Here is a 121,388-nt window from a genome sequence, read left to right on the forward strand (position 1 = left end):
AAATTAGCAGATCTCCGCATTTTTTTTGTGAATTTATGCGGAAGTCTGCGATTTTGCAGATTTCTGCTTTTTATTTTTTACAAAATTATGCAATAATCTGCAATTTTGCAAGTTTCCGATTTTTTATGTATGCATTTCTGCGGTAATCTGCGATTTTGCAGATTTCCACTTTTATTTTTTACAAAATTATGCAATAATCTGCAATTTTGCAAGTTTCCAATTTTTTATGTATATATTTCTGCGGTAATCTGCGATTTTGCAGATTTCCGCTTTTATAACCACTATATTACTAACTGAAGAAAACTCTGTACTAATACTAACTGACGGAAATCATGAGATAAATTGCTATTTTTACAGTTTGTTTAATTGCTTTAATTTACTAGCAACCCGTAAGATATCATACTATTAAAGACTCCCTCTTTTTGTCGATCTGAAAGGCTTTTCATAAAACTAGCGAAAAAAGCTAAAGTGGCATTTTAGATATACTGTATGGATGACGAAACATCATTTTTCTTTATTTAATACAATTTTATTTTAAAGATTTAGAACATATATTTATTTAACAGAAAGCAATTTTCTTTGTTAAACTTTGGAATTATATGAACCTCCTGATTGATAGATTCAACTGGAATAATGTTATATTCTTCAATATAGTATAATTGGGAGTAACCATAGACTATAGGCTCTATTGGATGAATGTCAAACCAACGAACAAGAGCAAGTTCGTATGGCTCTTTATATGATCCTTGAAAGAATTTTAAAAATAGCAATACCTTGAAAAGAAATAATTTGTAAAGAACTACGAAGTAAAATCGTACTTACAAATTTTTAAAGTTCACTTACTTTCACTAGTCGAAATAAGGCAAATCGGCTAAAAATCGGATATCCAATTTTAGGTCAAATTACGGCTGAAATATGTCTGATTTTTACAAAAAAAATATATTCCGATTGTTATCCGATTGACTGCCAATCAGATGTACTTCAGAACTTAAATCGGACATAAATTAGAACTAAATCATACTAAATTCGGAAAATTATTATATATAGAAAATTCGATTTAAATTTATTAACGTTATATATTAATTATCAGAAATATTTACGAATAATACATGAAAAAAAAAATTTTAAAATAAATGTAATCGATAGTCCCGCTTCATTCGGCTAAATCATCACCGGCTGCACTTTTTTGACTATCGATTAACACCTCTTCCGTTTCTTCACCATAGTCTTCATCTTCGTCGAAACCACTTCTACTATCGATTTCCGTATCATATATAAAATCCTCTTGCTCGACATATGACCATTGTGGAGCATCTTCAGGGTGCATTCGGTCGAAGTGTTGAACTTCATCATCATACTGGCGAGGTCGTTATAATTTTGCCGTTTGAATATCTGCTGAATGTGAGTCGATGACGTTTCGAAGTAAATTTTTTAGCTAAAAAAGACAATATAAATAAAATAAATACAAAATAAAGAAAGGAACGAGTGATATATCGAAGTATAAATATCGAAGTATAAATATCGAAGTATAAATATCGAAGTATAATAAATATCGAAGTATAAACCTCTTGTGATCGCCAAGAATAATCATAGACGCATACAATCATCTTATCTGGATTCTCTTCATCTGACTCACTGCACTGGTCAAAATTAATGCTATCGGGTACATATTGGGTACCTGATATGTGTACAATATATGTGATATATATGTATGATATTTAACAATACTACACATATCGGGTACCCGATAAGTGTAGTAGAAATGTAGAAAATCGGTGACATATATTGCAAACATCATATATACATCTTACATATATCGGGTAGTTAAATATTGGTCACATATTATAGACTTATTGGGTACCCAATATATTATGATATATATCATATATATATTATACAGATATCATACAGATATCAGACAGATAGATATAGAATCACTGGTCAAAATTGTGATAAACTTGGGTACATATCAGATACCTGATATGTGTATAATAAATGTGATATATGTGTATGATATTTAACAATACTACACATATCAGGTACCTGATATATGTAGTAGAAATATAGAAAATCGGTGACATATATTATAAACATCATATACATATCGGGTAGTCAATTGTCAGGTACCCGGTATATTATAGTAAAATATCGGATAGATATTATACACTTGTACAATATTTATTTTATGCAATAATATAAATACTAATAAATCCATAATTTAAATTCAATTATAATATTAATTTATTTAATAGTACTAAAAGTTTTATTATTTTTAATTAATAATAAAAAATTATAAAAAAATAAAATTACAAAAAAGTATATAAAAATTATTCTAACCATATAAACAATTAGAATTATGTATATCTGTTATCTACAAATAATGTGTTCGGTTATTTGCTGCTTATTTTTATCTTTTTAATATTTAAAAGAAATAGAAATAGTAAAGTATATTAGTAATAATAAAGATATTAGTATAAATATTGTTAAACGAATTTGTAAAAGAAAAGGAATGATATTAGAAATGTTAATAAAAAAAAGAAACATAAAAAATGGTTAGTAATAGAAAATGTTAGTATATTTAGTAGTAAAATATATTAGTAAAAACAAACATTAGTAGGTTAAAAAAAAAGAAAAGAAGTATTAAAAATATTAATAATTTAAATAAAAATTAGTAAAAAATATACCTTTATATTTATTTCACCTTTTTTTGAAATTTGCTATTAAATATATTAATTTATTTTTTTAATAAAATAAAAAAATAAATATTTAAATTACCTTGATATGCGTTATTCCCATATTCTTCTAAAAATACATGATTAGATTTTCTTTTTCTTGAAATTACTATATATAAACCAAATTAAACTTTGATTAAATTTTTCTAAAAGAATGTTTAGATTACCTTGACATCTTTTGATTTAGATTTTTTTTTTCTTGAATTCGCAGATATAGAATTACCATCTTTATGTATAGTATCAAAAAATGTCCGCTCTTGATGTGGAAGATACTTAGGAACCACCTCGTCTCCCAATTAATGAGACCCTAAGTCAGAGGAGGCTAGCCTATCAGGTACAAGTACCCTACAACTTTATCCCTAAGTAGTCAAAAATCTTGGGTGGTTCCAGACCACAGCGTACTACATGATTAGTCTTTGGACATGTTGGGATTTGATAAGTGAAAGAAAAAATAACTCCAGCGCCATCATTTTGTAAAGAATAATAAAATAATATTTTTAAGTTAGTTCTTTCTTTAAATTTTTGAAAAAATTTTGTTTCTTAAAATCATAATATTGTAAAAAAATGCTGGTTGCTACAACTGACGGACAACGACAAATTGTCAGGCTACCCCCGGACAAAGTAATTGGAAGGCAGAAAATGTCATAAAATATCCAGCCCTATTTCATAACATTTTCCTCCAGGCTAAAGCAAATATTACAAAAGAAATTGTAAATATATTTAACAAGCAATAGATACATGGCCGTTGAAAAATATATTTACACTTCATATTGTAATACCACAGTCTAACAAAGAAAGACAAGAAATTGCAAATATATTTAACAAGCAATAGATACATGGCCATTGAAAAATATATTCACACTTATACCACAAAGAAAGACTCAAACCACAACATATTGTAAAGAAAAATATGAAAAATACGTGTATATCCTATTTTCATACCTTGCTTAATAGTGCTACTATTATTTAAAAGCAGCTTTTCTCTTTTTTGTATGTGGGTAGATTTGTACATTTTTTCTTTTCTTTTATTCTCTTCTTTCGTATGTGAGTGGTAGGTACATTTCGTGAATAGATATGTCTTACTATGTTGAATATATAAACTAAAGTGGTAAAGTATTGTTAATATTGTAAAAGATAATTAAAGTATACTTGAATAAAAGAGAAAAGAAGTGATAAACAAAAATACTGTAAAGAAAAGTATAGTATTTTTAATAAGAAAGAAAAGTGTATTTTTGAAAATAAACAAAAAAAATCACGCATTAGTAAACACAAATTTTATCTATTTTTAGATATCATATGCATATAATCAAAATGATCTTAATTGGTTTATATTATTACATTATGCATAAAGATCAATGTGATTTTATTGGTTAATTTTAACCTTACAATAAAACTAAAAAATATTTAACTGATCATTACACATACAGTACACATATTTTTATTTATCAATTTATTTGAAACATGTTAATAATATCTAAATAAAAAATATAGAGTTAATATTTTTGTTATAGCAATAATTGTAATTATATATTTTTGCTATTCATCGATTGTAAAACAAAGCAATTATATTTAAGAGGTATTTTTCTTTAAAAAAAATGTAATATTTTAAGTCATATTCCTTAATTATATTGCAATTATACTTATATTAATATATCAGTATATGAATATCAGTATATTAAATATCGCTATGTCAACTAAAGACAATACGAATTTCATGTGTAGTTAATTTTATAAGTTTGTTATCAATCATTTGTCTAATTGTTCGATACTATTCTAAAATGGCATAAATTAAGATCGAATTAAGTTTCAGTATAATGATATATTTGACCAGTTATATCAGATGAAAGAATTCATATGTGCTGCATGTGATGGGATGTACATGTTGACTAACTAGACTAACTAATTTTAGTTTCAGGTTTAAACTATTAAGAAATGTTTCAACTATGTTTCACGCTTTTTATCGTTTGTATAATTTATTGTAAAATACATATTCAATCCAGAATTAATCTATAAATTAAATTTTCTATTTAACAATTAAAATAATGCAAAAGTAATAATAAAAAAAGCAATGAAGTGAAATTTCAATTCTTTATCTAAAATATGAATAAATTTAATTATTTGCCAATCAACCCTTCTATAATTCTTTAATATTCTTTAATAAGTACAGCTAAATTAAATGAATCATAATTTTAATAATAAAAATTTAAAATAAAAAAAAAATAAATAAATAAAAATTAAATTAAAAAAGTTTATAAAATAATAAAATATAATGATTAAGTCGCATGGGAGGAAATAATCGTCCCCAAGAACATAAAATGATTACTCCTATTACTTTAGACTTAATCAAAAATTCTTTTTAGACTGTTCTTTTATTTTGTGACTAAGTAAATTACTTTATCAAATTTCAATTCAGGAGTCAAAGTACCTACCATGAATAACTTGAAAAATAATTCAGAAATTTACCCTATCAAACATAAACAGCAAAACAATCTTCAAAGAAAATTTCGTATTTCTAATTTTATTTATGATTTCTATTCCAAAAGATCTTCATGTCTTAAACCTCTTCGTCCTTTTATCAAATCTAAAATAATTTACAAATTAGATATTTATTTATTTAAAAAAAAAAACAAACAATAAAAATATATATTTACCATCTTTGTATCTTCTTTTATCTGTTGAATTTTCTGATGATTCCTCCTCAATTTGAAATTGTTGTGCTTTTTTAAGTAAAATTCATTTTGGATTATGACCTTGAGAATTATAAAGATCTTGTATTTTAATGATTGTATCATTATCATTATTTTTATGAAAATCCTCAAATTTTTTAGATAAAAAATTCGCATGCACAAAATAAACTATACTGAATCTTATCCCTCTAATAATCGGAAGGTTGCCATGTAATAGCAAATAAGAAGGAAATGCAACAATTTGTCCTGGTTTTAATTTTACCAGGATTTGAAGTTGAGGAAAACATAATTCGCCTCCCTCAAAATCTCCCAAAGCTACCAAAAAACAAAGTCCATTTGGATCATCATTACTATCCCAATGGTAATTACTGATTACGTTAAAATTAATAGCTATTGTGGGAAAAATTCCAAAAGTTCTCGGTACAAATGGTCCCATTGTTAACTTGCTTAGTTTTGTATAATAATGTTCATAATATTTGTTAACAAATCTGTTTACACTATTTGATATTGGTTGTAGTGCAAAAAGTAGATCGTTAACACAATTCTGATGATCAATATTATGAGAGCTGGCAGTATCAGAAGTAGTATATGGAAGATTACCATAACTAATGAAAGCTCTAAATCGTTCAGCAAGATTTTTCCAAAAACTTCTACTTCGATGGATTGGATTGTCCAACATATGAAAATAATAACTATTTATGGCTTTGGTTGCTTCAATGACAGCATTAAAATCATCAAGTCCATCCAGATGAACCAAAGTTTTACCACAACCATCAACAATACATTCAGAATTTGTTACATAACGAAAGTTCTTAATATTATTATCTTGTGCTGATACAATCATTTTTTTTTTATTTATAGTTGATTTTTTTTTCTCAATTTCTAAAATTTCTTTGGATATTTCCAAAACTTTAGAATTTCGAATTTCAGCAGCATGTGAAAGTCTCTTCCATTGTGATTTAAGATGTTGATGTACATCACTTTTACTAATTGGCTTTTTTAATTCCAACCATTGACCAAATTTAATCCACATATTATTATTATTGTTCATTAATTGATCATTAGTTGATTCAGTAATACTTTTAGCAAGATTATAAAATTCTAAGGGAATTTCAGGAATTTCATTATTATTTTTAGATTGTCTTAATTCCCTTATTAAGCATTCAATTAATAAATCCATTACTGAAATATCTTTCATAATTGAAATTGTTGTTACATTAGAAGATATTCGGCAAAAAGCGCAAAGCGGAACACTTGACCATTCATTTTTCATATATCGAACTATATCTGAGGTACTTAAATCTCTGGAACCTCCTTGAGTTCGATGCTTAAATTATACAATATAGATTATTTTATTTATATTTTATATTTTATGACATATCAAAGATAATATATACCTGTAAAGGATTAAATACTATGTTTGTTTTTACTTCAACAGGCGAGGAGGAACTAACAGATGAGGAACTAACATCATCTTGAGTTTGTTGCTTAATTATAAATTAAAAAAAAAAAAATTGTCTCATTAAATTACTTATTTATATAAGTATTAGATCTAGTAGTATATAAATGGATCATCATCCTGATTCATTTATATATTAAACTAGATCAGTAAATCATCCAGTTTATAAATGATAATATCATATACCTTTATAAGATCAAAAGCTATTGTTTGAGAAGAAGAATTCGTATCTTGAACTTGCTGTTTAATTATAAAATTCTGATATTAGATTATAGTGGAATTGTTTATATTTTTAGAAGTAAAATGAAAAGTACCATAGATGTCTTTTGTAATCGTTTCTTTGCATTGTATTTGGTATGTCTTGAACGTTTCATCTTTTTCTTAAAAGAAGCTAAGTAAGTCTAAAGTAAAGGATAAACCCAAGGAACAAAATCAAGATAACAAACCCAAAAAATAAAATCAAAAGACAAACTAAAGAATAAAATCAAGGTAAAATAAAATAAAGTTAATAAGGAACAGAACAAAGAAGTTAAAATAAATGAAAATAATAAATTTACATGTTTTAAAATCAACTGGAAGACTGAAATATCATAAAAAAAAGAAACATTAAAAGAATAAAATGCAAGAAATAGAAGGATTTGGAGCGAAAAAAACTTACTGTGTGAACGTTCTTAATAAAAATAAATAAATATCGCCACTGGTCTAATAATGAGGTACTAGTCATACTCAATATGTCACTGATTTGCAATATTGATATCTAGGCTTGGCGCAGATCGGTTACATAAGAACACAGTATGAGATTATTCTAACCATATATCCTAATTTACATATTTATAAGTATACTTCTCATTTTCAAATGCCGTAATATTACAGCACAATGTCGAATTGCAACGTAATTCATTTATACTGACATAATTAGTCACAGGAAAAATGTTCATCAAATGTACATCGGCCACTTGATGTACATCATAAAGAAATGCTGACCTGCAATGTACTACCGATGTCACAATATTTGATGTTCATCGCCAATTCAAAATGTTCATTACCCATACATTACGATGTACATTATTTTAAAGATAATAAACATCATATCAATATTTTACTATTATTTATATATGTTAATATAACGATGCTGAATAACAAATTATTTTATTAAATTACACTATATTAAACAATCTATATACATTAAATTACACTATAACAATCTATATACTAAAGTCTATTAAATTAACTCAATACTCTGGGACAAAGAAAATTTTCGAAGTTATTCTTCGAAACTTACCAATCTTCATGTTCAGGAAATACAACCTATGATAAAAAGATAAAAGTATTAATAAAAAAAAATTAATTTAATTAAAAAGTTTCGAAGTGAAACTTCAAAACTTACCAATCCGTTAAGATTCGTATATACTTACGAATCTTGGTTCCTTCTTTCAGTTCTTTGGAAACCCACCCAAATCTATGAAAAAAGAAAAGGAACGGTTAGTAACCGTTCATAATATTAAAAAAAAGAAAAAAAAAACTAAGATTCGGAATACTTACGAATCTTGGTTCCATTCGTCAGATGTTTACCCGAACTTATAAAAGAAAGAAAGGAACGGTTAGTAAACCGTTCCATAAAATAAAAAAATAAATAAATAAACCAAGATAAGAATCTTGGTTCTAACAAAATCACCTTCCTCCATCTCCCTTTCTACGCGTCCTACAAAAAAAAATAATTAAAGAAACGTTAGTTCGTTTCTCATATTTAAAATAAAAAAATTCCCTTTTTCCTGTTCTTACTACCTTAAAGTAGTCCGTCGTAGTATTCAAGCTGGCGCCCTTCTAGTACGCGTCCTACAAAAAAAAAATAATGAAAAGAAACGTTAGTTCGTTTCTTAAGTTTAAAATAACAAAAAAACCCCCTTTTCCCATTTCTCACTACCTTAAAGTCCAGTTTCGTTTCAAGCTGGATCAAGATATATCAGGTTCATCCTCGTCATCATATGCTTCTGTGCCTTACTGGAGTCACCATTACCAAACACTTCACCGATCCCATCATGAGTTATAACGTCTAATTATAAGTACAACCTACAATAAAAAAAAATTAATTTTAAAAAAAATTTTTTAAAAAAAAAGTTTCGAAGAGAAACTTCGAAACTTACTTGAAAAGCTGATCCAAAAAATCTTAAAGACAATTCCTACAAAATAGACAAAAGAAGAAACGGTTAGTTTCTTCAAAACAAAATAAAAAAAATTTCAAGAAATGTTTCGAAAGTAAACTAAACTTTCAAAACTTACCGATTATATCATCCAGAGTTCGGAAAGTTCAATACCTGCAAAAAAAAAGAAAAAAAATCAAAATAAAATCAAAATAATAAAAAATCAAAAATAAATAAATTTAAATTTTCAAAACTTACCAATTCATTGCCGACCTACAAAAGAAGGCCCCAACGTCGAAAAATCCAACTGAAGTCCAAGAAGTTAATATCCGAAGTCCAAAGCCGAAGGACTGATATCTACAAAAAATAAGAGAAAAATTTTAAAAAAAACTTTTTTTAAAAAAAAATATACTTTACGAAGTCAGGTTCAAGTAAAGATATTTTTTTTTATTAGACTTTTTTTATCGAATTGAAAAAAAAAGATCGATCGGTAAACTGATTACGTGATACAATTTTTTTTTTCTTTCTTTTTTTAAAAATCACATCTATTATAGCACAATTTTTTTTTAAAAACGTTATTACGATGTAAGAATATATTACGATGTAGAGGGAGGTGCAACACCTAAATAATTATATTCTCCAACATTTTCTGGTACATAATCTTTATCAATATGTGGTGTTATAGGATTTGTGATTAATGTAAACTTGTGCGTTTTCTAGTGATATTCATTCACAAAAGATCCTTCGACAAAACATTCTTCACATAGAACAACTTCAAGACTTTCATCACATTCATTAAAAAGATATCGTGTTCCAATTATTGGATCCATATGACATCCATCACAACAAAAACCATAATGCACTGGTCCCGTAATAAAATTACACATCTGTTGTATATCATTATCCTGTGGGCGACCCACTGACATCATTACATTCTTGATACTACTTTCATCATCAACATCGGGCATATAAACTGTTGGTGGTGGTCGAGCTTCCAAATACGATAATCCAGATATCCTCAAATGTCGAGGTTTTTTTTCGGAAGGTAATATCGATTTTGGTCCCAGTTTTTTTATTCTTTGGTTGTGAATTTTTTGTTGTTGCTGCCGCAAACCTGCTAGCCACCTGCTTCGGTGTTCTTGTTCCTAAAGCTTCAGAAATTTTCTAAATCACAAGTAATTCTACCAGTCGACGTTGTTCTTCATCCGTCCAAGGTATATTATAATTTCCCGTTTTTGGCGAACCTTCTGATAATTTGAGATCACTAGATTTCTTTTTATTATTTCTTCAATTTGATGATGTTAAAGTAGGTGAATAACTCTGCTTGCAATAGTAATAGGAGTATTAAACATTGATCTATTTGAAACTGCACTCACCGATTCATTTCTTATCTCCCCTCTTTTTTAACTGATGTGCTATATAATGACTGTTTTTCTTTTTTATTTGACCCAATGCTCTGTAGAAGTGTGTTATCATCAAAAACTAGGTTAGTTTTCCTTTTAGTACGAGTTGACAAAACCGTATTTGGGGGAACTTTAACTTGAGCTTTTTTATGAACAAATTCAGCAGGGTCAGGTGATTTTTCATCATCACTTGTCGATGACTTGGAAACTTCTCGCCCTGGACGTGGCGGTGGCTTATACTGTGAAGGCCGGGTATGATATTTCCAATCGACTTGTGGAACACCAAATATATACTGGCGTTCGGAAATTTTTTCATGGGTCCCATCGCGCAATTTTTCAATAAACATTTCCGGATCTGATAGAGCACGTTATTTTATATCTTTTATTTTTTGATATCTTCTTTTGTTTGTTCAAGTTGAAATTTAAGTACATTTACGGCTCTTAAAACCATTTCATAATCTTCATTCCCATTTAATAAAGTTTCTTCTGTAGAAATTTCTATTCAGTACAACGTTACTGTATGTGTAATGGCTTTAGTATGGAAGGAGGTAATGGTATTACCAAACTAAATAAAGATTTATTTTATAGATTTTGTATATTCTCTTAAAAAAACGATTAAAATAATAAATAAAAAATTTTTTTTTTTTTAATAAATCTATTTTTTTCAGTTTTTTTTTTAAACCGAAATTTAAAAAAAAAATTTTTTATTCTGGTATAAAAAACAGCTACTGATTTCTTCCTATTTGGTATTGGTTTTGTACTTTGTAAAAATGTATTACAGTATACGAATAAAGTTAATTACTATGGAGTAGTGTCTAAATGATCATCAAAATACTTACCCAGTATATTCTTTTTTGGTTAGATTTTACTAGACAAATTAACTTCAAAAAATTTATATTCTTCTATTTATTATAGATTTAGATTATAAAATTATGATTTTTTTTGATTTATAAATTTATTCTTAATCCTCGATTCGATTATAGATTATAGAGTAGAGCTTATTCTCTTTTTTATCGAATTTGCACCTTATCAGTTATAAATAATTTTTATCCAAAAAAAAATAATAATAGATATTGATAAACATTACATCATGAGAAACAATTACCTCATTTTTACTCTTAAAATGTATTAATAAAAGGTATACATTTAGTTTAGTATATACTAAAATTTTTTATTTTTTTTAGATTTTGTTACAGAATACTTAGTTAATCTTTTTTTTGGATTAGGCTCTAAGTATTTTTATATAATTATGTAATTTTTACTAATAAATAATTAATAAAAATGCGTTACTATTTAAAAATAAAAAAAAAAAGAAATTTGTAGCCGTAATTATTATGGCATATTACGTCAGGTATAATACCTTTTTCCTATTCTGTAATCTGTGAGATGTTTTACAAATACCTTTTATGAATTTTATTAAAGGATTCTATATTATTTTTATTTTTATATGTTCCCATAAAGTTCTCGAGTTAAGATCTTCAAAACACTTGCAACGTATATTCTTTTTTAGTTGGATCTGCCTGGCCAAAATAGGAAAAAATATGGTAATCGATTCAGATCCAGATTCAGATTCCTATTCCTTTTCGATTTCTATTTGGATTGAATCTTAAATTATATCGCCCCACCCTTCCTCATGGGAAGATGGGTCTTATAAATAAAAAAAAAATTTTTTTTTTTAAAAAATTCATTTTTATTTGTTTGTTATACAAGTAAAAAAAAATTTGGATTATCATTTTCGATTATTTAAACTGGTTATAAATTGCAAAAAGAAAAAAAATTTTCTTTCTTGCAATCAACTCCTTGTAAATTATAAGGGCCTGAACCATTTTAAGAAAGAATTAAATTCCCCATTTTTCATACTCCTTTTTCATTAAAAAAAATAAACGTCTCTGTAAATTATTAGAAAAAATATTTTTTTTTGTTTATAAAGATGTAAGATTTAACATGTATTTTTTTTAAGATGATGATTTGGTAATTTCATATTTCTCTATAAGGAAATATGAGATATAGGGATTTTGTAAAAAAACTTATGAAAAATGTGTGAGATTTCTTTTTCACTGTCATCTCCTTGTGATTATAGCAAAGCCACTTTTTTTTCATGAGAAAAAATTTGTATTGCTTCGCATTCCTCCTTTTTTTTCTTTCAAAATAAACAAATCGTAATATTTAGAATTTGGAAGCTTTAAAAAATAAAGCTATAAAACTCACAACATTAGATTATTCATTTTTTATTACATTCCACTAAAACTAAAAACAAAAACTCAATTATCTGTTACATCCATGAGTCTACCGAACATTTAACGCAAAAATACATCATAAAGGAAGTTATGGTTGTAATAAGATTAAATGATGCTGACCTGACGGGTGGTATACTTTAAAGTAACTCAAATTGAAGATTTTAAAGAAGGATATGTGGTGTTCTTAAGAACGAAATTCGTCACCAATGAAAAAGATATGATGAATAGTATATCAAATCGGGATAGAAGATGAATTAAAAAAGGGATTACAACTAAGAAGTCAGGACGAGCTGATAAATGAAAATGGGATTTCAAACCACGGGTGGACTAATTTGAATAACCGCGTATCTGAAACGTTGAAAGACGAATAATATTTTGATGCGACGAATAGTTGGTAATGGTGAGAAAATAGAATTGGCAGGTATTGTAGGTAAAGAGAAAGATGATGTGTAGTTTGTATCAATGTATATAGGAAACGTATTGCGAAAACTCAAGCCACTAGATATCGATAATTCTCAGCACTAATAAAGTCATTGTTTAAAAAAATATAGATACTTCTTTATTCGACCACCTATATTGATATATCAGTATATTGAATATCAGTATATTAAATATCGGTAATATCGGTATATCAATCATTTGTCTAATTGTTTGATACTATTCTAAAACGGCGTAAATTAAGATCGAATTAAGATCGAATTAAGTTCCATTTACGGTGTAGATTAATATCAAATTAAAAGATCTAATTATCTAATTATGTATAACTCAACATATATACTTATCCACTATAAGAAAAGTAATATCAGTAATTTCAGTATAATGATATATTTGACATACCTGTTATAGTGCTGCATGTGAGGGATGTACATGTTGACTAATAAGACTAACTATTTTTAGTTTCAAGTTTAACTATTAAGGAATTTTTCAGTCAATTATGTTTCATCACGTTTTATTGTTTGTATAATTGTAAAAAACATTCAATCCGGAATTAATATTTATAAATTAAATTTTCTATTTAATGGCATTATTAATATATAATTTTGTTTACCAACTCGAATATTTCTAATTTTTGTGGCTCTACACAATATTCTATGAACCGCTATTAGTGAATCACAACCTTCCTCATAGTATTCACCCTTCCATAATTCAGTGTTTGATAATTCTGGTTCTATAAACCTATGTTTAAACCGAATATCAGAGGAAGGTGCATTCTTATACCATTTGACATATGCCAAAAGATGAGTTCTTGACCCTTCAGGTAACCTAAGTGTATGTTCAAAGTAATATTGAACCTCTCCTGGATATATGTCAATTGTTTCATCACTAAATGCTTTCCATTTCGCAAGAATAGTTGAATTTGTTTCATGACGACCTGCAATTACAGATCCAAATATTTCTGAGCCAATTTGTAATCTTGCATGCTGGTTAATTTGTAAGTCCATAAATCCTAATATTTCATCATGATCTTTCTCATACAACATTTCATACCATTCACATAGAAACATTCGCAATTCTGAAGGAATAACAACTCTTAAATATGATGGTTTAAGCAGTTGACCTGGTATTGCTTCAGTACCATATATTTTAGATGTGCTATGTCTCATGGATAGGAAATATTGTAACTCTTCTCTTTCTGCTGTAAGTGCCAAACTACCTACATCTTTTTTTTACAAGAAAGCAAAGAGATTCATCTAAAAGGCCGGATGTCCATTTACATGTTAGATGATAATTAACTAAAGTATTTTTAAGGACAATTTTCATCAATTCAGGTTCTATCTTTCGGTTACTATTGGGATATGATCCTAAAGATAATAGATTATATTTTTTAAAAAAAAAAGATATCAGAAGACAACAAAATCATCAAGTATCCTACCTATATATCCGTTAAGTCTCTCAAATGGAAAAAGCCAAAAACTATATATAGGACCATAATCACGACAGCAATCAGGAATGTGAAGCGAAAGATGTATATTACTTGTTATGAATTCTGGTCCATATGTGTTTTCTATAAGGTAAGCCATATCTTTTAATCTCTCGCTTCTTTTAAATCATCTTCAGTAATAATTCTTGTTACCAAAAGATTACATGCTCGAACAAAATATCCTAAAATCTTTCTGTCATTATCATCCAACATATTCCACAAGATAGCTGTAGAATAAATCATAATAAAGGTTTTCCATTGATCAGCAGTTAAGTTTGAAAATCCATCACTTCCAATCGCAATTTTTGGAGGAATACGACCAATATCAGAAGGTAATTTAACATGATCCATTCTATTTTGTGCCACTCGAAGTTGTTCCATACTTAATTTTCCCTGGCTCACAAAAATAGATTTAATTATCCATTTTGCTACACCAAGAAAAAAGCAATGCATTGGATCTACTACAGCAAAACGTATGGGATCCATATATGGAAGACGAAGCAATTCAGACCAGCGTATACCATATTCTTTAAAATGATTTTCCCTAGAATTTTTTGAGTTGCATTGCAACCATTCATATGCATGTTTTCTATGTGATTCTGCGTTACTCAACTCATAGGTATGAACTCCTCCATAGTGATTTTTTCTATACTCTTCACTATAAACACTACGTTTCTCACACCTATGGCATTTCATTAATGCAGATCCATGTCCAAACAACTTTCGTGTGGCTGGTATATCTGATGATCCAACAATTAATGCAACTTTAATGTCTAGACCATCAGGATAATGGTAAGTTTTTGGAACTCTCCAGCCCCTCCAGAGCTCTAAAAGCTCGTCTACAATAGGGGCTAAATAATGATTAATACGATCTAATCCCACTTCTTTTGGACCTGGCAAAAAACCCAAATATATAATATTTTCAGGTTTATTCCTTTCTGATCTTGGTAAGTTACAAATAGATGCATATATAGCACCTGTACTGTGTTGTGTATATGTAAATGGCTGAAACCAGTCAAGGTTAACAAGAAGACCTAAATTGGTTGTGGCAGTTTCTGATGTAAAAAATGGACTACCATCAAAAGAAAAGGTTTTCCACACATTACCATCATAAATATCTGAATAGATATTAACTCTTTCTCTTTGAACTCCTGATAATTTTAGCATATCTTCAAAACCAGGTCGTTGGTATAACATACTTACATCAGGAAATTTTATAGTGCGAAAAATTGCGTAAGTTTACGATTTTGTAAGTTTACGAAAGTTTATGGCATAATATTTCGAAAAATTTCAAAATATTACGTAAGTTTACAATTTCGTAAGATTTATGTGATATTACGGTTAAAATATTACGTAAGTTTTCAATATCGTAAGATTTACGCAATATTACGGTCAAAATATTCTGCAAATTTACGAAACTGTAAACCTGCGTAATATTAGAGGTTGAAATATTTCGAAAATTTACGAAACTGTAAACCTGTGTAATATTACGGTTGAAATATTTCGAAAATTTCGAAACTAATAAACCTGCGTAATATTACGGTTGAAATATTTCGAAAATTTACGAAACTGTAAACCTGCGTAATATTACGGTTAAAATATTTCGAAAATTTACGAAACTGTAAACCTGCGTAATATTACGGTTGAAATATTTCGAAAATTTACGAAACTGTAAACCTGCGTAATATTACGGTTAAAATATTTCGAAAATTTACGAAACTGTAAACCTGCGTAATATTACGGTCAAAATATTCTGCAAATTTACGAAACTGTAAACCTGCGTAATATTACGGTTGAAATATTTCGAAAATTTACGAAACTGTAAACCTGCGTAATATTACGGTTGAAATATTTCGAAAATTTACGAGATTGTAAACTGCATATGCAGTAGAACGTATACAAGGGGCATGTGATACTATTGAATAATCAAAAATAATATAAACACCTTTTCTTTTATATAAACACCTTTTTTTTTAAGTTTGGGAAAGCAAATTTATTTTTATTTACGAATTTTTTATTATTTACAATTTTTATGTTAAAAATTAAAGTAAATTCTAATTTTTATTATAACTTAATAAAAAAAATACACATTTGATACTTGTTCGCTACTATTTTATAAAATAGTACCCAGGCTGTACGGCGTGGACGTCAGTATCAGTCACAGCCCAAAAAAACGTGAGTCTCCAGCCGATATTTGGTACGGACTGGGCCTAGCTACTCACTTAATAAATAATAAAAAAATAAAAATAATTATCTTCTTCTACGATACGTAGGTAAGTTTCTCCTTGCCCTACGATCGTCACGCGTGACTAAAATTGATCAAATTTATCAAATTTAAAACATGAACGTAAATATTAATTATAAATTTTATTATAGTATAATTACCCGGCCTCTCCCAAAATCTCGTTCTAAATTCGCGATAATATCTTGCGCCGGTACGCGTCCACAGCCGCCGCCCAGGGTTACCATTACGATAAAGGACATAGTTCTAAATATCAAAATCAGTTTGAATATTCGGTAAATACATTTAATTTATATGAATGTAATGTTATTTATTTACTTACATGGTAATCCCTGACGAGGTTCCTCCACTTTTGGCTGCACTGTTGCCCGGAAACCCTCGTTCGAAATATTCTATTTATTCTGATTCAATTAAATGGATTGGTTAATTTGAATTTAAATTCTTTCTTAAAGAAATTATAGATATTAGTCATATGAACCTATTGGCAACAGAGTCCCAAAAATCTTGGCGGCTTCTACCATTAATATTATGGTAGGCACGGTTTCTGTCGCGGCGTATGTCGACAAGTTCGTCCATCATAGCCCAGTTCCAATGGACGTTATAGGAACGACGACGTGTTTGGCGAGGCATTATTAGATTTGATTTGATTTTTATAATTTGATTTTGGGATGAGTAAAAATTTGAAAGAAAGTCGTAAAATGTCACTTTAAATAAAATTTGAACAATACCTCTTTGGTTTGATTTTATTTCTCGTTTCAATTAAAATTTAATTTATTAGACTTTTCATCATTAAACATATTAATTAAATCTCATGCGGATATGGATTATCTAAATATAAATATCATGATTCTAAATATAAATATAAATCACTTAATTTATTTTAATTTTTTTTAAAAAAAAAATCTTAGTTTGATTTCAATTAAAAATAATTAAAAATCATGTACATGATTTCAATTAAAAATAATTAAAAATCATGTACATGTTTTGGTTATTTAAATATAAATATCAATATATTATATTTAAAAATAAACCAATTTATTATTAGCACATTCTATTGAATTTTAAAAAAATCAATTTTTTTTTAAAAAAAAAATCATCAATATATCATATTTAAAAATAAAACAATTATATTCTGATTAAATATTTTGCGTACATTTCTTAAAAAAATCATAAAAAAAAATCTTGTACGTCGTACATGCAATTACTAAATATCATCCCCTTGTGATAAATAAAAAATTACGCAACACAAATTCAACACAAACTCAACACAAATTTAACAAATTTAACGAAATTTGGCCAAAATTAATAATTTTTTACCAGAATTATCAACACAAATTGAACACAAATTGAACACAAATTTCAGTCACGATTTATTTATGTCACACCCGTGTTGTTAATAATTAAATAAATAAATCTGCATTTTATTTATGATATGGGAAACGTGACCATAAATTCTTTAAGGATATAATTTTAAATCAAAACTCCTATATCAAGTGACTAAAAAATATATTTATTTACGAAATATTCATTTTGTTTATCAAATCGGGGTACTATGTGAACGACACCATGTATAGACTCTATAGCTACAAAGTTATATAATTCTATCAATTTTAAGTGAGGACATCCATATAAATATGGGTTCCTTTTAGATTTAAAATCGTACCATTGAATTAATGCGAGATTTAGCGGTGGGTCTGTTAATACTTCTGCTAACAATAAGGCCTATAAATAATAAATATTTATTAATACTTTATAATAAATTATTACATAAATTGGAAAAATACCTGTCCATAACAAAGTCCTTTGTCTGATATATAATCATTTGATTCTTCAGAATCCATTGAAATAGCTATGTCGCTAAACCATACTTTATTATGATACCTGTTTGTGGCACGCATTATGGCACCATTTTCCAGTGTTACCGATCCGTATATGTTTATTCGGGTTTCACCAATAATTGTGAACCCATCAAGTAAATCTAGATATGAATCCGACAACTTATAAATCTAGCAAAACCGGTCTGCATTTTATTGTCTACGGAATCTTTTTTTCATTAAAAAATGTATTTGCATCTTGTAAAGAGAAATCAAAGAGTCTTGCAGAAAATTTACAAGTGCGAGGTGTTTTTGCCGGATTCACTGAATGTTGAGACATTCTAATAGATATTGCTTGACGTTTTATCTATTAATTTAATTTCCATCTTAAGTTATATAATAAATATATACAATAAATAAATTTCCAAATACTTACAGTTCGTAAAAGCTGAGGTTCGACATCTTTTTTATTGCTAATTCGGTAGGGTATTTTAACGAAATATTTGTGGAGACTTTCGTAAGTTTCTGTGGTATAGCCATTTATTGCGCCATAAGATCGTATTGAGTCAATAATGTGATAAACCCATGAATGCAATTTAGGCAACTTCAAATTGGAAGGAGAAACAAATTTAAAAGCCTTGACAAACATCCGCGCCCATCTATGTATTGCATCCTAAAATTTAAATGTTAATTTAATTTATTTAATTTAAATTTTCGATTTTACTAAAATTTTAATACATACATTAAATTTCTCCAAGTCATTTTCACTAAATTCTTCATATCTACTTAAAATATACATTTCATTCCAATATTCGTACAATTTCACAAGATCATCATTATTTACAAAATTATCTACTTCGTTATTATTTTCATCATATAAATTATCAATAACAAATATCATGACTTTCATCAAACTTCGATATTCATTAGCAGTTAATCTTGCAATTGACTGCAGTCCATTGGAAAAAATTTTAATGGCGGGAAAACGTGGAATTGCTGCTAGACGGCGATCTACTTCTTCAACTAATTTATTACCATTAACATGTTGCAATTTTAAGATATCGCACGTGAAGATAATTTGATAACGAAATAAACCCAAATCTAAATGATGCATTCTGTCGGGAACAGTAGCCAAGTAGATATTTATATTCCTTGATAATATAAATATTTATAATTAATATATATATATGTTATTATAATTATTTCTACTTTTGCATACTTACGGCAAATCCCAAAAAAAATTAGGTACAGATTCTATGCAAACAGATTTTTGTGTATCATTTTCAAAATATTTACGCATTTCATCATGAGTTCTTAGTATTACATCATTAACCGATAAGTTTATATTTGCAAGATTGTACTTTTAATTAAACAGGAGTGACATGGAAGGCTTGAATTGGAGGATTTATAAACTAAACAAAAACTTGCGGCTTCTGGCCAATCTGCAATAATAGTTGAAACTCTAGGATAAAACCAGGTATTTTCATTATTTATAAAAAGGTCTATACCATCTTTTAATAAAATAATTGGTTCTAGTAAATGACGTAAAGATTTATGAAAGGTATCACGAACCAGATCTTTATTTGCAGCTTCTAAAATTGGTAAATATCCCAAAAGTTGCTTTGCATCCTGTTTATTACGACGCCATATTGGAATATTGCCTAATGAAATATATATTGGATGCAATTGACTTTTTCCTAATGTATCTGTAGTTGTTGCATCTGAATATAAAATAATTGATAATAATTTGGAACCAGTAGGTAAGGATTCTTGCGTAGTTTTCCACCATTTTCCAGTGTTTTGTTCACTGTAAATACTTTCTCTATTATACTATAAAATAATATAAATAAATTAAAATAAATATTATTTAAATTATTGAATTAACTAATATTTACTATTTACCTCATAGTTTTCGTAAGATAGCGCAAAATTTTGTGTTATGTCAGGGAACAGTTAAGATATTTTTGATGCACTGTATTAAGTTTTGATAATAAAGAAAATAATCTTTATCCTTATGTTTTGTTATAAGAACTTTACTAAATTCTAAATTAGAAAACTTCATATTATTCATAAATGCTCGTCCCTGTTCAATATTTTTTGGTAATGGTGATTCTGTAAGATTTGAATGTTTATTAAAAAAACGTATTATTTCATTACCACCTTTATTGTTTATTTTATATTTCGTTACTAATAACATTAGATCTTTATAAGCATCATTAGGAAATTCTGTGCAAGTTTTGGTATTGAGATTTTTGGGTTCTTCAAAAATTTCAGGCTCTTCAGATGAATCTAATATATTTTCAAAGTTACTATCTTCAAGGCTCATCTCTGATATTGCACTTCCAATACTGTCAAATGACATATTTTGTACATTATTATCATCATCCACCTAAAATTATAAACCAAAATGAGTTAGTATAATTTGAGCTTTTTCTTTAAAAAGAATAATCTGGAATAACATAATTACCTCAACTTTATCATTTTCATATTCACTACTTAGATTACTTCTTGTATCCATTTCACTGCTATATTTTTCACTATCATTATTATCATCATCATCTTCTACTTCTACTTCTACATTTTTTAAGCATTTTTGGGCGTGTTGAGTATATGCAAAGCGTTGACTGAATATTCGCATACAAAGGGGGCATTTGAAACTCATAAGTTACTAAATTAACGCGTCAAATTTGATGAAAAGTATCAATTCACTATTTAATTTATATGAGATTACGTGTGCTAATAAAATTATATTGCAAATTCATTGTAAAAATTTAATGAATTAATTGAATGGATTACAATTGATTGAGTTATTTGAATAGACACGACTACGCAAATTTACGCATTAATGAATGGAACTGGCTGTAAGAATCTGGTGGCTAATATCGCGGAATCATTCGCAATTTTACGCATTATAGCAAAATTTAAAATATGCGAAACACTCAGCAATTTTGCTGTCGGGAACTTAGCCGAGTTCGTGGGTTGGCAAATCTAAAAATAAATGTAACTTGATGTATAATAACCATATAAATATTGTTTATTATTTTATTTACTATTTCAATTTGCCGGCAACCTGCCAAGTGAATCTGACAGCAAAAGTGCGAGTGTTTCGCATATTTTGAATTTGCTGTAACGGGCTGTAAGAATTCGGATGGCCGGCTAATCGTCTGATAATCAGCCGCAAATTTATTGGCTTAACACGGCAAATCGCTTTTACAATAATGGACGGATGATCAGCCACAAATTTATGCGATAATCAGGTTATAAGCGCTATCAATCTGATCAGCCAAATGAGTTCACTGGTTGCAACTTTTTTTTCCATGCATAAAGCCCCAACATGTGTAACATGTTATTTTTTTATAAATTGGATTTGATTAATATTTCGATTGTACTATGTATGTCTTTTACGAGAGTTTTTTTTTAAAGTTCTCTTATGAAAGTGTTACAATATTTTTTCGTAATATCGCGATGCAAAATTTTTGCATTAGTACATTCATTTTTCGTAATATTTCGCATTAGTTCATCCATTTTTCGCAATATTTCGCAAGTTTTTTTTCTTTTTTAGTATAGAATGGCGGAAATTACCTTATGACAGCTTGCCTCCTTTTTCTGAATTTCTGATTCATGTATTTCCCCCTTTTTCCTCATCCTTTTCGAATTTTCTAGTTCACCTTTTTCTCATATATTTCCTCTTTTTTCTCATATATTTCCTCCTTTTTCTCATATTTTCGTTTCAAATTTATTATCATAATGGCTACAAAGCGTGGCGAGAAACGAAGAATTGACGATAATGAAAGATTTTCAAAACGTAGTACTGAGGGTAGCGAAGCTGAGAAGCGAGTGAGAATATCCGATGATAGTGTTGATGGTATATATGACATAATATGTATCATATTCTTTATAAAAGAAATTATATAATATATAGTTAAATTATATTTTATTGTTAAAGTTAATAAAAAAACAATAGAAAAACTATTAAGAACCAATTCGCAGATAATTTCTAAGCTTGAAGTTCTTATCACCGGACAAAAAAATCTCGAAACCCGTCTCTCGAGCATAGAAAAAAAGCTCAACGATAATAACAAAAATAATAATAATACAATAGATCCGGAGTATGTAAAGGTAATAAAGATGAATATTATTTAATGTAAACCTGAAATGCTAACCTCGTTTGATTAGGAGCTCGTTAAGAAGGTGTCGAAAATTTTATTTGAAAATTTTGTTTATCCTTCGCAAGACGAGTACAAACTCGCTACCGAAAAATATTTAAAAGACGAAAATCCGGAATTTATGCGCCAGTTCAAAAAAAATCAATGGATTATTTTTTTCGAAAAAAAAATTGCCCCGACTGTAAGTTAAAGCAATTATGAATTTTATTAAATTTCATACTAACATTTTTTTTTAATAGTTAGTACAACAACATAGAAGCATACGAGGGACGTTCACGTCTAGAGTTAAAGACGTTATGTATTCTGTTTTCGAAGCGACTGGGCATAAATTACCGTCTATTAACACTCAGGCTAGTCCGTCAAAGATTCAGGAATGGAAGAGTAAGGCGGAGGTGAAAAGATGTTACAACAACCTATTTAAAAAGGTTAAAGATGGGCAACCTACGACATATATGTCGCTGATAATTGATAAGTTGCGAAAAGAAAATAAAAATCCCTCAAAAACACAAATAGCGTATGCGATTAGCATATGTGAAACGTACTTAAATCCTAATAATCAAAACATTCAAATGAGCGAAAGTATAATGAAGTCGAAGATAATCAACAACTTAGTAAGTTTTTAATTTACAATTTGCAAAATGTGAATTATTTGAATTACAGTTTATTTATTTATTTATTGATTTTTAGCAAAAGTTGGAAAATAGGGATAAATTTACACATTCGGACGATGATTCTCATGATGGTAATGATGTAGACGATGGTGGTGATAGAGCAGCTGACGATAGAGCAGGTGCGGCTGATAATGGTGTGACTAACGATGGTAGGCCTAACGATGGTGCGGCTAACGATGATGCGGCGAACGATGGTGCGGCCAACGATGGTGCGGCCGAACGATGGTGCGGCCAATGATGGCATAGCTGACGATGATATACTTTCTATTGACTCTTATAACACGGAGGAGGAAGGTCGGTATGTAAATAGTTTATTAGAGAATTATGGGTTGCATAAAAAATAAATATTATTTTTTATATATATCACACGTAATAGCATTTTTTTTACCATAATTAATATAGTTTTAATAAATAAAATGGTTATTAATTCTTAACAACACGGGTGTGACATAAATAAATCGTGGCTGAAATTTGTGTTCAATTTGTGTTCAATTTGTGTTGATAATTCTGGTAAAAATTTGTTAATTTTGGCCAAATTTCGTTAAATTTGTTAAATTTGTGTTGAATTTGTGTTGATAATTTTTAATTTATCACGAGGGGATAATATTTAGTAATTGTGCATATACAATTTCTGTGATTTTTTAAAATGCGGATTTCCGTAATTTTACGATATCGTATTTTCTGGCCAATCAAAATTAGGCTGATCCTTGCATGTGATTTAATCATTTAATCATTTAATCATGCACGCGTTTTTGTCTTATTTATTTTTGTTTCTTATTTCTTTATTCTTTTGTTCAATATTTTTAATTTTTTTGTCTCTTCTTTCTATTTATATTTCTTTAATTATATACAATATATTTACATATATTTCATAATTTATTGCTTTGCAGGTATAGAAATATTTGTTTATTAATACTAATTATTTTCATTTTTTTTTACCTCTTTGTTATTTTGTATCGTAATACTAACAATAATATCCATGTTTCCTTTATTCCTTTTTACTTGTACTTTAATACTAACGATACTAACAATACTAACAACATGTTTATTTTTTCCTTTCTCTTTATTTCTTTATTCTTTTGTTCAATTGCTTTGCAGGTATAGAAATATTTATTTATTAATACTAATTATTTTAATATTAACGCGTTTTTTTTTACCTCTTTGTTACTTTATGTCGTAATACTAACAATACTATCTACGTTTCCTTTATTTCTTTTTACTTGTACTTTAATACTAACGATAATATCCATGTTTCTTTTACTCCTTTTACTGTTTCTTTAACTCTTTTTACCTTAATACTAACAATAATAACAATATTTCTTTTATCTTTATATCTAATACTAACGTTACTATAGCTGTTTCTCTTCTTTTTACGTCTAATAATATTGTTACTCTACTCTTTCTTTTTTTACTTTTATGTATTCTGTATATATTAATAAATACTTGTAATTTTTTATGATTATATCTAATAAAACATACATTATATAAACTTATAGTACAGAAAATGAAGTATTATTTATCGAAATATTTTGAAATATTACGAAATATTAAGTTGTGTAAAATCACAGAATATTACGAATCGTCAAATTATGGAACATTACGCATCATAGAATTTCGAAATATTTTAAAAAGTTGCGAAGTATTACGCAGTAAAATTACGGAATATTACGAATCGTAAAATTACGAAGCCTTGCATACAGTAATATTTCGAAATATTTTAAAAAGTTACAAAATATTACGCTTACGCAAACTTGCGGCGGGTCTGAAAACTTACGAAATATTATGTAAAATTACGAAATATTGCGAACCGCAAAATTACGGAATATTACAAATCGTAAAATTACGAAGCTTTGCATATCGTAATATTTCGAAATATTTTAAAAAGTTACAAAATATTACGCTTACGCAAACTTGCGGCGGGTCTGGAAGCTTACGAAATATTATGATGTGTAAACTTGCGCAACTTTTCGCACTATATAATTTCCTGATGTAATTGTTGACGAATACTTGGTTTAGGGTAAATTATACGAGGTTCAGCAATTATTCCACTTTCTCTTTTTTTAAGAATAGAAAGTGGATTATTGCATTTATTACGACGACTGGGTACTGGATTATTTGGAAATTCTTCATGTAGGCAATTTGCAATAACAGTTTTTCCTTCTTCTTTGTATTTGACAATATTTTTAACATTATATAATTTATGACAATTGTTACATACAGTTAACTGCATTTTTGGTTGAAAGATATTTAATATTTTTTTTGCAAGATATAAGGATGCTGGAAAATTTTTAAATTGTGATTTATTTAAACGAGTAAGTACAATATGTAAGAATTTTATTAATGCTTCAAGTGCCACATCAGGTAATCAAAATCTTTGTTGAAATTTAAATAACCATATTATAATCTCAGTATTAATAGAATCACTTAAGCTTTCCATTACAAATACTTCATCATTATCAAATTCAGGAGATGCAAAAAATTCTTCTATATTATCCTTCTCCTCCTTATCATTTCCATCATTATCATCATCTTCTTCTTCATTATAATCACCTTCAACTTCACCATCATTATTCTCAGCACCATTATTTTCATCACCATTATCCTTATCACCGTCATTCTCATCACCGTCATTATCACTATCATCCTCATCATCATCATTTTCTTCTTCTTCTTCATTGTAATATATATATTCATCATTTTCTTCTTCTTCTTCGTTGTAATATATATATTCATCATTTTCTTCTTCTTCTTCATTGTAATATATATATTCATCATTATCCTTATTTTCATCAGGTGCTGGAATATGAAAATAAGAAGGATTTGGCAATGATGGTGATGATGAAAATAATGTATGTATATTTTCATTATTATTTGATTGGGATGAATCAGTTTCTTCATTGAAAAGATCAAAGACATTATTTTGTTGGAAAGAATTAGGATTAGGACTTAATGCCCTTTTTCGCTTTTTTGTAGGGTTTGCATCTTGAATAATGATGGATTTTCTTTGTTTTCTCGCTATAATAGTATCTGCCTGATTTTTTCTAGCATTCTCTAAGTTCCATAAAATTTTCTCCTTTGTGTGATTTTCTTGAGTGCGAAAATCAACCTTTGTGCCATTACAACGAATACAAAGACATGGATACAGGTACCTTTTTTTGGATTTTATCAAATCGACCATCTTTGGTTTTTTAGATTTTATTGAATTATCCATTTTAGATTTTATTAAATAGGATACAGAGGCAGATGATTTAACTTTACTTTTTTTTGATTTTATTAAATCAGACACAGAAGTTTCAATTTTAGTTTTTTTGGGTTTTACTAAATCAGACACAGAGGTAGAGGTAAAGGTTTTACTTTTTTTATTATTCATTTTATTAAAATATATTTATTAAAATATAAGTGTCAAGAAAGTTAAAGTTACAATTACTTAAATGAAGCTTATTTTTCAAAATCAGGGTTCGCGTTCAACACCTTTTGAAATCCAGTTACACATTCAATTCTTTCAGGGTCACGTTTTCTTTCAAAATCAGATTCGCGTTTAATTCTTTTTTAGATTAAAATTAGTTCGCGTTTAATTCTTTTTTTAGATTAGAATCAGTTCGCGTTTAATTCTTTTTTAGATTAGAATTAGTTCGCGTTTAATTCTTTTTTTAGATTAGAATCAGTTCGCGTTTAATTCTTTTTTAGATTAGAATTAGTTCGCATTTAATTCTTTTTTTAGATTAGAATCAGTTTGCGTTTAATTCTTATTTACGCATCCTATCATAACATTTGCGTATTCATGTTTTTCGTGTCTTTATGATTCTGAAATCAATATAAATTTACACAAACCCTTTTCTCCTCTTCTCAATCAAAATTTTATATTTCAACTAAAATATATAAGTAATAATGGATAGTGATCGGGAATCTAATTCTTCTTCTTCTTCCACTTCCTCTTCCTCTTCTACTTCTTCTTCCTCTTTCTCTTCCTCTTTATCTTCGTCTTCATCATCATATAAAATGATTAAAGCAAGTATTATTTATTATAATTTATTTATTATTTCTGGTTTTTTTTATTTTATTTATGTTTGCCTATTATTCTATAGCAAGAAGTGTTTATATGGGTCGACTCAGAACTAAAAGATATCTATAAAATAGACGAGAAACTAACTTGGGTCGAACAAAAGGAGAATATAGTTACGAAGCTACTGCCACCTCTATATAAGATTGTAAATAAAAAATACAGCATTACGAATAGAAAATTATTAAAAATGTTGTATGGACGGTGGCGTTCTAGACATCGTACAAGTAATATCAAAAATCAAGGAGATGAAAGAGTTAAACAAAACAAGAAAAGATCAAGTAAAAATTCAAGAATGCAAGAGGTAAGTAAATATTTAATTAATATGAAATAGAAATTTAGTTAACTTTAATGCATTTTATAATTACATTATTAGAAGAAAAAAAGAAGGGCGCACGCAACAAATTACTTAATAGAGAATAAAAATAAATATATTCTCAGATATCCGGAGGAGGATCTAGTAAAGATTCTTAAGGATTCAGGTTACCACTCAGAAGAGTGGGAAGAAACTGATCCTGAGGAAGAATGGCCTATTACGCAATCTGCAGTAGTTGAAGATGATGAAATTATTGAGGAAGCTATAAAACAAAAGTCATCATCAATATACATTCATAATAAATGGTGGCGTTCTCCTGCAGTATGTATAATTTTTATTTTATTTGTTTTATTTATTAAAAATATTAATAATAATTTATTTATTTAAGCTTTTGAGATTATTACACGACCGAATTAATCCAACAGTTGAATTATTAAAAAAGAAACCATTAACTTTAAAACGTAAAAGAGCTCAATCAAGTCAATCAAGATACAATACATCTAACGTGCCACCCATAGGTGTACCAAGTTGGTGCCTTAATCAGGATGCACTTGAACAATTTAACTATTCAAATGTCAATATTCCAGTATATGACTATAATACTGATGATCAAGATAATAGTGATAATGATATTGAAGATGAAAATAATAATGAAGAAGAAATTCAAAACAGAACAAATTCTAGTAAAAAAAAGAAAAAAAAAACCAAAAAAAGGTCAAATCAAAAAAAAAATAAGAAACATAAATCAAAATAATTCTTTTTTTATGTAATACTTGTTATAATCTAGTCTTAAATAAGTTTACTTTATTGGATTATATAATAAATTGAATGATTAAACTTTAGATCGAACAGATCTAATCTGATTTGATCTGCATAAAACCAAATATTAGCTAACATTTAGCAAAACAATGTATTTTGTTATATTTTATTCATTATAAGCTTATAAAAAATATTGAAATAGATTAATTAGAACAAAATTTTAATTAACAAACATGTAATTTCAAAATATTATTTAAATTAAAAAATCATACACATATCGGGTATTATATAACATATTGGTAACTAATAATTTAGATATCGGACACCTGGTAACCAATTAGATACATATCGGGTATATATATATGCATATTAACAACATATTAGGTATCCGATTTGATTTCTAATTGCGCAAGATTATATATAAATACCTGATGTATTTTCATGTGGTACTGTCTGATATTCATTTTTGGTTACTAGAAAGCATTATTTATTGATTTATATAGCTAAGTTTATCATGCTCTTAATCTTTAGATTATCAATTATAACGTCATGATTTTCTAAAAAATATTATAAAATAATGGTTTATTCCCCAATTTAACATTTTAACATCAATTTTTTTTTTTTCATAAGGGTTTTTTTTAAAAAGATAAAATGTACGTGTTTTTTATTTTTTTTCCTACATTTTTTTATTTCTATTAAAATGTACAAAAAAAACCATGAACCTAATATTGAAAAACCTGAAAAAAGTAGGACGTTTCGTCACGAAGATGAAAAAATTGAAAAAACTGATAAAAATAAGATATTGTTGTTAGAAGCTCAAAAGATCGCAAGTCAAGTTTATAAAGATGGAATAAAGGAAATTTATAAACTTACTGTTGACGCACTTAAAAAGAATGATTCGTAAGTAAAATAATTAATATAAAAATATAAATAAAAAGAAATTCCTAAATATAATTTTAAATATATTTTTTAGTTATGAAACAGATAAATATATTTCTTCGTTATCTCATATTAGCAATATTAGTAAGAAATTTTTAACAATTCACTTTCGAGAAAAAACGTCCTATTAATTTAGTTATTAATATAAAAATTTCCATTATATTTATTATTAGTAACAACGGCTGCCAAGCACCAACAACCACAACAATCACAACAACAACCACTACAACCGTTACACCAGTCTAGTATTTATTAATTTAATACGAAATTAAAGTTTATAAATTATCTAATGACTTATTATATAAAAATTTTTAAAATTACAAAAACAGGTGATTCATCAAAAATTTTTTGTTTATATTGCTATGGCCCACATTGGCTAGTAAATTGTCACCAAATACCTCCAAAATATAGGGGAAGTTGTATAAAGTGTTGGAAAAGTACCAGGCACCAAGCAAAGGATTGTAAATCTAATAGACAGAAAGAGCCTTGACGCTAGAGCTTTTTTTTTATAATTTTTGTAAGTAAAATTTTAAAATTATTATTACTAATTTTTTGAATCTAATTATTTAACTTTTTTCAGATCAGATCGGCTGAAATTTTTTTTTATGTTTAAGTGGGGCAGCCAATTTCTTTTTTTTTTGGTCAGCAAAATTTTTTTTTTCTTTAGTCCAATTGTGATTGGACTTAGTTCGATTGGGGTCGAACAGTATTCTGATTGTGGTCAGATGTAAATTTTTTTTTTTTTAGTCCAATTGTAATTGGACTTAGTTCGATTGGGGTCGAACAGCATTCTGATTGTGATCAGATGTTCTTTTCGTAATATATTATAATATTCAATAATGTTTTTTTTATATTTTTTTTTTATCGTATGAATAATTTTTAATATAATTTTTTTTAAAAAAAAAAATAATAAAGTTTTATAAAAATTCCGTATATTAGGAATTATTTTGTAATCACAATACATATTTTATTTTTAAAAGAACTTTTATATATAAAACCTACTAAAACACGATCTTTAGCCATGTCACATAAGAAATTGGTGTATTCAATATTAATGTAACATTTTTTTTTAAGCAATGTACTTATAAGAATCAACATTTATATATATATATATATAGTATCAGTAAAAAAAGAAAGAAATGTTAGTACGTTTCTTTAATATTAAAAAGAAACCCCCTCCTCCTCTATTTCTTACATTTCAAGTCTAAGTTTATTCAAAAAGTCTGAAAACCTAAAAAAAAGAAAGAAAGAAATGTTAGTACGTTTCTTTAATATTAAAAGGAAATCTCCCTTCTATTCCTTACTATGTTTCTTTAAAATTAACAAAAAGTTCTTCTCCCCTTCTCTATTTCTTATTACATTCCAATCCAGGTTCGTTCAAAAATCTAGCGAAAAAAAAAGTCCCGTTATTCTACAAATGAGAGATCCAGCATTCTAAAAAAAAGAATAAATATATATTTAAACGATCTTAAAGATTATTAATGATCAGTCAGGTGACTGTCAATTAGATTTTAACCAATAAGCCTTAGATTTATCTCAAAAAAAAAATGAAATTATTAGAATTTCGTACAAATATCGGTACCCGATATCTATTAGAAATATATTGGTGATTAATAGTTTAGATATCAGGGTCTTAATTTTTAGGTGTATTTTTAATGTGATAAATCGGGTACCTGATATGTAAAAATGCCCAATATATAACTGATTAGTCACTGATATATAGGTACCCGATATGTACCTGATAGAATCGATTTTGATCAGTGATACATATATCGGATACCTGATATATATTATATAACATATTGGTAACTAATAGTTTAGATATCGGACACCTGATAATTTAACTATATTTGAAGTTTTGCATTAAAAATCAAATCGGGTACCCGATATATTGTTAATATGTATATATACCCGATATGTACCTAATTGGTTACCGATATATAAGTACCCGATATGTGTATGATAGATTCTTTTTTGACCTGTGCTGATTTCCGGCGAGTGGTAAGATCGATTTGCCAACATTTTTAATAATTAGCGTTTTTCATAACCAATTATTCTTTCGTCACTTTTCCTATAAAGATTCTTTGCAGCCTTAATTCGACGCAATTTTTTCTTAAATGATAAATATATAAGAAAATTAGCATAAATCATTAACATGATGATAAAGGAAAAAATTCGACAATTTTACATTTTGTACGTGACTGTTGTTGTGAACTCTGCGACTGTCCTCGTCACTTTTTCCACTTTTTTTCAGTTGTGTTTGCGATCTTCGCGACTTATGGAGGGCGCTCAACCAGTTCGTCAATTGTGCTACTGAAGGTTTATAATTCAGAAACATCGCCCTTCGAAGTTCGGGAATTAATCTACTGCGAATTTCAACATGTTTGGACTATTAAACGTTTCGTTATCATCCAAATTGTCATTAGGTTTAATAGTTTTGAGGATCATTTTCATTTCAATCTTTAAATCGGAACAATTAGTATAAAAGTATAAAGACTGTACAATTCTGCCTAAAATTACAAAATTACAAACCCTCGCCTCCTTTTCACGTTGTTCTTCTTGTTCTTCTTTTGGTTGATTTTCGGCGTAGTGTACCGTCTTCTTTACTTTTTTTGACCCATCCGATTTGAACCGTTTTGCTAACTGTTCTTCTGGAACATCAATAACATCAAGGCTTTCAGATGATGATCGTATCTGGTATTGTTCGAGTTTCGTTTTTAATTCGTTAACCTCTTCTTTCAAGTCGTCATTTTCAGAACCGAATTCTGCGTTAACACCAGCAAGAAATTCGTTATCTTCTCGTAAGCGAGCTATTTCAGTGGCAACGACAGCTGTATGTTTGGTTAATTCATTATTTCATCATTCTAACTGTAAACACTTCGCACGCAAATCGGATACTTCTTGAGATAACCTCCGATTCTCTGTATAAAAATGTAAAATCAACAAAAAAAAAAATACTAAATCTAACTGATGATATATACACGATACAGACCTTTTGATGCATCATTATCATCGCGGGTAGGTTCATTAGTTTGATATCTGACCGGAAGCCGAAGATTTTTATATCTCTCTTTTGCACTTTGGACTCGTTCTGCGACTTGGCGCAGCAGATGGTGGTTGAGTATTGGACGAATCCGGAAGCCGAAGATTTTTATATCTTTCTTTTACACTTTGAGCTCGTTCATGACTTGGCACAGCAGATGGTTGTTGAGTATTGGACGAATTTTTATTGATGTTAGTAGTTTGAGCTCGCTCATGAATTGGGGTGGCAGTCCCTTCAACAGCTTGTTGGATATTGGACGAACTTTTATTGATGTTAGTAGTTTGAGCTCGCACATGAATTGGTGTGGCAGTTCCTTCAACAGCTTGTTGGATATTGGACGAACTTTTATTGATGTTAGTAATCGTTTTATTTTGATTATCACTAGCCAAACCTTTTTCAGTATTTTTATTTTTTCTATTTTGGATCATTATTTTTTTTGGTTGCGAATTTTGGCTCATTATTTTTTTATTTTTTTTTGGTTGCGAAGAGTATTAGACGTTAAAACTCTAAAAAGAAAAGGTTGGTGAGAAAAAATGAAGTTTTATTTAAAAAATTAAACTTTAAGAAACTTTCGCCATCATACTGATCGAATAGTCTATTTTATTATTAATATTATTAATCGAACGATTTGAACGCAAATCGACATCATGTAATATTTATAATTTAAGTGATAGTTGATGATTTTAATAAATTTAATATAATTTAAGTATTATATCGACAATTAAACTCTAAAAAGATTAAACTCTAAAAAGAAAAAGGTTGGTGAGAAAAAATGAAGTTGTTTAAAAAATTAAACTTTAAGAAACTTTCGCCATCATACTGATCGATCGAATAGTCTATTTTATTATCAATATTATTAATCGAATGATTTATATTTATAATTTAAGTGTAGATTGATGATTTTAATAAATTTAGTATTACATCGACGCAGTTGATGATTTTATTCTAATTTAAGTATTTTAAACGAATTATATTGATATTATTGATATATTATTAACAATTAACTTTATTTCGAAAAACGTTCACAAAAATGACGAGAAAAAGATCATTATCAAGTATACTCAATGAAGAATCAGATTCTAGACCTCATGCCATACCTTCATCACGTGTACAAAGAACCAGATCAGTGTCAAATATAATTGACGAAGAATCTTCAAATCAATCTTATCCTACATCATCACGTATTGGAAGGTTAGTTGCATGTAATTGTTCTGAATGTAATGGACGATTAGTAGATCCTCGTATGAAAACTATCCATGAAATTAACCAAGATTCAGAGGATGATGATTCAGAAAGAACAGAAGTACATCTAACTGATGAAGCTGAATTGCCTAGTGACGAACCATACGAAAGTGCCTCAATATCAGATGAACTACAAATGAGAGAATCGGAAGCTGAATTGCCTAGTGACGAACCATACGAAAGTGCCTCAATATCAGATGAACCACGAATGAGAGAATTGGAAGCTGAATTGCCTAGTAGACAACGATCAAGAAAATATGTTCGACCGGTTATAATTGCTGAATTAGGAGATATAGTAGATGATAAATCTTCTGAATCTTCTGAATATACTACGGAGGAAGATGCAAATATCGATGATAGAAATGAATCATCCGATAATGAACCATCCAATGATGACGAATACCACGAAATTTTTGAAGATTATTCATGTCCACCTTTCGAACCATTTCAAGATTCTGATACTGAACAATCAATAAATAATCGGTTCTTATGGATATTATTATGGATCATGAGCTTCTGAACCAGGTTTAACTTACCAGAAACAGCTACAGAATCATTGATAAAATTCTTGAAGCTTGTTCTAACAGAAATCGGTAGTCCTGATTTTGACACATTTCCTGATACTTTATATCTAGCAAGAAAAGCCCTTAATCTTGAAGACCGGTTTCATAGTTTTGTGGCGTGTTCCAAATGCCACAAATTATACAACAAACAGGAAATAAAAAGTTTTCTCCAAAATGAGCAACCTGCCATCATGAAGTGTTGCCATGTCGAATTTCCTAATTCGACAACTAGAAGATTAAGGTTGTGCCAAACACCTTTGGCACAGAAAACAACATTGTTAAATAACCAAATTTCAATCAAACTTGAATTATTATTTCCGTTTGTGAGTATTAAGCAGCAATTGGAAGCAATGTATCGTCAACCTAACTTTGAAAATTCTCTAAGGCATTGGATAAATCGTTCAACTTTCGATAATATCCTAACTGATATATACGATGGTGAAGTTTGGAAAACTTTTAAAGAAACGACAGATGAAAGTTTGAATAATTTTTTCCGATCTGATGCTGATTCGCACCTCGGATTGATTTTGAATTTGGATTGGTTTCAACCCTTCGACGGCACAATCCACAGCACCAGAGTAATATACGCTGCAATCGGTAACCTTCCGAGGGATGTCAGATTCAAGCGCAATAATATCTTGATTCTTGGCTTATTACCCGGCCCAGATGAAGTAAGTTTACATAAGATTAATCACTATCTGGCACCAATCATTGATGAGTTGAAGTCACTTTGGGAAGGAGTGACATTAAATCAAACGTATGAATGTCAAGAAGGGAAAAGAATTCGCGCAGCTCTGATTCTTGTTTCATGTGACATACCGGCTGCAAGAAAAATTTGCGGACATATTTCCGCTTTGGTGTCGTGTCATAGATGCGAAAAGAAGGCGAATTATGAAAATCGGCAGCATAATTTCACTGGGATAAATGAAATGGACGAATGGTTTACTTGCCGTGATTCGGCTCAACATCATCAAGATGCTATAGGATGGAGACGCTGTAATTCGGACACAGCAAGAAAACGATTTGTAAAGCAAACTGGAATTAGATGGTCCGAATTATTGCGTCTACTATATTTCGATCCACTTCGGTTCATTACAATCGACCCGATGCACTGCTTGTTTCTGGGCATCGCAAAATAGATTGTAAGAAGACTTTGGATCGAAAATGGCGTATTAACAACATATATTTTGAAAACAGTTCAGAAAAAAATGGATGAATTTAAAGTTCCAGCTGACTTGGGTCGAATCCCGGGAAAAGTCGATTGTGGAGATGGGTTTTCAAATTTTACTGCGGATCAATGGAGAATATTTTTTACAATATATGCAACGGTCTCTCTCTGGGAACATCTTTCTGAGAATGACCGGAAGATTCTCGTGAATTTTGTGAGAATTTGTTCAATTTCAGTAAGTCAAATTGTAGAAATCGATTTCATGAGAGAGGCGCATCAGAGGCTAATTAACCTAGTGAAGTTGATAGAAGAAAATTACGGTCGTGATAAAATCACACCGAATTTACATTTATCACTTCACTTATGTGAATGCTCACTCAACTATGGACCTTTATATACATTCTGGTGTTTTTCCTTTGAGCGCATGAATGGCATGCTAGGTATAATATTTTAAATATTCTTGTTACTTTCTAAAATAATGCATTTTTATCAACTTTTGTTTAAAATAAATTTAGGCTCTTTTCTGAATAGCAGAAGGAAAATTGAACCAGAAATTATGCGCCGCCTGATGTTTGATAATCAAATCAGTAATATCATTAATTCCGGCGTGGAATCAAAGGGCCTAGATTTGATTAGTAATAGACCATCTGTTGGCTCTCTATCAGAAGCCGACCAATTTTCTGCTGATGAAATGAGGCGATTTTGGTTGACTTCAAGAAACATTCATGAATCGACCACCACAGGAAAAGAAGCATTTCTGGGCGAAATGCTCAGACCAGTATTTAACGATATTGTAATGTCAAGTGATATGCTTGACTTAATAGTTGAATACTACATGGCGAGCTACGAAACGATGGAATTTCGGAAACCATTTGGAGAGGGTGCAGAAGATTCGATAATAGTTCAAGTTAAAATAAATCAATTTGGAAGGTGCCGAATTAGTTCTGAAATATTCGGCTCTTCGATATCATCATGTCATGTAAAAAGCTCATTTATCTTAGCAAAATTTATGACAGAAAGTGGTGATATCGATTGCTATCCTGGACAAGTCCAATACTTTTTTACACATGCCGTTAATTTGCCGGATGGGTTATCCGAACATAATCTAGCATTTATTCGCTGGTATAAACCTGCAGAATCATCAAATATTCGGTATCATTTCAGAGTTAGAGATGACGAAATATGCAATGTTGAATTATGGGGTACTGAGTTTTACCCAGAATCCTGCGACTGTATTATTCCAGTTCATCATATTCTTGGCCGATTTATACCAACGAAATACCGAATTTCAGGCAGGAGAAGTTCAAACGTCTATTTAGCGGTAAATCCAGTCAATAGAAAATTTCATATTCGCTGAAATTAGTATCTTTTTCGAACTTTATTTTGATGAAATGACATATAATTTCAAATAATACAAATATTGGAATTTATTAAATTTCAAAATAATACAAATTTCAAATAATACAAATATCGAAATTTATTAAATGTTAAAACAATACAATACAAATATCAGAATTATTAAATGTCAAATTTACATATAATATAATTATCGGAATGTCGAAATATTATAATGCGCAAACATCAGAATTTGAAACAAATATCGGAATTTTGCACCGCAAATCGGCTATGCCAAATGTCATCTGATATGCAGCCGATTATCGATCATATCCGAAATCGGAATTTTGCACCGCAAATCAGCTATGCCGAATGTCAGCCGATTATCGATCATATCCGAAATTTATCTGAAATTTGGCCGAAATTTGGCCGATTTGCCTTACTTCCGATTTGCCTTATTTCGACTAGTGTTTTCCGTACCAAGTACCTTCGTCTTGTCCTTGATCCTCCGCATGAGTTACTGCGACATTGCTAAACCATTCTTTTCCTTGAAATTCACCCATTGATCTTAGAATTTCTCCACTTTCTAGATGAACTGAATCATAAATTTTGATAAAAAAATCATTTTCTGAATCTTGCGAGGATGTGTCTAAAAAAGTATCTAACGCTGTAATTATTTGTGCCAATCCTTCAATATAATTTAGATGTGGCGGATTTTCAGATTTTTTTAAAGATTTTATTTTTTCATCAATGGAGTCTAGATTTAATTCCCAAAGAATTTTTCCAAACCCTTCAGTTTTACGACGAATGACTTTCATGCCGCTGGTAGTTGGAATTAATTCTTTACGCTTTACCTGCAAAAATATTAATAGTTTAGTATTTATGGTTGGAGAAAAGTTAAAAAAATCATAAAACTTTTACTAACAACGTTCACCAGTTGTTGCATCACGTGTTTTCTATTTGTTGCTCGATATGGAATTTTAATATATAATTTATGAAGCGTTTCATAAGTCTCCGTTGATAGGCCATTCAGTGCACCATATTTGACAATGGCAGGTACTGAAATAATTAAATTAAATTAAAATTTGTATAAATTAATAGCCATCTTCAAATTATATTACCTGCATGATAACGCCAACTATGCAGCTTTGGAAAACTGCAATCCGTAGTAGATAATGGGGAGAATATCCTTTTAAACTCTATGCACCAATCAATGATTGCTTCCTATTTTAGTTAGTAGTTAGATCATCTATTAACTTTTAAAAAAAGTTAATTTTTTTAAATTTTTTCTTATTACTTCAAAGATATTCAGTTCATTTTCGATATATGATTCTTGTCTGCTCATAGTATACATTTTATTAAACTTCGTGTAAAGTTCACAAAGTTCTTTACAAGTTATTTCATTTTCTTCGCTGAAAATTTCATCCAAAGCAAAAATCGCTATCTTCATAATATGACGATAGTCTGATGCTATCATTACTTTTAGTTGACCTACTTTACTTAACAATTTAAGGCTTGGAAAACGTGGAATTTGTCGAAGACATTCGTCAAAAATCTTCTGTAATTCCAACCCTTCGACCTTTTTTAAGATTTCCTGCGTAAACTCCAGTTGATATTTAAAAAGTCCAAGGTCGATATGATGCATACGGTCAGGAACGCATGCTTCGTATATATTCAGATTTCTGTAAAAAAATTTATATATGTAAAAAAATTTTTACAACGTCGTCATTACTTATAAAATTTAGTGATATTTACGGAAATTCCCAGAAGGCATTTTTGACGTAATGTACAGAATACTCCTTTCCTTGTCCAGCGCTAACCATTTCCTTCATATTTTCATGAGTTCTGGAAAGTATATCTTCTCGTGTAAGTTTCATATCGTTTAAGTTATTTTGCAGAACCATACAAGTATGGCATGGCATTTTACATCGCGCTCCTTTATATGTAGCGGTCACATCATCTGCTTCGAGCATAACCGTGAGAAAAAAAGAAATTCGTGCAGCAAATGTTTTCGCTTGTCCATTAATCCCAAAACATAACGTATCAGGTTTCTCCAGTAAAAGCCAAAGCATGATATTAAAGCATTTGTGAAATATTTCATGCTGCAAACTTCGAAAGACTTCGGTAGTTTTAATGCCTGAATCTTGAACTTTAGGCAAAAAACCTAAAAGTATTTTAGATTCTGGTAGGTTTCGAACCCAATTTGGAATATTTCCAAGCGTTAAAAATACTGGATGGCCTGATGTCTTGCCCAGTCCATCAAAAGTGGTCCCATCCGAATATAAGATGATAGACAATAGGTGATTTAATGGCGGAAGAGTCTTCTCCGTTTCCAGCCACCAGTCGCCTTCATATGGCTCACCAAACACTTTAGTTTCGCTTCCATCATCCTAAGAATATAAACAACCAAAAATATGAGTGATGATCTTCAGTTTCTTTTTAGTTATTCATAATTATTAAATTTACCCTTTTTTTCTTTAGAATTCCCTTATAGACAAAATTATTAGCTACTTCTGGTCGTTGCAGAAGAGCTTGAATAGCACGAAATATGGGACGATAGTAGAGTGTAATGTCAATACCGCTGTAGGTTGAAACAACTTTTTCTTTGAAGTCTAATGAAGGTGAAGTTATTTGATTGAGATGGTCTTTGCCATTTTTGGTTGATTTCGGTAATGGAGATTCTTCCAGATTGCTATATTTATTAAAGAATTTAATTATTTGATCTCCAATTTTGTTAGATATATTACCCTCTACAATTAATCTCATGAAATCTCTGTATGCATCATTTGGCCACTTTGCTACACGTTCTGGTAGATTTTTTCCTTCAATAGCATCTAAAGCATCATCTAACGATGCTCCTTAAAGATCTTCAGGATCTAGATCAATATTGTCGAGATTTACTGGTATTTCTGTTCCCAACTCCTCAAAATTTTCTTCAAAAATTTCTTCAGCTCTCTCTTCTATATTTTCTGATTTTGATCTTTTTCGCAGATTATAACGTGGTTCAGATTCTAAATTGTCTGCATCTTGAGTTGGAATTTCGTTGATTATTATATCCTCCATCTCACCAATATTATCATCTTGGTATGTGGATTTTTCATTCGAAGTAAATGTATCTGGCATTGTAATGGGTGTGTTCCATAACTGAACATCATGTTCTGGCATAACCGCTGTTCTTGATAGTTGTCGCGAGAATCTTTGAACGTGTTCACTTGGTTCACTTGGTCGCGAAGTTGTTGTTCTTCCATGGTGTTTGGCATTAGCGTGCTGTCTCAAACCGCTGGGAGTTGAAAAATATCTCTTGCAAATTTGACATTTATATCTGACCATTTTTCTTTAGAAATCAATGCGAGTTTAGAAATTAACGCAGGAAAATTTTTTCGATTAGTTTCACGCGAGAAATATTTATGAAGATTTACTTTTGGTATATTTTTTTTTTACTGATTATCAAGCGAATATAAATTTTACTAATAATTGATTATTTTTGTTTACTGAAAGATAATTAATTTATTTACTGATTAGTAATTAATTTTTTTCATTTACTGATATTTTTAATTCGGGAGTAACCAATTTTTTTTACCAATTCATTAACAATTAATTTATTTAATTTACTGATCCTTAAATATATTTTAATTCAGGAGTAACTGATTTTTTAAAAAAATTCCGGCAAAACTTTTAACCTTACCCAATTTTTCAATTATTTATAATGTAAGAATTTTTTCATTTTTTTTTTGGTTAGCTGAATCGTCACAATAATTAATTTATTTAATTTACTGATCCTTAAATATATTTTAATTCAGGAGTAACTGATTTTTTAAAAAAATTCCAGCAAAACTTTTAACTTTACACAATTTTTCAATTATTTATAATGTAAGAATTTTTTCATTTTTTTTCAGTTGGCTGAATTGTCGCATATTTTTACATTTATATGAATCTTAACAATTTTTTTTTCAATTTTTCGAATTAATTGTTGTTTGAATTTTTTTCCGCAATATTTTTCCTATACAAATTTTACGAATTTAGAATTTAAGTGATTATGGCGTCTAAAAGGTCAAAAAATGCAAAAAACTCAAAAAAAAGAAAGCAAGCACTTGACGTTCTTGAAGGGCAAAGAAGAAAACAAGCACTTGACGTTCCTGAAGGGCAGAATGAAAGCCAACAAAATATATTTGCACAAATGTTATCAGGTAGTTAGTCGTCAAGATGCTGATATTTTGCAATTTAACATTATAATTAATTTTTGCTGAACGCCAACAGTAGAATCTTCAGAAATTCCTAAAGATCAGCACACAGATCGTGAAAAATCACCTACTGGTCCTTTCGTACTCGTTACTCCATTTGATGTAGATCGTGGAAGATCTTTAGTTAAATCTGTTTCTTTTACTCCAGCAAATCGTGAGAAATCCTCAACAAATCGTGAGAATTCTTTAGTCAGGACTGCGCATACTGAAACTTCCGTTTCAACTACATTGATGCCATCTGTAACTCCTATGAGTTATGAAAGAACTTTAAGGACGCCAACTCCCATACTTAGTCCAATGCAAATTGACCTTGATAAAGAAATTGATTATTATAACGTCGATGACGATGATAACGAAGAACATAATGATAACCACGATAAAAGTGATACCCGTGAGTTTTTACTAAAACCACATAATGTAGAGGGTGAACGTTACCTAACTGTGAAAGAGTTTAATTATGCCATGAATGCATTAGATGGAAAGGTAAACGCCATCTACAAACTTTGTCGATATATTGGAAATCAGCAACAAAAAAGTATTCAAGATACGCAAAATGTTGCAAAAAGTGATGTATTAAGCGATGATTTCTGGAATGTAAGTTAATTAAAAATTATCAACTTGATTTTAATCTAAAGATACTTATAATAACCAAATATCTTCACAGCGTGTTTATAAAAATGTAGCTAAAGAACTTATTCCAACGTCTTTATATCCTTCGAATATAGAGTACCGAAAGGCTTTAGAAACATATTTATCTAAATATGCAGAACATTACATTAAAAATATTGGGCAAAACGCGTGGATTTCTTTATTTTCAGATAAGTTGTTGGCAGAGGTATGTGAAATATTAATAATCGTTAAAAAAAGGTATTTTTTTATATTTATTTAACTTTTTTTTTAGATAAAAACTAAATGCAGAAGCAGGAGAAATGATTTTGCCGCAAGTATCAGGAGTGCCATGTTTTCTGTCTTTAGAGAATAGCGATTGGAACGCATAGATAACAATTCTCCTTCTATGAAGATCGCTGAATAGAAACAGAATCAAAAAACGCGTAATGCGTTTTATGAACTTTTCAAAAATCACGATATTCTAACAAAAATTGGCCATTCGGTTTTCAAACAGTATAGGGATAAAGAACTTCCTTTTACGCATTGTGCGTATATTTTATCAATATGTGACATCTTGTTAAATCCCAATAGCTATAGTATTAAGTGTAATGACAAGTCTGTTACGAAAAGAGTCGAATTTTTTCTAGTAAATAATTTTCGCAAATTTTCACAGTTCTTTTAATCTTTTAATATTTTACAGATATTAATCTATAATTAATTAACAGCAAGCGTTTAGAAATAAAACGCAAATAACTCCTTGAATAATGGAGGAATTAGCTGAAAAAGAAGCGAAAGAAGTTAGTCAAAGAACCGATCAATACGAGTCAGCAGTCACAGAAGAGAGCAGCGATTCAGTTGAAAATGAAAATTATGATGATTTTGTAAGTTAAAGTTATTATTTATGTTCGATTATACACTTAATTGAATTATTTTACTAAGCTAAATCATCATTTTTTTTTAGATTAATAATCTAGATTCGCAATTTTCTTAGGATTAATTGTATTTCTTTGAAATACTTTAATTTTTTTATAATTCATATTTTTTATTTTTTTTAATTATATTTCTTTGAAATACTAATTTTTTTTATAATTCGTAATTTTATATTTTTTAATTGTATTTCTTTGAAATACTTTAATTTTTTTTATATCATTTTTTTATATTTTTTAATCGTATTTTTTTGAAATACTTTAATTTTTTTATATCATTTTTTTTATATTTTTTAATCGTATTTCTTTGAAATACTTTAATTTTTTTTATAATTCGTAATTTTATATTCTTTAATTGTATTTCTTTGAAATACTTTAATTTTTATAATTCGTAATTTTATATTTTTTAATTGTATTTCTTTGAAATACTTTAATTTTTTTTATAATTCGTAATTTTATATTCTTTAATTGTATTTCTTTGAAATACTTTAATTTTTTTATAATTCGTAATTTTATATTTTTTAATCGTATTTCTTTGAAATACTTTAATTTTTATAATTCGTATTTTTGCGCGAAATTTTACGTTGCTTTTTTGGTAGAAATAAAGAATTGATTATAATTAATTAATATAAATGGACTATAAATTATATTAATTGTATTTTATATTTCGATTTATTTCAAAGGTTTTTTATTTAAAAATCCGCGCAGAACATTGCTATTTATAAAATCTGCGCAGTTTTTTATTAAAATTTTCCTCTAATGTTTTGCGCTAGGGTATAAGATCTGCGCAGATATAATTTCTGAAAATCTGCGCAGATCTGCTCCCCAAAAAATTTCCCGATGAAGAATAACCTAAACCTAAGCACCTACAAAAAAAAAGAACGTTAGTCAATGCCATAAATTAATAAAATAACAACGTTAAAAAATAGAAACATACCGAAAGTAAAAAGCATCAAAAATTTAAAAAAAAGCACTAGTTAAAATAAAGATCTTTGGTTGCGACTAAGAAAAGTTCGCTTATTTCAATGCAAGATGGTACTTGTCTGCTACCAATGAAAATCACATTGATACCCAAGTTGCACAGCGAAGATGTCAGTACCAACGCAACTCAAAAAAATAATTATGAATAACTATCAGTTATACAATGCCTTATCCAAAATAGCCAAATAGAGAAGGACATTCACAGTAGGCCGTCCTCTGTACGCCAGGTCTGGTTACCTGACTGGAAACTTTTGCAAACTGTGGCCATGAAGGACTTCTGGTTCTCAAATTTTACTAGTTGTATAACGCCCTTAGAAAGACCATCATTCACAATTATATTGAATAGAAAATCTTTTTCTATATATTTATATATATATAAAAAAAAAAATTACAAAGATTGATTATACATCATTTAAAATTTCATATTTCTAAATTTTTCCAACTTACACGAGCATGATTATAGAAATCATACGTTGTATGGACTTATAAAGTAACAAAATTGGTATGCTGTAGTACCGATTTGGTTACTCTGATCCCATCACAAGATATCAAATTTTACTTAAAATGATGATCGATCAACATCCATTGATATGGAAAAAAAAAAATTTTACTCTTTCGTTTTTTTTCTTTTTTAGGTGTAGGACGTCAGGTAAATTGTTTTTTTTTAACAAAATATTTACTAACATTTTAATTTTTTTTTTTTTTACCTTTTTAGACGTTTAGACAGTTTTAAAGATATGACGGACTCATATTAATTAGAATTTATTTTTAAAGAGAGCTTATAAAGCAGAGATCTCTTACTTTGCCTTTACACTTTATTTTATAGGTAAATAGGGGTTGCGTTTAGAGAAGCAAAATTTATAGAAGAAGCACATGATATTCTGATGAAGTCTAACAGGTGGTGAATAGCGCCAGTCCGAGGAGAAGGGATCAATAGGACCTGCTACAGAAGAATATCATACTTCTGATTATATAGAAGGTGTGACCTCTCGCTTGGTAGGTTTAATCAAAGTATGCATATTATAGTTAGCATCACCAGTGTAAATGACTACTTCAAAGTCTTACCACTAGTTATTATTTTTTATGTATAGTAAAGATAATGTATATTTTTTATATTAAATTTATGCCATATATAATAAATTTATAATAATAAATAGTGCTCTACATGAGCCGGCTCGAGCCGAGCTACAGTCTGGCTTAGCTCAGCTTGAAGATCTGCGCCAAGCCAAGCCTGAAATGAGCCGAGCCACAAAAAATCTTGGCTCAGCTCAGTTCGAGCCAAGCTGAGCCATGAAAATCCTGGCTTGAGCCAAGCTGGGCTCGAGCTGGCTCGAGCTTTATCATAAAAACATTTTCGCAACGTTTTTACTTTAAATTATTAAAAAAAACGTTGCGAAACGTTTTTACTTTTATATTTATATAAAACGCCAAAACTATTTATTTCGGCATTTTTCCTTTTGATTTTACATGTAAAAATGCCGAAACTGATAGTTTCAGCGTTTTTTTTCGATTTTACATGTAAAAGCGCCGGAATAATTGGTTCCGGCGTATTTCCTTTTGGTTTTACATGTAAAAATGCCGAAACTGATAGTTTCGGCGTTTTTCTTTTGATTTTACATGTAAAAATGCTGAAACTGATAGTTTCGGCATTTTTTTTTTGATTTTACATGTAAAAGCGCCAGAATAATTGGTTCCGGCGTATTTCCTTTTGGTTTTACATGTAAAAACGCCAAAACTGATAGTTTTAGCATTTTTCTTTTGATTTTACATGTAAAAACGCCGAAACTGATAGTTTTGGCATTTTTTTTCGATTTTACATGTAAAAGCACCGGAATAATTGGTTCCGGCGTATTTCTTTTTGGTTTTACATGTAAAAACGCCGAAACTGATAGTTTCGGCGTATTTCTTTTAATTTTACATGTAAAAACGCCGAAACGGATAGTTTCGGCGTTTTTTTTTCAATTGTACATGTAAAAACGCCGGAATAATTAGTTCTGGCGTTTTTCTTTTTGATTTTACATGTAAAAATGCCGAAACTATTAGTTTCGGCGTTTTACATGTAAAAATGCCAGAATCATTAGTTCCGGCAGTTTTCTTTTTGATTTTACATGTAAAAACGCCGAAACTGATAGTTTCAGCGTTTTTTTTTCGATTTTACATGTAAAAATGCTGGAATCATTAGTTCCGGCATTTTTTTCGATTTTACATGTAAAAATGCCGGAATTATTAGTTCCGGCGGTTTCTTTTTGATTTTACATGTAAAAACGCCAAAACTATTAGTTCCGGCGTTTTTTTTCAATTTTACATGTAAAAATGCCGGAATTATTAGTTTCGGCATTTTTTTTCAATTTTACATGTAAAAACGCCGGAATCATTAGTTCTGGCGTTTTTTTTTCAATTTTACATGTAAAAACGCCGGAATCATTAGTTCCGGCATTTTTTTTTCAATTTTACATGTAAAAACGCCGGAATCATTAGTTCTGGCGTTTTTTTTTTCAATTTTACATGTAAAAACGCCGGAATCATTAGTTCCGGCATTTTTTTTTTCAATTTTACATGTAAAAACTTAAATAAACGTTTTCGCAATGTTCTTTAATAAACAATGAAAAAAAGTTGCGAAAACGTTTCATTTATGCATGCATTATTATATAAAAACGTTTCGCAACATTTTTTGTATAATAGCTCGTTTGGCATTGAGGTCGAGCTGAGCCAAGTCTGTTACAGGCTCGTTTTTGAGCTGAGCCTAATAACTGGCTCGAGCTCTGGTTTCAAGCTCCGGTTTGCCCAGTGGCCCTACCAAGCCAATTTAATCATGGCTTGGCTTGGCTTAGCTTGAAAAGCTTGAGCCAGCTCATGAGCCAGCTTGGCTCGTGTAGAGCACTAATAATAAATATAATAAATGAAAATAAATAACCCTAATTTCTAATTATCATAATCAATTATTAAATTATTTATATCGTACTTCGTATATCAAAATAGCAACTGTGATAAAATTTGCTTTGATGAATATCAGCTAAATTTGGTACACGCTATACTAAAATTGGCATAAACTATTTTTATAAAGATATGTAAATCGGCATGTTCAATATATCGGCATGTTTATACATATATTGACATACATATATTAATATCATCCATAGATATTTTATGATAGGCGTGTTTATACTAATATCGGCACACTTTATTAAAAATTGCCAAAATCTGATTTTTCTTCATTTGACCTGTGATATTTCCATTTGTTAAGTTAAGAAGCACTTAACTAATTTTCCACCTAAGGTCCTAAGTTTATTATCTTTAAGTATATCGTGAAGGTTTAATTCACTTATTTTCCAATGCTTTCTTTTTTTCTTTTCTATCTGAATTTTCATTGTTATGAAGTTGGTACATTAATATATATATATATATATATTAAAATTATTAAGTCTGCACAGTATTACTGCAACAGTATTATACTTTAAATTGGCAAAGATATGCTGTAACTAGCATGGCTATATTTAAAAGAGCGAATTCTGATTTGTACATCAAACCTGCGATATGAAAAGCGAACAATACTATATAATAATACAACATCTGAATTTAAGATCAGTTTTATTTAACAAAGATTAGCCATTAAAAATTGGTATTTCTGACTGAATTATCAGATTTCATCAAAAGCTATACTGAAATTGGCATGGCTATATTTAAAAGAGCAAATTCCAATTTGTACATCAAACTTCCAATATAAAAAGTGGACAATACTATATAATAAAGGTTTTGTTTTTTATTGCATCCGCGATATGTCGCAAGGGCATACGCCTTCTAATTTTATTGGTGAAAAATTTTTTTGTGGCACGTCAAATTTCAATTGTAACATGATTTAAAAAAAAATTTAAAAAAATTCTTTGATCTGTTTTGGTTTTTTTGTCCCTACCCTTTAATAAAAACAAACCGTTACATTTCTTTTCTAATTACTGATTTCGTTGAAAACATTGTTTGACATGTTTATATTCGATGGTTGGTTTCTTTTTTCCTCTTTTTTGTCTTGTTTTGAAAACTACATTAATGGTTTTTTTTTCTTTTTTTAGGTCCTTTGCGTTGTGGATTTTGACTAAGGTTGCTTGCCGAAACCTGTTTGGCCTAATGCCGAAAGGTGAAACCTCTTATATAATGCCGAAACGCTGAAACGCTGAAACTGCGAAACCTGTCAAAATTGCGAAACTGCCGAAACATGCCAAAACCTCTATAATAGGTTTCTCCGTAGTTTCGGCATAGTTGATCATAAGATTTGCATATAGTTACGCCAAGTTACACCAATTAATAATATAATTTAGATGATCAAATAATCTACAGATAAAAGATTAAACTTCAATATTTTACCGTCGTCTTAGTTCTTTTAAGCTTTATCTAGTGTTAGAATTTTCATTTCTAACTCCCATATTAATATTATGATATTACACGTTTTTACATTTTTTTTTTAAGGGGCTTATATTCATTAAAGGAAAATGCGTAACATGCATTTAATAAACCCAATTCCGTCATCTCCTTTAACACTGAACTAAAGTTTCTTTACTTTCTTCCGTTTTCTTAATAATAATATTAATAATAAACTGTTTCAAATGACTGATCACATAGAAGATTCACCCATTAAAATGAAAAATAGAGGAGGTCGGCCACCTAATAGCATTTGGGAAGATATTAATAAAGGAGAAGCTGTTGGTTCTGGCAAATTTGCCGCCTCCTGCAAGTACTGTAAGAATACATGGTCACGCGGTGAAGTTTCAAAGCTCGAAGAGCATCTTTCAAACCATTGTCCAGATGCGCCAGCAGCAGTTGTTAGAAGGTATATGACTAAAGTAATGGAACGGCAAGATAAGTCCAAGTCATCCAAAAAAAGAAAATACTCTGAAGGTCAAAGTAACATGGATGATTACCATGATTCAATAGAGCTTAACGAACAAAGATGTACACGAATTAATCGTGCATTAGTTAAATTTTTTATTGCGTGCAGAATTGCGTTTAGAGTAGTGGAACACCCCTTTTTCATCAATTTTATAAAAGAGCTTAATGCCGGGTACAATACACCAACAAGGGAAGTATTAGTAAATCAACTACTTGAACGTGAATTAGCTCAAGTGAACTTCAAAGTTAATTCTGAGCTTGAAAAGGAAACGAATTTAACGTTAGGTTTGTTAAATTAAATAGGCTATCATACGTCATTTTTATTTAATCTTACTTACTATATAATATTAATTTATAATTTAGCCTTTGATGGTTGGACGTCTGGTACACATCGTTCAATTTGGAACTTCATTGTAATGACTCCGTCACGTAAAGAATATCTTTATCAACTTTCTGATTTGTCTGAAAATTCGCACACTGCAGAATATCTAGTTACGGTAATTGAAAAGGTTATAGAAGGTATTGGAGAAGATCGAATATGTGCTGTAATTTCCGATAATGCGGCCAATGTTCGTAATGCATGAAAAATTATACATGAGAATCATCCAAAGATTGAGAATGTGCGATGCGTTGCACATTCTATCAATTTAATTGCATGCGACATCATCAAGGAGAAGTTTGGGGAACGTTTATTAAAACGTGTTAATATTTTGATAACCTTTTTTAGAAGTTCTCATCAGGCTAATGCAAAACTTGCTCAAATAATTAAAGAAAAAGGAATTAGTGGAGGAGGATTAAAATTATATTGCAAGACATGCTGGACTACTGCTAGTGAATCCGTAAATTCAGTAATAAATTTGGAATCAGCACTAGAAGAAATGGCCAGCGATCACGATAAAGTGCTAACAAATGATAAAATAAAACCGATTATTCAATCGAGAAATTTTTTTTCAAATTTGCGAGTTCTTGAATTTGTTCTGGATCCTCTAAGAAAAGCGGTACTTTCATTAGAATCGAGAAGAGCTACACTTGCAGATTGTTTTCTGAGCTTGGCAAGACTTGCAGCTACATTAAAAAAGTTACCCAAATCATTAAATCCTGCATTCCGAAGTCATTGTATCAAAGTAATAAATGAAAGATTTGATGAGTTCGATGATGACAAGTATATTACTTGTTTTTTTATGGATCCCAGATTTAGAAACGCGCCACTTAAAAAATGCGCCCTCATGAGAATTATCAAATGTGCAGCTTCAATCGGGAAAAATTTAGGTTTCGACCATTACGAAGCTGAAACTTTATGTGATCAAATACAGAAATATATTAATGAGCAAGAGCCATTTGACCTAGATATCGGTTTTGCTAAAGATAATCCCGTGAATTGGTGGAAATATATTAATACCGAACCAGAACCAGATGTCCTGCCAAGAATTGCAAGTTATCTATTTGCAATATGTCCTAACTCAGCAACTTGCGAACGTGGATTTTCGACTTTAGGATGGCTATTTCATAAACGTCGCTTAAATCTTAATGTGGATAAACTAGAATCCATGTGCAAATTAATTTTGTATTGGAAATCCAATTCAAAAACTGAACTTGGATTTTATGGAATTGATCAAAAAAGAATACTCGTCTTTGTGATGATGAGATCAATATACGTATTGCAGAAGCTTTTGCAGAAGATGACGATGAGGAATATAATGAGGAGCAAGCTTATAACTGAGAGATTAGCCTTACGACGACGAAAATAATACCCGAAGACAATTGCCGTGTAGTAATCGAAAATCTATGGATTGATCAATTTGTTAATTTATCGCATGATTCAATTACTAGTGAAATCGGCGATATTCCAAGAGATATATTGGATGATTCAGATGAAAATAATGCGGAAGATGATGAAGTTGATGATAGTGGTAATAACAAGAGACCCGGAGAAGGTGACTATGATTATGATATAGATGATGTATTAGGTATGGATGACGGTGATAATAATGACGATAATTATGATGATAATGAGGAATAATAATAATGAGAAATAATTACAATAGTTAATCCAATGAGAATTAATTCTAATATCATGTGATTTAAATAATGATACTATTTAGGAAATAAATGATGTAATTATGCAGGGCAAAATATTCGCGATCAAAGTCCAGTTAACATATAATTATGCAGGCAATGCAGGCAATTGTAATTTTATATTATATTTTAAAACATTGCAATTTAATTAAGGAATAAGGATAAGCATATTATATTTTAAAAATAGTGCAATTTAATTAAGGAATAAGGATAAGCATATTATATTAGAATCAATAAGTTTTAAGGACTTCGTTAATTAAATTTATTACATTAGATCAATAAATTTTAAGAACTGCGTTACAAAAAAAAATTTAGAACTGCGTTAATTAAATTTATTACATTAGAATCAAAACTGTGTTTATTTTGTTACAAATACTTTAATTATGTAGAATGTTATTATGTTCATCAGTTCATGTTTTAAACATTATAACGAATTTTAAAATTATTATAAATATTATGAAATTTGAATTTTTTTTTCGCAATTCAAAACCAAATTGTATTTTAATTTTCAAATTGTATTTAATTTTCAAATTTCAAGTTACGAAAAAATCATAAAAATAAAAAATGGCAGCATTAGTACCTTTTGTCCCACCGCCACCACCAGTATTCCAATGGACGATTAACGCAGCTAGGCAATTAATCGCAGAGCGGAGAAACTTACATCAGCAATTCGAAAAAATTGCAAACCGTCATCATGTAAATGCATGGACAATAATAGCAAATAGGGTGTTCGTTGTAACGGGATTTGCAGCGACACCCAGGCAATGCCAAATAAAATGGAATGCCCTCAAACGAGGTTATGAAAACCTCAGTAGGATAATAAATAATAATGATGACGACATTCCTAAGGTTGCTTGTCTAAACCTCTTCAAAATCCTACGATTAGTTTCGTCAAAATTTTACTATAGATTTATTATAGTTTCGGCAGAGTTTTGGCAGTTTCGGCATTTATAATAAGTTTCGGCAGTTTCGCCTTTCTCCAAAGTTTTGCCAGTTTTTTAATATAACTTTAATATAGTTTTGGCAGAATTTCGCTTTTCGGCGAAATGCCATCTTGCCTAAACCCCTAGGTTTCGGCAAGCAACCTTAGACATTCCTATTATAAGCCCAAATAGTTTCGATAGAGCGTGTTTTGCTGATATGAACGATGAATTCTGGTTACAAACCGGTAATTATTATTAATTATTATTTTAAATTAATTTTATTTAGGCAATTCATTCAATTCATTAATATTTTTATTGGATTTTAGATCTGTTTAAACGAGAGTATCGACGGCAGCATGCTGCGCATGATCGACGTCGATATGAATATAGATTGCGAAGGGAAAGAAGAAGGTCGCGATCTAGGTCTCGATCAAGAAGTAGATCAAGAAGTAGAGATAGAAGACGAGATAGAAGTAGAGATAGAAGACGAGATAGAAGTAGAGATAGAAGACGAGATAGAAGTGGAGATAGAAGACGGGACAGAAGTAGAGATAGAAGAAGAGGTAGAAGCAGGGTACATAGAAGATAAAGATATTATTAAATTTTAATTTTTATTATATTTTTAATCGTGTATTTTATTAGTTTAATATTAAATATTATAAAATAAATATTTACATACAAAAAATCATATTGTCTTTATTCTTATAAATTGTTTAAATGCTGAAACTCTAATTAAATCATATAGAAAGTATTGCTGAAACGCCGAAACAGTTTCGGCAAGTTACGGCAGTTTCGCGATTTTGATAGGTTTCGCAGTTTCGGCATTTCTTGATGATTTCGTGAAACTAGTTTCGGCAGTTTCACGTACGCCATTCTGCCGAAACCCTCTAGTTTCAGCAAGCAACCTTAATTGATACTGCCCTTATCAAAGCATTTGTATGTTGTGGTTTACCATGGCATCTAGTTGAATATCCGTTTATAATCGAATTGTTTAAGCGTCTCAGATCTAATTATAGTCTGCCAGACCGGAAGACACTTGCTGATACTCTATTAACACAGGAAATTTTGCGTGTTAATGTAAGGCTATATAGGCTGCTAGAAAATGAAAGTAATTTGACGTTAGGTAAGCATATACAAAATTTTATAAGAAAGTTTTTTATAAATTAATTGATACTTAAAATTTTAATTATTTTCCTTCAAAATTTTAATTTTTAATTAAGCCATGGACGGGTGGACAAGTCCATCAGGAAAATCTCTTTGGAATTTCGTTATTCATCTTGGTAATGGTCAGGATATCCTTTGGAAAATTAGTGATTTTTCAAGTGAGAGTCATACTGCGGAATTTCTTGCTCGACAAGTACAGTCAATTCTTGAAGATATTGGCATTCAAAAGTTTGTAGGTATCGTGACAGATGCTGGATCAAATGTTCATTCTGCACGAAATTTAATTACCGGAAGATTTCCACATATTCTCAATATTAGATGTATAGCACATTCACTAAATTTGATTACAAAAGATTTAATAAAACACACATTTTCAAAAAGAATTATTCAATGGTGTACAGTTATTGTAACGTATTTTAAAAAGTCACATAGGCCCAAAGAACTACTAGAATTAAAAATTAAAGAAAAACAAATTGGAGGTGGTGGATTAAAAACATATTTAGATACGAGATGGACGACTGTTTATGAGATGTTAGATTCAATTTGTCGGCTAGAAATTTGTCTCAAAGAAGTATAACTTTATTATTTTAATTTTATTACTAATCTATTTTGTAATATAAAATTACAAATTTGCAATTAATCTTATTTTTGTTAAATATTTCATTAGGTTATCGGTGAAAACTCTAATATTATTACGAGTGAGGCTGTTAAGACAATTATTAATCAGAAACGTGGATTTTTTAATGATGTTTACGATTTGGCAAACATTATGAAACCTATCAGAGATGCTATTCTCAGTCTTGAAAGTAACAAATCAACGCTAGCTGATTGTTACTTTTCTCTGGCATGTCTTGGTCAATCGATTAACAAGATTCCTGATGAAAATGAAAATGTAAGGTTTCATCAGCATGCAATAAAATCCTTCAATGAACGTTTTAAAATGTATGATTTTGATGAGTATCTCTTAGCGTATTATATTCATCCTAGTTACAAAGGTAAAAAAAATATTATTAACAATATTAACTATTATTTTATATAACAATGATGTAAATAGTATTTTTAAAAAACTAACAACTAATAAACAGGTTTTGGTGTAAAAATGTCCCAATACCAAAGAGTTCAAAGTACAGCTGCACGTATTTGGCAGCAAATGTTAAAGGATCCTAATATCGCTACCTACCTCAAAAAACATGATCATTCAAAAAAAAAGTCAGCAGAAATACTTCTAGCACAAATTGGCGAATTTCATTTATAAACAGCACCATATAATATGCCATACTCTTCACAAGTAAATACGCCACTTAGTTGGTGAAAAATGTGCGTATCCACTCCACCCTATTTACAATTACTCTCAATTAAATTGTTTTCAATCATTCCACATGCAGCAAGTTGTGAACGAATTTGGTCAATCTGTGGATGAATGGTTGGTAAAAGAAGAACGCGATTATTGACTGAAAATTTAGAATCTATGTCAAAAATCCATTCTTATTATATTGCCAATAGTAAATCTGAGTTATCTAATTTTAGTAAAGATCGAACTGCTGAGGAACTTCGTACAATTTTAAGTGATGCCCATCTTTGTGATGATGATGATGAATATGTTGATGATTATAACGAAGAGGAAATGATAAAGTTAGTGTCAAGCCCACCTATTAATGATGATTGTGAACAGGTTCGTCTCCAAGATTTGGAAATTTTAAATGTACTTGATTTAGATTCAATGTTTAAGGATAAATCAAATAATATAACGGATAAGCAATTAGAACTAGATGGACTCAATGATTTTATTCAAGAACTAGACGAGGAAGATGATTTTGATCCAGATTTATTAGTTCAAAATTTTAATTCATAGTTAATATATAATTATATATAATTTTATTAATATAATTTTACATAATAAAGTTTAACAGTTAAATTAGTACAATATTGTTATAATTTTAATTAATTGTTAATAAAAATAAATTAAGTAAACTAATAGGTTTCAGACTTTCGGTTATATTTCGTATATAAAAGTTTCAGGAGTTTTGGGTCAATTTCAGGTTTCGAGTTTCGGAAAAAAAATGCACATCCCGAAACTAAGTTTCGGTATATACCGAAACTTAAAGGGTTTCAGGAGGTTTCGGTTTCGGGCCCCATGTTTAGTTCCCTCCCTCCAGTTTCAGTCTTGGGTTTGGATAATGTTTAGGTTTCGAAGTATAACTTTGAAACTTCAGTTTAAATGGTGAGTTTCGTGACAAATATCACGAAACAAGTTTTTTTTGATTTTTTTTATTAGGAACCATTTACTAACGTTCCTTTTCTTTTTTGTAGGTTCAGGATATCTGGGAAGCTAACTTAGAAAACATGAATCGCATAAAATCATTGTTGAATAGAAGCCATTACTTTCCGTTCAGGTATTGGATATGGCTTGGTAAGTTTCGTACATTTTATTACGATACTGTTTTTTCTTTAAGAAACGTTCTAACTGAACGGTTTTCTTTTTTTGTAGATTATTGTAATGAAATAACAAAAGTAAACAGTTCTTTGGCTCCTTGCTTGGTTAGTTTCAAAGATTAACCTTTGAAACTTTTTGTTTTTTTATATTTGTTTTTCTTTAACATTATTGTACTTAATTACATATTATAATTGAAGAATTAAATAAATTGTTAATAAAATTAAAATCATAATAAATTGTTATAAAATTTGCATAAAATTATGCCAAATTGTTGCTTAATTATCACTCAATCGTCAGAAATTGTCTTAAAAATATTGCATTTGCACTCAATTGTTCAAAAATTGTCAAACCATTGTCGCCCAATTGTCTAAAATTGTTAAAATTTTTCTAGCATTTGAAAGTTGAATTTTGGTAAAATGGTCCATTTTTCTAAAATTTGACAAAAAAAATGCACAATTTACCAGAATTTTCCCGGTAAATTGTGCAATAATAAAAAATTTTTATTTCAAATTTGCAATTTACGTATCATTACAAAAAATTCATCACAATTTACATAACATTGGCCTAATATTGCTAAAAATTCACCACAATTTGCACTTCGTTTACATAACATTAACTAAATTCACTACAATTTGCATTACGTTTGCATAAAATTACTAAAAATTTGACTAAATTCACCACAATTTGCACTTTGTTTACATAACATTACTAAAAATTTAACTAAATTCACCACAATTTGCATTATGTTTGCATAAAATTACTAAAAATTTAACTAAATTCACCACAATTTTCATTATGTTTGCATAAAATTACTAAAAATTTGACTAAATTCACCACAATTTTCATTACATTTACATAAAATTACTAAAAATTTGACTAAATTCACCACAATTTTCATTACATTTACATAAAATTACTAAAAATTTGACTAAATTCACTACAATTTTCATTACGTTTACATAAAATTACTAAAAATTTGCCTAAAATTTACACAATTTACATTACGTTTACATAACATTACTAAAAATTTGACTAAATTCACCACAATTTGCATTACGTTTCATTTGCATAAAATTACTAAAAATTTGACTAAAATTTCTGAAAAATTTCTCAACATTTGAATTAGGAATTCTGTAGGATTGTCGTCATTTTGACAAAATTTGCCAAATTGTAAGACCTCCATTATCCCAAAATTGTAACACAATTTACCTCAATTTACCGGGATAATTCTCAATTTGCCAGAAAAATTCCAGGCAAATTTTGTGACAATGACATCTGTTCGACCTGTAACATAATAGATGCGAACAATATAATTATAGCCCTGTTCATTTCTAGATCGTATCGGATTGACCGAAAAAATGTATAACCAATCAGATCATAGTTACAATTGAGCACAATTTTGATTGATCGGATTGGTTTATATATCCATAATAGCTTATAGGGCAAAAACACGTAGTTGTTGTTTATTATGTTTATTATAAAATCGATCAGGGAAAAACACCAATTTTTGTAGATCGGCTTGACTGACCGCTGACCGCATCAGTAACCAATTATTTTGGGGTACAAATTTGCGATCAATCCGGTCCGATCTAGAAATGAACAGGGCTTATTAGCAGGATTTTTTCTGCCAGTTATAACTGGTGGACCAACTTGGTCCTTCTCAGGTTAATATTAAATATAGATAATTTTCTTTTTAGCGGGGTTAGCCTTCTCATAGTATATTTAAAACATTACTGGCAGTCGTAGTTTTCTGGCACTAAAAATTTGTTCCTGACCCATATTCATCACCCTGCACAATTTCTGATGTTTATCTGTCGCGTGAGTATCAGTGTAACGATTATTTATGCGAAGTCAAAATGATTATCATTTTTTTTGATCAATATGTCGAAAGAAAAACTTATTCCTTACTCACATTATTTCGACGAATATCCTACTGATAGTTGGTCCTACTCAAGCTTTATACGCTACACTTTTAACAAAAGGTTGCTTCCACCTAACCCAGTAAAAGTCTACAATTACAAGTACAAGAAGTGTCTGGATTTTATCGAGCAAAAGTACGACTCTTTGAAATGCTCAAAGGCAATTTCACTAAAGAAATCGTTCAAGGTTAGTATATTTTCTGTGCAAATGAGCATAACCTGTCAACAACACAGCTTGGCTTAAGCCAGGTCAATACTATACGGAATGTCCTCGCGCCACTCTGGGTTTCCTTGGCGTGTTGCTACTATTGTGCTCTATTAGACAAAGCATCGATACTATACAGAGTGTCCTCGCGCCACCCTGGGTTTCCTCGTCGCACATTAGATTGTTAATATATATATATATTTTTTATTTAAACCGTTAACTAATATCCTTACCTTGCTTATTCTTTTGGAGATTGACAAAAAAATGGAAGGAGAATGGTTGGCTAGTCTTAATAAATTAGCAAAAAATGAAGAAATCGAAGAGGTGAGCTCAGGAATATGACATCAATTTTCTGGTATTCTACTCTAACGATACGAACTATTTGCATAGCACGAATATCATGCGTCGCTAAATAAAGATGTAAGGGAGGAGAAGATAATATATTCCAGCCACCTGCTAGAATCACGTAAATCCAAGCACAAAATCAACATAGAGGTAGAGACGAGAACTACCTCAACTGATCCGATAATAGATACAAAAGACAAAGACGTATTTAATCAACCACCATCGAAAAGAGTCAAGAATGATGAACCCGAACAACAACGAAATCCAGAAACTAATGGAGAGGTACGACACCATGTTTTCAATGTATGTTCTGCAACAAACCATCATGCGTAGTAAATTAACTTTTTCTTCTCAATATCTAGATCCCAGCTCACGATGATAAAAGTAACAATGAGAGTATTATGAGCGATTCGCCAATTTACGACGAATTTGCAAGGGAGATGAAGGTGGCTGATGAAACCAATGAATATTACTCTGATCCGGAATCTACGGAATCTGTTAATAATGATGATGTTGACTACGTTTATAGTTCAGAATCTTCGTCCTGTGATGTTGTAGAGAAGACAAAGATAGAGTTCACTGAATTCGAAAAGACATACTTAAAAATGAATGACTCGGACAAATGGAAACTTTCTACGGGAAAGATAGTAGAAGATGCTCTATACAATTTCGGTATTAAATGCAGGCACGAACAGTAAGTATCCTTTATGTATTGGACAAAGCTCAGGTTCTATTATTTGACATCTAACATTTTGCGACTTTCCAAAGCCTATGTCATTCATTTGTGATAGATCCAAATGATAACATCTATATCAATGAAGAAGTTTTTACTGAGGCTGAACTTGATGAAATTCGAAAATATAAACTTATATCAATGCCACAGATGCCCCCAAGACTTATTAACGTACCTTAACAGTTTTCGAGTGGTAGGTAGTTTTATATATCTTGTTAATAATACTATTATGATCATTTACTTATTTGTACATCCTGAATTAGTCTGACATCTCAAGTCTTAGAGATGCTATATTTAAATCTCAGCAATGGGATTCTCCATACAATCGACAAACGCATTTTGATTATGATTGGATCCGAAATACCGCGTACAACTTGTAGGTTCTGTCCAATAGTAAATTATTTCTTTTTATTCCTGGATTATTAATTTCTATCTTGATCTACAGGTTACATGAATATGAAGCGGGGAGTTTAGAGAAGGATCATCTTGAATTGTGGCTCTTGGTTCATGTTTGGAATTTTGTAGACAGAGGATTTGGGAATATCGATGGATTGGAAACCGCAAGGTAGGGAAGATAATACTAACCATTCTACTATGATAAGTGGCTCACATCTTTTTTTGCATCAGGTCGGAGTCATCTAGCCGGGCATCCTCGAATAGGAAAAATCGTAATCGAACCGGATCTGCAATTGTCAAAATGAAGAGAAAGATTATGGGAAGACGTGGAGATCTAATCATTCGAAAGGTTTCTACTGAGTACGGATGTTCAGAGGCTGGCAAATCTTTCGAAGGTAACAATGGGACGAAACTTTTGCATGAAAGAGGTATAAAAGCTCCGAAAATGATGAAGGATATATTTTATTCTTTGTGTGAAGCCGTTGGAAATGAAGAGGAAAAGATAAGAAAACTACAATCTATCGGGTTTATACACTCAAGTAGGTGTTGATGATGGAGTCCCTCACATTACATATTGGTTTTAATGACTTATTTTATCATTTCTCTGTGAATGAAATTTAGGTCTGATGATATTATTACTCAGATTAGATTCCCCTGCTGGCTATACATGCCGAATAACTCGAACAAAAATGTTGGAAGTCCCCTCACAAATAGCACAATTTGGTGCTAAAGTACTTCCTGTAATTATGTTGGCGTGGAAGGCAAAGGTATGTATTTTTGTTTAAGCACTTGTAGTTTACAATCACTTAGGTCTAATAATTTTTGTTATTTCACAGATGATTGTTAAGGAAACAATCGAATTTGTTGAGCAAAAACAATATTCAGAGAATGAAGAAGATACAGACGATCAACTTCAAAATTTATAGAACAGTTGTGAATTTTCTCCTCCACGGAAAAAAATAAATCAAGTGGTTGCTTTCGACTCCCCGAGATCAAAGAGCAAGACTAAAAAAGGGATAACTCTGAACTCTAATAACAAGCCTAAACGAAATTCTAAGAAATGGTCTCTTATTTTTAATCACTAGGTTGTTGTATGTAGTATTAGTTAATGGGTTAATGGGCTTCATAATCTTATACTGCCACCCGGAAGCACTTTATTTTATCAAATTCGTTTCTTTTAATAGTTTACTGCATTTGCCTTAATAATGTATAAGTTTAGCAATAATTAAAGCATTAATAAAATATTTGTTACAATTGTAAAAATAAATAGGCAGGTTAAATATAGCCTTATTATCAAAAGAAATTGCTTAATTATGATAAAGAATCATTTGACCGTTATAAGAAACTAGGGATGTTAAATTGCTTCAACAAAGCACATTAACCAGAATCTGAGCACAAGCTTTTTCAAACTTTTTAATATGTGCTTCAAAAGCTTCAAGCTTGTTTAGCATTTTATTAGTACGAGCTTAGATTATGCTTTAAACGCGTTTATTTAAGCTTATTTTAGCAAAATAGTTCTCTTCGTCTGAGCCATCCATTTCAGCATAATTTACGCGTTTCATCGGTCGAGGCGATCTACGGACTGAAGGTTCTCCCTGCAACATATTCACAATTAAAAAAAAATTCTTCAGCTTATAACTGATCGTGATAAGACCTACCTTTTCTTTACCAACGTTTACCGATTCTTCAACCCACTTATCAATTTCCACGTCGGTAACTTTAGCGATACCTCTTTGATATTTCGTGACGCGCTCTTGCTTATAAAGAGAAAACAGAGATTGTAATGAGCTCATTTTCTATAGTAAGAAAATAAGAATCCAACAAATATGCACTCACAAACTGAACTTCGCGACCGGTCTTCTGTTTGTCGATCGCTTCTTCATTTTATAGAATCGAATGCGTTGTTTTTTCCACGTCTCAAAATGAAAAGATAGCATTAGTTAGAAGACTCACACGAATTAGCTCGAAACGATTGGGGAGGAGTGGTTTAGGTCCAAGCAACCGCAGTCCCCAGACTTACAAACTTGAGTGACCGCAGTCCCCAAGTTTGCCACCGATCAGGGTCATATGAGCGACCGCAGTCCTCATACGCCAGAAGTAAGCGACACGCAGTCCCTACTTCCTTTCAGATACTTAAGCCCTCTTCTAAACGAGAGGCTCTATCCTCCAATGCATAATATATAAAATAGTTTACTTACAACCCAAGTGTCTTTAATGTCCTTCAGAACACGCGTCGTATCTTCTTTAAAGAAATTTGATTCGAGTACTTCCTCCAAATCTTGGACTATCACTTGATATACTTGCGAAAGTTTGCTATTTGACATTTTCTGCTGATAGTAGTCGAATATATTATCAGCAGTTATAGAATTAATCGCAGATACGACATCGGGCTGGGTGAGGAATTGGAAAGTGGTCTTCTGGAGAAATGTTCCACTGAAAACGAAGAATTAGTAAAGTTGCGATGGATCAGACGAAAGACTTGTTCTACATACTTTTTTTTATCGATGCAAGTAGAAAAAGAATTCTGCTGATTCCATGGATTTGTCTTTCTCAGGATCATTCACGTAGAGGTCGAAGTTGAGGGAGAGAGCTTGGTAACCTTGATTTGCTAATAGAGTTTTAACAGCAAATTCGAGAATAGCGACCTTATCTTCCTTGCAGGGTGAGATTATGTAAGTTATTTTATCCTCACATCCTGGAAGCAACACTTAAGATTGACAATACTCTTGTGAGTCATTTTCGTTTCCTAAATGCAAGAAACCATAGTGAGGAAAACTCGTTCCCATACATACATAACATCTGGTATATACAGCACATACCTTATTTTGCGTTATTTTATATGGAAAAGTTTTTTGCGGAAAGTTGGCTGAACTTCACACACCACTACATGCTTTATATCTTGCTAGGAAAAAGATAAGGAGGTATGAGGCGTAATTAGTATTGTTGTATGATGCCAAGAGTTCCATGAAGGCACGTGCAAAACGAAATTTTCATACCTTTTCACATCGAGATCTACCCGCGAGACGCAAAGGTAGTTAGTTCTTGTAGATCTCGGAATTGCAAGTCCCCCAGCCTTTCACAACATATGCTTTTGTCAGCACTATTTGCTTATATGGTAGGCCCTGTGTTGCAACTAGACGCCCTTTCACATTTTTCTCATGTTTGTTCGGGAAAAAAATAGAGGAACTGGTTAGTTTGTATATTTTAATATATCGCACAAGACCTGACTGATGATCCACTTATTTTTTTGTCGCACAATCTGTGGCTCAGCAAAAAAATCTGATCAACACTCAGGATGGATCGGAATACCACTGCAAATTATCTCGCATACTTAGATCTAAGGGCTCTGAGCTAAAATCTGTCTACTAGAAACGTTGTTCTGTGTAAGATGATTTCTAACCACTCCAATGAGATCAGGAGGCGTTAAAGTTTCCACAGATTCTCTACGTGGATAATATTATAACACCCCTTCAGATTGAGGTATTTTAAATTAAGACATGATCTAGCAATTTTTTTGATAGTCATATCAGAAATAATTTCACAAAAGGTAATGTCAAGATGCCGGAGCTTTGGGCAGGAACGAATAATACCGCAAATTGATAGTTCAGTAATCTCTGTGCGATAGGCAATATTTGAATATTCTAATTTATGACATGACTGCGTAATTCTCCATAGACCGTCATACACTTCTCGAGTACGAAAACTCCTATAGTCACCTGATTGATTATCTCACAAATTGAGATACTTCAGATTTGGATATGTCAGTTCTAACGTTCTACTACTAAATCCTATGCTATTTTTGAAACTTAAATGGATTATATTTGGACATGATTTCAAAATACCTATGATTTTTTCATCCCAAAGTGAATGGTAGTATGAAATTTCAAGATGAGTTATATTCGAACTATAAACTGGCTTTTGCTTTCCATGTATTAATTTTATGAATTTCTTCAATTGAGAGCGATCATCTTTACAGTAATTATAATCATCTGAAAAAGATTGCTTACGATAAAAGTCATTTCCTTTTAGCTCAACTTGTTTCCACAGAATAGGAGCGCCACATCTGTACCATAATTGGGAAACAAATAGAGTGGAATAGAGGGATTTATCTATCACCAAAAAATGTAAAATCTGTTCTAATAGTTCTGGTATAATAAAAATTCTTGAATGCGCCATAAATAATAAATCTGTATCTTTAATCGAAAATAAATTTTCTGGGCTGGATCAGACTAAAGATGTTAGCCATAATTCAAAAAAGTGCCATAACACAAAATTTTTATATGCCGTAATTAATTAAGGCTATAAAAATCTTATACAGTAGTTGTAATTATACATGAAGTTGAAATTAAAACCCAAAAGTTGAAATATTTTGACTTGGGAAGGTCAAAAGTTTATTTATTTATTTTATTATAATTTTGAGAGGAGTAACCAATAACGAGTACATAATAGAAGAAGACAACTATTTCTAGTGAATATCTATACTATTAAGGGTTGTGTAGTTATAAATCGCGTATACACAAAAAATCCTGTATACACAACCTCACCCTCCAAGTGGAACTACTCTAACAGTAAAACTACGCTACTGATAAAGGAAATAAAAGGAAAAATAGTATCTCCTAAAAAAGAAAAAGGCAAAACAATAAAAGCGAACAAAAAAACAAAAAATTAGTTCAACCTCAAATTAATTCCCGTATTTTTCTTTTGTCATTAAGACACCGCATGTAAATACTGTCAGGTGCGGAATGGTGTAACATTATAGGTCCAGAGTTGTACTTTATTAAATTAAAAGTATTAATCATGTTGAGGCATCGGTGGCGCTTCAACAGATGGCTCCCATTTGGTAGCCGATATGTAAGATATATCTGACATTGTGGTATTTGAGTTTGTATCCGGTGGTAGAGTACGTCTAAAGAATAAGTCTTTGTTATTCGTGAGGATGTTACGATCTTTCTTTGATATTTCATAAAATGAATTTTCTGTTATAGGGATGTCTTGTATGATGGTCGTAGGAGGATGATATTTTCGGTAAAGGGCCATGGCTTGATTATAGCCGTAATTATATTGTGGTATAGAACTGACGTTAAATCTTCATCTAACTTTGTAATCAAAGAGGTTAATATTATACGTATCTTTATAGTAAATTTTTTGGTCTCCTAGGTAACCAGAAGGTAAAGCAGGTAGTTGTTTTTTCTTTTTGTTTCTTTTACGGACTCATCTGAGCCAGTTCTTGATGCGTCATTGTTTGGCTTTTTCTAGAGGGTTGGTCTGATGATGTAAAGCCTCTATCCAATCTATATATTTGGATGTACGAATTTCTGGCAAATGTTGAATTTGTTTGAAAACAACTGGTCCCCTAACTTGGAATGATAAACATGCTTTATCAGAATTTTTAGTAAGAAAAGGTATTTCACTATTAACTTTGTCAGCGAATTTATACACTGCTTGTATAATGCGGTTCCATCTTTGAATTTGTTGAGGTGAGCGCACAGCATCGAATCATAATAAATGATATTCTTTGTAATAAGGACGGTATTTAGCAATTTGATTTGGATCTGTTGAAAATGGTCTATTGATCACATAATTCACGCATTAATTATCTTGTAATGAACAGTTGTATTTTCTAATAGTGACGGTATAACCAATACCAAGTCAGTTGGAATGAATTTCCTTGTATAATTTAGGCGACCGTTTATGTCGATTAACGGTATTACATATTTGTGCTGCGTAAAATCTAGGATTTGTGAATGGTGATGACGTTAATGAAAAAGGTCAACTATTTTAAAATGTTTAACACAACACTAGTGGTTTTGAGACATTACGAAGGCAGCAGATAATAGGCATTTTTCTTCAGTTTATGTAGAGTTGTTGTACAATTGACCGCAGTTAAAATAGAATCCCAGGTATATCACGTGGTGACTGAATGAAAATCGGATAAAAGTTTTCATTTTTTTGTTGTTATCTGCGTTAGATTCCAGTCTATTATATAGTGCATAAAGTTTTTTTTGTAATAATTGGCGTAGTCTTTTAAAGTATTTATCCACAGTATCTTTAGGAAATTGTCTATTTAGAGAAAATACGAATGTGAGGTATGTCCCTAAAATAAAGTTCAAATTTGGTTTGTTAGATGTAGATTGGAATTTGTGTCGATGATCTTTTAATAATTCAATATCATTGGTGTAAATCAAGTAATTTCTGAAATCTGTGAGTTGTAGATCTGCTTGTTTAGATGTAATAACGTCCTTTGTTTGTATTGTATAACGTTCTGCTTTCACGGGTATTACATGACATATAGGGAGAGACTCGTCGAATTCTCATAGAGAGTGAAAAGGTTTTGCAAGATTTGTAAAGGCGGATAATAGCTTTGGTTATATGTATTTCATTAGGTTTTTGAGTATCTTCAGTCATAGTGTATGTTTGGGAGGACTTTGTGTGGTGTAGGATAAAAGGTGGAACTATAAAAATAGACTGGATGTAAAAGTTGTTCCTACTTTTGACACAAAGAGCAACAGGGCATATAAAATGACTGGAAAACAAAAGTTTTATAAAGTAAGGTAGTAATATATAATGTTTGGAATCAAATATATTCGAATATATTCGAGTATTCATTTAAATTTATAAAGTGTATTCGAATAATATTCGAATAAGTTAAATTTCCTTTTATAGTAATAATTTACATAATTTTTGGTCTGAATTATGATTTTAACTCAGTTAAATTTAAGGATTTAATGTCCAATTAGAATTTTAACTATACTATATCTGGCTAAATGAATACTCAAATAACCACTATGCTTATTCAAATACTCGAATATACTCAAGTTATTCAAATAACTGTTATATGATTCCAAACACTAGTAATATAGTATGTGAAAGTGTGTATAATAGTGAGAAAACTCTAACCGAGTTATAAGAAGTTAAACATTTGTGTTATATTTAAAAAAAATAAATGGTTGACGTTGACATAAATTTTTGTTCTGAATTTTTGTGAGAAAGAGTTTACTTGGGAAAGTCAAAAGTTGAAATTAAAGTAGAAATAGTTGAAATTACATCATAGCTATGTGATTTTTATAATTATAATTTAATATAAAATTTTAAACATGAATAACTCCATCAATATTGATGCTACAGATATATAATACATATCATTGGAATTCTCTTGATAAGCTGAATCCAACTGCATAAAGATCATAAAAATTGAATCACCGGATGCAGAGATCGTTAACTTTGAATTTTAATATTATTGTTTACTATAAAATCATATGACTATGATGTAATTTTACTATTTCAACTTTTGGAGAGGCATAAGTCAAAATCATTTTGACCATTTTGACTATTTTGAAGGTTGAAATTAACCAATTTCAGTTTCATGTATAGCTGTAATATATTTTTTAAAAAATAATTAAAGCTAACATCTTTAAATCAGACTTACAGATATTCATTTAGCTCAAAGTAATCAAACATGTCTACAATCCTATTCTGTCTTTTATTTGTGACAGTAATAAAGCTGATTGCCTTATCATATATGTGATTATATTTAGCTGGATTGCATAGTGGCAAATATTATGTGGGATTAATGATGAATTTACCTGCAGTCTTGTGCCTATTATTTCTTAATTTTTTGATAATTTATTTGATTCAATTACTCTATTCTTTGAATATAACTATCTCTTTTATCATTATTTCAGTGAATTGGACTCAGATGATTCTTTGATTTCTTTAGGTGTCATAGCATCATATAGATAATATATTTCTCAGCCAATGCTTTTAAGATTTGATGTATCTTTATTATATCACATTCTAATGCTATAATCAGGGTTGTGGTAGTACACCTGTATTAGCAAAATTCTAGTACATACTGTATGTACTAGTAAAAATTTCGTACAAGTACTAAGTACACTACTGTACTAGATACAATTATTACTTTTTAGGATATAATTTAACCATTTTAGGTAGATATCATGTGATCAATATTGTTTATATTTATAAAATTAACTAATAAAATTTATTAATAGTATGTACTAAAATTGTATTTGTAAATTTTTAAGTACAAGTACAGTACTTAGTACTGTACTAGTACAATTTCCAACCCTGGCTATAATAAAGTCTTTGATCTCTTAAATAGCATATATTTTTTTTTTTCCGAATATGTGTAATATTTTTTAGAAGTCATTTTTCTATATCTGAAAAAAATAACTGAATATTTATCATGCTTAAACAAAATTTATAATATTATTTAATGCTATAACTTGTCTTCCTACTTGCATATATGCGTCATTTACTAATCTAGCTTATGATGGTAAATTAGATAAAAATGTTGCTTTTCTCTAAATAAAATTCCAAATATCTCTTATATTCTACTAAGGAACTGCATTTTTAGTTATTTTTTGTATATTATATTTAACTATTTCTTTTTCTTGCTTATAAAGCATTCCAAAGGTCAAAGCATATAGCTTTTTATTTTCACCTATTTTTTAGCTGTCTTAATTTTCCTTTTAATATAAAAATTCTCTATGTTTTGATGAAATAATCCTTGCATAAAATAATCATAAGGATATTTTCTTTTTATCTCTTTCATTTAGAATTCTTGTTTATATTTTAATTTATAATATTCTAATATTTGTATCTTCTATCTTTGCTGAAACTTATGTTGGATTTCTTTGTACCAAGTGTTATTTACCTAACAGATTTTATTAAAGATCTCTATTAAAAGCTTTGACAATTTTAGCAATTGTATTTATTTTTTCGAGCAGGTTGTATAAATGCATTGTATATTAAATGTAATGATTTACTTACTAACTAATATTTTTTATTTTAATTGCTAAATTTTCATTTATATTATTTTTCAGATGAACAAATGCAACTAGATTGCCATTACTTTAAGCATCTGCTCTATTTCATCATCTGATCTTTTGTGATTCTCATTATTAGCTATATAATAATAAAATTCATATAATTCCTCTAAACTGCTATATAGATTATTATTTTTATATCTTATGCAATAATTTTCTAGCTTTTCAGTATATACTTTTTTCTTAAAGAATATTTTTACTGTAAGTGTTTTAATATAGTTATTCAGATTCTTTTCAGCTCGCAATTTCTTTAGATAGTCTCCATAAGATTATCATATTTTCTGCCTTTTTGCAATGCTGTTTTTATGATTTTGACTTGTACAAGTTCTATATCTTTATGATCAACCATTTTTGTATCTTTCTACTTCAGTAATAAAAAAACTTTAATTAATAAAAAATATATTTTTTAGTTATTATTAGTTTTTTTTTTACCTGAAAAAAAATATTTGTTATAAAATATCTATATTTATAACCCTTTCTTTTACTTTCTTAGGGGGTATTTCAGATGATATCAGGTAATTTATATAGTCCAATCTACCAATAATCATATGAAAGGGTTCAAATTCTATTAAGTAAGATCTAGCACTTATTATTATATGAATTCAGCCCTATCTTATTTATTCTCTCCAGATATATTTGATGATTATAACTGCAGAGACCATACATATCATGTCGGATTAACTTTCTAATTCTGAGATATTTTAGAAATTTATCATGTTAAAGCTTCCTTTTAACCACATATTTCTTAACTCCCTTTATCTTTAAGATGTTATACTTCTTTTTAGGATCTTCAGCATCTGGATTCTCTGAAGTTTGGAATACTAAATATTATATTTTTTTATATGAAAAAAGTTTGTATAAAAAAAACAAAATTTTATAATTATATTTCCAAATTTACATTCTATTAACCCGAATCTACCCTTATTGAATCCAGTCCGATGAGCTTGATAAGTGCAGTCTGATGGAACATGACATAAATACGACATGTGATAAAAAATAAACTAATTTTTCTTTCCTAATATGGTAATTTTCATAATTCTTAACTAATTAATCACTTAATTACAATAATTATATTAATACTGATAAATCTTCAATCAATAATAATATAAAATCTAATGATAAGAAAACTTTAATGATGTACAAGATTTTGAATTACCAAAAGAATGAAAAGAGTTTATTAATAAAGTTGATACAGATATTAAAAGATAGGAATCTAAACTTTCAGTATAGGTTAAAAAGGTTTTTAATGGTGAAACATTCAAGAGGCATCTTTATTTTTACAAAATAATGAAACAGCATGAAAATATTATAAAAAGAAATTGGAGAATTAGAAATAATAAATAAATAAAGTACAAGTAATATCTATATAAAGAAGAAAAAGTAATAATCATGATAATAAAAGGTTAACTCAAGGTAAAAAATCAAAAAAATCATTTGAAAATATTGAGAATATAGATCCATAAACTATGCCACCATGTAAAAAGAAAACTACTAAAAAGAAATATGCATTAGTAAAGTTAATTAGATAAAATACAAATAATGGAGACCAATAGCTCATATTTGATAATGTTTTTATTTGAATAAAGAATAAAGGTATAAAGGATTTTATTAATTAAATTATAAATTATATATTTGAAATTATACAAATAATTTTTAATATATTTTTCTTTTACTATAAAATAAGGTTAATGTTAAAGTTATGCATAAAAAGACTGAAATATTGTATAAAAACACTAAAATATTTTATTAAAACATGAAAAATACCTATATTTCTTTTGTAAAACATTGAAATTTAGGTTTTATTATAGTAATTTTAAAATTTTATTAACATTTTGATAGTATAATAAGATCTGAAATGTACTGTATGCACTAGTGTATACAAATGCAAAATTTGATGGCTCAGCTATGCCATTGATGTAGCTTCCTGATGGGTTTGTAGGATTATGGCCAATCATGACTTTTTTCAAAAGAAATCACGCTGTTCTGATGTGCATTAAGAAACAAATACATCTTTTTTTAAATATAATGAGAAAAAAGCGCCAATCTCCCAAATTTATGCTTTAAGATTACTTTATCTTGAAAAAGTTTTGCGGAATATAATCCTCTGTATGAGTGAGAGCGATATAGATAGGCGAGATATTAATAATTGGAATGGATTATTTTGAAAATCTGATGTTTGTAGAAGGGTTGTGAGAGTCTCGCAACAATATTAAGCATTATTATCTCATTTAACAATCGTAATATAAAAAAGAACTCTAAATAAAGATCATTATTTTAAGAGTATAAACTTTATTTCGCATTTAATAAGCAAATACAGTGGGATTAAAACTCATGGCAGTAATATTTTAATGGTTAGATTTTTACTAGCTAGTTGTATTAGAACTTTTTTTTTTCTATATTATATATTTTCCATTTTAATTATCATCATAATAAGAATTGCTAACATAAGCATCATGATTGTTGAAATATGTGATAGCTCTAAACCATCACCCTCAAAGATGCTGTAATATTAACCAACCTGTATTTAGTAAGATTAATGCATATATAAATGAGCATTTGAAACCAAATCGCTAACCTGTTGCAAAGGGTCTAATCGTTCTTGACCTTCAAATTTTCTGATCCTCACTGCCACCATTCGCCTAATGTATTTGTCCAGAAGGTTCAGCTGATTTAGTCGAATAAGCATATTATTTACGTACATTGACTGTGTTAGGAATACTTCTTTGTCCAGAACTTTTACCACTATGTTTACAGTTTTTATATGTGGTTCTGGTAGTAGTATTTCTGGTGGAAGCAAAAGGTGAGCAGAGTTTCCTGGGGTTCGGATCCTTACTGGGATAAAGCCTAGACACACTTCCAGAACGTTTTCCTTGTTCATTGTTTGACGGTTCTTTTTAAAAGGTTAAAAAGTTATATGAATTCAGCTTTATTAATCGAAAACATCAATCTGATCCTTTTTTAATAGATAAGACGTCATTCTTACAAGCTCCATCAGGGAATTCTATAGAGGTTTGATAGATAAGTTTGTAAATGTTCTAACTTACTAGCAAAATGATTATAAGTACCTAAAATTTCGCTTATCTCTTTGACATTAACCTCACCAAAAAAGTCCTCCCATAAAAGTACTCTTGTTGGCGGGCTACCATTAGCCTTCGTAATGGCCTTCGATGTAGTACATCCTGGAGAATAAATGATGGGTGGCGGAATAAGCGATAACGCCTCTTCAAGACTAAGTACTGAAAAATAAAGACATGTTGAGGCAGTGTTAATTTTTCAATAAAAGTTATTGTGCGGATGGCGCAATTTATCAAGTCGGCAAAGTGGTATGGTTATACAGGTACTGTAATAGGATATTTCAAATTTTTTGTGCACATGCCGCACATCCTTTCTAAAAAAGGTGTGTGCAAAATTCTGATTATGTGCGTTGCGCACATACCACATACCGCACAGTGAAAAATAGTGTTGAGGTATTACAGGGTAAATAATGAAATTTATATACTGTAACTATTACTTACATATTGGTGACTTTATGATAACATGAATATGTTCCTTGGGAGGTGTGACTGGAAAATACTTAGAAATCTTTTTTGTTGCGAGAAGTTCATCTTTATTCTGGAGTGAAAGACTTCTCAGCTGATCATCATGATCGTCAGGAATTTCCACTTTCCAAAAAGCCTGAGCTTGTCTGCATCAACATCAGCGAAATCAATTTGTTTTTCCATCTTGATGGCTTTTTTAAGATGGCCAACCAGCTTACTACCATCAATGTCAATGGGAAAGCATTTGTGGACGCATTTCCCTGAACAAAGCAGATAAGTGTAATGGTAGTTCGGTGACATTTTACGTTTTCCTTCTCTCCATCTTCAATGAGATTTCGCTTTACCTGTTGTAAGATTAGCAGTGCGTTAATAAGGAAAGTAATAACCGATTCCTCCTCCGGAATCGGCAGACCTTAACCAAGAGATTCCGTGCACGTAGCGAAGGTGAAAGCATTTCGGCAGTCCGATACGCTCTTCTTCCCCAGGAACGCATCCCAAGGCGTAGCACACTTATTACACTCATTAATATTTTTACATTTCGTGAAAAATACTAACCTTTAATTCACTTTTTATTGAAAGTACCTTTTGCGCCGCCCTTGACTTGTCATCTAGGTTGTCTATTAATATTTCAATTTCGCAACCTAGGGAATGATTACATTCCCACACAGACGCGTCTGGACTTTCACTTTCAAAATATTCCCTCCACGAATCTACACACCATTCGGTGTAGGGTTTCTCCTAAAACGCATAATACTGAAGTTTTTTAAGGACTTCTTCTGATAACATTGCTGAAACAAAGTGTAAAGAAATTTTTTAGACGCGTTTTCAATGAAGCAGCAAACTATTTGTGAATCATATTAACAGGTCACTCACTTTTAATAAAGATCGATGTTTTGCTTATATTTAATTCGAAATATCGTTATTGTAAAATAATGAGGGGAATTTATGTGTTTTTTTGTTGTACAAATTTTTTTTAATAGAATAGCAATTAATACAAAAAAGGTTTTTCAATCACAATATAAGCATTGTATTTAGTCGGATGTTAATTTTAAATCACACCGTGTAACGTCCAATTCATGTTTTATACTTTTTTTTATCGTATGCGGAGTAGTCTTAAATCAGTTGACCATAATATTTAAAGTATACCGTGTAACGTCTAATTCATGGTTTATACTTTTTTTTATCGTTTGTAGATTCGATTTTTTGTTCCTTAAAAGATAATCAATTTTAAGCTTTAATAATTAATTCCATGATCAGTAAATATAAAATCTATTAAGAAACTATATATCGTTAATAATAATACCCAACCGTAAATTACTAGAACATTGTAATGCCGTAGTATACCTAGTAAATTTATTAATTGTGGGGCGCAGTATTACATGTAGTCTTAGTGTATAAAATTTTAACTTATTTTTATTTTTATTTTAATTGGACCGAGAAGTCGTTAAACTAATAATCACATGGATTAAGGTAATTGGTCCGTGATGACCTTAAACTATTAGTCACGAGATTTAAGGATAAAAGAAGATCCGAAAGATACTAAATTGGATGAAATCAAGTGATCTGAGGTGTCAAGTGATTAATTTGTTGATCACTACGTTAATATTATAAATCATAATTCAGGAGTTCATGATGATCAAATGGATACAAAATTAAGATAATGGAAATACTTTAAAATAATGGAAATACTTTAATAATTTAAATCCATGAATCGAAATTACGAATTTAGTTACACAAAAACAAACATAAAAGGGCGTGAAGATCAACTTTTGGAAAAGAGAGAAAATTAGACGAATTTTGTTATGAATTATTTATTTTGTTATTTAATGTTATTAAACCAAGCATATTATTGTATTTATTTATATTATTAATAAAGAGTCATTTTGTTAATACCTGAGGTGGCAAACATAATTCTCTATGGGCTCAGGTGTTACAACATCAATCATTGCCGATCATTTGCCCGATTATTTTGTCATTTTTAAGTTTTTGAAGACCATTATCGATCAATTTTTCTTTTTTGAAAATATTTTAAATCATATTTAATTTTTGGATGTAATGTTGAATTAATTTTTTTAATTTTTTCTTCAACAAATAAGATTCGATTTTGATTCGATTATCGATTCCAATCCCAGTACGGGGATTAAATAGTATGACAAAATTTAAACTATATGTGGGGCGTCAGGGGCCTGGAAACTATAGATTTCAAGTTTGAATATTGTGTATAAAAGTTAATTGTCGTCGACAAATAAAATCGAGTAAACAGGAACATAAAAAACTGGTGTGTTAATAAGATCGATAAGAACGCGATTAATGCGATTACATAATCGCGCCACTGGTTGAATAAGTATCAGTATATTAAATATCAAGTAAATATCAGGTCACATCGGAAAATTGAAATTTGCCTGATATGCCTTATAAATATAAGGCAAGAATCGATATGCATATTGCATATGATATTACAATACATGTAATATAAAGAATCGGATTTTTTGCAAAAGGTTATTAATCATCCGATAAGTCATAAGTAATTTACTAGAATTTAACATTTTATATAACGTCAATATTTAAACTATATATTCCGGTTAAATTCAAACGCGAAATTGTACTAGACGGCAGCAGACGCGTTTAGACTTCCTTTATATAAAATAATATGCACAGAATTAGATAATTAACAATTATTATTATTATTTTTTTTTTAACGATGACTTTATTAGTATCGACATCATTATACCCTCTAGTGGCTTGAGTTTCTACAACACGTTTCCTATTTACATTGATACTACCTAGTACCTACACATTCTTTTCTCTTTACCTACAATACCTGCAATAGATTTTTTTTCCACCATTACCAACCCTCGGATTCGCTAAACTATCCGTCGCATCAAAATATTGTTCGTCTTTCGACGCTCCAGATACGCGATTGTTCGAATTAATGGTTTGAAATCCCCCTAAACTTCCTTTTAATATCCCTTGGAGATAACTTGGAATCACACATCCTAAAGAAAAACGATCGTTCTTTCGACATTGGCTATAGATAGCTTCATAATCTTTTGTGAAGTGAAATTATTTTTATTTTTAGAGGTTTGGATATTTTTACTTATTTACGAGACGCCAATGAGTAGTTGATTTACCGTAATACAGTATACTAAATCGGGATCATTTTTTTTTATTTATTAAACACCCCTTTTTACTGTATTTTTTTTCTTAGAAATTTTTCAACGAACTGCCATTTCAGACTGGAGAGTTTAAAAAAATGGTTTTTAATTAGAAGGCGTATAGGAATTAAGAATATATATACTAACCTTCTATTTATTTTTGTTTAGCTTACAACTTAGACCGTTACGCTATTTAGGGTTGGTAAGCGAAAAAAAAAATTATTTAAATAGATATACAAGAATATTTTTTTGGTAGCTTCCGGACCCTTTTAGACCGTCGGATACTATTTCGGACTGGTAAGCTTCGGAAAAAAGTTTTTAACTAGAAGGATACTAACCTTCTGTTTTTTTTTCTTTTTTTTTTAGTAGCTTCCGGACTCTCTTGGACCGTTGGCACTATTTCCGACCGACGGGTGGTAAGTTTCGAAATTTTGAAACTTTTTTTTTATATTTTTTACATTATATTGATTGATGGTTCCTTTTTCTCTTTTAGGATCCGGGATTCCAGTTTGCTTGGGTAACATCAATGTCATAAATCTGAGAAAAAAGGGTGTAAAAGAAGGTGAGAACATCGCAAAGATGGATTAAACTTGACCAATCGTATGGTCATCAATGATAACGAAACTCATAGCGATTTTTTCTCCAATCGTATTTACTTGCATCTTCTCATTCACCTAAACGTAGTAGAGAAGATTTTTCCTCTGATGATGAAAGCCATCACATATCATTTATTTAATTGACATTTATTATAACTAATGTAGATTCATCCTCCTTTGCCATTCATCTCTTCAGCATCTTGTTCTTCAATAAGCCGAAATTACCAAACATTCAAAATCTCTATTCTCTACTTGTAGACGGATATATGTTCTAAGAAAAGATGTTGATAAGTACGATGATCTAATAATCTCTTTTTTTGTCAGAAGTCAGGAATCGGAAGGTAAAAACGGAAATTACAAAAAGAAATATATTTCCGTTATTTACTTATTTTTTTTTTGTTATTAGAAACGAAATTCATACCTGCGGTCTGTTATGGTGTTACGGGAACAGCTTTTTCTTTTTTTTTTAGATTCCTGGAATAATTCTTTGTGGAGTGGTAAGTTTTTTTGGGTGGGTATTAATGGCGTTATTAAATTTTATTAACCACCTATTTTTTTTGTTTTTAGATTCCTGGGTATTCTGAATAATCCTTCATGGTATGTTTCTTCGTGTGGCGCTATCAATTATTTTGGATGGAAACACAAGTGTCAAATCAATAGAATAGAATAGAATAGAATAGATATATATAATAGAATAAAATATTACTATGTAATAATACAATAAATAAATAAACTGTTATATCAGATATATAAATTAAAAATATGCTTATAAATATATAAAATTAGGATACATATCGGGGATATGGTTTGAGATATCAGAATACTCGCATATATATATATATATATATCATTTCAGAATTGAATTGACGAGTATGATATTTGTAAAAATAGTATGATATGCATATGTAACTAATATGTAACTACCCCAGTCGCACCGACAAAAATTTAGCGCAGGAGTTTTTACCTACTCGAAAAAAACTAAGTCTCTCAGATAAATATAAACAGTGAAACTCGGACGAGGTGATAAATTAAAAATATGTCACGTGATCGCTAATTTTTGTCGGTAGTTCTAAAACTAAGTTCTAATATGTAACCGATCTGCGCCGAGATATCAGTATTGTACAGATTCTACCAGGTATATGAAATCTGACTGGTACCTCATTATTCGATAAAGTCTGAAAAATTGAAAATTATAAATAATAGAATTATTTAATTTGTAATAATATTTATTTAAATAAAATATTTATATAATAAATGTAAAATTCAATTTTTTATAATAAATATATAAATACAAAAAATTTTAAAACTATAGAAAGAAATTACTTTAAAAAGTGTGTATTTTCTGCTAATATTAAAATACTAATATTTCAAAAAAAAAAAATTTATTTTACAAGAGATGGAGAAGCTAATTTTCTTATTATATGAAATCATTTGAATTTCCATCATATTGGTCACATTTGTAACCCCAGGAAATTAAGCAGATAATCATGTATTTGGATAAATAATTAGGATAAATGATCTACAAAACCAGCTTTATCAAATTATAACAGCATGTGTATATATTATAAACTGAAACTGGCCTATAATCAATTAGTGAAAAAAGAATTTGCTTAAATTACTTAAATTATTTATTAAAATATTAATTTATTAATTAGTATTTAGTAAATTTTATGCTTCTTCAATAGAATGAGTAAAAGTTGATAATTGATTACTATTGGTAACTTTTGTTACATCAAGAGAATTTTGACCTTTATGATGTACCAATTCACTTAATAATATAACAATCAAAACTGTCAAGATAATTAAATTTGTACTTATATTAGCAATAAAAGCTTGAATTTTTGATAACAATAAAGTAGACCAAATTTGATCATGCCAAAATGCTAATATAAAACTTGATAATGACCAAAAAGCAAATGTCATTAATGCAGAATGATTAAATATTTTCATTTTTCTTATATGATATTTAAATCTTAAATTTCTTAAATCAATTTCACTTCTTTCACCACCTCTTGTTAAAACATAAATTTTATGTATATTTCTTTCTTCTCTTCCATCTTCATCTCTAATTATTTCAGTAACATGAGTTTCTTGACATTCTTCAACAATCCCACCTTGTCCTTGAACCAAATCAAAACTTTGCATTGTCAAATTTATCAATAATCTTCCATATATACCATATCCTATTACTAAAATTATACATGAAATTCCGTAAGTAATTAATCTTGTTGAAGTAAATACATTTAATAAAAATCTATTATCTTTCATTCTAAAATATCCTGCTAATATTGCTGACCCAGATGCTATTATAATTAACGTAATTGATATTGTCCAATATAATATTCTTATTAAATATAAAGTTGGTACGCATAATGTCAAATTAGTTGTTGAAGGCTGATTATCAGAATAAGATGGTTGAAAAAATGCCATACGAGGTAATGTACGAAATACTCCCGCTAGATAAGTTATTACAGAAAGTTGAGCTGTTATCCATTGTGCATCTGATATCATTTCTCGATATATATAATATGTTGGAAGAACATCAATTATGAACGTTACGCTGCATACAATTCTCGCTATAAATAAAATTTAGAATTTATTCACATGATCTTAATCTAATTATTTAAATAAATAATGTTTCTTACCTATACCGCCTAGCATGGAAAATCCCAAAAACCCTTCTAATGGTGCTATTATTCCATTCGATAAAAGATTTAATTCTCGATGTGCTATTAGCCTCATAATTAAGATTCCCTATAAATTAAGATAAATTAACTACCTTTTCTTATTTTTATCATTGATTATGCAGTATAAAAAACAGTACTTACTCCAGCCAATAGTGTGAAAATTGTTGCAGTTACTAGATTAACGTAATATGTTACTATGAAATATTGTGATTCATAACATTCGCTTATAAAGATTGCCCATCTAATGAATAATGAAGAATTTTTTATTAAATATGAAATTAAAGCGTGTGAACTTATCAGTGATCAATATTTTTACTTACTGACAATACATCTTACCGTTAATTAAATTTATAGGTTGAGATCGATTCATATTATATACCTTTTTTTTTCTAGAATTAATAATTATTTTTTTTTATTTTATTTTGTGTTACTTATATATATATATATCATTTTTTTTTATAATAGCGTAGTTGACATTCATAAAGAAATGTAGAATATCAACATAAAAAATATATATAAATTGAAAACTTTTGGAGCCTATTTATGCGTATTAAATAAATATCTTTTGTGTAAAGTGTGTTATGTAAAGTGTGGCGGGAAGTTTTTATTCGGTTTTTTTCGCTGATTATTTATATTAGAATGGCGCCTTAATTTAAATTTTTTCGACCAAACCAAAAAAGAATATTATAAATTAATCCTATTTGTTTTGTTATCATTTATGTTGTGTAATTGATATTTATATGGGTGTGAAACCCACAAGCTTTTAATTTGTGTAACAAAGTTTAAAATATAACTAAGAGACATAACTAATAGGAATTGGAAAATAGCAAAAATCTAAAACAGATGAGATTTTTTATTGTCAAAATCATTCCATTTTCGTTTAATTGTTATCTTGCAGTAACATCAGCATTATTTTCTAAATATTTTTTATTTTTAATTTTTGACAATAATAATAATTTCAAAACCACCGCATGTATTAACTTTTTACCAAATAAAAAAAATAAAACCAATTAAATTATATTGATGATCAACAAAACTTTGTTGCTAATCATTAAAAATATCAAACAAAAATAAATTACAATTGTATATTTCATTGGTAAAAAGTAAATTTATCGCAACAGATTTAACCGAGATCCTAATGTTTACATAACAGATATTCGAAAATGATTGTCTTTTACGTATAATTGGCTATCTATTTCGAAGTAAGTTTTCGCCGAAACATTATTCCTTGTATTTTTTTTTTTTATGCTTCAATCGAGATTCTCAATTTTCATATTACAATTTATGTTTAATGGATCACCAGGCAAAATTTTTCCGAAATAAGTATGTTGATATTTTCCGGCAAATCCGTCAATTTTCCTTTGTGTTAGAATATTACATTCAAAAATTTGACCAAATGACGTGTAACAATTTTACTTAAAATCATGTGACGTAATATCCGACAATCCTACAAATACTATGTAGATCTAATTTAACGTCACCAAAGTGGCAAAAATTAGTTTAACCAATCATATTCTAAATATTATTTATTATTTAATGACGAATAATTATATGCTGTAACATCATTATAACATCATGCTTTATATCCGATGTTTGCAGTAACAATGTCGTAATGAAAGTATGGAATGAAAAAAAAAATTTTCTATTTTGAAAAAAAGATTTTTCTTTATAGAATAAATTTGTTAATATGAAACTTTAAAAGTATTATTAATAAATACTCGCAGAATAATCTAATTAAATTTGTTTCAGATTTCAAAATGGTAAATAATTAAATGTCTCCTAATATGGTTTTATTTAGTCGATCCCTGGATCCATTGCGTTGTTCATCCGAAATATCTTAAAATGAGACAGATATTATTCGTTTATAATGAAATTTAAAGAAATTATATATAGACAAAGAAAATATTAATATAATTTGAATTGAAATTTTCATTCTAGTGTAGTGTTTCGAGTGATATCACAATTCCACATTTGGTACATCATGTCAAACATTGTGAGGAAAACCAGAATAAAGTTAACTAACCATTATTGAAAGAATTGAAATGTCGGTATTAAGCGTATAAATTTTATTAAAATCTTGTAATTCTCTCCTAAAAAGAGGTAAAAAGATATTTCACCAATAAAAATTTCGAATTTTGTATCGATTTTACATATGAAAAATGCAAGATAAAACCTCTTTGTTTTTAAATTAAGCAAGGACCGACCTTGCTGAAGATTGTTGAATTAAGTGGAGGTTACAAAAGTTTCGGGAAAAGCAGATATAAATTCTAGAAAACAATGAAATAATTTCCAGTACCTAAACTAAAACGTATGTCTTCACTTACTTATTAGGAAAAAATCTGCGAATATCGGCCGAATAAGTACATCAAAAAATCCGAATAGGGTTTGAATTGTATCCCATAATGCATTTTAAACTATAATTTTGGTAAAAAAAAAAAAATATAGATATATATACGCCTCCTGGTAAATTTGGAAAAAAAAAAAATTTAAATAATTTGTTGAATTTCTCCTTCCCTTTTTTTCTTCTTGACGTTAGATACGTCACTTTATTTATAGGATTAAATATACCTACCTATATATAATTATACATAATTCGCCCCGGAAGGTGATAATATATATATATATATATACACATTCTTTTTAATAAAAATGGTTAATTTCATTTTGAATTCATTTTTACTTTTTTTACTTGTTGGAATTGTTTCTTCAGCAGACTCATCAACTTTTGGCTCTGTTGCAGAAAATAATGGATTTATACCATCAACTGACCTTCGTGGTTCTTTTAGTCAACAAAATGCAAATACCCAAGGATTTCATAAAGCAGATGTTTATTTTAAAACAAAGATACCATCATTAAATCCTGATCAAAGTGGAGTATCAAGTATTAATTGTAATGATGGAAAAATTACTCTCGGTTTGAAGGAGCAAAATGATATCGATCAAATTAACAATTGGCCCGATAAAGTTATCTTATTAATTTCAGATAAATGGGAATGTTTTGGTAAAACTGAAACCCAATTTTTTATAGTTAGTGATAAGGTCATTGATGCACCTAATAAATCAGTGAGTTTTACTTCTGAAGAAAGTAAAATATCGGATCAAGCAGATGAATTCCTTATTAACGTTTCATGGGTCGATGGAGGTTCGAAAAAACGTAACGTAAATCGTCGTAGATCACGTAAAAGAGCTCAAAATCTTGATATAAGCAAAAAATTAAATTTAAATGTTTTATTTGATGAAAAGACTGGAAAATCTTCAAAACCAAATATTCCACTTATTAAATTGGGACAAAATAATACTGAGGAAACTTTACTTTGTGCTAATTGTTTTGTAAACGGTGAAGCCACAATTAACATGATAATTGGTGGTAAATTTTTCCCCTTTAAATTAACAGATGCTACAATTTCTGTTAAAGGGAACATTAAGATGAACCTTGACTTTTCTATTAATGGTAAAGTTGGTGCTAGTCTTTCTCCCCCTGATATTCAACTTCTTAGTATTCCTTTATCTCCTCTCGGTATATCAAATTTATTTAATATTGGACCTTCGATAGATCTTGGCGCTTCAGCTTCAATAACTGCAGATATAACAGGAACTCTTCGTACTGGAGGTGAAATTGACATACCAAATTTTAGTGCTAATTTCACTTTGATTGATGAGCCAAAATTTGTTCAATCCGGTTTTGATCCACAAACAAAATCACATGATCCAACTGTTGGTGTCACTATTTCAACTGGTATTAGTGGTTCGTTAAAGCCACAATTATCCTTTGGTCTTGATGTACTTAATGGACTTTTTCAAATTAAAACTGGGTTCCAAGTAAAAACAACACTTGGTACTAGTGTTTCAATTGGTAGTGAAAGTGGATGTAATGGAAATGATCAACCACATCTTGAAAGTACTCTTGTAGGTGATTTAGGTTTCTTTGTAGCAAAAAAAGACTTTCCTATAGTAAATTTACCATCCGTAACTTTATTAGATAAGTGCGTACCAAAAGTTGTTTAATTTAGATTTAGATGATATAAAATATTAGAATTTTGGGTTAATTTGGGTTAATTTAGATATAATTTCTCTTTTGTATAATAATTTATTATATACAGTATATAATTTTTAATTAATTACATAAAAAAAAAAAAAAAGGTTTTCAAATAATAAATATATAATCAAATAATTGAAAATTTTAAAATCTGCGTACATAAATAACTAAATAATTGAAATAAATAACTATTATGATAATTAATAGTTAAATCAAAATCACATACAATTAACAAAATGGGTTCACCTTTGCTGCTATCTTTATTTGTTAAATAATATATAATACCACGTACAATTAAATAATTTGATGATCAAAAAAAAAAAATATAAAATACTTTTTTGAAATTATTTAGAACGTCCTCGAAATAATCTTCCCTCAAAGAATCCATCATCACAAAAATAAACTAATCCGTTATCTTAACTACTTTAAATACTTCATAATCATCAATCTCAAAATTCCTTGGAATGTTAATATCAGGATATGAGTTTGGCTTTGAACTCCAAGTACCATCTGGATGCATCATTAAATCATGACTGATACCACACCAAAATCCAAAGAGTGGACCCCATTCAACCCAACAACTTACAGCGTATTGTGTATTAATTACTCTACCTAAACGAGCTGTATTAATGTTCTGATAATCATCAAGACAGAATATAAAACTATCTGGTGCATTTTTGAAAATACCATCTCCACTCCAATTAAGTGGATTATACCCGCCAACTATTTTATTTGTTCCTCTAATTTTTGCGACTACAATACTTGCCTCTTTAGGATCACATTTATAATGAAATGCTGGGGAAGTAAATCCATCCACGCTTCCACGTAAAATGAGATCAAATTCGTATTGAACCTCTTGAGCTTTTTTATAGGGTTCAACTCTTCTATCCAACCAACTTGCGAATAATTTGACGTGTTCTGGATAAATAATAACGGAATCAATTTTAGGTAACCTTGGTGGTAATGATCCAATAATTCTCCTTACGCTAGGCATTAAATAAAATTGTAAAATTTCCTGTTTTAATTTTTTAGGTAATAATTTTTTATAACACATCACTTTACTACAATATTCTTCTGAAGTGATATCTTGAAATCTAATCAATGGTATAAAATTATGTATGGTTTGCTCCATTATATTAATCTCATCTTTGGTCCAAGCGGAAGGATCGCGATTGACGGTAGAATTTTGTGCATGAGCCCACTTAATTAAGTTGTTCCATATTTCAATTTCTTTTAACATAAGATCATCTCGACTAAGAAGGCTTTCTAAAATATGTGATGGTATTGTCAAAAAAGAATATTTTTGAAATAATATATGTGGCTCTTGACAAATTTTTTCCAATGATAAATTTTGTAAAGTTGAAAAATTTTCATTCTCAAAAATTATTTTAAGAATTCCGACGGGATCAACTTTTAATTGATTATTAACAAAAAATTCTTGAATATGTTCCGCAAGAGTAGGAAGTCCAAACTCATCTACAGCTATTAATAGTTTTATAACATCTATAGCATTTTCAAAATCCAAATCTAATTTTCCACAATAAAAAAATCTGAAATAAAAAACAATTAATTTTAAATTTTAATTTAAATTATTTCTCTTTCTTTTTTTTTTAAAAAAAAAACGACTTATGAAAAAAACATTTATCTGATTACACTACTTTATAAGCTTGTTCATAATATTTGGCGTAACATTAGGTTTGTTAAATATGTACATTCCATCCTTTTTTTCGGCCCAATTATTCGAAAATGCTGTGTAAAAATAAGTTGATTGACAACGAAGGATAACCGAGTGAGCGTAAATCTTTTGAGCATTTGGTTCCTCTCCTGCATAAATGATAAGATCACAATCATCTTTTGTTTCATAAAGTTGTTCGAAATTTTTGATTAAATCTGGTAAGAACTTAGATTCTACCTCCATGATTTTAAGAAAAAAGAAAAAAAGAAAGAAAATTATTATTTGGGAATTTTGGAACCAATTTATATATAATTAAACGGGTCCATGACTCCGGATTTAACCAAGTTTGGTAACTTTCCGTAATTCTGTAATCTTGTTGATCATAGATTTACGTGTCAGTCGTGTCACGCCGTTATATCTTGCCGTCAAGCCATAACCTGTCAAGCCACTTATTTTTAGGCTGAGCTCTATTTTTTATTACTAGGAAACGGGAACCGTTGTAAGTCCGGAGCGAGGTATAATAAATAAAGATGTGGCGATATTCTACTAATTAGCCTTGGAATTCCGGTAATTTTCTGCTGATTAGCAGCATAACGCCTTGGAATTCCTGGACAGAGAAACTCACGTGATTGAAAATTTACACGTTATTTCCATAGATCATCATAGTGCGTAGACATATATAGTCCTTCGCTTCGCTCCGGACAATTAGGTCAGTCCTAGACTCCCAGTTGGAAGTTCGTTAAATATTTCTTAAAATTTAGAGACCGGCCCAAAAACTAACACAATCAGATGAATTCGATGAATTTGTCAAAAAAACGACAAATTTTTATTTTACTTTAAAAAGGTTGTCGGAATGATTAATTACATAAATAATAAACAAAGCAGACATCATGTTTATGCCACGTGATTTTCTGCGACCAGGAACAGGGCCCTGAGTACAATGATTGGAACCTCCGCGGTGATAATAGCATATGTTAATTAGTACAAAAACCTGAATCCGTACAAGGTTACATTTATTTTCATAGTATTAAAAAATTTGATTGTACAATGAAGTGCTATATCTCCGTATTCAGGGGTCCTCCAGGAACTTCAAAATTTTTTTTCGAAAATTATAGAATACAAATGGTGTCCGGATAATTTATCTTTGATAGAAAATATAATTATATATAAAATTATTTATCTCTTAATATTAAAAATTACTAAAAATTATTAATAAAAGTAATAAAAGGAAAATTTATTAAGAAATATTTGGTAATTTTAATTTAAATTACTGAAAATGTAAAAACTTTATGATTAAGCCACGACGTTCCAAAGCATTTCGGCTGTAATTCGGAACAATTAATTAACCATTTTACGAAATTGTTCTGTTACATAAATTTGGATCTTTAATTTTATAAATTCGGCCCGAATCAGTAATTTTTTTTATCGGACTGCGGTTTATAGAACCGGAAAATCCGGATAGAAACAAGATAAATCCATGTTCGAAGCACTTTTTTCCACTTAGAATTTTCAATTAATCCATTTATTGACTTATTTTCGTAAGTATTATCCAAATTTGCCACATTAAACTACCCTTGTGTTACTTTCTTGTCTTAGCGCCTCTTGTCTTTAACCAATAATATCAAAAGTAAAGTGATACAAGCCAAGCAGATCAATAAGATAAACTTTTGTGTCACAGGATTTAGAATTAGCAGAACATTCTGTGGAATATCAGTAAATTCACCAGCCCTTCCAATTTCTTTGTTGCAAATTTGATCATCATAATGCAGAAATCTAATTATAATAAAGCACAATGACGAAGAATTTTGAATCATTTTCACCCAATTGAAAAGTAAATAATGTTCAATTCAATGTATATGTCTAATTAATTTAAATTAATTTAAACGATAATAATAATATTTTTTTTTTTCTTTTTCTTTTTTTATGATTTCTAGCATTATAGTCTTATAATACATTCATGGGAATAGACAAACATCGGTTCAAGACCGAAATATCCAATAATTTCTTCATGCAAAATTACTTAATGAAAAATATTATATAATAAATTATGATTATGGATTTTTTTTTTTAGAATTTTTTGTTTTGCCAACCAACTGTCAGAAAAGGAAATTAATATAAAAGATTATTTACTGCATTAGTTCGAGTAAAGATATGAAAAAACCTGACTCGAAATTAATCATTGTTATTTATTATTATGATTAGTTAATTGTCATGTTGTTATGACGGAAGTATTCTTTGATAGAACGTTGTTCTAGAAGTGATTTACGTCGTACATGACTATATAAACTCGCTATAATAGGATCTATGTCGTACAAACGTAATCAAATGATCTTTTTCTCTATCGAAGAAAATTTTAGATCAAAATAATTTGAAACTCATTAGGAGGTTTTCTTTTGGATTTTCCTTTATTCCTTAAAATAACAATTTGTTACAAACATTAAATTATCTAAAGAATAATTGAGAATTTAATCATATTGAATTGACGTCATTATAATTCAAAAATTGTATTCTCCAACATTTAATAATTTTCCTACGGATTGATATGCATTTATGTAAATAAATAAAGATTTGCATTAATATTCTTTAATTTTTTAAAGTTTATTATTAAATGTTACACCTCTCAATAATTGCGGCCGAGATTTTAAGGAAAATTTTTATCCTTTGGCACAAAGAACTCGGAGTTATTTAATTATTTCTTGTAGACTTTAAAAAGAAATGCGTTCAAAGAAATGTGTTAATACTTCAAATTTTACTAAAAAAAATTTACTTAAAACCGATCAATAAAAAATATTCGCGTATTAATATTTATAATACAAATTCCTAAAATTTATTGTTAAACTCTCCTATTTTTGGATAATAATGCAAATAATGTAAGAAAGGATTTTCTATTTATTAAATTCATTAAGAATCTTCATTTACATTGTTATAAAAATTAATTCTCGTTGAAGGTATATTACATACCTATATAGGTAATAAATTAATTATGGCTAATGTTCGAACTTATTCGACTTGGTGTAACGATCCAATAAAATATTGGTCATCATTTCCGAATCTGACATATCTTCAGCCACAACGGGGTGGAAACTCCACTCCAAAATATATAAAAGAGAAATTTTCTCGAGATTTTTTTTTCAGCAAATTGCAAAGATTTTTTTTTTGAGGAAAAAAAAAAAAGATTTATACAAAAATATCATCAATTTTTTTTAAAGCCTTCTTATTTAATCGACTAAAACATGCCAAGATCACCCTCTTCAAAGAAAACTTCTTTATCAAATCTTCCGGAAGATATGCCAAAAATTACAATGCCATTTCCACCAAAAATGACGGCAGAAGAATTCCTTCGTAGTAGACCACTTTCTAGAGCGTATTTTAGATCTCCAAATTCATTCTTTATTTATAGACAACAATTTGTAAAGCAATTGAAATTGGAGAATTATAATGATCAAATGGTAAAAGTTAGCAAATGGGCCGGTATTTTTTGGTCAAATGAGCCAAGTAACGTTAAAGAACATTACAAGAAAATTGAAAAGGAAATTCAAAAACTTTTAAACGAACAATTTAAGAATGAACAAAATAATCCTTATAATATTATTCCTAGATTCATTTTTGAATATCAAACTAATGTGGATGATAATGACGATAATAATAATAATAATAATAATAATAATAATAATAATGAAAATCCTTTAACTAATGTAACTGATGTGGGAAATGTGGCTGATGTTTCTTCTGATTGGTCTCGCTTAACAGAATTTGATAGTCCAGTTTATGATGAACTACCAACAGATTTACCAACAGATTTATATTTTCCTTTATCTTCTTTACCTTTTACATCTCCCGTATCTTTTGCGTCTCCCGTGCCTTCTGTATCTCCCATACTTTCTGCATCTCCCGTATCTCCTTTATCTCCTGTATTTCCTAGTTATTCATATTATGATGTAAATGAAAATAGTTGGTGCAATAATTTAGAATCTTATATTGAATTATATGATTTAATCGATTTGCATGGTGATATCTGAAATTCCATATTTGGTTAAAAAAACGTTAGCGAAAATATTTTCGTGATTTTCATTTTTTCGAATTTTTTAGGCTTAGGCTCATATTTTATTTATCGGATTTGTAATGGCAAAAAAATTATTCGACTACGAATTTTTTTAGGCTTAGGCCCGTATTTTATTTATCGGATTTGTAATGGCAAAAAAAAAAAAACATTTTCACTTCTTTATTTGTCGTATATTCATTTGTTTGCATATTTACGGATCAAAATAAACCCGGTTGTTTATTTTATTCACATTCAAAAGTATAAAGATAAAAAAAAAAAATTTAAAAAAGGTTGTAAGGAAATTTTAAGATAATTTAGATAATTTTAAGATTACATTTTATGCAACACCACTTTGACAAAACTCATCTTTATATAATTGGATGATTCCACAACTTTCCATTTTATGATGTAAATTTTTTTAATTAATAAGTTATATATCATCAAAATTGTACATGTTAGAAATAAATTCAAACATTCAGGACTTTTTTTTTAAAAAAAAAATAATAATAAATTTATGTATTAAGTTTTTTTAGTATCATGTAATTTATTACCGACTTTTTGAGATGTCAATATATTTGGATTGTTTCAAGGGTATGATAATTAAGCAGTTATTAATTGCGTTTGCGTTCTATTCATTCATACTGCGCGCAATAGTCGCAGTAGCTTTTACAGTGCTATCACTTGTTGGTACAGTAGTTGATGTAAATCACTGGATTTGTCCAGTACAACAGTCATAATCCGAAAGTTGGACGGTATTAAACATCACGCATCAATTATCGGCATATGGATTTGATTTTTTGAGCATCGTCAATTTCATATTACTGTGGAGTTAATAAAGAATAGTATTTGAGCGTGGACGTAACCCATGTAATTTTCCTTCTGACGTCACCTCACATTTTAACCCTTGCTTTCTTCTTTCCTAGTTGTATTTATAAATGATCACATAACGCCACACTTCATATCCACACTGGTTATCATTTCCATATATATTTGTCTTAAAAAAATTATACAACGAATCAGTCGAATCGCATTGAAGTGCGTGATAAGTTCATTAGCAATAGTAATTTCGTCCTATTATGAAATTTAATCTTAAAATATTCAATTTGATAATGCAATTATCGCACAGTTGGAAGAATACAAATCCTGCTGATTATGAAACAGCAAAATGGAAGTTAGAATATTTATCGTTATTCGAAGAAAATCTCAAGATATTCCTAAGAAGATAAATAAAATATATGGTTTGATGTGGCTTTGTCTTTTTTAATTAGGTTTTTGAGACGGTGAAATGATAATTCTAAAAAATGTCACGCAAAGTAACGTAACATTTTATACGTGATAATATCACGATAATTTAGCATTTATTTAAACTGAAAAAGAAAACAATAAGATTTCACAAAATATTTCACATGTTTAAATGATTTTAAATGACTTATTATTTGAATCCTTTATCATTACCGAATGCTGGTATTAAAAGGTAATACCGTATGTATTTTATGTAAATCGGATCCGTATATCAAAAAATCTTCTTACACTGGATTTTATATGAAAATTATGATAGAATCTGATGTAGCAAGGTTTACAGGAAAATAAAACTTTAATTGAAAGTTTAAAATAAAAAATTGGTAAGAATTGTATGTAAAGAATTTCGGTATAAAATGATTAATCTTAATTCTGGTCGAAATTAATCATTTCGGCTGGAATTAAACTTTTTTAAAATTACAATAATATAAAGGTATGTTTGCAAAATTAGGATATATCAAAATTTTTTTGATATAGAATCAAGTCCGATTCATAAAATATCGCGACTTTACTAAGAAACCCAGCATATCTTTGGTTCCGGGAGAAAAATCCGAAATAACACCAAATCCGGTTTATCGAAGATCCGATTTCCTGTGTATTGTATCTGTGTTACTAGTACTAGTATATTTGTCGATTATTATTAGCCGCAGATGATAAACAGATACTCTCATGATTTTTTACGTAAATCTAAAAGAAAATAATTTATGTATGTACTGTACCCTAAACGATGGGCAATAATACCTAGTATCATACAAATTCGAAGTTCTGGTGCAAGGTAAGCGAAAATCTTCATGTATACAGGTAGGTGTAGTACTGTATTTTGAAGGTACTATAACTCACCATTATAAAGTTTTCATTATAATTTTAACTAATGAATAATGAAAATATTTTACGTTACAAGCGTATATTTACAGTATTCCGACACAAAATTTATACTTTCAAAAATATAAATAGTACAAATACTGATCAAACGCAAATAAATCGCCCGGTTAGTTCAGTTGGTTAGAACGCCACATCTTTCAAATCTTATGTTATAAGCTTTAATCGTGGAAACGCGGGTTCAATTCCTGCACTGGGCCTTTTTCTTTGTGCAATTTTTTTTAAAAAAAAAATTCATATTTTGCTGCGACTAATTAAATATATTTCATTAGCCGCAGTAATTTCAGATTAATTTCAGAATCAACGTTTTCTATAAGATTATAATTATAAGATAACAGATAATAATTTATATGTTTATTTAAATATTAATTATGCAAATTATTTACAATTTAAATTTATATATATATTTTTTTTTTTTAAAAAAAAAATTGCTTCTTTTGCTGCGGTAAATCACGCCATCCGCTTTTATTTTTTTATTTGAATGGATTATGCAAATCTCTCGAGTAATTTTCAAAATATTTATATTTTTTATTATATTAGAATTTTCTTTGTAATTCTTGTAAATTCTATATTTTCCATGGCTGAGATTTTTATATTATCACGAAATACTATATAATAATACGCTATCTCTTATATTTTATTTTATCACATAGGAAAATACATTACACAATATTAAATAATACACTATAATAACGTAAATAAATCGTGGTTAATTCAGTTGGTTAGAACGCCACACCTTAATTTCTCTAATTTCACGGTCTGAAAATGTAATATTGTGGATAATATATATTATACACACTATTATTGTGGTTAATTACAATATGAATCATTTAAAATTTGTTCATTTCAACTGTGTATGAAATTTAATTGGTCATCAAATATTCATCCATAAAATAATTATTTAATAGAATATACAGTAAATAAGTCGCCCGGTTAGTTCAGTTGGTTAGAACGCCACATCTTATAAAACTTACGTGATAAACGTGAATCGTGGAAACGCGGGTTCAATTCCTGCACTGGGCTTTTTTTTTTTTGTGCAATTTTTTTTTAAAAAAAATTCATATTTTGCTGCGACTAATTAAATATATTTCATTAGCCGCAGTAATCGTAATCTCAGATAAGTCAGATTATTAATTTCAGAATTAACGTTTCTATAAGATTATAATTATAAGATAATAATTTATGTGTGTATTTAAATATTCATTATGCAAATTATTTATAACAATAATGAAAGTTTCATTAAATATGTATTTTTTTTAAAAAAAAAATTGCTTCTTTGCTGCGGTACATCACGACCATCCGCTTTTATTTTTTTGATTGGATTATGCAAATCTCCTCTTATTGAGTAATTTTCAAAATATTTAATATTTCATTGTACTAGAATTTTCTTTGTAATTCTTGTAAATTCTATATTTTCCATGGCTGAGATTTTTTATATTATCACGAAATACTATATGTTAATAATACGCTATCTCTTATATTTTATTTTATCACATAGGAAAATACATTACACAATATTAAATAATATACTACAGCAACGTAAATAAATCGCATGGTGAATTCAGTTGGTTAGAACGCCACATCTTATAAGACATTACGTGATAAATGTGAAGTCGTAACCGTGGAAACGCGGGTTCAATTCCTGCACTGGGCCACTTTTTTTTTTGCGTACAGACTTTTTAAAAAAATAAACTTCGACTAATATTGTGTGATTTATCAACCGCAGTAATCTCCGATATCTCCGATTAACGTTTCTTTTGCTGCGATAAATCACGAAATACTATATGTTGATAATGTAAGATTGTGGGAAATATATATTAATATACAACTATATACACATGAATCATTTGGACTATGTATGAGATTTAAGAATTTTAATTGGTCATCAAATATTTATCCATAAAATAAATTTTTAATAGAATACAACAAATAAATCGCCCAGTTAGTTTAATTGGTTAGAACGCCACACCTATTGTTCTGAATTACAGAATATCAAAACCGTGGAAATGCGGGTTCAATTCCTGCACTGGGCTTGTAATTTTTTTTAAGAAAAAATCTTATTTTGTTGCGACTAATAATAGGTAATTTCATTAGCCGCAGTAATCTCCGATTGTTTCAAAAATTAACGTTTTCTGCGTATTTATACTTTATAGTTATAAGATAATGTATATAAATCTTTCATTATACAAATTATTTATAATAATAATGAAAAGTTCCATTAAATATTTATTTTTTTTTAAAAAAAAATAACAAATAGTTTGTTTTGCTGCAGTTAATCATATTACACGATCTTTTACGGATATAAATTTCTCTATATGATTACGCTACTAATAGATAAACTCACCCCATAAAAGTATCTCTTGTATAAGCCAATTATAAATGCACGATTGACGTCATGAACACCTACGGACAAATCTTCCGCTGACGAAATCATGGGATAATTTTATCCAGCTCTTGAGCTTTTGTATGAAAAGCGTTTCAACAAGTGCTAATTTAATTCCGGCCGCAACAATATACAGATATAAAAGCACAAGTTTACTTTTACATTTTATATACTGTATCAAAATTAATGTTTTAATATATGGTTAAGTCGAATATTCAATGTTTAGGCAATATGTATGTTGGAGTATATATTTTCACAATTGAGTCTACAGGGATGCAGAGTATAATTTACTGGTTAATACTATATAAGGGGGGGGGAGGGAATAATTTAAACAAACATAATATTTAAACATATTAAAATTTTTGGAAGTTTTCAGTAAAGTCGGAAATATTCGGTACACCCGATTTCAGAAAAGAGAGGGGGTGCTTTAAACATATGTGAACATATGTGTTTAAATTATTTTAAAATTTTCAAAAATAGAGGGGGGAGGGGAGGACGTTAAACTAAAAATTAATTTGGAATGGCCTAATTATGCTAATTTTATGCAATACAACAAAACTCTATAGTATAGTAACAAAATATAATATTTTAATTATTTTATGAGTTTACTTCATCATAATTGATCCGAAATTTGACCACTAACATTAAACTATGATTACAGTATTAAGGTGCCGATGTGTGTTACACGAAAAAATTTGTTTAAATATTTATAAATCTGTAAAAAAATTTCAAGAACAGTATTTTCGACTGTATAGTATGATGTGGATATTTATCTGAGTATTCCTAGTTTTGGTAGTTCATAATTTTGGCGGAATCAAACCAAAATCACACTATACTGAACTCAGCTGACACTATACTAAACTCAGCTAGGCAAGTAGACTCAATTATAAAATGAATTACTGTATATGTTGCGTATCATCATGATACTCCTTAGCGAATATTAGTAATTTATTGTCCATAGAAATATTACTATACGTTTTACGGTTTTAGTGATAATTTTATGCTATCTAAACTAATAAATTAATAAACAAAAACATGCTTAATAATTTATATTAATTTTTGTTTTTTCTGCGGTTAATTGAAATATATTAGAATATTTAATTTCACATGATAAATAAAAATACTTTTCCATATTTTCCAATTAGTTCAGTTGGTTAGAACTCCACGCGCGGATTAATATTTACAATTTCAACGCCCTTGAGACTAGCCAGCGTGGAACCGCGGGTTCGACCTCCGCACTGAGTATTAAAAATTTTATTTTTCTTGCAAAAAAATTACGTGTAACTATTGTAAATCATCTATTTATTGAGCCTTATTTATAGAATTTTTCTTAATTTAGAAATGATTTTTTGAAAAGAAAGAGAATTTATTTAATGGTGACACTATTGATTAAGTAATGTTTATAAAATGGTTACAAAGAAATTCATTTAGCAGTTAGTACGACAATAGGCTAATTGCATGTTTTCTTTCGAATTTACCATAAGTTAACTGAAATATTTCTTATAAAAAGGATTTTAGTTATGGGAGGATTTTCGTTAAAAAAATATATATATTATATAGTATATATATGTATATATTAATCCGAATTTGATTAACAAAACATTTAAAAGGCGTTTCAAAGGTTGCATTGGATACATAATTTTTTACTCTCCCTTCTTCGAAAATTTTTAATATAAAAATTTTTTTTTAAATCGGATGTATAAAACACTTTTTAAAATATATATTTTTGACAAGAGAAGAAAAAAGCCAAATGCATTATTTATTTAAAACCTAATTTTAAATAAGTATAAATAATAATAATCCTTTATTTGAATTTTTCATTTCCTCCCCGGCAAATTACCTATTTTTTTTAACAATGAGGAAATATAGTTTTTTATCTACTTATATTGTGGTATTAATTATTTTATACATTGGAATTATAACTAACACGAACGCTTTAGTAGGTAACATTTGTACAAGTGGTACGTATAATTATTTCAACGATAATCTTGTTTTTTTAAAGATTTTATAAATTCATTATTTCTTTTTATTCTTTTAAATTAGCCACGATAAAAGAATTAAATAATGTTACAACAACAGGGGTAAAAGTAAAAGTTAAAGTAAAAAAATGGGCACCATCAGGATCTAAAATACGTGTAAAAATCGATGTAGGTAAAAAAAAATCGATTAGAAATCTTATAATTTGGGCCGAAACTGTTAATGGTGAACATATCGGATATTGGGACCCAATTTCTGCTCATGTTTATGTGAGTGGTTGTAATGGACCTGGTAATTCAACCATTTCGAATCAAGTTGACTTGAATCGTAAGTTTATTATTATATGTAATTATAATTTAAAGAAAAAATGTCATTTAATTAATTAATCATCACATTGCATATACAGTTTCCCATATAACTTATATATGGAATCCACCTAACGCAAAAGATTATAAAACATTTGTTACGCCCACACCTTCAATAACTACAAATGCAGTTACAATTACACCGACTTACAGCACAAAAGCCACAACAGCGCCTAATCCATCAACATTTAATATGAAACGTCATAAACAAGCTGCTAAAAGTGGGTCCATTAAATTTAAAGGTGTCTTACAACTTATGAATCATACAGATGATGATATTTATTATTTTGAATCAAATTTTATTAAAAAATCTTCTTCAAATAATGAAAAGGTTATTTCAGGAAATAATCATATATTAAATGTTACTCGCATAAATGATAATATTCCTAAAGATCCTCCTTTTTCTGCTGCTTATTATAATAATTATAATAATATCATCAATTTACTTGTATTAAATAGTGTAATTGCTTTAATTATTGAATATTTTTTATATTTTTTGTAATTTTCAGTTAATAATTTTAATAATTTTTTTCAATATTTTTTTTTTTTACATTAAATTCCTGAATTCCTGAAAAAGTTTATTATTATTTGTCGATCATCCCTGATTATTTCATTGACAGTTCTTTCTACCTAAGGCTACAAATACAAGTTACCTAATTTCTAGAATGTCACCCGGACAATCAGGTGAAAAATCATGACGTTCTAAATATGATATTTGTATCATTATTACGCACTGTCAGCTGATAACGCACATCCTAACTATTTAAATCTCTTACTTCCCGTAAGTTCTTTCACAAATCCGAATTAATGATCCGTAAAATCCGGATGAATCATAATTATATAAATTGTCAATTAAATAATTTTAAAAAGTAAATGATTTTTTGGTACGGATCAAGATCTGCCATGAGTCATGATAAAAAAAAGAATAGGGGATGAAATCTATAGATATCTGCATATCTGGGATTTTTTATTCGTCACCTTAAACTACTATCCGGATATCTGCATATCTATGCAGATATCCGTCCGTGACCTCTACTAAAAATATTTCCTTATTTATTCACATATAACACATAATATGATTTTTTTCGTCTATTCTGACGATATTCTTTTAAAATGACTATAATATAAACGATCATTACTACAAAAACCTTCGAACAAGATTAAAGTCAATATATTTATTTTCGAATATAACAGTGATTTAATTAAAATTGTAAATTTACTATTAGCTATACCATTCGACATGCAAGAGCATTTCCATCACAGATTATTCTGTACAATGATCTTTTTTGAAAAAAAAAAATTACTATTAATTCCAATATTTCGCGGTAATCTTCATCCTGTTGTCTCAATACAATTTTGTGAAATAAATTAAATTTTGTTTAGCATCTTTATTAAACGACTGTCGCGATTGTCCAAAAATTTGATTATTCAGATTATAAATCAATTTTGATATTAAAAATGTTAGAATTTAGAAATCACGTTGATAAATAGAATAGGATATAAATAAATAAATGATTAAATAAATAAATATATAAATAGTTAAATTATTTTCTGATCATACAATCTATAGTATAAATAAATAAACGACTAATATCTATAAATATAAATAAACAATATACAATATATAAACAATAATAATTTTTTTTTCTTTTCTTTTTTTTTTATAAAAAATTTGACGTGATATTTACTTTTTTAAAATCTCAGATTTTAAAATTAGTTTTTTTAAGATTCATTATCATTGGGATAAAAGAAGAAAGCTAAAGATATAATGATATATGTTGCTAGCAACATAACGCCTTCTAACCAATTTGATTTACCATCCTAAAAAAAAAAAAAAGAAAAAAGGGATTCAAGGGTTAAAATTCAAGTAACAAATAAGTGTATAGCAAAAAATATATATATATATATATTATTTACCTGAATTAGATAATTTGTTATCAAAATTGAAATAAATAGTACAACAGTTTCGAATGATTGAAAATATAATGACATGTCTTGTCCTATTGCCCATCCAAGTAGAACAAGGAATGGTGTAACGAAAAGTGCAATTTGCTAAATAGGGAAATATTATTTAATTAAAATTGTTGAATGTAAATAAATAATCATTTCTATACTATTATTTACCATAGAACTACCAGCAGAAACGTTGACGGCAAGATCCATTTTATTTCTCATCGCGGCATTAATAGCGGTAACAAACTATGAAAGTCACGTGTCAATTAAAATAATTCGATCGAATCAAATAAATTTAATTTTAATTTATCATTAATTTACCTCAGCAGCATTACCAACAATAGGTATTAAAATTAAACCGACAAAGGTCTTGCTTAATCCAGAGGATTCAACAATTCCTTCAATTGAACCAACTAAATAATCAGCAGAGAAAGAAACAATAACTGTTATAGAAGCCAGTAAAAATATTGATACACCAAGTGATAATTGAGGATCATTATCTTCTTCTTCTTCTTCTCCTTGATATAAGTTTGAATGAGTTTTCATCTAGCAAGAAAAGGAACAAAAAAAAAATATTTTTTTTAACCAAAATTTCGTGATTACGCGTCACAAGGTTAATATATGAAAGTACTCACTTGGAAATAAAGATAAAGTATGTAAATTATCAATAAAACAACTGCCGTTCCACGAGACAAATCTAAAAGTCCGCTTTTCGTTATACCATCATCAATGATAGGGTTATTATTTCCAACAGCAAAATTAAAAGCGGCGGGAATGATTAAACCAATACACGCCAAAGTCATCAAACTTGAGGTTGTTTGTGCAGCAGTTTGATTAAATTTTTGCTCTTCATGATATATTCCTCCCGCAACAAAACACATTCCCAATATTAATAGCAAATTTGAAATGATTGACCCAAGTATTGATGCTTGAACTACGCGTATTTCACCTTCCATTAGTGCTACTACGGAAACAATTAATTCCACTGCATTACCAAAAGTAGCATTTAAAAATCCACCAATTGTCTTGAAATAAAAAAAAAGAAAGAAATTATTAAAAAAGACAATTTTATTTTATTTGTTTTATTTGGAATTTTATTTAAATAATTCAATAGTGATAAATACCTCACCAACTCTTAAACTAAGTTCTTCAGTTGCAAAGTCAAGTAATTTAGCCAATGGAATTATAGCCAAAAAATTTAGTATGAAAACCCAATTATCACTCAAATCAAATATATGAGCCAAATATCCGAGTGGTATAAAAATCAACAAAATATTTATCTTAGAAGAAGTAAGTACGATTTTAATAGATTTACGAATAGTTGGAGTTGGTGGGGAAGTATGCAAAACCGTTTGAGATGATGATGGTTTATGAGTATTGTGAGTATCTCCATTTGGTGTTGAACCATAACCAGGAGAGTAGTTTGGAACCAGTGATAGTGTCTCGCTAGTTGACATATTGAATATATTATATTAATGTATCCAAGCAAAAGAAAATAATTTATAATTTCAAAATTCCGGAAAGAAAAAATAAATTAATTAGGGGGGAGGGTCAATAAATTCAGTGTTATATAACAGATAATTCAAAAGTATTATGATAATCAACTCCATATGATAAAAATAATTTATTAAAGTAACCATCTGACTTTTTTTTATTTTCTCTTAAGAATTCTTTTTTATGTTATGGAAAATTCTGTTGATCAATTTAAAACCGGGTAATTAACAAAGGGAAACACTGCACTGCATCAAAGTTATTATACATTTTTGGTAATAACTTCTTAAAGAGTAATTTAATAAAAGAATATTATTTATATTATTTGATTGTCTTCATTCTTATAAAAGTAATTTATCAATCATTCTGTTGTGTCAGAATTTAAGTACTTTGCCTGATAGCCATATTTATAAATAAATTGTGAAACACAACAAAAATTTAAGCCATAAAACTTTTGTTATTGTTTTAAGTTTTATTATTTAATTTCGGTTGCTGTTATCGAATGTACAAACAAAAATTTCTATATATTCTATATTCATTATATTAACTGTACCAGGTAACATGACGGCTATAAGATCGGCCCGGCATATGATTGTTAGACTGTTACTAAATTTGGTTTATAACCGGACCGTAACAGGATTTATTGAATTTATTGGTTGCATTTTGTTGCATTTACGCTTATTTATTAATGGTCAAATTAGATTTTCAAAAATATTTAATATAATTTTATTTGAATATTCCTGTGTTAACACATGGTTGGCTTGATTGGCTGTTGGCTGAGAGTCGCATGAAAAAAAAAAAAAAAAAATTTTTCGCCTAGAAGGCTGGACGATCAGCCAAGTCACAAACAAAGAAAAAACATTGCGGGTATGTGCGTTTTCTTTAATAGATTTATAGATTTTAAAAACTTCAAATAATTAATCCTTTTTTATCAAAAGATAAAGTATCAGAAACAATGATGGCGGAGACTATTATTATTCCAAATTCACAAAATTCACACGAAATAATTTATGTAGATTTAGTTGCATATGGATATTATATAAAAAAGATTTAGATGCAGCAAAAAATTAAATACTTTGATCGTTATTTAGACTTTCAACTTGAAATGGCTTAATACCATTAAACTGAAAATTCGTGTCACTGCATAATGTGGACAAACATTACGTGATCGCGAAATTTTTGTTGGTGCCACTGGAATAATCTTTGGAAGCAACCTGAAACAAAAACAAAAAAGAAAATACATAAAATTTGTGTTTGGAAGGAGTCCGAATTACAAAGTATGATATTCTTTCAACTAAATAACACTATCGTTTTCATCATATACTGTAATATATATAATAATTATGACAGACTTTTTTGTAGATAAGTTTTGTTCCGGGATCACGTTAATAATAACGGGCTCAACATACGGTTCGACTCTCGGACGGATAATTCGAATATTATAAGACGATTTAATTGGTCATTCTTGGACTAAGTACCACATCAGAGAAGACTTAATTTTTGCTTCGGAGACGTTTTGGGGAGGATTGGTTAGATCGTTTTATATTTTTAATAAAGTATAGTTTATTTTCAAGAATTGTATAGTAGGTGCCTACAACTATGTTTTAACATAGTATTAGTTGTATAAATTTCTCTATGTAGTTATTTTTACATTTTTAAATGCGTGTTACTACTGTGTTACTAACAAAAAATATATATAATCTCTTCTGTTGATATGTATGTTATTATTATTAATATCCCACAATACTGGAATTTTGGCTATGGCAGCATAACATCATAATTCACTTTTGTCATTAAGGTTTTGGTATGATCATACAGAATAAATCTATATACGGCAATAAATTACAGTCAAATGAACCCTCCTCAAATTCGCTGCGGAGAATTTAAAGAATTTAATTGGTTATTTAACGTATTTTATTGGTTAAATGTCACTTGGAAAAATTCGTTATAAAGCGAGTTCGTTATATCGAGGACTGGCTGTACAATTTTTTACGAACGAAAATATAAGCGTTACAATTATAATCGGCATTTTTCATTTTTATTATATAAAATAGGTGAATTTCTCGTAAGTTCCAGTATAATTACAGATATTCATTGTTTTATAGATCGAATTTTTTTTCTCAATGATGTCATCTTGATTTCTGGGATGATTTCATTACTGAAGTCGCGGTAGCCATTATAGTTAAACGAGTCTATGATAAACCCAGTATTAATAGTAATGGCAATAATGATAGTGGACTAAAGATTATAGATTCATTGGACGATATCATAATCTTTAGTTCTACACGCTATAAATATTTATTTATTCTTTAAATGGTGGGAGGTTGAAAATAAAGCTGCAAGGTTCCTCGAGTTAATAGTACTTATTCATTTAATTTTATATACAATCATTCTTTCAATTTTAGTACATAACAAGTATAGCGCGAATAATAGAGAATCTAATGAGAATAATGAATCTAGTGCAAATAATAGAGCGGTAAATGACTGGTTGTTTATTTTTTTACTGTCAGTAGGGCTCGGACAATTGTATAGACCTCCGATATTGTAATAAAATGGTATAAGGACATTTCGCCGAAAACCGTTTCGCCGAAACCCCATTTCACCGAATTTCATTTCGCCGACCGAATGGTTATTTCGCCGAATGGACATTTTGCCGAAGCCATTTCGCTGAATGGAAAGAAGTCTTAGATTGGTGAATTTCTTGATCAGAAATAGATTTGAACATTAGCCTATAGTTATCATTTATGATTTTGAAGTTTTTGATTTTCTGTTGATTTTTTAATTAATTGAAGAATCGATCAGTTTTTTTTTTAAAAAAAAAATATATAAATAAACATATTATACAAATAAGAAGACTATAACACACAAAATATAATTACTTTTTCGTGAATATTTAAACGTTTCAGGAAAATAAATTTATTTATTTATTACGTAACAATTAATATCAGTTACTTGAATGTTAAAGTGATATTATCATAGAAGAAAAGACACTTAAAAATAAAAAGAATTTTTTGTTTAAACGTTTATTTAATTTTTATTTTATTGCAAAAATAGGTGACGTGACAAAAGAATGTAAAATAGAAACTAAAAAATGAAAATATTAAAGTACTCAATCAAGAATCGAAGATATTATTCAACGTCTAAGTTTTATTTCATACATTTGTCATTTGTATATTCGAGTGTAAATCAGAATATCTATTAAGGTTCCTGATGTAATTTAATAAATAAATAAATAAAATTTTTTCTATTTTCATTGCGCGATTAATAATTTTATAAAAATGATAATCGCTATCTTTCGGCGAAAATGTAATGGACGATTCGGTGAAATGGCTTCGGCGAAACGTCCCTTCGGCGAAATGTACCGTAGCCTAATAAAATGCATGTTATACTTTGGACTTTTTAATGATGGAGTAGGACAAATAAATTTATAAGATTTTTTAAATTTTTACCATTTTAACTTGTAATAAACCGAAATCTGCATTAATTTACTCATTATAAATAAAAAACATTTACTTATTTATCTGAAACGTAACTAGATTTGTGATTTGTTAGCAAAATTTACATTGAATATATTAGTAAAACTTCTTTTTACCTTTTGAATGTCCAATATGTGGGAATTCTCATGGAACTTTTTTTTTGTAGTGTGCTTTCTGAGACTTTTTGAACGGCTTAAAAAACGAAAGAAGCTTTAAATTTATTTTATTTTTTTGCGATGGTGCTTCCAAAAAAATGAATGTCAATTATATGTTCTTATCTCATGACAAAGATAATAAAATTATAATATTATAATATGGGTCGTGATTTCAAACTTTAATCTTTTTTGGTAAGCATTCATTTCCGCTAGTAAAGGTGCTTGTGTTTTTTAATAATTTTAATAATCGGTCTTTGGCTTTATTTTTATCCATTGTAGACGCTTCTTTAACTCCCAAATATCTATTTTATAGCCCGACCGAACTACGGATTAATTTAAATATGCTGATATAATTACTTTTTGATGATAATTATGCATAAAATTTCAAAATTTTAGACACTTTATTTAACTTTTAGTATGATTATATAATGAAAAGTTATATAGGATAAAACTTTTTTCTTCTCACTCTTTTGCTTTTTGACTTTTTTTTTTAAAAAAAAAAATTTCACATTTTTTACTTTTAAAAGTGACGAAACGTAAATATTCCCCTTGAAGTAACAAAAGTGAGGAATCTCAAAAGTCAATTAACAAACAAGTAGTACAACAGAACCTATTGAATAATGGCAGTAATTGTTATCTAGTTTATTTATTATTTCTGAAATTAATACAATTATTTAATTAAAAATATTAATTTTGTTAAATTCTCAGATTAAGAATATTTTTTTATTTTTGAAATGTATAGTATATATTTATTATAAAATAAATAAATTCCTTTATTTTTATTTAAGTATTTTCAGGTTAAATTCCAATGTGCCTGAATTTCAAATCATTGGAAAAAAATGAATATTGCTATTATGACACGCACTGCCAAAATGTGATGATAATGCTGTACTATGTATTGAGAATAATAATTAAACTTGAAATAAATAACTTTTGAATTCTTTTATATTCTTTTATATTAAGAATTGTGCAAATTATCTATACAAATTCTATTGTCTTATTATTATATGATTTTTTTGATACTAAAAATTTGCGATTTCACCCAACAAAGTCACGTGTAACCCTGCATATCAATCATCTTCCCCAGTATCGCCAGAAAATTTTTTCACCCCCACGTGACCCTAAATAATTTGTCACCCGTGTCACATCCCTCCACTTTCTCATTTTTTATAAGTATTCTGGGGACTTAGATTTTTTTCGGTGTCTAAAATCCTATTCGTCACACGTTATTCGACACATGGTTAATTTCTTAATTCCAGCCAAATCTCATAATGCCGGCCAAAGTCACGTGGGGGTGAAAAAATTTTCTGGCGATACTGGGGTAGATCATATCAATCCGGCTACTATTTTATTCCGGGCGACGCCAGGTTGCTCAACGGCCAAGCAATTAAGTATATAATTTATTTTTTATTTTTTTATTTTTTATTCCAGTAACTTCTTCACATTTCGCTCTTATTGACTTTCCCAAATTATTTCCCCATCAATCCCCCAAATTTTGTGGATCTCTTTTTTTTCATGTTTCTCTTAGCAAGCTTTCATAAGTTTTTGGATCAGATAAGGTTTTCTTTACTACTTGGCTCTCTTTTGATTGTATTTGATTGTATGCATTAGCAACAAAGTGGAAAGAATTCAAATTTAATATTGTGGAGGGCAAATGTTAATATGACGCTAAACTTTACTTTAATATTATGTACTCGAATTCGCAAGTATAAAATTAATACATGTTATTATTTTTTTGGGTCATTTTTTCTTGAAGGGCCTTATGTAAGTAGTTGGTTGTATAAGAAGGGAGAGATAAACCATTGACATGTGATTTCAAATAATTTGCTCCAAATTAGCAATTTGTGGGATGACGGTTAAACTTTAAACCGATATGATTATTTTAACGTCTAATTTGGGATTTCATTCATCTTTTTTTTCTTTAAAAAAAAATGACTTTTGAAAGTCCTCAGGAAGTCATTAATGATTTAGAAAAGTTACTTATGAATGACGATGATTACGATGTTATTATCTATGCTGGTGAAAATGAAAATGTAAAAGAAATATACGCACATTCAAATATTTTGCGTACGAGGTCTCAATATTTTCGTACAGCATTCTCTAACAAATGGGCTGAGAAAAAGAATGGAAAATATGTTTTTAAGAAACCCAATATTTCTCATAATTTCTTCAAAATCATTTTACGGTAATGTTCAGCAACATTTATAAAGTTAAAATACTGCAGTGACTGTATAATAATTTTTTTTTTTTTCATTTGTTTTAATGTTCAGATTTATTTATTGTGGAAAAGTTGATTTAACAAAATTAAAGGGACCGGATATTATCAATCTTTTGATAGCAGTAGATGAAATTAACATTCCAACCTTAGTCCATTATATTCAAGAATTTTTGATTAAACATCGAGATGAATTTTTACAACAAAATCCTATAGAAATATTTGAAACAGTATATCAACATGAAACTTTTACAGAATTATGGAATTATTGTCTTGAAAAGATTTGCATGGAACCAGACATACTTTTTAAATCCGATAAATTTATCAGTTTAAAAGCGCCTTTGTTAGAATTGCTTTTAAAACGGGATGATTTATCATTGGATGAAATTATTATATGGGATAGTTTGATTAAATGGTGTTTGGCTCAACATACTAATATTTCACAAGATCCTACACAATGGAATAAAGAAGAAATCACAATTATGGAGAGAACTATTCATAGATTTATTCCATTAATAAGATTTAATCATATTTCATCCGAAGATTTTGTTATTAAAGTTTATCCTTTTAAAAAAATAATACCAAAAAATTTGATTAACAACATGCTTATATTTAACATGGCCCCAAATAAACAATTAAATATAGACATGCAATCCCCTAGAAAACCAAAATTCATTTATGATTCTGTTATAATTGAGGATCAACATTTTGCTATTTTTTCCAGTTGGATTGAAAAGAAAAATGGTTCTCATTATAATGTAAAGAATATTCCTTATAATTTCAATTTACTTTATCGTATTAGTAAAGACGGTAATACAACTGGAGCATTTCATGAAAAATGTGATAATAAAGGGGCTACTATAGTTGTAGTGAAGATTCAAAATTCGGAAATGATTATTGGAGGATACAACCCACTCTATTGGGATCAAAGTAATAATTATATGTATACTCAAGATAGCTTCATATTCTCATTTAAAAACAAAAATTTTCAAACTGCAAAAGTAGGTTATATATATGCATATCACGACAATGCTATATATTGTAACCAAAATTATGGACCAACATTTGGTGGTGGTCATGATTTACATATTAGTCACTCTAATAAGAGTTATATTAATCAATATTCTTATCCAAATCTTGATATTCCAAAAGATCTTAATAATATAATAGTGGATTATGAAGTATTTCAAGTTATTAAAAAATAATCAGATTAAATTTGTTAGTAAAGTCGGTGTTGCTTACATGTATATTAAAAGAATGTATTTATATTTATAAATTATCAAAATTTAAATAAATCAATAAATAAAATTCAAGTGAATAAAGCATGTAGAAGACGCTATTTTTATTTTTTAACTATTATTTGAAATGCAAAGTGAAAACTTATACTGACAGTTCTTTCTATTAACGTATCTTCCTTCTTGTAATAACTCGAGTAATCTTTGATTAAAAAGTTTTCAGTATGTCTTGATTCCGGGTAAAAAAACTTTTTTTTTTAGTTTTAATAAGTTGAGTTACAAACATAATGATAATATACGGATTTAAATTACAATGCGTTATTAGTATAACAATACTAAATAATACATTCTTTCATTAGATAGTCCATTTAAAATTCATTACTTACAACCATTCTAATAATTGATTTAATTTTTCTCAGTAACAACCAGTATCTCATAGTAGTCCTAAGCACTATTTTAAATGATGCACTACGGTTTTTTTTTAATTTTGAAAGATACTTTGACTATTTCGTGCTCGTAAAATAATTAATTTCAGACATCCCGCTAGCAAATTTAGCAGTTGATAAGCGATTATAAATCGTCGAACAGCACAATCGGTTCAGTGTTCCATTTATAACCAGATCGGTAATTGATCTTTTCATGTGGGTGTCAGAAACGCGCAAAAGATTTTTAAAGATCATCGAAAATTAAGTCACATGATAAATATGTTCATGTGATCTGCATGCATAAATTAACTCGAAAAATAATTTTATTTTTTACAACTTTGCGTTTAATCAAAATGAGTAATATAAAAATACAAAGTATCGCTATAATTGGTAAACAGGTAAATGAATAAAATTAAAATGTTTAAATTTTCTGTTCAAATTTTGTCGTTAAATTTTTTCTAATTTTCTTTATTTATATAAGAATAATCCATTATATATTAAAAATTTTAGTTTATCTCATCCTGATTTAAAGTATCATTATATTGCTCATACATCTTGTGATGTTATCGAAGAAAGAGGTTTGAATTTATGGACAAATCTTTGGGGGAGAGGATATATTTGTTTTAAAATATGTTCTAATTCATGGTGTTTCGTACGTATGTATTTTCAGTTGGTGCCGTCGGATCTGAAGCAGCTGATACTTATCTTGGATTATTATATGCAATGGAGGATTTAGATGTGTAAGTTTTAAAACAAATAAATTCATTTTTTTTCTTTTTTATTTTTTTAAAAAAAGGAAAAGATAATTTTATTTATTTATTTTCTTTTTTATTTAGATATGGATACATAACGAATACTAGAGTGAAATTCGTGGTGGTTCTTTCCGTTACCGATGCAATTAAAAATACAGATATGAAGAATGTATGTTAATTTATTATTATTACTATTATTGTTATTTATATAATGATATAATTATTTAACTTTTTAATAAATTTTTTAATTACAGTTATTTAAAAGAATTCATAATGCATATATCAATCAAGTCTGTAACCCATTTTATAATTTAGATGGAAAGAGATCAATTGTCAGTAAAAGATTTGTTGCAGCTATTGATGCTATTGGAAATATGCCTTCTGATGGTGATGATTATGATAGCTCATAAAGAGGAAAATGCGAATGTTGTAAGTGATAGAAAATAATTAATTTGTGATAATAATATGTAATTTTTTTTCTTCTCGAATATAGAAGTTATCATACTATTATTTTTATTTTTTTTTTACAAGAATAAAAATCTAATTTTAGGATAATAATAGATAATGGGTATATTTATAGATTTTAGTAGCCGCGTAATCTTAAGTAATTTATTTTTTTTTTTGAATTTGATCCTGAGATCTTTTTTATCATATAATAAAAAATTGATATGAAAATCTGAAAAATCAATTCAAAGCCTAAATTAATAATTTTATTAGGAATTTTAGATTATTAGAAGAATTATTAGATTAAGACGAAAAAAATATAGTTGATAATGAAAATGATGGAGCGTAAAAATAGAAAAAAGGAAAAATTTTGATTTTGTTGATTTTAATAAAAATAGGTTCCGATCAGAAATGGATCAAACGACGATAATTTTACGAGAACGAACTTATTCGATCAAACGACGATAATTTCACGAGAACGAACTTATTCAAGACTCCAAATAAAAAGAATCATCAATAATTTCAATAATTGAATAATTGAACAAAAAAATCATTAAAGAAAAATAATTATATCTTTTACAATCGTTACAAGTTGGCGTTATACACAGATATCTATGTATACAAACGAGTTCTATCATCCATCATCAGTAAATATGAGAAATAATCGAGAATTCACAAACAAGTATCTAAAATCATGGTGACCAGAATAATCAACGATTGATTCATATATAGTCACCTGAATTCCCAACGAATATTCGAAACATTATAAGGATAAATACAGTATATGTATATCTTTTTTTTTTTTATTTTAATGTAATAATTTTATAATACAAAATTATATTGAAATCACAACGTTCTTTTACATGTACATATATTCCAATTACATTAACATGAATGTTTTTTAATAACTTGAAATACTTCATAATCATCTACGCTAAATTGTTCTGGTATATCAATTTTAGGATAACTTTTATTATTTGCATTTGCATTGCTATACCAACCATTAACATATAAAGCTAAATGACAACCTCCACCACCACCAAATATTAGACCATTAGGCGGAAACCCACCTATAGAATTTACACCATTACTATAACCTACATTTGCACTTTGGAAGTCATCTTTATTTGTAAACGAGAATATAAAACTATCTTTAGTTGACTTATATGTACTACTTGAATCCCAAAAAAGTGGATTATACCCTCCAACTATTTGTTCTGAATTTGTAATTTTCGCTATAACTATAGTAGCTCCCTTATAATCACATTTAGAATGAAATGCTGCAAGCGTATCACCATCTTTACTAGAGCGATAAAGCAAATTGAAATCATAAGGATTGTTTTTTACATTATGATAAGAATTGTCTTTCTTTTCGATCCAACTAGAAAAAATAGCAAAATGTCGAGGTTCAATTATAATTGAATCATAAGCAGGTTTTGGTTTTCTAGGTGGTTGTGTATCAATATTTTGTTTCTTCATATGAAATGCAAGTATGTTATTAATCAAATCTTCAGGTAGTAAAACTCTAAAAGGATATACATTATCAAGAAAGTCCTCTGAAGATATATGGTAAAATCTAATTAAGGGAATAAACCTTTTAAAAGTGCTCTCCATAATTGCAATTTCTTCTTTATTCCATTTCTTAACGTTTTTCTGAATAGAAGGATGCTGAGCAAAATTCCACTTGATCAAGTTTTCCCATATAACAATTTCATCCAATAATAAATCATCACGTTTTAAAAGCGATTCTAATAAAGACGACTTTAAATTGTTAAGTCTATCAGAATTAAATAATATTTCAGGTTCTTTACAAATTATCTCGAGACAGAAATTCCATAAATTTGTAAAATTTTCGTGTTTATAAATTGTATCAAGAATGTTTATAAGATTCTTTAACAAAAACTCTCGTTTATGCTCAATCAAGTATTCCTGAATACATCGAATTAATGATTGAATTTTAAGTTGATCCACCGCTATCAAAAGCTTTAAAAGATCAGATCCTTCTAATTCCTTCAAATCAATCTTCCCACAATAAATAAATCTAATTAATAATATTGATAATTAATCATTAATAATATAATTTTGATATTCAATTTTTATATGAATACGAAAATAATTTTACCTTAAAATAATTTTAAAAAGTTGAGGGGAAATATGAGGTATATCAAGAATAAATTTTCCATTTTTTTTCTCGTTAGATAGTGCGGTACGAAAATATTGTGACCTAATACGTAAAATATTTGAAAGAGCATGAAATTCTTCTACATTTTCATCTTCACCAGCATGAATAATAATATCATATTCTTTGTCAGTTTCAAGTAATTTTTCACAATCAATAGAAAGCTCTTGCGAAAAGTCAAAAGACATTTTTAAACAAAAATTTTTTTTTAAAAAAAAAGCTAATATATATTGTCATATGGGCGTTACACTAAATTAGAGTTTATCGAACAGATCACATGATAAAACCGCTAATATAGAATTAGTCTAAAGTATTTATTTATTGAGGGAGTATTAAATACAAATAGTCAATTAGAAAATTGACGTTTAAATAAATATCCTAAACACATGATTGGCCGTATCTAGCCATTCAAGCTTAGCTCAATTGGTTAGAGTGTTGTGCTGATAACGCAAAGGTTATGGGTTCGGATCCCATGGATCCTACCGTCAATAATTAATAAATCTAATACTAATTTTGATTTTAGAAAATTGAGGAGTAAAATTTTTGGCTCATTCGTTGAATGTGTTGTACGAATTATATTGTGATCTAATAAATATTTCATATATTTCTTCTATATTTCATTTTCATCAACGTAAATAAGAGCATTTGTATTCGTAATTAATAATCTCTTGAAGATAATCGAAAGACGCATAAAAAGGATGAGGCTTCACCAATTCAGATAGGATATCACGTAAAGCTTTAACATTGTTACGTAATTAACGTAAACCTTAAATGGTAGTCCGTAGTCCGCCAGAGAATAATGTAAGGATCTAGAAAAAATTCTTGATCTAAATTTATTTTGACATTATTCGCGTCATATAAAATTTTTAATCTACGCCGCTAATTTAACACAATAATTAACATCTGATATGTACAAAAAATGACTTATAGCGTAGATTGTTAAGTATTGCGCGTTATTTACTTGAAAAAAGTGAATATATAATAAATATTTTACTGCATACAGTAAACCCTTTTATTTTCATATATCAAAGTTCGGTTCATACTGAAGATTGTGAATGATTTTAGATAATAATAGTAAATGTTCAAAATGATTTATGTCACAATTTACGGCCCTTGATACAACGAACCCTCCAATATATGTACTAACTATGACCATTTTTAATAACGTGAAAAACTTCATAATCATCCGTTTTAAACTTTCTTGGTATACCTATTTTAGGATAAGAACCTATATTATCACTATACCATATACCATTATAAAAACGTAAATCGTTACCACTACCAAATATTGGACCATATGATAAATAATTACCAATAGATCTTGAATTACCATTACTATAACCTACTTTAGCACTTTGAAGATAATCTTTGTTTATAAAAGAGAATATGAAACTATCGAAAGTTGACATATATTTATTTTCTGAATTCCAAGATAATGGATTATATCCTCCAATTATCTGTTTAGAATTTTTTATTTTTGCTACTATTAAAGTAGCTCCTTTGTTATCACATTTAGAATGAAATGCTTCAGTTGTATCACCATCCCTACTAGCACGATAAATTAATTTGAAATCATAAGGAATATTTCTTATATTATAATAAGAATTATCCCTTTTATCAATTTTATCGATCCAATTAGAAAAAATAGCAAAATGTTGAGGTTCAATTATAATTGAATCATAAGAAGATTTTAATTTTCTAGGAGGTTGCATATCAACGGTTTGTTTCTTCATATGAAATGCAAGTATGCTATTAATTAAATCTTCAGGTAGTGATGCTTTAAAAGGATATACTTTATCAAGAAAATCTTCTGAAGACATATGATAAAATCTAATTAAAGGAATGAATCCATTAAGAGTATTTTCCATAGATGTGATGTCATCTTTATTCCATTTCTTAATATTTTCTTCAATAGAAGGATTCTGAGCAAAACACCACTTTATCAAATAATCCCATATAACACTTTCATCCAATGATAAATCATCTCTTTTTAAAATTAATTCTAATAAAGGTACGTTTAAATTGAGAAATTTATCAGATTCAAATAATATTTCTGGTTCTAAACAAATATTTTCAAGATAAAAATCCCATAAATCTGTAAAGGTTTCATGTTGATATACTATTTCAAGAATTTCTGAAGGATTTTTTTGTAAAAATTCAAATTGATGTTTAATCAAATATTCTTGAATACGATTACTTAATGATTGGATTTTAAATACATCAGCTGCCATCAAAAGCTTTAGAACATCTGGTCCTTCTAATCCCGTAAAATCAATCTTTCCACAATAAATAAATCTACAAAAAATTATGTTTATTTTCATATATAACATTCATAAAATATAATAATTCATTTATAAAATTTTTTTTAAGATTACCTTAAAATAATTTTAAAAAATTGAGGAGAAATATTGGGCTTTTTAAAAGTAAATTTTCCATCCTTTTTCTTGGCTGATTCGTTAGAAAGCGCGGTACGAAAATATTGAGATCTGATACGTAATATATTTGAATGTGCATGTACTTCTTCTACATCTTCATTTTCACCAACGTAAATAACAACATTATGTTCTTCACCAGATTCAAGTAATTTTTCATAATCGTTAATAATTTCCTCAAAAGCCATGTTTTTTACTGAACAAAATTTTTTTAATCGACGACTTTACGCATAAAAAGGATATGAGGTTACACCATTTCACATGTAATTAGTACGTAAATATATATATGATCAATTAATTTACGAAAAAAATATAGCGTAAGATTTACGACGTTCCACAAAGATTGTGGTAATTTCATATAGAGAGGGATCGGACTTAATAGATTTACGTGATTTGGCGTAAAACCACCAAATTAATTATGACATATTTACGTAATATATGATTTACGTAAAATCAACATATGACGGAATAACATGTGAATTATTAAGCATAGAATATTTTTTGTTCATTTTGACAATTCATCGATAAAATTTGATGGGAAAAAGAACCATGTGTGATCACTAACAAAAAATTAATTAATTATCGCTCAAGGCTTTATTCCTATCTTTTTTGCATTATTAGTTCAGCGATAATCGATAAATGATAAAGCGGAATAAAATCGTAATAAAAATTTACTTTATGAAGTAACCTTTTTAATATTTACTTATTAACATTCGTTACTTTTCTTTTTCATATTGTATCGCATTAACCATTAAACAAGCTAGTTTTTGATTAATATTGTATTATTATTGACCAATAAACGCCATTAATATTATCATTGGTATAAATGAATTGAATTAAATTTATATATTGTTCGTACCTAACCTATGAACGACGGTGATTTAACTAATTTTAGTTGACTCAATTATGTGTTCATGTGATCAAAGTAACCAAAAATGTAACAACAAATAAATTACTGTACCTAACTTAAAATGTAAAAATCGGTTAACGTGAAATTCGTTAGCGTTATATTGACTGACTGTATATCTAATAATAGTACGATCACTGGTCTCCCCTTTTTACTTTATCATTGATTTCTTTTTCACCGCCCTGTAATCTTTGTAGCAAATAAGTGAAAAAGTGATCACTGCAAAAATATTATTAGTTGGGAATAGGGATGGATGGAACTATGAAAATTAGATTTCAAATGATAATTTTGACCAGATTTGTGCGTCTGGTAACCCCTGTCGCATTAAGTGTCACTCATACTAATTTTTAAAAATTGCGAGTGATTAGCTGAGTTTATAAATGACCGGGAATCTTCGTTTACTTATTTCCCGGCCTCATATAGATAGCCGGGAAATTGCTAATTTTAGTTTCAGTAAAATATTTAAGTTTAAAATAGTTAATATTTAATGAGTGACACGCTCCAGGGGATTTACCCATTTATTTCATGGGAAGGGGAACATTAGGGGTTTTTTCCCGAATACCCATAACACAAACAAAAAATTATGCTTCCTTCAATTATTATAGTTTGGTAGTTTCAACTTATCAGAATGATAAAGAAATTTCAAGAACAACATAGGAGAGGACTAAGAAATGGTATTAGTATTGTTTAAGAATCATACTAATTCGATTATATAATAGAAGCGTTAACCTTCTTTCAGAAAAACCAGTCCTAATGCACATTTCCCTTTAGTTCCTCTACTAATTTTTGGTACCTCATAGTTAGAACAATTATCATAGAATTTATCTAAGTTGCTCAATTTCAACCATACCATGATGATGGAAAATTTCAAGAATAACATGTTCGCAAATGAAAAGTAAAATAAATCCCAAAGGTCCATTTAACTTCACAGACGTTGAAACTAGATAATAAAAAAAAATGTTTTAGTTAGTAAATAACGTGCGGCTTTGTTAATAAACATCGCACAATGTGTGCTTCAGAAGAAAACTTATTTATTGCATTTAAGATATGTTGCCTTTGTGAGATTATCCTTGATCGTAATTCGTTACCTTTGTGAGATTATCCTCGTAAAAGCGGAATTATTATAGTGGAGCGAGTTTATATAAATATTTTGAAGATCAACGTGTAGACCGTGTAGAATTAATAAGATCATGTAATTATATTTTATGGTACCCGATCAGTAGTCATTTGGCATGTTACAATTAGACATCATGCGGACGATGCGGTGCGCTTTATTTAAGAAATAATATTTTACGTAAAACATAAAAAGCATCATTCCCAATGAGCATATTATTCATGAGAAATTTAATTTAATAGACGATAATTTTAAACAAAAAAAAAAAATAATTTCATCCGAATATTTATCCGAATATTAAATTTGAATTAACCAATAAATTTTTTTTTTTTTGTGTATTACATTAACATCTATCGGATATCCCGAATCTAGACCATTATTACAATATATCTTGTACTGTAAAATGTAGTGTAGACGAAAAATTCTGACGCTTTACGTATCCTTATTTCCTTTTTAATTATTCAGGTATAACATTAAGATATTAATACATCGTTTTAACACTTTGTTAACTGTTTTCGGTTTTATCTTATTTTGTTAATGTGGAAAGAATGGAGAAAGTGATTTTAATATAAATATTATAAATACAGTATTACATATTATAATGTAATTATCCCTGTGTAAAAATCACTACATTAATTTTTATTAAATTTAGGCGAAAACTAAATTTATCGATTGGACACAGCCGGAGGTTTTTTTTTAAAAAAAAAAATGTGGAACTTGTTTTATGTTCAAATCGTAGACTAAAAATAATAAATATACTTTCTTTTTGTTTTTGCTGCATTACTACGATTGGATCTATTGGTTGTGGCTTATGCGTAATTTTTATGAGCGGAATACAATGGACTTTTAGGGTCGCCTGCATTTGTAGTACTTTATCATTCTTAAGAAAGTACAAGATTTTGTAAATGTTACAAAATTAAAAAATGCACAGTTAATTATAAATTAATTCAATTACACTGTGAAACTTGAGTCTTTGTTAATTTTAATGAATATGTCGATCATTTGAAAAACAAGAATGCAATGTTAACCCTTGCGATTTTCGGAGGTTAATCACCGAATAACTAGTTAATCCGTAGTTACCAGATTTATCATGTGTAAAAAATCTGATACATATTATAAATTTCGATGTTTTCAATGTTTAACAAGATAATATTAATAATGTACACCAACATAATAAATTTGGTTACACGTTCAAAGTTGAGAGTTATTTTTTGTAATGTCGAGTCCTTATAAAAAAAGAAATTCCTTGTTTCCAAAAATGTAAAAATAATGAGCATCGTGATTTTCTTTTGGATTTATAAATCGTCGTTTTTTTTTTAGAAAAATATGAAAATTATTCTTCTTTCTTCCTTTCGTTTTTTAAAAAATTATTCTTTCATTTATAAAAAATATTCTTTCATTTAAAAAAATGGTTATTCTCAATAAAACATTATGGTTACTTATAATGATATTATTATCATTACTCCCTATATTCGCATCAGAACCTCCGATTGCATTAAAAACTATAAATAATCATGAGGATTTACCCAACCTTCATTTAGATGGTTCAGACACATATAATGATGGAACAATTATTTTACTTTTTACTCAAAAAAGTACTAATAAAATAATAAATAATACAACTATTCATTTGCGAATTATTTTTAATGATGAAACAATTCAATCGATTGAAATTGATTGTAGTTCACAGCCTGATTTCATTCCTAGATGTAAAAAAAGTAAAGATTCAGATGCTTGTTCTTTAAATCCAAAAGCATTAATAGAAGGATATGTTCTTATAGAATCTGTTGATAAGTCAGAAAGAAAAAAACAAATCATTGTGTCATGGGACAAAAAAATAGTCAGGTATTATCGGGAATATATATGCTTTAAAATACTGTATAATAGCACTAATAAATTTATTTTAGCATACTTGAATTGGATGAATATAAGATCACCGTTCCTCATAATTCAAAACAAGACTTTTCCATAATGGAATTAACGAACAATAAAACATTAGTATGGAAGAAATTTACTATCGACCAGTACGTATCGCTTCTGTTTATTTATTACTGTGATGAACTGACACGTAATACTTATTTCATACTAAATCTAACGCTAATGGCTATTTAGAAATAATGCATCGCTAAAGAGAGAAGATAAAACATATAATGTGCCTAATGACAAAACTATTATACGCAATTTGTAAGTAAAAATTTTGTTAATTTGATTATAATAAAAATTATTTATCATTTACCTTTTTTATTATATTTTTAGTTTTGATCCTTTTTCACTGGTTGAAGGAGGTTACGCTGCTATAATTTTTATGAGAACTAAATTAATTCATAACAAAGAATTTAGGAATAAAAATTCAATTGATGAAATTTATGTTATATATTTTAATGATATATTACCACATCAACAATTTTTACTTCATTCGTCAAGTTCAGAAAAAAGTGAGCTGCTATCATTAGGATTACTTAGAGGAGGTAATGTCAAATAATATTATTACCATCCTCGTCATTATATTAAAAATTATTTAATTTTTTAGGTTGTGTAAGCTTTTTCGATGGATCGGGTTATACTTATGATTTCATAGAATCTTTTAATAAAATAAAATCAGACCAATTTTTAAATTCTGGAAGTTACAATACTTTTCGAATCCATTTTTTATCAAATGGCGCGGTATCTTTAATTAATATCAACCTTAATATTACCGATAATGATTTCATTGCTACGCCATTATTTTATGGTGGTTATATAGGACAATACTCGAAAAAAAATGATAAATCATTGATTGTTCTTGATAACAATAATAATATTAAAAATAAATTACATTTACCTTTTTATGATAATATAGAACATTCTAAACTTAAATCATTCGTTATGCAAAAACAATTATATATATGGTTTTTTAATTGTAGCGATGATCAGACGTGGAATATAAATTATTATTCATTGAATTTAATTAATGATTATGGTACAGTATAATATTTTATGTTTTATATTAATATTATGTATATTATGTGATTCAATAATTAATTCTTTTTATTTTATTTTTTATTTTTATTAGATTCTCGTTTCATTTATCAAAATCCCAGTATTAATGGCACATACCCAAAAATAAACGAAACTATTAAAATATCAAGTACATCTAGAAAACAAATCGATTTTATTATAAATTATAATAAACCAATTTTGCTATTTTATGGAAATATCACATTATATCAGTATTTAAATGATGATGTTATTTTAAGACAGAGAGTCTCCGGTAGATCTGATCATTGTCGATTATTTAATGAAACGGCAGTTTCAATAAAAATATTTGTCAGTGCATTGCATCAGACTAATGTCAAATATGGAATTAAAGTGGATGATGATTTTGTTAAACTTCAATCTAATGAAGAACCTTTATTAGGAATTTCAGAAAGAATTTGGACTTTTAACATATGTAAGTTTTTATGTCGTTAGTAATTGTCGGTGAGTTAAACGCGACCCATTGTTCGAATATTATTATCTAATTTTTTTATGTCTTTTTTTCTAGCTTTAGAAACTCCAGATAAACCAGCAGGTATTTAAATTTTTTTTCTTGAAAAAGTTCATGAAATATTTTATTTAATACCGGATACATTTATAAACAATATTATCGCATTTTGTAGATCAAGTCTCAATTACTTCTCGTTTAAAACTTAACAAAGAAAACTATAAAAAAATTGATTCAATAGAAGATCGTAAGCTTCTTATTCAAACACTCAAAAATGAATTGGTTCAAGCAATACCAATTGATCCTAAAAGATTAGAAATACAAGAAAAAATTCAAAATGAATATAAAGATAATAATATATTATTTTCTGCTACCATTAAACCAACTTTTACAAATAACGCTAATGAGAGAAGTACAGATTCTGTATTAAAAGATTTAGATGAATTAATTAAAAAAAAGAAATATAATTTGTTATCAAATGGTAATATTACAAGATTTTTGGATACTAGTTATGGTGCTAATCCGTTGCGTAAGTATATTTTTACTATCAGTTATATTAGTTATATTTACTGTATTTTTATTTGCAATATTTCATTTCATAATAGCTGATTTTTGGATGACGTATGGATATCATATGATCGCTCTTGGACTTTTAATCGTAATTGTGGGTTGTATGATAGTTTTTGCAAATTATAAATATCGTGAGGTATGATTTTAAATATATTTTATATCTGTTTTTTATACACACTAAATTTATATTCTTATCAACCATTTAATTAGGGTAATAATTATTCGATCATAAAAATCGTAATTATTATAGTTGATTTAGTCTTAGATATTATGTTTATTATCATGGGTATACCTGAAAAACCTCATTTGTTTGTTTTCAGGTAATTCATCTAATTCATCATCATCATTGTTATTATTGTTGCTGAGTCGTTTATAACAAAAAAAATTATATATTATTTATTTATTTTAGTCTTTTATCGGTTATAATTCCAATCGTATTTAATACGATGATGACTACTTATTCATTAATTCAAGAAATGATTCATAATGATGACTTTAATAATTGGTGTAAAAAACATGGTTTTACTATATCAATGTTTACAATATTATCAAGTGCTGATGTTGAAGCTCTTCATATATTATCATCTAAAATTGCTGGATTTAACGCTTTTTCTGCTCCTCCATTATCAAGTAGAATATCAAGAATAGTATTTTGGGCTGGTTGTATTAATATTTTTTTGGAAGATATCCCACAATTTATTATTCAGGTAAAAAAATATATTATTATTATTATTAATTAAAAAAAAAAATGTTTAAAATGAATTAATATTCTTTTTTATTATAGATCTATTATAAAAGAGATACCATTGTTTATACAATTATACCCACTCTCTCACTTATCTCAAGTTCTGTTACATTATGTATTAGTTTTTTTGGGAAACTTTATTTCTTTTTTATGTATTTTTATGGAAATAAGAAATCTAATAGATCTCAGAAATTGATAGAAGTTATTTAATTAATTTATCTAATGATTATAATTGTTCAATGATTTTAATTTAATTGTAAAAGATATTACAATTATCCTTATATTAACACCATATTAAAATAATTATCGACAAATTTAAATAAAATGCGTCATTAAAAAAACTTGATCATGATACAATAGATTTTGTTTTGGAACGGTTTTATTTTTTTCAAGTAAAAAGTTCAACTAGCGCAATGATTCTATTCTCAAATAAACGAATATTACGAATATTTAACTTCCAATCATCTGAAAGATTTTGAAGAAATTATTCCTGTGTTATTGTAATTCTGATCACTACTACTCAATAGTGACAAAAATAAGAGTTATGATATCCCGTTATCTTTGTATAATTTTATAAATGTTGATTGGTTCTTTAACCGATTTGTACCATGCTTTATTTTTAAAATTTTCATATTCGTCTGCTTCAAAATGTACTGGTATATCTACTTTAGGATAAGAATGATTCACATCGCTATGCCAGCAAGTATCTCCCCACAGGAATATAATTCCTTTTCCGGTATCACGTGATGATTAATGTTTTGTGGAGTCAAAATATTAGTCTGTGGGATCGTCACTTCGGCGACTACGCTTCTACAGGTTTTGATTTTTAAATCTCTTCTTTCGTCTGCTTTTAAAACTGTATGAACATCAGCACCATCACCAAACACAAAATAACTATTACCTCAATAACAACCTATAGAATGGTACCATCATCGCTATAATACGAACGTTAAGGATAATTAGTTCTTATTTGTTATTACAAGCTATCTAAACTATAATTGTAATAATTACACTAATTTTTAACAACTTGAAAAACTTCATAATCATCTGCTTTAAATCTTACTGGGTATATCTACATTAGGACAAGCACGGTTCACATCGCTATGCCAGCAAGTATATCCCCGCGGGAACATAAGATTAATTTGATTAATGTTTTGTTGAATCAAAATATTAGTCTTTGGGATCGTCTCTTCGGCGACTACAGGACATTGATCTTCCACAGGTTTTGATTTTTTTAAATTTCCTTCCTTTGTCCGCTTTGAAACTGTGTGAACATCAGCATCATCACCAAACACAACATAACTATTACTTCAATAACAACCTATAGAATGGGTATCATCATCGCTATAATTCCACAGGTTTTGATCTTTAAATTTCCTTCTTTCGTCCGCTTTAAACTGTGTGAACATCAGCACCATCACCAAACACAACATAACTATTACCTCAATAACAACCTATAGAATGGGTATCATCATCGCTATAATTCCACAGGTTTTGATTTTTAAATTTCCTTCTTTCGTCCGCTTTAAAACTGTGTGAACATCAGCACCATCACCAAACACAAACATAACTATTACTTCAATAGCAACCTATAGAATGGGTATCATCATCGCTATAATTCCACAGGTTTTGATCTTTTAAATTTCCTTCTTTCGTCCGCTTTAAACTGTGTGAACATCAGCACCATCACCAAACACAACATAACTATTACCTCAATAACAACCTATAGAATGGGTATCATCATCGCTATAATTCCACAGGTTAGGTTTTGATCTTTTAAATTTCCTTCTTTCGTCCGCTTTAAACTGTGTGAACATCAGCACCATCACCAAACACAAACATAACTATTACTTCAATAGCAACCTATAGAAATGGGTATCATCATGGCTATAATACGAACATTAAAGATAATTCGTTATTATTTGTCATTATAAGCACATATCTAAACTATAATTACAATAATTACACTAATTTTTATTAACTTGAAAAACTTCATAATCATCTGCTTTAAAATTTTTTGGTATATCTACATTAGGATAACAATGATTCACATCGCTAAACCAAGTCTTCCCATAAAAATTAAAATCCTTTCCACGATCACTATAACCAAAAATTGGACCATGACTGCCATGACAACCTATAGGGCGTACATCACCATAACTATAACCTACTTTCGCGCTGTGAAAATTATTTCTATCCGTAAATGAGAATAAGAAGCTATCATAAGTTAATTTATATTCGCCACTTGAATCCCAATTAAGTGGATTATATCCTCCAACTATTTGTTCCGAATTTTTAATTTTTACTATAACAATAGTAGCTCCCTTATTATCACATTTTTCATGAAAAGCGGTATTTGTATTACCATCTCTGCTAGCTCTATATAAAAGTTTGAATTTACATAGTTTTCTATCAATCCAATTTGCAAAAATTGCAACATGTTTTTGATTAATTATAATGGAATCGATGTTATTTGTTAATTGTCTAGGAGGTTGTACATGTATATCTACGTTTATTTTCTCATCTGGAGCCATACGAAATATGAGTATATTACTAATTAAATCTTTTGGCATTATTTCTCTAAAAGGATATACTTTAGTAACAAAATCTTTCGAAGAGATATAGTAAAATCTTATTAATGGAATAAATCTATGAATAGCTCTTTCCATAATTATGATTTCTTCTTTGTTCCATTGTGTAGGATCTTGTGAAATATTAGTATGTTGGGCCAAACACCATTTAATTAAACTTTCCCATATAATGATTTCATCCATCAACAAATCATCACGTTTTAAAAATAATTCTAATAAAGGCGCTTTTAGACTAATAAATTGATCAGATTTAAATAATATGTCTGGTTCCACACAAATCTTTTCGAGACAAAAATTCCGTAATTGAGTAAAAGTCTCATATTGATATACTGTTTCAAGAATTTCGATAGGATTTTGTTGTAAAAATTCGTATTGATGTTTAGTCAAGTATTCTTGAATATAGTGGATTAGGGTTGGAATGTTAATTTCATTCGCTACCATCAAAAGTTTTAGAATATCTAGTCCCTGTAATTTCGTTAAATCAACTTTTCCACAATAAATAAATCTAAATATAAAAAAAAAATTATTGTGTTATTTAATTTTACATAAATATGTCTTACAGTATTCATGTAAATTTTATATTACCTTAAAATTGTTTCAAATAATTGAGGTGGAATGTCAGGTTTTTTAAAAATAAATTTTCCATCCTTCTTCTCATATAACTTATTAAAGAATGCCGTACGAAAATATTGAGATCTTATACGTAATATAAATGAATGTGCATGTATTTCTTTTTCATTTTCTCCTGTACGGATGATAACATCATATTCCTCATATTCTTCATCAGTAAGTAATTTTTCCAAATCACCAATAACTTCTTGAGGACATTCAAAAGACATTTTTTTTTTTAGAAAGAGAAAAAATTTAATGATATTGATATTCTTTTTCATGAAACACAGGTCACACGTAATTTCCGAATTTTGCTGATCATTCAATATTGCTGCGGGTCACATCACATTATACATTAATACTTATAAATATATAATCTAGTATCTTAATTAAAAAATTACATTACTTTTTAATAACTTAAAAAA

At 28.7% G+C, this 121,388-nt stretch overlaps 21 protein-coding genes across 21 annotated transcripts; 11 read left to right on the top strand and 10 right to left on the bottom strand.

The window, feature by feature from the left end:
• Positions 1 to 542: 542 nt before the first annotated feature.
• OCT59_003626 (uncharacterized protein) lies at positions 543 to 1,327 on the bottom strand (the record flags this gene model as incomplete). Its single annotated transcript, XM_066147765.1, has 2 exons — positions 543 to 745; positions 1,174 to 1,327. The coding sequence occupies 2 exons, from the start codon at positions 1,325 to 1,327 to the stop codon at positions 543 to 545; spliced, it is 357 nt and encodes a 118-aa protein (XP_065996438.1).
• Positions 1,328 to 5,263: 3,936 nt separating this feature from the next.
• OCT59_003627 (uncharacterized protein) lies at positions 5,264 to 7,252 on the bottom strand (the record flags this gene model as incomplete). The annotated part of the gene is made up of 6 exons (XM_066147766.1): positions 5,264 to 5,313; positions 5,384 to 5,449; positions 5,594 to 6,746; positions 6,817 to 6,906; positions 7,065 to 7,118; positions 7,193 to 7,252. The coding sequence occupies 6 exons, from the start codon at positions 7,250 to 7,252 to the stop codon at positions 5,264 to 5,266; spliced, it is 1,473 nt and encodes a 490-aa protein (XP_065996439.1).
• A 1,663-nt stretch (positions 7,253 to 8,915) lies between these two features.
• Positions 8,916 to 10,769, bottom strand: OCT59_003628 (uncharacterized protein; the record flags this gene model as incomplete). The annotated part of the gene is made up of 6 exons (XM_066147767.1): positions 8,916 to 8,948; positions 9,023 to 9,058; positions 9,278 to 9,292; positions 9,754 to 10,122; positions 10,205 to 10,304; positions 10,468 to 10,769. The coding sequence occupies 6 exons, from the start codon at positions 10,767 to 10,769 to the stop codon at positions 8,916 to 8,918; spliced, it is 855 nt and encodes a 284-aa protein (XP_065996440.1).
• Positions 10,770 to 22,383: 11,614 nt separating this feature from the next.
• On the top strand, positions 22,384 to 23,711 carry OCT59_003629 (uncharacterized protein; the record flags this gene model as incomplete). The annotated part of the gene is made up of 5 exons (XM_066147768.1): positions 22,384 to 22,501; positions 22,583 to 22,755; positions 22,813 to 22,983; positions 23,042 to 23,413; positions 23,490 to 23,711. 5 exons carry the CDS (start codon positions 22,384 to 22,386, stop codon positions 23,709 to 23,711), a joined length of 1,056 nt encoding a protein of 351 aa, XP_065996441.1.
• Positions 23,712 to 29,308: 5,597 nt separating this feature from the next.
• Positions 29,309 to 29,803, top strand: OCT59_003630 (uncharacterized protein; the record flags this gene model as incomplete). The annotated part of the gene is made up of 3 exons (XM_066147769.1): positions 29,309 to 29,508; positions 29,582 to 29,631; positions 29,721 to 29,803. The coding sequence occupies 3 exons, from the start codon at positions 29,309 to 29,311 to the stop codon at positions 29,801 to 29,803; spliced, it is 333 nt and encodes a 110-aa protein (XP_065996442.1).
• Positions 29,804 to 31,905: 2,102 nt separating this feature from the next.
• On the bottom strand, positions 31,906 to 33,018 carry OCT59_003631 (uncharacterized protein; the record flags this gene model as incomplete). Its single annotated transcript, XM_066147770.1, has 4 exons — positions 31,906 to 32,007; positions 32,080 to 32,378; positions 32,446 to 32,468; positions 32,627 to 33,018. The coding sequence occupies 4 exons, from the start codon at positions 33,016 to 33,018 to the stop codon at positions 31,906 to 31,908; spliced, it is 816 nt and encodes a 271-aa protein (XP_065996443.1).
• A 7,916-nt stretch (positions 33,019 to 40,934) lies between these two features.
• OCT59_003632 (uncharacterized protein) lies at positions 40,935 to 42,121 on the top strand (the record flags this gene model as incomplete). Its single annotated transcript, XM_066147772.1, has 4 exons — positions 40,935 to 41,085; positions 41,156 to 41,733; positions 41,804 to 41,974; positions 42,041 to 42,121. The coding sequence occupies 4 exons, from the start codon at positions 40,935 to 40,937 to the stop codon at positions 42,119 to 42,121; spliced, it is 981 nt and encodes a 326-aa protein (XP_065996444.1).
• Positions 42,122 to 53,636: 11,515 nt separating this feature from the next.
• On the top strand, positions 53,637 to 54,548 carry OCT59_003633 (uncharacterized protein; the record flags this gene model as incomplete). The annotated part of the gene is made up of 3 exons (XM_066147773.1): positions 53,637 to 53,691; positions 53,782 to 53,905; positions 54,224 to 54,548. The coding sequence occupies 3 exons, from the start codon at positions 53,637 to 53,639 to the stop codon at positions 54,546 to 54,548; spliced, it is 504 nt and encodes a 167-aa protein (XP_065996445.1).
• A 2,463-nt stretch (positions 54,549 to 57,011) lies between these two features.
• OCT59_003634 (uncharacterized protein) lies at positions 57,012 to 59,654 on the top strand (the record flags this gene model as incomplete). Its single annotated transcript, XM_066147774.1, has 11 exons — positions 57,012 to 57,236; positions 57,507 to 57,578; positions 57,645 to 57,881; positions 57,962 to 58,293; positions 58,368 to 58,503; positions 58,596 to 58,708; positions 58,778 to 58,897; positions 58,960 to 59,123; positions 59,208 to 59,267; positions 59,350 to 59,495; positions 59,565 to 59,654. 11 exons carry the CDS (start codon positions 57,012 to 57,014, stop codon positions 59,652 to 59,654), a joined length of 1,695 nt encoding a protein of 564 aa, XP_065996446.1.
• On the bottom strand, positions 59,277 to 61,288 carry OCT59_003635 (uncharacterized protein; the record flags this gene model as incomplete). The annotated part of the gene is made up of 5 exons (XM_066147775.1): positions 59,277 to 60,323; positions 60,387 to 60,485; positions 60,565 to 60,588; positions 60,927 to 61,161; positions 61,221 to 61,288. The coding sequence occupies 5 exons, from the start codon at positions 61,286 to 61,288 to the stop codon at positions 60,207 to 60,209; spliced, it is 543 nt and encodes a 180-aa protein (XP_065996447.1). The 3' UTR covers positions 59,277 to 60,206.
• An 8,973-nt stretch (positions 61,289 to 70,261) lies between these two features.
• On the bottom strand, positions 70,262 to 71,015 carry OCT59_003636 (uncharacterized protein; the record flags this gene model as incomplete). The annotated part of the gene is made up of 3 exons (XM_066147776.1): positions 70,262 to 70,464; positions 70,619 to 70,803; positions 71,011 to 71,015. 3 exons carry the CDS (start codon positions 71,013 to 71,015, stop codon positions 70,262 to 70,264), a joined length of 393 nt encoding a protein of 130 aa, XP_065996448.1.
• Positions 71,016 to 74,366: 3,351 nt separating this feature from the next.
• On the top strand, positions 74,367 to 75,448 carry OCT59_003637 (uncharacterized protein; the record flags this gene model as incomplete). Its single annotated transcript, XM_066147777.1, has 8 exons — positions 74,367 to 74,369; positions 74,525 to 74,565; positions 74,635 to 74,684; positions 74,762 to 74,830; positions 75,030 to 75,132; positions 75,196 to 75,205; positions 75,271 to 75,361; positions 75,432 to 75,448. 8 exons carry the CDS (start codon positions 74,367 to 74,369, stop codon positions 75,446 to 75,448), a joined length of 384 nt encoding a protein of 127 aa, XP_065996449.1.
• Positions 75,449 to 76,109: 661 nt separating this feature from the next.
• On the bottom strand, positions 76,110 to 77,882 carry OCT59_003638 (uncharacterized protein; the record flags this gene model as incomplete). The annotated part of the gene is made up of 4 exons (XM_025331757.2): positions 76,110 to 77,440; positions 77,510 to 77,618; positions 77,693 to 77,792; positions 77,872 to 77,882. 4 exons carry the CDS (start codon positions 77,880 to 77,882, stop codon positions 76,533 to 76,535), a joined length of 1,128 nt encoding a protein of 375 aa, XP_025183153.2. The 3' UTR covers positions 76,110 to 76,532.
• A 2,115-nt stretch (positions 77,883 to 79,997) lies between these two features.
• Positions 79,998 to 81,728, top strand: OCT59_003639 (uncharacterized protein). Its single transcript, XM_025315334.2, has one exon. The coding sequence runs from the start codon at positions 80,201 to 80,203 to the stop codon at positions 81,554 to 81,556; it is 1,356 nt and encodes a 451-aa protein (XP_025183152.1). The 5' UTR covers positions 79,998 to 80,200; the 3' UTR covers positions 81,557 to 81,728.
• A 262-nt stretch (positions 81,729 to 81,990) lies between these two features.
• OCT59_003640 (uncharacterized protein) lies at positions 81,991 to 82,277 on the bottom strand (the record flags this gene model as incomplete). The annotated part of the gene is made up of 2 exons (XM_066147778.1): positions 81,991 to 82,221; positions 82,275 to 82,277. The coding sequence occupies 2 exons, from the start codon at positions 82,275 to 82,277 to the stop codon at positions 81,991 to 81,993; spliced, it is 234 nt and encodes a 77-aa protein (XP_065996450.1).
• A 4,218-nt stretch (positions 82,278 to 86,495) lies between these two features.
• OCT59_003641 (uncharacterized protein) lies at positions 86,496 to 87,281 on the top strand (the record flags this gene model as incomplete). Its single annotated transcript, XM_025315331.2, has 1 exon — positions 86,496 to 87,281. The coding sequence occupies one exon, from the start codon at positions 86,496 to 86,498 to the stop codon at positions 87,279 to 87,281; it is 786 nt and encodes a 261-aa protein (XP_025183149.2).
• Positions 87,282 to 93,720: 6,439 nt separating this feature from the next.
• OCT59_003642 (uncharacterized protein) lies at positions 93,721 to 94,709 on the top strand (the record flags this gene model as incomplete). Its single annotated transcript, XM_025331756.2, has 3 exons — positions 93,721 to 93,826; positions 93,909 to 94,169; positions 94,249 to 94,709. The coding sequence occupies 3 exons, from the start codon at positions 93,721 to 93,723 to the stop codon at positions 94,707 to 94,709; spliced, it is 828 nt and encodes a 275-aa protein (XP_025183148.1).
• Positions 94,710 to 95,636: 927 nt separating this feature from the next.
• On the bottom strand, positions 95,637 to 97,617 carry OCT59_003643 (uncharacterized protein; the record flags this gene model as incomplete). The annotated part of the gene is made up of 6 exons (XM_025315330.2): positions 95,637 to 96,028; positions 96,125 to 96,259; positions 96,332 to 96,406; positions 96,482 to 96,706; positions 96,796 to 97,185; positions 97,285 to 97,617. 6 exons carry the CDS (start codon positions 97,615 to 97,617, stop codon positions 95,930 to 95,932), a joined length of 1,257 nt encoding a protein of 418 aa, XP_025183147.1. The 3' UTR covers positions 95,637 to 95,929.
• A 7,880-nt stretch (positions 97,618 to 105,497) lies between these two features.
• OCT59_003644 (uncharacterized protein) lies at positions 105,498 to 106,461 on the top strand. The gene is made up of 5 exons (XM_025315327.2): positions 105,498 to 105,555; positions 105,639 to 105,735; positions 105,828 to 105,897; positions 105,994 to 106,078; positions 106,164 to 106,461. The coding sequence occupies exons 1-5, from the start codon at positions 105,511 to 105,513 to the stop codon at positions 106,317 to 106,319; spliced, it is 453 nt and encodes a 150-aa protein (XP_025183144.1). The 5' UTR covers positions 105,498 to 105,510; the 3' UTR covers positions 106,320 to 106,461.
• Positions 106,462 to 109,508: 3,047 nt separating this feature from the next.
• Positions 109,509 to 111,166, bottom strand: OCT59_003645 (uncharacterized protein). The gene is made up of 2 exons (XM_025315325.2): positions 110,908 to 111,166; positions 109,509 to 110,827 (listed from the first exon to the last, which is right to left on the bottom strand). The coding sequence occupies exons 1-2, from the start codon at positions 111,150 to 111,152 to the stop codon at positions 109,675 to 109,677; spliced, it is 1,398 nt and encodes a 465-aa protein (XP_025183142.2). The 5' UTR covers positions 111,153 to 111,166; the 3' UTR covers positions 109,509 to 109,674.
• Positions 111,167 to 114,393: 3,227 nt separating this feature from the next.
• OCT59_003646 (uncharacterized protein) lies at positions 114,394 to 117,973 on the top strand (the record flags this gene model as incomplete). The annotated part of the gene is made up of 12 exons (XM_025315324.2): positions 114,394 to 114,830; positions 114,893 to 115,009; positions 115,098 to 115,169; positions 115,242 to 115,453; positions 115,516 to 115,944; positions 116,038 to 116,415; positions 116,509 to 116,535; positions 116,624 to 116,977; positions 117,054 to 117,154; positions 117,229 to 117,338; positions 117,428 to 117,725; positions 117,803 to 117,973. The coding sequence occupies 12 exons, from the start codon at positions 114,394 to 114,396 to the stop codon at positions 117,971 to 117,973; spliced, it is 2,706 nt and encodes a 901-aa protein (XP_025183141.2).
• Between the last annotated feature and the right edge of the window lie 3,415 nt (positions 117,974 to 121,388).

Source organism: Rhizophagus irregularis, chromosome 12 (genome assembly GCF_026210795.1).
Source record: "Rhizophagus irregularis chromosome 12, complete sequence".
NCBI classification, from domain to species: domain Eukaryota; kingdom Fungi; phylum Glomeromycota; class Glomeromycetes; order Glomerales; family Glomeraceae; genus Rhizophagus; species Rhizophagus irregularis.

What these genes read in the sequence shown, in the direction of transcription:
- OCT59_003639 (XM_025315334.2), top strand. Translation starts at nt 80,201, where the DNA reads ATGGTTAATTTCATTTTGAATTCATTTTTACTTTTTTTACTTGTTGGA.
- OCT59_003644 (XM_025315327.2), top strand. Translation starts at nt 105,511, where the DNA reads ATGAGTAATATAAAAATACAAAGTATCGCTATAATTGGTAAACAG. An exon ending in TGATGTTATCGAAGAAAGAG is followed by an intron (nt 105,736 to 105,827) that starts GTTTGAATTTAT and finishes ATGTATTTTCAG; the next exon opens with TTGGTGCCGTCGGATCTGAA. An exon ending in GCAATGGAGGATTTAGATGT is followed by an intron (nt 105,898 to 105,993) that starts GTAAGTTTTAAA and finishes TTTTTTATTTAG; the next exon opens with ATATGGATACATAACGAATA.
- OCT59_003645 (XM_025315325.2), bottom strand. Translation starts at nt 111,152, where the DNA reads ATGGCTTTTGAGGAAATTATTAACGATTATGAAAAATTACTTGAATCT. An exon ending in TTTTTTAAAATTATTTTAAG is followed by an intron (nt 110,828 to 110,907) that starts GTAATCTTAAAA and finishes AATTTTTTGTAG; the next exon opens with ATTTATTTATTGTGGAAAGA.